The sequence below is a fragment of the Festucalex cinctus genome, chromosome 1 (assembly GCF_051991245.1).
Source record: "Festucalex cinctus isolate MCC-2025b chromosome 1, RoL_Fcin_1.0, whole genome shotgun sequence".
Lineage (NCBI taxonomy): Eukaryota > Metazoa > Chordata > Actinopteri > Syngnathiformes > Syngnathidae > Festucalex > Festucalex cinctus.
Window position 1 is genome coordinate 34,350,530 of NC_135411.1, and position 143,116 is coordinate 34,493,645.

Here is a 143,116-nt window from a genome sequence, read left to right on the forward strand (position 1 = left end):
TTAGGTTTCAGAACGAACTGCCGCTTTTAAGTGACAGAAAATATTTCTGAACACTTTTGCAGTTGTCACAATGCCGCTGTTCAACCTGATGAACATTAGATTTAGGTTGATAAAGTGTGCCCCCCCCCAAAAAAAGGTAATGCCCCCCCTACAATTTCTTTCTGGTGACGGGTCTGTATAGACTGTACGTACACGTACAGATTAGACATAGATGGCTCGTAGATGCTCTTAGTATGGAGCCGGGTGGTCACTATGTATAAACAGTGGATTGTATATGCTGCTTTGAAGACCCCCTTTTTCTTTTATCACACAGTCCCTGAGACCCCAGTAGTAGATTTGGCTGAGTCATCTTTGTTGAATTACAGTTATAATTCTTGAATATTTTTTTTTTACGAATTTCCTCCTGTAAACATCACTAATTAATCATATAATTTATACATGTATTTAAGGCAAATTGTAAAATGCCTGAAGTCCTCTTGTTTCTGTTTAACAAATTAAAACATCATAAATCATGCTGTTTCTACTAAGTACTGTCTCAAATGTCCTCCAATTTCAATACAGTAAATGTATAGGATCGCATGCCGAGAAATGTTTCTTGGAAGAAGCAATATCAAAAGTCTTGGCCTATCGGCTATCCAGTCATATATTCAGATCAGTGTTTCTTCTACTGTGTCTGGCCACACTCTTTGACTTTATTGCTCGTGTGGATGAGGTGCTCCAATGTAATCATCAATAACCAGGTTAAGTACTATCCATCCATCCATTTTCTTACCCGCTTATTCCTCAGAAGGGTCACAGGGGGGGTGCTGGAGCCAATCTCAGCTGGCTTTGGGCAGTAGGCGGGGTACACCCTGAACTGCTTGCCAGCCAATTACAGGGCACACAAAGACTAACAACCATCCACACTTACAAGCACACCTAGGGACAATTCAGAGCACCCAATTAACCTGCCAAGCATGTCTTTGGAATGTGGGAGGAGACCAGAGTACCCGGAGAAGAGCCACGCAGGCATGGGGAAAACATGCAAACTCCACCCAGGAAGGCCGGAGCCCGGACTCGATATTGCGACCTCAGAACTGAGAGATGGACGTGCTAACCACTCATCCACCATGCCGCCCCAGGTTAAGTACTAACGGATCTTAATTTTAATAACGAATGACGGAAACATTGACGGACGGCCATTTCACTGTGGACTGACGAATGATGGATTTAAGATTACAATTTGATACATCCTGCAATACTATATTAATATAAATATATAATCTAAATATAATATAGATATTATAATATAATGACAAGTGACAATGCCGGAAGGGTGTCCCGACTGTTGACGATTGACAAATGACACTCAAAATTTATTGACCACCTCTGCTAATAATCTTTCATCTTCAACTAAATAAGCTACTATAGAGTAAATAACTTCTATTGGGTAAACCAAGAGTAAATTTCACCTACTACCAGGTTAACTGCCAAGAATGACATCTTCAACCACATAAATAGCAAGTAAATTCATAGCTTCTACTGGGTAAACTACAAGTCACCTTTACCTTCTACTGGGAACCAGTAAAAGTTATCCTTTATTAGGAAGCTCCAGATACTACCTGATAAATTTCTAGTAAACTTTACTTTCTACCAGGTAAACTGCAAGTAGACTTGACCTTCTATTGGCTATTGTGTCAACCACTTGTAAACGTTATTTTCTTCCTAGTAAGCTATGATTAAACCAACTATACTTAGTGTCTCCAAAAAAAAAATCTAGGAAAGTTTCCCAAAAGTTCAATAATTCTGCACAAGATCACAATCCTCTCCATAAACATTTTCACATGCGTGACAATGGCGACAGCAGCGACAAGCGGGACGGCCATGCGTGACAACCGTCACAATCCCAATCAGGCATGGAGGCCGTTGTACTTAGGACCCAACTTCTTAATCATCACAGTTTCCATGACAACGGGCGATGACAGGGCATGATAATCCCTAACCACAGCGGCCTTTGATTACTGTAATCGAGCTCTCGCCGCCGATGACGTCAGAGTGGGACGCCTCTTTCAACGGATAATACAAACAGTCTACTTTCTACCGGGTAAACTACTACAGTAACCAAGTTTAGCTTCAACCTAGTAAACCACTGGTAAACATGACCTTTCTCATAGCAGGATTCTACTTGTAATGCACATTTTAAGGCGAGGAAGGGAAGCCAACTTTATAGTTCATTTCATACACAAGGAAATAAAAGCAAAGGAAATAAATAAACTAAAATACCTGATAGCAAGATTGATTTTTTTTTGTAACCTGGATTTAAAACCATTTTATACTTAGGGCTGACTTCACTTCTGTTGGCAAAATATTCCATTTGCCTGCAGCATAACAGCTAAAAGCCACTTCGCCATGTTTGCTTTGAAACCTGGGTTCCACTTGACTTGTGTCTGCAGACCTCTAGTTGCCCATCCATCCATCCATCTTTTTACCACATATCCAGATCGGGTTGCGGGGGCAGCAACTTGAGCAGAGAAAACCACATTTCCCACTCAATGTGGGAGGTTGTCTTGTGAGCTGAGAGGCAGCCAAAGGTGGGGACCTTGGCGGGCCGATCCCTGGCTATGGATGTAGCCCAAACCATACAGTGATTTATACGCTATAAATAGTAAACTTTACCCTCTACTGCGTAGACTACTGGTAAACTTCAGCTTCTACCAGGTGAACCACAAATAATTTTGCATGCTACCAGGTTTGGCCTTGTAGTGGGTAAACTTCCAGTAAATTAACCAAGCAAATACAAGGCTCCATGTAAACCTGGTTTCAGAGTGGGATGCCTCTCAATACATGTTACAAATTGTCAACTTTATTTTCTAGTACACAATGAGTAAACTTACCCTTTTACCAGGTAAAGTAATTGTAAACCCAGTCAACTGTTAGCAAACTTCTTCTCGGCTCGCCTCAGAGCTGGATGCCCCCTAACGATGCATACTACAGTTAAAACATGCAAACATTAAACTAGTAAACTTTATCTTCTACCGTGTTAAACTACGACAGTAGTACCTACAGCTTCTAACTGGGTAGTCTACTAGTCAATGATATCTTCTGGGCCTTTATGCTGGTCTTTATCTTCGTGGGCTCGTATTGTTGGGGGTGGGTGGGTTGTAGGGTTGTTTTTAATTCATGTAAAGCACTTTGGATTTCATATTTTGTAAGTGCCATGTTGTAAATAAAGATTGATTGATTGATTGATTCTGATAGGTAAGTTACTAGTAAATTTCTCCTTCTACCATTTGAAATACTAGTAAGCTTCCAGGTAACCCACTAATACCTTCACTTTTCTCACATCGGGGAGGTCACTAACAATGCATATAATATATAGTTCAACTTTATCTTCTACCGAGTACGCTACTAGAGGTGTGAATTGCCTCGTACCCGACTATTCGATCCGTATCACGATTCATAGGTCACGATTCGATTCTATACCGATTAATCCCAATATGAATTTACAAGTCGATTGTTACGATTTTTTTTTACTCAATTTAGAAAATACCATTCAGTAAACCTATACATGTACACTGTAAGATTTGTATGAAAATGTATTATTATTGATCTGTAACTTCAGTCGGTGAGCCACTGCATTTAACAAAAAGGTTGTAACCTTTTTCATGTTAGAACAGCATTGAAATAAAATATTAAGGCTTAATGTTCCATTAATATAACATTCTTCCATGCTTAAGGTGTGAAAGTTAGACGTTTTGTGGAATATTTTTCCATCAAAAATGGATCGATTCGGCTGCCTATTGAATCGATTCGAGAATTGCATGCTGTAGTATCGCGATATATTGCCGAATCGATTTTTTTTTTTAACACCCCTAGTAGTTACCTTTACATTCTACTGGGTCGACTACCAGTAAAGATGAAAATCTACCGGTCGGCTACTAGCAAACTCCACTGTTTGCCAATGAAGCACTAATAAGCTAGAATCAGACCAGATAAAATACTAACTACAGATTCAAATGAGTAAATTACAATCTCTATCTCTATAAATAATCCTTTGCTTCAACTGGGTAACTTATACCTTCCTAATTGTAACATCTAACTCCACTCAGTTGACTGGCATGTTCAATAGCAATACATCCTGTTGTATTGACAAAAACCCAATCAGCGGTTAAGCCATTTTAAACAAACCAGTGCCTGTCACCATCTTGGCTTATCACATGGACTCCGATTTTTTATTTTATTTTACTTTTTACCTTTTTCAAGGCTCTAACGTTTTCGTTGGCAAGGTTGATCCGATACGGAAGCACAATTTTTTCCAAATATATTCTCATTTGCATTTTGACAGGCTGATGATGTCATACAAATCAATGTAAATCTGTTATGTGAAAGCTGGGTGACAATGTCAAAAGTTCATGTCAGGAGACCGCTCCAGACATGAATGGAACAACAAATGAGGATTGTGTAAATACATATTGGACTCGACTACAGTATTAGTAGTAGTAGTAGTAGTAATAGTGATGTGTATGTGTGTGGTGGGTTCGGGTGTCTGTTTGTGTCACAGGGGATTACTTGCAACAGTTGATTGTTTGGTGTGAGCTTTGCAAAGGGATGGACATATAATCCAATCCTCCCCAGCCCACCGCCAACCCTCCGTCCTCCTCCCTTGAAGGAAGATACAATACTAAGCACTGCTTTGCCCCAGTCTACATCATCATTCATAGTAGTGCAGCGATGGTAACAGGTATGACTGACGCCGAGTCAGAACCAATGGAACATTCTGTATTACGTAGTACACAAGGATCAGAGTTCAGTGCTCATTATTAGGATAAACAAATGTACAAAACATGCTCATGGGTCAATGCGAGTCGCTCTTTGTTTAATGCTGTTTAATGATCAAAAAATGTAATAGCATCATACTAAACATATATCCATAAATATATTTTTTTTTTCAAGAGAAGGGAACATTTCCTACTTTTCCTATTTATGGATTTCCCATTGTAGTTTCCACACATTCCTGCTAACAAACACTATGACATACGTTCCTTTGGGGAGGTCATTATGGAGACCAGTCAACACATTATTTGACTAGAATATTGGGAAAAAATAAGCAAATAAGCAAAATGTTGGCATCTTGAGTATCGTGACACCCCTTCGATACAAGTGTGTGTATGAGCGTTTGTGTAGCCCTTCCACTCCCCTCTCGGGATGATAATCTGCATGTATTAATCTGTTGTTTGAACTCCTTAAGCACAGTCCGTCAATCACATCTGCTCTCGTCACCCTGGCAAAGATCGGCTATTTATAAACCCTCTCTTCGCTTTTCTTCATTTTATTTTGACTGGCCTCTCATGCACGCATGCATGCACACACAGAAGTCATCGGGACCTCATTTCACGCAGCTCACAAGAAATCCCCCTTCCTCATTTGGCCACCAGGTGCCTTGGCAACGCCTCAATCCTGATTGTGACCAAATGAGACAGCCTTTATTAGTCCCACAATTGGGAAATTTGCAATGACGGCAGATTGCAGGCATTGTCAACTTCACCCATAACAGTGTAAATTACCAGTTAAATTTGCTGTTTTTTCCTGGTAAATTACGAGTAAACTACTCATACTCCACCTTGAGATAAACTAAACTATAAGTAAACTTTAGCTTTTACCATCTTAACTTCACCTTGTACGAGTAAAGTACTACTGGCTTAACTACTTGTGAACTTTATCACCTCACGGACTAACTACTAGTAAATGTTATCATCTATCAGGTAAACAACTAGAAAACTTTGTTTGCTACCTTGTAAACCAATCCACAAGCTTCATCTTCTACCCACATAAAACAGAGGTAAACTTCAACTACTGTTTTTCAGGTAAATTTCAGTACTAGGAAACTTCTACCAGGTGGACAACTAAAAAACTTTACACTCTATACAACTTATAAATGTCATATTTGTCAGGGTAAAATGTTTCTAAGCTTCACATTCTACCCGGTAACCTTGGTCAATTGTTAATCTACTTGTAAACTTCACCTTCTACTTGCTTAACTTCAACTTCTACCTGTTACACAACAACTAAACATAACTAGTAAGTAGTTACTAGTAAATGTCACCTTTGCAGGTTAACAACTAGTCAGGTTATGTAATCTAATACAGACTAAACTTCACATCTACCGGGTAAAATACAAGTAAACTTTCTGCTACGGCAAAGCACAAGTAAATGTCACATTTGTCTGGTAAGCCATTTGTCCACCGTTTACCGGGTAAATGACTAGTAAACTACAATTTTTACCATGTCAACTACGAGTAAACTTCACCTTATACTTGGTAAACCACTCAAACTTCACCTTCTACCCAATCAAACATTGGGAAACATCTTTTCTACTGATACCCTCTGTGTAAATGCCAAATTTCTACCATGTTAACTACTGGTAAACTTTCTAACAATGTAAACCACTTCAAATTGAAAACAAACAATAAAAACAGCAACTGACATTCAAAGACTGAACCTCAATTATGGATAAAATGAAAAGAGAAACAAAAGCAGGAACCGGTTCAAGTTATTATGAGAAGGACGATGACGGGTGAAGCGGAAGTGGAGTCCGGAAGCTTACCTGCTGATCTTCGCTATCTCCCGTCCGACAAGAACGAGGCATCGGGAGATGAAGAGGACGGATGTGGCGATGACGGGAGATGCAAAGTCACAGTCTTTGCGTCATCTGAGGAAATTTGCAGATTATACGCAATGACAGCTTGGTGCTCGGGAGTAAACCCCATCAGCAAGCCCAATCCCCTCCTGCCTCATCCCGCGCCACCGAAATCCCTCCAACCGTCACTCACCTCCTCGCTACCGCAGGTCACTTCTTGGATGCTGATCAGGGAAAAGATTCACTAGGATGCGTGCAAGAAAAAAAAAAGGACTTTTAGGACAAAAAAAGGGGACTTACCCTCCCGTCCACAGGGGGGTAGTGTGACTCTGCTCTGTAGCGACGACTTCAGTTTGTCAGATTCGTTCATGGTGATCACAGCGGGTTTTCATCCCTGTTTATGTCAATAAGATTATTGTCGGCAATTGAAAAAAAATCTGATTTTACCATTCTTACTTACAAATATAACATCAGACTAGTCTAAAATTAAGTTAAGCACAGTTAATAGTCAATAGTGCATCTCCTTAATTTCTTCCTTACTTTGGAATAAATGTCCAAAAAAAAAGGCAAAGCAATCCTTTGGTGAGCTCACCCTATCTTTCACCATCTTTCGTGTATGACGCCACAGAGCAGGTCTGACTGTGTGAAATGGCATTTCCCAGTCATCTTTGAGGGACAGATTTGCCACCATGGGTGGAAAACTCTTGGCTTCATGCTATCTTCTTCTGCCTCAGAGGCTGGCAAATATGCATCTTGACTTTTTTGCCCCACACCCCACATCGGTACCTTACATACAAGAGAGCAATCCGGGAAAAAGTTGGCTTAGATGGGCAGCACAAAAGGGACTCGATACCTCTGAAAGCAGAAAATGTCTGGATTCTACCTGCGAAGACGGAAAACAGTTGGAACAGTCTTCCTGCTATCCTCTTTTCATCCCCCTGTCCCATATCGGTACCTGATACACAGGACAGCAAGTCAGCTTAGGTGAGCAGTGCGAAAGGGAATTCATACTAACTATGAAGACAGAAAAATGCTGCGTCGACTTCCATACTTTCACTGGCAAAACTTTACAAAGCAAAGAAGTTGAGAACCGAAAATCACCAGCTCAACTTCCCTCAATTCAGAGTCGGCGATGTTTATATCCATTTAAAAAAAGTGGGATAATGCTGTCTTTTACAGGCTGTGTAAAAGGGGCGAGAGTCCCTTAGGAGTGACAGATGGAAACGGCGGGAACGCGAACAAGTGGGCCGCACTGAGTCCATTGTAGCTCTGAAAATCGATCCGCGGCTAATTGCCCAAGTTTTCCTAACACAAAGTCTGTGAGTGGAACACGATCCGTCCGGGTGTTGTACGGTGAGTCAAGTGTACAACCTGTAACATTTTGCCTCTGGCGAGACAAGAGGCTAAGGGGGGGGTGGGGGGGGCTGACACCACAAGGAGGTGTTAAGCTTGCAACTAGATGATTAACTATCGACACATCTCAGTGAAAGCCGTCGTGGATGGATGGCGTCCTGCAAGGAGACACCGGCGAGGATTGGTGGCGGTAGCGAGGTGGCCTGTAAGAGGAGAGGGCCTCAAAGCGTGTCAGCGAGACTTGCGTGTGTGTACCGGCTGGTGGCGCCCGATGGTCCTCGCCAGTCTTCTCCCGAACCACGCCTGCGTCTCATTAAACCAATTAGTAAACTCCAAGTCGTCACTAATGAGGCCTCTGCTGGGCCGATTGCTCCGGTTCCCGCACAGGCACATTTTTCCAAAGGTGAACATTCCAAGTGCTAATTTCAGTTTAGCACAGGACAGACTTGTAGCCGCATGTGTTGTTTGTCAGAGTTTGTGAGTGAGCGCGTGGGTGCGTAAGCATACAGTACTTGTTCCTCTCTTTGACCTTTTACAAAGTTGTCAAACACACGATATGGAATTAGCAGGATACGGTACCGACGATACCGGTAATGTGATAATGGATGTATTGGCAGAAAACCAACTATGATACATGGCAGTATCGTTTACCAAGACATGGAAAAGCTATAGCCTAATGTCAGGATTTGAGGTATGTACTGTATATCGATACGGTATTGTAAGCGAAGACGATAGCTTACATCACAATAGTATGGAATATATCCCTTTTCATTGGTAGCTTCACAACATATTAGAAGGTCAAAAGATGCTTGAGGCTTAAAGAACATTGGGATATCCATGTGAATAAAGGGTTATTAAAAGGGGCTGTCTGCCGGATTCACTCAGGAAAATGCACTTTTTAAATACAGGATGTACACACTTTAACTTTCTCTCAGTCTACACATCTGTGTTGTTGTTAATGTTTTGTGGTAATTTCGTCCTAAACCCCCACCTCCCCAGCCTGTATTTTGCCATTTTGTGTTTGTTTTGTAAACAGCGGGATGTTTCAATGGAAAGACAGTGTTTACAACCCTCCAGAGCCAATCGCAGAAGGGGGGGGGGGTTGGTCGAAAACGGGGCGGGCGAAAGTGTCAGCTGCGTGACGTCACCCCCGCGGCAATTTGAAATCACGCACGGTTTGTTTGTTTTTCTTTTTCACTCACTCACTCACTCACTCACTCACTCACTCACAGAAGCTTACCACGTGCATATACAGTCAGTTATAAACAAGTGTGCACTGCACCCATGACATCTGTGTGTTAAATGTTGCATAAAAGGCTCTGGATACTTGTACTTTTGAATAATGTTTAAAAAAAACATAACGGTACGGTTCCGGGCAGGGAAGAGGAGAGCGGCACCACGGAGCAGCTAATAAAGTGGACAAGGAAGTCCAAAGTATGGACATATTTCAATGTAAAGTCAAACGAGTTGGTCATCTGTAGCCTTTGTAAAGCCGAGTTTGCGTTCCACAGCAGCACATCAGCGATGAACGAACACCTGAAGCTACATCACCCAACTGTACTGGCTGGAAAACGACAGAAAGCAAAAAGCTGGATGATCATTAAGTCTAACTAAGTCTAACGATGCTCTTATCTGCGACGTATTCACGTGCATCGTTAAGGTTCATTTCTCGAAACATCGGATTGCCGTCAAAGTTGCTCATCATTGTGTTTATGCATTATGTAGCTAACATTAGCGGAACTATTTCACTCCAGTCAAATTGTGTTGGTGCTTGTAGGTAACATTACTGGTTCCGCTGCTTTATGTACCCATAAACAGTAACATCTGTTTATATATCTACTCTGCTGCTGCTCCGGAAAGCTCTCGGTCTTACCGTGTCTGTGCAGACCCCGGGCGCAACACAGCATACAGATCGTATTTATATAATACAATACAATGTAACTTTATTTATATAGCACATTTCACGACAGCCGGAGAAGTAACAAAACGCTTTACATTTAACATAAATAATAAAAGCAATAGTACAACAGCAAAGACAGTGAAAGCAATGAATTTAAGCACAAATTAATGATACGACACATATACATGAGATAAAATTAATAACATTAACAATCATGAATAAAATGAATCAGACTAATCGAGTAATCGTAAAGATAGTGGATAGATTAACTGGGAGAAAAATAATGGTTTGGGACAGCCCTAATGGAAATCTATCTACTTGTCAAGCAGGAAAAGAGCCCCACAAAGGAAGGGTTGGTTGGAAATCCCCCCTCGTCTTTGACCTCACGCCAGCAAGTGAAAATGGGGCCAATTAATCGTATACTGTGCGTTTATCCAGGTAGACTCCTTTTTTTATTTAGTCTCCTCAGACAATAATCTTCATTTCTTGGGTTGTTTTTTGCAGCTTCTCCATGACAACAGAAATTGCACATAGACGTTTGACTCGACTTCTGCGCGGTTGTAATTTTTTTTGTGTGTGTGTGTTCGCACCATCCTCCTCAAAGTTGTTTAGTGCAAGTAAAAATGATACAGACCCCCTCAGGCCACGACAACAAAGGTTTCATTAATCTACAGTAGCTGTAATTAATGTTTCATCAGCAGAATTCTGAAAATATGAATTGAAGGTTCAAAACTTAATTAGTGCTGCTTTAAGCATGACACTCATTAAGCCTGATATACTCTACAGCTGATCTATCAAAACCATATTGGAAGTAGAAATGATACATACATCTTTGCAATAAAAAGCAAACCTTTATAAAAATGTACCAGTATCTTGCATCAACTGTAGCAATATGTTATTTAACTTAATAACACTATGGATATTTTGGTTAATATTCACATTAAGGGTATTATTATGATAACACAATGTAGTTTGATATGAAGGTGATATATTGATACTCTATTGTAATTGAAGTAGCAAGCCGGTTCTATTTTTTTTTTTCCCTCCTCCTTGCTTATCTGTCATTCTCATCTGTCTTGAATACAAATCATATCTGAGATAACAAGGTGCTTTAAGCAGCCTCACCAGCAGCCCCCCAATCAAGCAAGAGCCGTTTTTCGATTCTAATTCCTAACCAGGACACTGCGATTGGCTGGCAACCAGTCCAGGGTGTCCCCCGCCTACTGTCCAAAGCCAGATGAGATAGGCTCCAGCACCCCCCACGACCCTTGAGGAATAAGCGGTCAAGAAAATGGATGAATGGATGGATTACTAACCAGGACATATTACAGCTATAATAATGATACCTGACATTTACATATCGATATTGCACCTGTGCCAAACATGTCACTGCCTGACGATTGGCATCCACCATCCCCCATCCAAACACACAGAGACATACACGCAAACACGGGCCTCACCTTTGAACCTTTACCTCTTTGCTACTGCGTCTAGAGCTGGGACATTTCCAGCCGACTTGGGCTAATTGGGTCAGATTGCAAGGAGCGGTGCATTAACCCTGAAATTGGAACCATATGGGGCTTGACTTCACTTTCCACGTGTGTGTCTGTGTGTAAAGGTTCATTGGTGAGGTCTGTTGATTGAAGAAAGGATGTCAGAAGTGGAAAACGGCGAAAAAGTCAGACTTGAAGAGGATGTGATGATTGGGGGTGGGTGCGTATCCATTCAGTCTGACACACTTTGGCCGCCGTGACAGCTCACCCATTTGCCATAATTGACATAATAGCTTGTTTCCAATTAGAGTTTCTATTGAAGGGGGATATCCCAGACATAAAAGTGGACGTGTGTAATTATGTCATGCTACACGTGTGTGCGTGTGTGACATCTGAATACGAGCGGGACTCGGGTTCGGGGACCGCAGTCCTGAGCGGCGAATTGCACGGCGGGATGGCGCCAAAGCCTGTGCAGAGTTCACATACAAGGCAAGAGGAACGCGGCGTAAATCGGATCAGGTTTGTATTTGTGGGGGATTTAATGACAGAATGGAAATCTGCTTGGGTTCATGAAATTGTTGTTTGTCCCAAAACACAAATCCTGCATACCCAAAAGGGAAAAACGGGAATGTTGGACTGCTGTGTCATATTTATATTTCCATCATTACTGATGGTAAAATGCTTGGGTTCTTATTTGTTTTTGTTTTTTTGGTCTATTGGTCCACATGCAAACTATTATTTATTTTTTTTTGCCCTTCCAGTTGTAGAGTTTCAGAATGAAATTAATCTTTGTTTTAATCAATTCTTAAAATTAATTTAAAAATATTTTTCATACATATGTATACATATACAAACATGCAGACAGACAGACAGACAGACAGACAGACAGACAGACAGACAGACAGACAGATAGATAGATAGATAGATAGATAGATAGATAGATAGATAGATTGATTGATTGAATCTGCAATAAGTGAACCGTGAAGTAGCGAGGGACAAATGTAATGTGATATGACTCTTAACCTTTATAATCTTTAAATATTACAATTTTCTGATTGACTAAAATTATCCAGCAGTTAATGATGTAGCGCCACCTGTTGCCTTAGCACGCACTTGGCAACCACTGAATGCATTTGAATTTTCGTTGCACTATTTGACCCCGGCGCTGAGAAAAAAAAAATGTTTAGTGCCGTGGGCTTTAACAGTAAAGCGGGTAAACTCCCCGAGGATGAGAAGGAGGGGAGGACCGGCGCCCTTTTGGCTCGACACTCTTGTTTGTCCGCGCTTGCAACTTTCTCTCTGCAAACTCTCACTGACATGACCCCCCAGGCGCAAAATATCTGCCAGCACGCAGGGCGAGTCTGGGCAAAGCGGCCGCCACCAAGAACAGCGGAAGGCTTTTGGAGGATTTCGAGTGAGTGATAGAAAACGCCAAAGATGAGGAGGAATGCCGCGAGGGAGACACCGAGGAGAGTGGGAGTGTGCGTGTTGATGAAGATCCCACTCAGGAATCTGGGAAATCTAATTTTAGTGGTGCTACTGTGCATCCTTGGAGGCGCCCTCCACTGTCAAACACTAATACTGGTCAAAAACTGAATACAAGATCTGAAACAAGTAGATGGAAGTCTCGTCAGCTCTTTGCAAGGAACTAAGCCCCTACAGAGCAAAAATTTGCAAATAATTGACATCCACTTCCATGGTCAAGTGTAGTTTAAAGGAACACAAGACTTGTGAAAAACGAACCAGCTAGTCTGTGAAATGGTTAATTTAAACTCTTCCCTGAAAAAAATCGCCATTTTATGTTGAGCAATTGTGATTTTATAGCATTTTTTATGAATATTTTTGCGTTAAGTACTATATCGGGCATTTTGAACAGTCACATGACCATGGTCTGCGTAAAATACACATTGAATGACATGGCTGCCAGTGACAATAGAGAACTCACGAGGAAATATCGCATCCCATGGCGGACATAAAGGGTGGAATTACGCTTTACAAAAAAAAAAGCACTTCTTCAAAAGCAGTACAGCCATGGTAGACGCGCCAAAGATTTGTTTGCAACCGAAAGCCGGATAAAACTGGCACATCCGGCCGCCGGCAAGTCGAAGTGGACGGTAAACATCTAGGTGAATTTATTTTGCTTGGCTAAGCTACATGTCATGTGCTAAGCACGCTTTAGCCCACATTAGGAGTGGCCACCCCCCACCTCCACACAGAATGACATGAAACGGGACGGGCTGAGGACTTTACTCTGAGCAGAATTGGCGCAATATTTGGGATCAAAGGGGGTCTTTTTCTTGCACATTATATCACTTTTATTCTTCGAACATAATGCTTAATTCAATACAGGAAAAGGATTTATAAATGTTGTATCACTTTAAAGTAAGCTAGGGATGTTCGATACCACTTTCACTTACCAGTGCATGTGCTCACTCTTGAGTAGTCAACAATACCGATACCAAGTACTGATACCACTAAAATTTCACTGAACACAAGGACAGATAATTATGAACAAAAGGCCTTTTTTATAAGCTGATTCTGATCCCCCTCCCCAATACAATTTGAACTTCCATATTTCGCAGGGGATGCATTCCAGGTGGCTTGAATCAATTAGTCAACATTTAGCCTTAAATTGACTCAATTTTGCAAATTTGGCATCTTACAAAATACACAGTGGACTTTGGAATTGCCCGTTAGCTGCTGTTGCAGGACTCCTGTATAATTCTCTCCAGAGCAGCAAAATGTCTGGCCAAGAAGGCGCTCTACGTCTTTTTCTACACCAAAATAAGATGTTTGTGGTGAGGATAGCACTTAGCTTCGACTGCACTGGCTAGCTAGTTCTACTGCGATTCAAACTAGTATTCAAATATTTATACGCGCGGGACCGCAGAACAGGCGTAAAATGTTAACTTCATTTTTTTTTGGCAAAATGTTATGCCCCGTAAAGCATGGACAACTGTGTGAAAAAGTGATAAGGAAAACTTCAAAAAAAATAAAATAAAAGGATGCCTCAAAAATCGGCGATATAAGAGTAGCCAGGCAGGGCATGATCGATGAACTGCTCTGGAACTCTGTATATTGCAAAGGAGTCGTTGTCTTTAGTTGAGAACTTATCTTACATGATGTTGAGCAGCTACCGATAAGATATGATCAGTTGTTTACTTCCACCAAAGTCAATAGCGATCCAGACCTTTCTCTTCATCATCATGGGATGTTTACTACCCTGCCAAATAGCCGTTAGGACCCACACTTGTCGGTCGGACCTCTACAGGAATCCTGCATTACAGAAAAGGCAAAAGGCGTTTTCCTCTTAAGTTCTAGTGTGCTCATGAGTTGCAATTCACAAACCAGGGGGGAATGAGGTTTTACTGTAGTCCTGATAAAAATCAAACACTTGTGTGCCTTTGAAAGCTAACACAAGAATACTTGTACTGTGTTGAAATGCTACACTGTGATACAAAGTAGACACAAAGGCCGACCATTCCAACAACATTAACAAACTTGGCAATTAAAAAAGAAAAAAGAAAAAACAACTTACATTGTACTGCAACTGTGCAGTAATTTTATGCTCCAAAGTTGTTGTGTATGTGTGACTGCGTGGGTCTGTTAACCACATACTGTGTATTGCTACAATTCGTCCGTGCTGTGTGCTTGACTAATTAAAACAAAAGTTCGCCACTCACTTGTAAACGTTGTAAACGGTCACGGTGGATTCCTAGCGATGTCAACTGTGTCATCCTGGATGAGGTTTGCGTTTGGTGGCTCCCATTACAGCGGGCATGACGTGCTCACTGCTCAGTCACTGTGTCAGCGCCGGCCGACGAACGCGCACTACTATCTAACCCGGAAGTAGATTTGACTAATGCGCATCTCCAGAGCGCGCGTCTCACAACACACTCAACCCCTCCCAATTCCGATTGTCATTGGCTATCCTTAGCTGTCAATCAAAGCCAAACTTGAAAGGAGGTATGTTGGTTGGCTGGCACGCCATGCTTTACTTGAAACAGAAGGCGCAAGTTTACGTGACTGATAGGAAGAATAGTTGGTTGGCAAGGCATCTTAAAAAAGCTAGGGCGGGCACGGACACCCAAGGCCCGCCCATGCCGACGGGTCCGGTTGAGTAGCCAGTCTGAAAAAAAACTAAAAGTGACTGCGAACTTGGAAGCGCACATACATATTTTTTATGAATAAATGACGTCGTTGTCGTCCTCTCTGCTTTGTACAGCATCATGGCTAAATAAGGAAAACGCTTCTGCACAGCTCGGTCCAACCTCGCTTTCTGATAATGTCATCTTTCTCTCAACTGTTACTATACTACCGCGTTCTTGGCGAAAATCCATTTCAATGGGGGGTAAATCAGGCGCAAATTTGCTCCCAGCTGTCAGAATTTGTGGGCATGTTTGCGCTGGTATATGATTAGAGCAATATCCTTTGTGAATAGGTGGGTAACTGGGCGCAGATGCAGGTGCAGTTGTGGAGCAATATTTCGCGCTCTTAGTGGACGCAGCGCATTCTTAGTGGATCTACCCCACAATATATACGCGCGGATCTGTGTGCGTAGTGCATACACTTGACATTTAGTCAAACACAAATATTCACATGTTCACTTCAGATTCCGAGAAATTGAAGGACTAAGTGTGGCACACACAAGTGTTTACTGTTTCGTCATGTTTAGGGAGACAGGGGCTAGTTGTATCACGGGTAAGTTGTCACATTGTAATTTTCTTCTCCATCAGAGGGTACAACGAAAAAGTAAAATACCAGTTTTCTTCGTATGAATGGTCAGGAGTTGTGTACTGTCTTACAAGAGAATAGCACATTGTGAGCTGAGATGAGTGCCAGTTATCTGTTTTGCATAACCCAAAGCAACATTTTTCACCTTCATATATTTTGAAACAGGCGTCGTACATAGACAAATTCTAGCAACGAATCATGTGAACTCGTAAGAGAGATTCAGACATCTTGTCATGCCTCAATCACTGCTCTGTTTTAAGCTAACTTTGAACTAGAGCAAGTTTTAGCCAACATGGTCGTTTGGGGCAACTTGTCTCAGTCATTTTGGTGTTTCTTGTCACGTGTGAAGAATGGGCCAATGAAAAATGCACCTCTGGCAAACTGTTTTCGTATGCCAGAATTGTTCTTCAGATGATGAGTCTGAAGAGTGAGGAATTTAGTTCGCCAGACTTTGGTCTTTCATCTGGTATACATTGCGATTACATATGATGTATTGATTACAAGAAATATATAAAAGTATAAAAAGTGATAAACTAGTCACGGTCTCCCTACTTGGATATGTTGTATTTTGATGTTGGCGTAAATCTGCACTTTAGTCTGGAGAGGGCATGATAGGTTGTTTGCTGCTATGTCTTTGAATGTGTGGCAAATAAAATAAAAACAAAAAACAAATAGGACTCAAAACATGCACAAATCCAAACAAATAGTGCGTGTTCTCAATGTTGTTGTTGCTTTCTTATGTAAAACGATATGCTACTTAAGTATGTCTTAAAACGAAGAAAAATTAGACACTTTTTTTTTTTTTTTTCCACAAATAGTGGTGCCATACTGTGGTCACAAAATCTGGATTCATTTAGCTGCTATTTAGTTTGTGGCAAAATACTGAGAAGCAAATATTGTACTCAAACTAAAACCAATGTAATTTGGCAAACAGTGTCTGTTTTTACTAAAATTCAGACCAATTTTTTCTGTTTTTGCCTTTGCAGCTACTTGATGGTTAATGCAAGACAGCATTTATTTATTTGGGCTTTATTCGTGGACCTAAACTTCTGTGTGTACTAACTCCCATTTAACATGAACGTGATTGGTTAAACAGCCACATGCCCAATTATAAGAGGGTGTGCATCCTTGTGCAGTCACATGATCTCACTTGGTTTGTTTTTTTTTACTTCCCCTTTGGAAAAGATTGTTTAATGAATTTAACAGATTGTAGGTCACATAAATGGCGGGAAAAGTTTTGAAATGATTCATCATTTTATATCACAAAAACCAGGCATTTCGACAGAGGTGTGTAAAAAAATTTTATCCACTATGATTCATAGCACCCACAGCTGGAGTCGGAAATCGGACACTAACGGCATTATTGTGACGGCTTTAAGAGCCCGGTTTGATTTTGAGCGAATGGAGCGCACAGGTGAGCGACCTGTTTTAGTGTCTGCGAGTTGTGACAAACGTCTTTTGAGGACGACCCGTCTCCCTGTCGGTGTCCGTGTCTTCTCCCATCCCCGAAGCCTTTCATGGGCGCTCTCCGAGGGCCGTCCCGGTAACACGAGCCCGCTCGCCTTTTGTGTCCATTCTTTTGCTTATCCTTTCATCTCTTTAAAGAGCGAGATGGAAACCACCGCTTGCTGAACGGGGAGAGGGTGAAGAGATAGTGGGCGGATTGAGAGAGGCGGGGGGTGTGATGGCAGGGGAGGTTTGAGGCTCATCCCGCAATTTATGGCCGTGCTTTTCAACAAGGCCATTCAAGGTGGGGAGGCCCAGTGGTCAAAAGCGCTGAACCTCCTAATAACCCATTCGCTGCCACCCCCAACCTGCTACCCCTGTGTGTATGTCTGTGAAGGGACCCCTTATCTGAGGCAAAATTACCAACCTGTTTGGGCGTCGGACATTGTATCCCACAGAAGTAACATCCATGATACGTTGAAAAAGAAATTTTTATCACAGTTGAGAAAAAACATTTGAAAAAAAGTATTCTATTTTGAGGGGAAAAATGTTACAGCACACATGTAGGTCGCATGTGTGGAGCATCTGAACGCAAACAGGGCAAGTCGAGACAAGGTTGACCTTATGTTGGGAAGACAACACATGCCTCGGCTTCTTGGATCACTGCAAAGACTTGAACATGACAACATTTTTATGAATGTTTGTGTGCACTACTAACACACCACAAAATCATTTCCATGGTATCAAGTTCAATATTCCGATGCGATGATGCAACATCACAAGAAGAAGCCCTGGAAGGAGATCAATGCCTTCGTTTGCGCTGCGCCTGTGGCGGTATCCAATCATCCTCGCTACGACAACGACCAATATCCAACGGCAACAAGATCGTCACACGCGTTTGCAGAATGTAAATCTCCCCTTCTTGGAACAGCGTTTGTCTTCCCGACGGCGCTACATTCCCCAAAAACCAACAAGTTACCTTGTGGTGGGCGGCTGTCTGCCCTCCCGTTGGAGGAGATTAGTCACTCGGATGTTCAAATTATATGAAAACTTTACGAGTTAGCGTTACGAATCCAAAAATCAAGTCAACAATTGAGAAAAAAACAAACAAACGGTCATTTAAATTATTTCTAACCAGCCTTAAGAGATCCAGATAGTTCTAAACTTATGTAAAAAGTTGGCAAGACTTCACAAAGCTGGGCGCTTTATCAATCGATAGTGGATATTAAAAGTCTACACACCCCTGTTCGAATGCCAGGGTTTTGTGGTTAAAAAAAAAAATAATAAGATCAAGATAAGTCATTTCAAAACAACTAAATCCTGTACAACTCGATAAAGAGTTGTTGTTTTTTTTAATCTTTTCTAGACAGGACTTAAAAATAAACTGAGATGTGATTGTGAAAGTGTGCAACCCTTATACTGGAGATGTGGCTTAATTCAGAACTAACCAATCAGATTCAAAATCACGTACAGAGTAGAATGGGAGTTAGCACACAACCCCAAATAAAATTCAAAGAAAGCTTTCACTAATATTTAATTTTGCTTTCTAGCAGGAGTCTGAGGGTTTCAACCGGTTCTTTCGCTGATCTGGATCTTTGTCCCACTGTTGCCTCAGAGTGGAATGAAAGTGTCTGCGTATACATATTTTCAGAAATACATAGCTTTCAATCAATTGATTGAATCGCTTAATTACCCGGAACAGCTTACTTCAGTTAAAACAAACTTTGACTTTGCCTAAAATTAGCCTCAAGGCTAGTTTCTGGTTAGCATGATGGGAATCAGCTGCCATTTGGGTAGGTCACAAAAGAAATCGACATTTCTGACATGCTGATGTTTAATAAAATCCTACAGCAACAATCGACCGATATCCAAGATGAGATATATACTTTATACTGAACTAAAATGTTAACACTAAAATGGATATATGTACTTTGTACGCATATATGTAACAGCATGTATTTTGTGTAGCTGACAAGCTCAAACTTCAATTCAACAGAGTGTTCAGGACAAACACGGATGAATGGTCTTACCTGGGCAGAGTGAGACCGCAAAATCCACAATCTGTCTTTTCCTTAATTGACAAATTGTCAGTCTTCTCACTCACTGTTATGATTTCAAATTCATAACAGTAAACGGTGAAATGAGACGCCCTCCCTCTCACCTGTATTATTGCATCCAAACACAGTGCAGTAATTCACCACTTTTTGACCTTGGCTAGCAAATCAATTCAAGATGCCTACACCTCGGTTCTTGTAATATTGATGGCTGCTAAATGAAATTCTGATACACTAAAAGTGTCTTCGAGTATTTATTACTTAATATAACAAATAGGAAATACAAAAATTACTATGATTAGAAATATCAGTGCTGGGTCATACGTCCATCTCCAGCGGGATCGGGAAGTCAGGTGACCACTCCGCATGAGATATTGCGTAAGGGTTATAAATCACAAAATCAGTGCCAACCCCTCCTTCCCAGAAAGAGCTGCCTTTTCTAAAACCACACGTGTCTCTATGTGATTGCATTATTTAGTGTCATCAGTTTTTTTTTTCTTTTTTTTCCAAAACAGCTAATGTGTGTGCTTGTGTGTGCTTTTGTGGATCCTAGTATGCAGTGAAAGCTGCAGCATAATAATATGTCTATACACCGCAGCAAAACAATGAGATGACTGCCAACATTGACGTCACAATAGGCTGATAACTTAAGATTGAATTGGTACTATTAACATACAATATGAGCATTAAAAAGTACATGTTCCTGCCCCCCTTTAAATGAGTGGCAGCCATTTTGTTTTTGAAAATTCTGAACATCCAGGAATTTCTGATATTTCCGCAATGCAACGAATGCAATGTAAATGCTTCCTTTACACGGTGAAAACAAACTGCATATTTGTATTGCTTTATTGTTATAGTAATCAAACATTTCATCACATTTTGAAATCAAAATAATACGCACAAAGCAAATTACAACCATCCACAGTCCAATGCTTTTCAATGGACGGAGAGGGTCATTTCACTTTGAACCGCCATTTTGACTTGTTGTGACGTAAGCTTGGAATTGTCAATAGGAAAGATAATCACTCCTCGATTCCACTGAACTTCCTACTGTTGCGCAATAGCAGGAAGTCTGGGAAGTGCTTTTTTTTTTTTTTTTTTTAAAGCAAAATAGAAAATAGGCCTATACAAAACAGTGTTCAGTTACAAAGAGCTGACTGAGAAAGGAAATATGAACAAAAGTTTAGATAAATCAAGCTTGTGTGCATTGTCGTCACTCAGTGCAACACCTTGTTTGGAATAATTCGCCCTGTTACCAACTTGTTAAAAAACAAAAAAAAAACAAAAAACAAAAAAAACACTCACCTGGACGCAGGCCAGCGTTGCTGCTGCCGTTTAAGTTAATTGTTTTCTAATAAAACTGTGGGAGGGGAGGAAATCAACTTGGCGGCCTAAGGGTGAGTAAAAAGAGAAAAAAAAAGAGAGAGGAAACTATTTTGAGTCACGCAATTGTGTGCTGTGCTTGTCAAATCGTCTTAGCTGTTAGCAAACAAAATGGTGGGCGACTGGCTGCTTTCTATTAATTAAGGGGAAAGCCGTCCAGGAAAGAAAAAAATAATAATAAAACGTCCTCACTCTGTTTTTCATATGTGTAACTTGTTGAGTTTTGTCCCTTGTGTTTTCCAACAAGTAACATCTTGAAAACGTCATCGGTAGAACTAACAAGATCAAGCCGAGTAGTCCTAAACAGCTCTGTCAAGCTAGTGAAGCTACACACTTGAAAATAGTTGAATAAAATCCGGAAATGTTCATCTTCTTTAAGTTAAACGCTTTGGATTAAACATTAGGATTGACGTAAAATACAATTTAGCAGAGTAACATTAAACCCTGTGAGTGTTTCGTACTAAAGCTTTTATTTTAAAAGGCATACCCGGATGTTAGGTGTTAGGTACAAGTGCGTGCTTGCTTGCTAAAGCCCGATTTGACTTTTTGCGCGTTGCTTGCAGCCAGGCAGAGTTGCGGAGCTTCTTCCAACATTTTGGCCAACTTGTTCACCTCGCCACCGCGCATACTTGAACCGAGGAATGTTTTCATCCTTGGCCTTCTTTGGAGAGGCATCCAAGCGCTGGATATCTGTCATACCCCGTTGGCTTCGCCTTATTTCTCGGGGCTAATTGAGCACTTTGTCTCAGGCTGTGTGCGCTCCCCGGGACAGCAGGCGGACTTTTTTCTTTTTTTTTTCTTTAACTTTCTTTTCCCCGTACACCACATTGGATAGTTTTTCATTTTGTGTGGGATTCTCGTGAGATGTTATGGACTTTTTTGAAAGAACAGTGACATGTGCGCGCGCGTGTTTAGAAAGTGTTTTTTGACTTTCCCCCCCTAAAACCTGCGACTGACCGGGGACAGGACTTGGGAATCAATGTGGTGTCAGCTGGAAGGACGCGGGGTCCGGATCTCACCTCAACGGTATGGATGTTTTGTTTTGTTTTTGTTTTTTTTCTCTCCAAAATTCAAGGTGTATGCGCATGCTGTAGCTACTACAAACGTTCAACAGTATGCAATTAAACGCTAATTTGAATGACTCTCCTTAATTGACAAGAATAGAAAATATAAATGAAAGAGGGTAAATATGTTTTAACTGCTGCTTTATTGCAAGATACATGGTAAGCAACTTCAAACTACATTTATTTACCGCTAAGATTTACAATTTAATGTCAAGAGCAAGATTGTTGTGCAAGTCTAAGCACAGATCAAAGCAATTAAGAAAAAATGCCGAAGCATTCTGTAAAAGTCCAAATATGTTGCCAAGTGAGAGAAATGACATATCATTACACTTTTATTGTGTTATTTTGGGTGCTTTCTGTTTCTGGCTGGGTGGTTGGGTGAATTGTTGTTGTTGTTGTGTTTTAATTGTAGCAGAACGTGGTGACATTTTCAGCTCAACACTCAAATTCCTGGCATGTTTTTTTGTGTTGGCCCACGCGAATATGTTACAGGGCTGTATAAAAGTACTTATTGCATGCCAGATGATTTTCTTCTGGTGAGCTGTCATGCCTGCACACATCTTTGTAAGTCACTTGGAGCTTCATTGGATTGCTTCATTAGGGTTGGTGAGTGCTGTGATTTTCTGATGATGCTTTGCTGTGACATCATCTGTCATCTTGCGTTGTAAAGTTTGGAATCCAACCAAAATATTTCGAGGGAAGTCTCACGCGAGATTTCACAAGACGAAGGAATTCGTCAATTTCTGTGGATTTTATTCACGGTGAATCCTCGAAATCATCATCAAAGTTGCCACCGTGCTTTGCTGACATTAGAAGGCGTGGTCAAAACAGAACGCCTCCCTTTGTAGTGTTGCCCATCTGTCAAGGACAGCGGCTTCTGATTTGGATTGGAAGTGGTTTCTTCAAACCAAAATGGCAGACTTCCTTTTCAGTTTCATTCTTGGGTTTTTGACACTTTTTCATGCATCTTGTCATGATAGCGATGTCCACCAAATTTGATGTCAGTTGGTGAAACTGTTGTCAGGGACAATTTTTTTTTCCAACTTTCCTGGGGCTCTCCTGAAGGACTTGTCCCAAAATGTCCAACTTCCTGTCCCATTTCATCCTTTCATCCATGAGCCTTTTTTGTGTATCCTATCATGTAAACCATTGATAATTCTGTCTCTAAAGTCATACAAAACCTCTGCATGACGAAAGTGTACACCACCTTGTAACAGCTCAGTTCCGTGAGCATCAAAAGATTCTCTTCTTTGGTTATACAAAGTTACGTAAACTCAAGTCTGATGGCCCAGAAGTTGGAAACTTAAGAATTTGACCCAGATTGTCAGGAATAATCCCTCTGTAAAGTCACTTCAAACACTATGGAGCCAATTACTGCAAAAGGAGCAGCTGTGAAGAGCTGAAAGCTGAACTCTGCCTGACATCATACAATGAAAGGATTAAATAACTACGGTTAGCTTTTTCTTTGGCTTTTTGTGGCTTACGTGCTTGACCATTTCCTTCTTTTCACAACTTGTATTTCAGTGAAATAAATTGCGTGGCTCAACTTCGTATTACAAATTTTTTAAGACTGAGGACTGAGTCTTTTATTAAGTACTTTTTCTTTACATTATACATTTATTATATCTTTCTTTTCTGACTTGTAACTTAACCTTAACCTACCTATATGCACTGTGGGTCCAAAATGACAAATTTTAAAGATCAAAAATCAAATTCTCAAAACGTGAAAAGATTTTAGGACAAAACTTCTGCTGACTTCAATTTTGTCCTCAGGACACCCCCCCCCCCCTTCTTTTTTTCTCATTACAGTTTTCAAATTTACATTGTTTTCGAATTTGCAGGGGACACAGTGGGACATAAGGAGGCACAAATGTATCAGTTCCTTTGCAAAGTCATTGCTACAATATTTCATGTATGCCATTCACTCACACAGTCCGTATTTCACCCTATTGAACAGGCAATAACACTTAAAAAAAAAAAAACAATAATACAGTATTTAGTCTTTTGAAAAAACCTAGTAAAGTTTTTTCACTCAGAAATTTTAATTAAATTTTACAAGGAGTTTTCAGTACATTTTATCAGTTTATTTAGAAAAAATTAATCAAGTGTAGAAAAACGAACCCACAACCTTCAGGTTGGGAGAAAGCCGCTCTACCACCTGAGCCACGCCGCTCCTGCTGTGCGTTAGTATTAATGGCATCAGGCAGAATCCTTGCACCGCCAAGCAGTTTTTTTGTTTGTTTTTATCTCATTTTGGACACACCAGCAATGCAGTATAGTGGCAAACAGCAAGAGTGGCATGGCTCAACTGTCTCCCAAGATGAAGATGAAGATCATAAGGTCATTCCTCAACGCTTGAGTAAATTTATTTTTTATTTTCTTAAATAATCTCGTAAAATAGGGCGGTACGGTGGGCTGACTGGTTAGCACGTCAGTCTCTCAGTTCTGAGGACTCGGGTTCGAGTCCAGGCTCCGGCCTTCCTGGGTGGAGTTTGCATGTTCTCCCCGTGCCCGCGTGGGTCTTCTCCGGGTACTCCAGTCTCCTCCCACATTCCAAAGACATGCTTGGCAGGTTAATTGGGCGCTCCGAATTGTCCCTAGGTGTGATTGTGAGTGTGGATGGTTGTTCGTCTCTGTATGCCCTGCGGTTGGCTGGCAACCAGTTCAGGGTGTCCCCCGCCTACTGCCCAGAGCCAGCTGAGATAGGCTCCAGCACCCCCCGCGACCCTTGTGAAGAATAAGCGGTCGAGAAAATGGATGGATGGATAATCTTGTAAAATGTACTCAAAACTTTCCTTGTAAAATTTACTTAGAATTTCTGAGTGAAAAAAAAACTTTATTAGGGTTTTCACAAAAAGGTTACCCTATTTTTACAGTGTAAAATGCATATGTGCTTCATCTCTCCAATTTGACATCAAACATGGCCATTGGTGGGACTAGTTTGAATCCTGACATTTTTTAGAAGTGTCCCCCTCCTCCGCCCCAACGTATTATTACTATTACATCGAAAGTCAGTTCATCTGAACCGAAATGAAAACACAAGTCCCTAAATCAATCAATCAATCAATCAATCAACAATCAATCAATCAATCTGTCATCTTGATTAAGACGTTACAAAGCATTCCATGATAAACACTACATGAGAGATTATCAACAATGTCATGTTGGACCCCTACATCCATTATTAAAGTGTTAGTTTGGCTTTTTTGACATGAATCTCTATTTCATCCTCACCTCCAGTGTGTGCGATCAGCACTGACTTACCCCTGACAGCGTTCTGTGACACGAGTTCTGGTCCGGTGTTGGACGAGAGGAAAATAGTCCAGCAAGCTGGCTGGGGTCACGGAAATAGTATTTTTCTTCTAAAAACAATTTGTGTTCAGAAGAGTGATACATTTTCATACAAAACTCTCTCCGGAAAAAAGTCAGACGTCATTACTGCCGGGCACTATTTTTCTGTTCGTTCGTATCACTGCGCGTCGCGCTGTAGGCAGCTGATCGACGCGCACTAATCTACAAGTTGTTTGTCTTTTCGAAGGCGCGCGACACGCAGTGATACGAACAAACAGAAAAATAGTGCCCGGCAGTAATGGCGTCTGACTTTTTCAGAAAAGTATTGTGATGCGAATGTATCACTCTTTTGAACACAAATTGTTTTTAGAAGAAAAACGTTTTATTTCCGTGACCCCAGCCAACTTGCTGGACTATTTTCCTCTCGTCCAACACCGGACCAGAACTCGTGTCACAGAACGTTGTCAGGGGTAAGTCAGTGATGATCGCACACACTGGAGGTGAGGATAAAAATCCAAACTATCCCTTTAACAATACAAAACATGGTCATTAAGAGTAAAACAAATTTCAATACATACCTGTATCCTTCACTTGTTTCTCTTCTTTGCTTCTAAATTGCGTACCAAATGTTTCCCTCCCTCTCTATGTTTAGTATAAATAACTCAATTTCTCAAGAATACCCCTCTTGCCCACTTCTACAGAGGATGACTCCAAAAAGGGGTGCAAATTCTCCATACAAACGCCATTAATTGAAACATTATGATGCCAACTAGGGGTGTTAAAAAAAATCGATTCGGCGATATATCGCGATACTACATCGCGCGATTCTTGAATCGATTCAATAAAAAAAAAAATCTTTTTTTTTTATTTTTTTTTTATTTTTATTTTTATTTTCTTTTTTTTTTTAAGAGCTCAGAATTGTTCATTCGGTAGTCTTACCGATTCAACGTCTTATCATCATTGCCTTTTCTTTTTTTTGTGTGTGTGTGTGAATCCATTTTTAAACTTCCATTTTTAATGGAAAAATATTCAACAAAACGTCTGACTTCGGGTTAGGATTCACACCTTGAGCATGGAAGAATGTTATATGAACGGAACATTAAGCCTTAATATTTTATTTTAATGCTGTTCAAACATGAAACAGATTACAACCTCTATAAGACTGAAATTTCAGATAAATAAATAATACATTTTCATATAAATCTTACACTCTACAAGCTTACTGATTAGTATTTTCTAAATTTGAATGAAAAAAAATCGCAACAATCGACTTATAAATTCGTATCGGGATTAATCGGTATCGAATCGAATCGTGACCTGTGAATCGTGATACGAATCGAATCGTCAGGTACGAGGCAATTCACACCCCTAATGCCAACAGAAGAAAGTTTCACGTAGAAAATGCTGCCCAGTGTGACCACACATATTGCGCATGCCAGAAACCACCGTTGGATATTTCCATTTCTTACATGTTTTCCCTTGTGTCTGCTTTGTTTTTGTTTTAAATGCCTCGCAGGTTGTTTCAGATGAAAGTATGCGGATTACTGTTGGACAACCGAGCTCAGCAGCTGTCAGATGTTTTGTCATTTTGGATTAGCAGGCTAATAGGCTAATGGCACACTATCTGCTGCCATGTGTGGCCCTGCTTCAGGGCATCCGTGCTTGGCGGTGGTCCTTTGATATCAATTCCTGCCGTGTGTCACAGTGCAAAATGTCTTCTACGGCTGGTCGGCTTCACCTTTGAAGAAGGCGCGATGTTGCCACCAGCCGCTTTTCAATGGGTGCCACCGGATCCGATGTAAAAATATGATTCGGCTTGTTGATGCTTCCATTTCAGCTGCGTCATTCTGTCAACAACAAACAAACCATCAAAAAAGTTTGCCCTGACAAAGATAACAATGCTGATTTTTGTTGTATCGATTGTTTTGAACCAGACGAGATTGAGCTGGTGTACCTAATGCTGTGTCCAGTAATTGTGTATGTACTCATAAAGACATAAAATACTGATTCAATAGGCAAAACAATAAATCAAATAGTTGTGTTTATGACACGAAAAAGGCAACAAATGATAATAAAGTCACATAAAATTAAATTAAATCTTAAATTACAATTTTATTTACAATTTTAGTGGAAGATTTGAAAATGTTGATTTTTATGAGCATATTTGTGAATATATTTTAATGATATATTAGACTGTGTTGTGTCATGTGAAGACTTTCATTCACTCATTATACCAAATAGAGACATTAAGGACACCTAAAATAAATAAATAAATAAAATAATGAAAATTTCTTCACCAAATTTTCATGATTTCATTTTCAATTAAAAAATAAATAATAGTGGAAAATGTCATGGTATTTTTTTTTGGCATAAAAGGCAACTATTTTCTTTTTGTCTTTTTGACAGTGTATTTTGTTTACTGTAGGCATATTATTATGTGACATATTATATTATTGACATAAATTGACATATATATGTGACATATATTATTAGGTGATGGTGACAATAGCATGTTCAGTGCAGCTTTAATAAATGATTATATATTTTAAAATGTTATTGCATAAATAAATAAATAAATAAATAAATAACCATGTATTCACTCTATTCGTTTATACAGTTAAAATGTTTCACGTTAAATGCTAAAGTGTCTTGGGAATGCACAGAGTTGAGTTTACAGGTCAGCCTGCAATGTTTTTGTTGTTGTTGTTGTTTTTTTTATTTTATTTACATGACCAGTGGTGTGGGGGTGGGCTGCCTACCCCCGTGTTTGTTTACCCTCCATTTGGAAGCATGTTAGCATTAGCACACGTACACAAGCGCGCGCGCACACACGGTGGAGGTTCTTTGTTGAGGCGTGCCAAGCAGCCATGCGTGTGACGGGAGTAAATGGAGCGCGCTGATCATCAAGTGTTGAGCAAGACACACAAAAACACTTAGTGTGACACTCACACAAACACACACCGTGTCAGAGGTGTAATTGCCCCCCATGTGTGTGAGGGGCGTGTTAACTGCCGGGATTAGTCTTTGATTATGGCGTCATCGCACTAAACGCACCTGACTACCACACGCACACACGCAGGCACAAACACATTGTAGTGTTATTGATACATAATTGCCAAAAACGAAATGTTACCAGTTTAATGTTGTCTTTTTTTTCTTTTTTTTTTTGAATGTACCATTCAATTAAAAACTTGATTGTCTCTCTTATATTTAAGGGAGCCAATCAAGTTTTTCAATCAATGGTCACATCAGTACAACTGTCCATGCCAAAAGGACCAGACATTATACAGTATTGCTTGATATTCAGTCGAGTGCTTTCCAATTCCTTCTTTTTACCTTTTCTTGCTAAATGGAGTTAAAGGATTCAGTCTTAGGACCAAAATTATTCATATTGATATATTTAAAGTTTCCCATTTATTGACATTTGTTTTGTTTGGTGATGACACAAATATTTTGGTTTCTGGTGAGAAAATACAACATATTGTAGACATAATAACCACAGAATAAAAAAAAAAAAAGTACAAATATGGTTTAACACAAGTTTTCATTAAATTGGAATAAGACAAAACTAATGGCATTTGGAATTGTTAACGCAAACAATCGTCAGAGTATTAATTGAAGGTGAAAGCTCACATTACATACATCAAATCCAAACTCTCCAAAAGTATTTCTATTCTTGCTAGAGTAAAACATTTTCTCAACCAGAAATCCTTGCATCTTATTTACTGCTTGTGTTATTTCAACTATTGCTTAGAGGATTGGGAAACGCCTACAAGAACACATGACAGCCTGTTTGTACTGCAGAAAAGAGTTATGAGAGCAATCCACAATGTAGGATATCTTCACCATACAAATGCGTTGTTTCTCCACTCTAGATGTTTAAAATGATTTGATCTTGTAGAATATAAAACTATACAACAACTAATCTATAAAGCAAAACATAATTTACTACCTGCAGGTAATATTCAAACTATGTTTCCGGGAAAAGAAACTGGCTATGAAAACAAAGTATTCACGGACAACAATGAAACGTTTTTGCATATCTATATCATATTTACATATTTGTGGGGTGAAACTTTGGAATGGACTGAATAATGACCTGCAACAATGTCCAAACATAACATCAGTTTAAAAAGAAATATAATTTAAGAATTTTTGAGAAGTATAAGAAGGAAGAAGGACTTGATAAATAGGTATGAAAATAATAATAAATACTATTGTTGTTGTTATTATTGTTATCATTACAGTATTATTATTGCTGTTATGTTAAAAGCCAAGTGTATATGGTATATTACCTATTACAAATAAGTGTATTAATTCTCATTGAGTCTAATAATATACCAGCTAGCCTAATAGTATACTATGTTTAGCAAAATGTACAAATTGTATACAAATATTTTGATGTTGAAATGGAGATAAAGGGTAGGAATATAAAAGTTTATACTTCTTCCTACTCCTTTTCGAACGTATGTCTAACTTATTACCGAAGACTCGTTGATAACTGTCTCACTTTCTATCTTTTGTTGCTTACATAATGTGATGTTCAGTTTTGTTTCTTGTTTGCTTCAACTTCTTCTTTTTTTTTTTTCTTTTTTTTTTTGCTGTTTTCAAGTATTCGCTTCACAATTTTTATTTTTATTATATTATTATTTTATGTATGTTTGAAATAAAAATGCAAAAATAACAGGCCAAAAAACGAGAATATATTCTACAGTCTCCTTTAGACATCATAATTAAAGTACCCCCACTTGTCTATGCATGGTATTCTGAATTATATTGTGTCTGTGGAATATGAATTAAAATGCAAAATCCACCAATCCAATCCAATGAAAATGACATCGCCGTTTTCTGAAGCTGAGGCGTGATTGGTCATTACCTGAGCCCTGAGCAACTCTGATGTCATTTTCAGTTGCCAGCATGTGGCAAAATGGCCGCCCCTTGAGATGGATAAAAACAGGTGGATTCTTTTCATATTCCACAAACGGAATATTAATCAGAATGTCGTGTTTAGACTCGTGGGGGAACATACAACATAAACATTTTTTATTTGACTTCCCTTGACTTTAATAAATAATATTGACTGTTTGGATGCCCGGCTGCTGTATAAATACATGTTTTTGCAAAACAAAAACAATTCAGGTTCTTCCAAAGAAGATCATCACTTAATGTTTTCATAATCAAGAAATTTTAGTCCTCAATTAAAGTAACCAGTTTTTGTGAACATCAGTCAATACGGTTTTAAATGCACATAACATACACTTTTGTAAATAGTCATTTCAAGTCGTCAAAGAACAAAAGATGCATTTTTGTCAGCATGAAAATCTCAGAGAAGGAGAAACGTGGCTTGTTTTTATTGACCAATTTATCCTTTTATGAGCATGATGACGACTAGCTAGCTGTGCTAACGACTCTTTTGCTGTGCTACTCCAAATTTCCATTGAAAGCTTCGACATTCACAGGCATCATTAAAAGGCTCATAACAATGATGAACAATGAATAAAACGCTGATTGTCACCGTCAATGAAGGAGATTTCCTGGCGTGCCCACCCCTGGCCAGAAAACAGGAAGCTAATGCTGTGTTTCATCAAGCAGGGTGGGGCTTACTTCAGACTTTTTAAGTCCTGTCAACGCGCTGACTTTTGACTGACAAACCATTTGTGTACACACAAGATTCACTCCTTGACAAGTATTAGTTTGCTTTGAGGAGACCTAACAGAGGATCGCCAGTAACACTGCATCATTGACATTCCTGTCATTCCAACTCCTTTTATTATTACTTTTTATTTTTTTATTTTTTTATAAAACTCTTTCCCATAAGCTGACCTTCCCCTGCTCTTAGGCGGTGGTGGCATCCCGGCCGTGTTTTCTCGCTGACTCACTCACTCAGTCACGCACACTCACATCGTCATCTTGACTCATGACTTTATCTCTGTGACGTCACGTGTCAAAGGTGCTTGGAGGGAGTGTCTTATTGACTGAGAGTTGTGTGTGAGATCACGTGAGAGGGTATGTCAGAAACTATGAGCGTGTGAGTGCATGTCTGAGATTTTACAGAGATGACGTGTGCGTGTTGTTTGCGAGTGCTTTTGAGTGTGTGTGTGAGTGCTTCTGTCAGTGGCAGTGTATGAGTGAGAGCGTGTTGGTGTTTTTTTTTAGGGCACTCACATAATTTCTGACACACATACTATCAACACTCTCACTTCTATATACTCTCTATCACTTACCAACTCTTTCACATGTACTCTCACACACAAAAACATACTTTCTCTCACAATGTTTTGTAGGGTGGGCGTGTCATACTTAACTTCGTGTCCTCCCCATCACCTGGCTAATTGTGCCTAGTTGACGTTTCCTCCCAACACCTGCACCAAGGCCGAAGGAGCAAGTGCCGCCAGGTATTACATGTGTCAACCGAGGCGGTGTTCAGGTATCAGCAACACGTTTGGGATGTGAAAGTAAATCAAGTTGGGTTGATTTGGACTCTTTGGCATAGAGCAGCATTTGAAACCTCCCACGTACTATTTTGTGCAAGTGCTTCTATCAAAGCTTAAAAACTGATGTCGAACATAAATTAGACTTAAAAAGTATTATGAATGAATGACGTTAAAAAGCTTTAAATGGTGGAGCGTGTGTGTTTCCTTGGTGGCTTTCATGTGGAAAGTTTTGAACCTGCGCACATTCCAAACTGACTCGCCTTTGAAGGTCAACTCTTCTGAGTGTGCGTGCGTCTAGGAGAGAGTAGAGTGTGTTTTTAAGAGTTCTATGAGTGTGCGTGGGTGCGTGTGTGAGAAAATATTTGTGAGTGTGAGTTTGTGGAAGTAAGAAAGTAGATCTGTATAGAAAATGTGTGTTAATATGTGCTTGTGAGGCAGTATTCAGTGAGAGTGTATGAGAGAATTTAATGTGAGTGTGCGTTTGAGAATGTTTTTTATGTGTGAATGTTTTAACATGTAACTGAAAGTGAACATGTGAGTGTGAGAATGTTAGTGTGAGTCTGTATGGGTGAGAGCGACTGTGAAAATGTGGTGCATGAGTGTGTATGTGTGAGAGTGAAATGAGTGACAGTAAGCGAGAGCAATTGCGTGAGTGTGTGAAAGTGAGTGTGAGTTGGGGTGAGTGTGGGTCTGGGGGAGTGTTCACATATGGGTGCGTGATTCAGTGTCTGTTAGTCTTTGTGTGAGTGCGTGCGTGTGTAACAGTGTGTTAAGATGTGCATGTGAGAGAGTAATCAGTGACAGTGTAAGTGTGAGAAATAGCATACGAGTGTGTTTGAGAGTGTTTTTTTTGTGTTTCTGAAAGTGAATGCGAGTGTGAGAGTGTGAGAATTGTGTTGAGAGTGTATGTGTGAGTGCAACTGAAATGTGTAAAAGTATGTCTGCATGTGAAAGAAAGAATGTGTGAGTGTGAAAGTGAGTGTGAGTTTGTGTGTGTGTGTGTGTCTGTTAATCTTAGTACGTGAGAGATTGTGTGTGCTGTGAGCATGAGTGTCAATGTGAGAGAGTGAATTAATTGAGTATTTGTATGAGAGTGAATATGGGCGAGAGGACATGTGTGACAGTGAGTGTGTCTCATGAGAATGTTAGTGTGAGAGTGCATGTATTGAGTGCGTGAGAGGAATCATGTGAGTGTATGTTATGTGAGAGTACACATGAGTGTGTGTGTTGGTTTTAGTAGTGTGTATGGGAGGTGCTGTGACAGTGCATGCGTGTGTATGTGAGCGTGTATGAAGCAGAAAATGACCTGGCGGTACTGTGTGAGTTTTTTTTCCATAGGTTGTGCCAAGATTTTAAGGCCTGTGCTTACTTGAGCTCATAAAGTTGCGTGCCTCCCGTAAAATCTTCCGGTTTTACATCTTAATTGAGCCACTTAGCGTAATGGCATCAAGCGCATTCCTCAAGTAACTCTCTCTCTCTCTGTCTCTGTCGTTCGCCCAGCTGATACGTCCTGGGAGTGATGCACTGGCTTCCCCTGGTTGCCATGGTGATCGCCTCGGCCCTGCCCTTCCCTCACAAGCCCGCGTCCAGGATCGCGTCCGCCGCCAGCGTGGACGACGAGCGCCGTCACCTCGCCCTGGACTACAATTCCCGGGGAAATGCCTCGCAAACAGACTCCAACGTCGAGAACCGCACCCAGGACTCGCCGGATAGGAGCGCCGTTCCTGGGGGGAAGAACCACAGTCGACCAGAACACACCGGGGTGGACGGCGGTTTCCTGGACTCCGTGAACGGACCCACGCAAGTCTCTGAGGTGGAAACCCAGATAATCCAAAGTCCTGCATCCGCCGGGCCAAGGACTCCGAGAGGATCCGCAACGACCGCTCCCGCTGAGCATCTCGGGAACGTGTCGAGGAGGGGGCCCTCGGCGAAGGGTGCGAAACCGACGCCCGCGAGCGGCGCGGTCAACGCGACGACCCCGGAGGCCGGCTTGGGTTTCCCGGAGGGCCTCCTGGAGGGTGACGAGATGTTTCTGGACGCTCACCCGCGGGTGCTGTTCTCCTCGTCGCCGTCGCCCCCGGAGCACCCGCCGCTCCTGCTCATGCTGGAGGGCGGCCTCCTGGAGGACGACGCGGAAGAACTGGACGACGCCCACGCCGAGGGTCACGGCGATCGGAGCCTGAGCTGGGGCAACGCCTCGGGACTCGCGTCCGATTCGGGCCGCCCCCTCAGGAGGGACAAACGCTCGCATCTGATGGACCGCCGTCGGGGCGAGAAGTCGGTATGCGAGGCGGAGAGCGTCTGGGTGACGGACAAGAAGACGGCCGTGGACTCGCGGGGTCAGGAGGTCACCGTCCTGCAGGACATCCAGACCCAAACGGGTCCGCTCAAGCAGTACTTCTACGAGACCCGCTGCCGCCAGGCCGAGCAGCAGAAGGGCCACGGGCCCGGCGGCAGGGAGGCGTCGCAGCCCAGCGGGGTGGCGGGCGCCGGCTGCCTGGGCGTGGACAAGAAGCAGTGGGTGAGCGAGTGCAAGGCCAAGAAGTCGTACGTCCGCGCCCTCACCAAAGACGCCAACAACCGCACGGGCTGGAGGTGGATCCGCATCGACTCGTCCTGCGTTTGCGTGCTGCTCTCCAGAGCCAATCAGATCCTGGCCCGCGAGGCGCTGGCCCGGAGGGGGCGGGGATAACCGTACCACACACCTCAAAGACCTCACACCAGAACATAGTATCGAGATGTTTTTATACGATTTATCTTTCATAACCTAAGTTATTAGGACGTAAGCATGTGTATGACTTTGATATTAATATATTCCTTCACCAGTCTGTGTATGTACAGTGCTTAACAAATGAGTAGAAGTCATCTTCAGTCAGAAATTCAAAATGCAGTCATTTTTTTTTCTGTTGCAGAAAATAATCCCAATTTTACAATTGTCATTAATTTATGCAGAATCATAAAAAAAAAAGTCCCATTATGTAAAATTTAGCAATTTTACAAAATGTAGATGTCAACAGAATAAATAATTTTACAAGAAATAAATGTAATTATACCAGAAAAAAAAAACAATTTTAAATAACAAATGTACTAATATTATACAGGTTGAATTGTAGTTTATTACTTTGCACAAGTTATAATTTACAAAACACTACAGCACTGTAATATTAGTAGAAAAAATATTTTAGGATAATATTGTAATATCATAAAAGTTACCAATTTTTTACAGACTAGTGTTGACAAATAATTTTTTACATATTTTATTATACATTATTTTTAAGACAAGTTTTAACCTAACCAGAAAGTCACAAATTCAAAAGTCCCAAGTATATTGTCACAATTTTATGAGAAAAATTGTAATTCTATAAGAAATTTCCTAGTTATGCATGTAAAACATTTACTAGTAAAACAATGTAACTTCACAAGGAAAAATGAGTAATGAGGACAAATTCTAATTTTACAAGAAAAGGATTTTTTTTTAATACAAACGGAAAAAAGTAACAATTTTAAAAGATTTTTTAAATTTAAAAGTCAACATTCTATGAGAAAAGAAACATTGTTTTCTGTTGATGACTTCAAATTAAGATTAATTTACCATTGCCATCAAGAAATAAAATGCAAATGTGTGCATTTTCCTCTTCATTTCAGGCAACTGTGGCCTTAAACATTCATTTGCATACAATTGTTAAGCACTGTATGTTATATGTTGTTTGTATGTATGGAGCTTGTATATTTATAAAGGAGCGGTGGCGTCTGAGCTGGCTTCTCAATGGAGGAAGTGACGCCACCTATTGAGGCTTTATATGAATGTTGTACCAGATGGGGAGCATTTTTTTTTTCAATAAACGGTCGAGCTTCATCAACATCATCAAGTGTCCATTGAGTAATGCAGTAATGCCTGGTAAATGTCTATATTTAGGTGGGGTCCTTGAGACTTTTTTCGTGTGTCCTATCACGATAGACATGTCCACACAATTTCCTGTCAGTCAGTTGAGTTTTCTTTCTTTTCTTTTTTTTTTTACTTTCTTACTGATGCTTTTTTAGATGCAAATGGACGACTCTCTTTTCAATTCCAAACATGGGATCTGTATTGTTTTTCATGCATCCAGTCCTGACGGTGAAACTTGTGTCTGGGCTGCTTTATTAACTTATCAATTAGCACGTAAGAACCAAGAGCCGCTGTTGTATGATGAGCAGATCCACGAGGATTGCTTTATTCATTTTTTTTTTACATCACCATGTTCATCATATTTGTTCATTTTCCATATACGATATCTTCAGTTTTGTATTATGATCACTTTTATAATCATGGAAATCTGCAATCATTGCACAACCTGTCGTCAGAATGGACACGTAACAGCAGCGCTCGCAAGCAGAACGGTCGCCTTCCGATCGGACTAGCGACCATTCGGCCTCGCTCCAAAATGAATAAGTGTTAATGAGAGAGAGAGAGAGAGATGGAACAAGGACGTACATGTACATACATACATTATCCAATACATACCTTAAAGAAAAATAAATAGTCGTCGTAAAAAATAAAAAATACAACTGAAAAAAATTTCACACATTTTACAAATTGAACCCCCCCCAACCCTCATTGTAACTGTATCATACATATATATTTTTTGTTGTTGTTGGTTTTGTTTTTTTAGTATCTTTTATTGTTTTTCCATTTTGGACCACACCTCATTAGCGTCACCATTGAGGGCAAAAACGAAAATATCTGTCTTTTTTTTCTTCTTGTTTTCTTTTTTAAGACATGCATCGTAAACACGGAGGCTAAAGGTTCTGTTTCCTGGGCATCCTACTCACCCCTTTACTCACCCCCTTCCAGAGAGTTCTGTTATGGCTTGTCTGTGTGTGTATGTAAAATGAGCGGCTACTGTCTGTCCATTTTCTTTTGTCCCGTCCATTTTCTTGTAATCTGTTTTGTCTCTCTGTGGCCCCTCCCGTCATTCATCTTTCACCGCCACGTTTCCCCAAAGATCCCAACGGAGGAGTCCGCTTTCAACAACTTTCCAAAAATCCCCAAACACTTTTCATTTCATATTTTATGCACAAATGTTCCCACAAGTTTGGGCGCTTATAATTGTCTAAAATGTCCCAATTATAGAAGAACAATTATTAGTTTATGGATCAATTTATGATTGTACGTTCTTGGACTTCCTGAACTAAATTGTCAAATTTGTCCCCCTGCTAAAAAGCCTCTGTGTGCATTTTCACACAGAGACGCTGCATTCCAATCAGATATTGTTAATTTAGAATATCTGATCTGGCGTGTGTAAAAGGTACAGATGGACAAATGCTGAATATACTAATAGAAAGATAATAACCCAATTTTGCAGGATCTGTGTGAAAGTTGCCAATGTAGGCAAACAAAAAAAAAAGCTTGTTTTGACACGGAGAAAATAGGCACGAGAGGCATAACAGTAGTCAGTGTTCACTTGTCTGTGCCTTTCACACAAAAACCCAGTGACATTTTATGACTATATTCTGTTTCACACAGCAACAACATCCCACAATCAGATGATGTGTTCACACCCCATTTCAAGCTTTCTGCTACCCCCTTTCACCTAAGTGCATCCATGTCGCACCACAGAAGACGGGTACCATTCACACGGAACACTGACACAGGAAAAAGGCCATTTTGCTAGGTCAACTTCTTCGTCACATATGGACTGTGTCAAAGGCACAGTTTGCTTAATGTCGCATCGACTTCTGATGTCTCTGTTTTCCACTAAACCTTCTCACAAAGACACTCATGAAACTGCCGGGTTGCCTTCACTACCTTTCACACATCACTCTGAAAAACCCAGTTTGGCAAGGCTACACCCTATAAAAGCTTTCCCCCGTGTGAATCGGCATTATTCCGCTACGCTAAGTTCTGTGTGAAAGGCTCAGGTTGCTAAATTCCGGCACGACATTAGGCTCTCTGCGTTAAAAGTGTTGGGAAACAGTCAAACCCGATGGTTGTGTGACTGGCTGCCTTCCCTTCCTCAAAGCCTTTCAAGTCTATTATTATGGGATGCCATCAAAGGAAGTCGGATCAGCTTTCAAGGTGCTCGAGACAAAAGGACGCAGAAGGGCGGCCTGGCTGTGATGTGGTCTGCCGCTCAATCGTCGTCATGTTTTACTGCCCACATCAATTGGGGACGCTCAGATACCCCCCCTTGGCGTCAACAGTGGCATCATAACTCGCTTTGTGTGACAAGGATTCAAACCAAGAGGGGCCACAGAGAGAGAATTTGGATTTCCTGCTGTGAGAACAACATTGAGGAATCATCAGGTCTCCTTCATCCTGTTGTCATTATTGCAGAACGCTCGGAGCACAACTAGCCTGAAGTTGAGTGTACTGTGTGGGAGTCCTTCTTCTTTCCAGCCATTCTTCAGCAAGTCGGAGGTTCCCAGTGTGATCGGCGACCCCTGTGGAGATCAGCGGCATGTTTGGTCGTATTGGAATATGTGGAAAAATCATTTTTGTAATAATCAAAATAGTAATAATCTATTGATTTTTTAGATAGACAGACAGACAGACAGAGACAGACAGATAGATAGAGTTCTCCCAAATTCCCAGGACCAAGTGTTTTGGTTGAAAAAAAGTATGGGAAAGCCATCCAAATGTCAACTTATGTGAAATAATAACACAAGCAAAACGAAGCAATTTCGTGCAAACTACAATTGGGAAAACTCTGAACCACAACAACACCACCACCACAAAGACACATGTGCAAGCCATCTCGTCTCGCCGCGCTAACAAAAGGGTTCTCGACGCTTTAACGAGCGCGTGGGCCTGCCACTCCCTCACCTCAGTCGGCCCCCTCAACACGAGTACGTCCTCACGGAGGCGGATTCACCCCGGGCACTGGAGCTGGCTGCGGATAACACACACACACACACACACGTTACATTTAAACACCACAGACCCTTCCATAGGCATTCCCATTAAGACCCGGAATGACGGATAAAAAGTTGCCCCGTGTAGTTTAGACTGCCTTCTCCTTGTCATCAGCGCTTCCTCTGAGAAAGGAAACAAGAATTCCACAGCTGGGATAATGGCACACAAACATGAAAAGCACTGACACATAGGATGTCCTTCACACGACAATTGGTGACTCAAAAAGAAAGAAAGAAAGAAAGAAAGAAAGAAAGAAAGAAAGAAAGAAAGAAACCCCACCATTCCAAGGGCTTAAATTACACATGAATCAATGTTATTTTGATGAATATGTAATACAAGTATCATAGTGAGCCTGCATCAACCCCTTCTAGTGGCTGCCTCAACAGATGCGTACAATGTGTGTGAGCTTGTTAGTTGCTAATTGCTAGTTAGGTACAGAAAGCTGGCATATAGCTTAAGTCATTTTAGTGCATTTTCTTTAAATGGATGCTAGTTACAAAGTGCTCGTTAGATACACAAAGCTTGTTCACCATTGTAATTATTATCGTACATTTTCTCAAAATGGACACCTCTGATGTGTATAATGTGTACCGAGTTAGTTGCTAATTGGTATTTAGCCTCAGAAAGCTCTGAAATTATTAGCTTATACTATTAGCTAGATCCAGAAAGCTTGCTCGTCATATCTGTTATTTTTGTACATTTTCTCAAAATGGACATGACAATTGATGTGATTAATGTTAATGTCAATAACTATCTTGCTGGTCAACCGACTAGCAAGATACATGTAGATATTGACCGACTACCTAGTTAGCTACAGAAAAGCAAGGTGGTATTATTTAGGAGCTGTCGTTTTCCCATGTTTTCTCAAAATGGATATCTCAACAGCTGTCTATAATCTATAGTGTGTGTGTGTGTGTGTGTGTGTGTGTGTTAATCACCAAGGAAAAAAACTAGCAACTGTTAAAAAAAACTGCAGTCGTTTGTTTCCATTCAAATCTGAGCTCCAGAAGCTTACTTATTTTACTTTTACTTACTCAATTCTTATCATTATTATTTAATTTACTGTGGTCTATGTTTTAAATTTGATCTTAAGTACAACACTTGGTTACAGCTGTTAAAGTGTTCTATAAATCAAGTTGAGTTGTGTTGGTCATAAAAATGTCCTAATCTTTCTTTTGTATTTGATTCTCACAAACAACAATAACGTTTCCGGGTCAATTTGACCCGGGCATGTGTAATTCTCCAAAAGTGTCAGTCGGAAAGGCACAACAAATAAACATGATTTATGTCTCATTTTGAAATGCATCTCTCACCATTTCGACATTTAGACTGATTAAGCCAAGCAGAACGTTCCTAAAAAACAGCTGTTTTTTGTTGTGTTTTATACTTTGATCCGCCATTTATATCTCATTAGAAACGCTAATACTAACCATTTCAATAAATGCCTTTAATTAGGCCAAGCAACTGTTTCACAGAAAACAAAATAAAGCTTTTTTGCAACTCCTTTATAAGTATCCATCCATTTTCTTGGCCGCTTATTCCTCACAAGGGTCGCGGGGGGTGCTGGAGCCTATCTCAGCTGGCTTTGGGTAGTAGGCGGGGGATCGACACCCTGGACTGGTTGCCAGCCAATCGCAGGGCACACAGAGACGAACAACCATCCATACTCAAATGCGCATCTAGGGACAATTCGGAGCACTCAATTAACCTGCCATGCATGTCTTTGGAATGTGGGAGGAGACTGGAGTACCCGGAGAAGACCCACGCAGGTACGGGGAGAACATGCAGACTTCACCCAGGAAGGCCGGAGCCTGGACTCGAACCAGAGTCCTTAGAACTGGGAGGTGGACGTGCTAACCAGTCCTCCTCCTTTATAAGTATTTTGAATGTAAAAAAAGGGATGTGGTTTCTGTTAAATTATATATATATATATATATATATATATATATATATATATATATATATATATATATATATATATATAACTTTAAAATAGGTCATTTTGTCCATAGGCATTTTTATCGTGTTGTTTTTGTTCATTTCAGACACTTGGGGATACTTAAAGATGATCTCGAGTTCATTATTAACTCCATTACTCGTGTAGCAGGAATGTTGAGAAAGGAATTATTATTAAATTTGAGATCTTACCAGCTCCTGGATGCCATTTTTTAGGCCCCACCTTGAAACACACGTTGATTTGAAAAATAAAATATATGAGACTTTCTTTTTTTTTTTCCATGCTTCCCGCAGATTATAAGAATGTGTGTTGTTGCAGGCATGCTCAGACGAGCGCATACATTGTGTGTGCGTGTGTAATTTGCAACTCAACAGGAACCTTATCGTGCGATGTGTACTTACCAGCTGTACTCCGGTACACTCGAAAGTCCGAAACGTGCAAACATGATGTTGAGAGATGCATGAAAAGACTGTCATAGAAACTAGATCAAAAGATGTAAAAGTGGATGGAAACTGGATTTTTACTTCTTTTTACTGATTTTAATACTTTTCCATTGTAGTTTAAACTGATTATTGTGCATTGTGTTTCTTATCTTTAAAAAAAAGTTATAAATTAGAGGTGAAATAAAAACTCAAAATACAAACTAAATAAAATACACAGATATACATCTGAAATAATTAATGAAAATAAGAATTGAATTTAATGTATGAACTTATTCTAAAATGCAATACAATATTTCACAATTTAGTAAATTAATTAATTAATGGTTTCAGAGTGTAATGAATTCATATTGATTGCATTTATATTTTGGCATAAACAGCCTTCAATATAAAATAAAGCTTTAAAAATAATCCAACCCTAAAATATCCTTGAAATAAAAAAAAACATTTGAACTTGATGTTTCTTCCTTGTTGTCCAAGGAAATAATTCTATAATCCTAATAATAGTTTGTAGAGAGCTTCTCTAGGACCCCGAGGCCTGATTCCTATCAGTCCGTGCAGGTGAGTCACGCCCCACACGGCGGCTTAACGCTCGAAGCGCCCTCGCCGCCGCAGGCTCGGCAAATCGGAGGTGAGGGGGTGATGGGCGGGTGACGGCCACTCACCGTCGCTCTGGACCTTCCTGAGGGTAACGGAGGGCGTGGCGATGGCGGAGGCACGGAAATTAGCAGGCAGGGTCTCGGCCGAGTCTGAGGTGACGCCCCGCAGGTCCTTCTCGCGGAACATCTTGCGCCACGACGGAGAGCGCGTGAACGTCTTGGTGCCATCCTGCAAACGGAATACACGCTTGGCGTCTGTGTGTGAGTTTGTGTGCATGTCTTTGTGTGGTCATTGTGTGTGTAGTATTTGTGTATGTTTTGTGAGATTGTGGGATCTACTGTTTGGTTCTTGTATGTGTGTGTGTGACGGACCTCATCGGGCCGCCTCTCGGTTCCCATGGAGATGAGCGAGTTGTATTCCTGCTCCAGGAGCTGTCGGGCCTGCGGGACGGAGTGGAGACATTATGGCGTTGTTTGGCGTAGTTTGAAAAAACTGCACAGCTATCAATATATATGAACTGTAAATATATCTACATATACAGTGTTCCCTCGTTTAGCGCGGGTGTTGAGTTCCAAAAACTACCTGCGATAATGGAAATCTACATTAATTTTAAAAAATTGAAATAGAATTCCTGTTAATTATATATATTTTTTCATTTATTATGGGGTTTTTTTTCGTTTTGGTATGATTTTTACTTTATTATAAATGCCTTTTCATTCATCATATAGGTTCCTTTTTTGTTTATATTCATTTTTTTCCATTAAAAGTATGTTGTTGTTGTTGTTTTTTTAATTTACTTATACAGCACAGCATCTATTTTTTTCATTTATTATATATGTTTTTTCATTTTGGTATGATTTTGAGTTTATTATAACTGCTTTTTCATTCACCATTTATGTTTTTTTTTTTTTCCATTTAGTCATTTTTTCCCATTAAAAGTATGTTTTTTTTGTCTAATTTATTTATTATACAGCACAGTATATATTTTCTATCTCCAGAATGCAATGTCGTGGAGACACCGTTGGAAAGGTCTCATCGAGATGGGATCCACAGATGCCCGTATGTCCTCATTTGGACGTAGGGTTCGAGAGATACGAACGATACGATATGGACACTGCAATTAATTCTGTTCTCGCAGAATAACTCACCGTTTCCTTGTTGAATGTTGAACAGCGAGATGCGCTTCATGTATTTCTAGCTGGTAAGATGTTGGTGTTTTCCCCCTTTCGGCAAGAACGAACACAAAATTTTCACCCGTGGCCGTGATTGGTTAAAACAAACGTGTAGAATGTCGCGTCGTCCAATCAGCTCGAATTATTGTACAGCATGTCCCGCCTTTTCCCGCCGAAATTACTGTGGAGCGGTACCATACATATCCATCTGGCTATTGCCAGGTTACAGTATAACATAAGTCAGTATATACTGTACAAACAGAAGTGAACGTGTGCAGCAGCAGCAATCGTGATCAACCGATGTGCGTCTAAAAACAACAACAGAGGACATGCATCTATCTACCTGCGTGTTCTGATTGGGTATCTGCAGCAGCAGCGCCAGGTCGGTGTAGTCGAAGGTGTCATCGAGGGCCAGCAGGGCGCCGTGGACGCCACTCTCACGAAGATTGTCGGCGTACTCCTTCAGGCCCACCGTCTGCACCCAGCACATCACGCGCTCGTTGGACCACACCATCACGTCTGGGGGAAAAAAAGGAAGAATGTACAGTAAGGCGTCTGCGGGACCGTGTGAAATGCTGCTGCTGGGTTTTGTGTGAAAGGCAAATTTGGGAAAAGTGGTGCGGAAGGGGCTACAGGGAAATGAACTCATCAAATAACCAGACATTTATCTTTGTTACTGCTTTTTTTTTGTTTTCCTGTTCTTACTTGCCAAGTGGTTTAATTGTTCACTGATGACAGCAATAAAAGCCATGACAAACCAAAGACTTGCGATGATTCCCACATGGCTGAAAGACATTTGAGAAGCAGCCACGTTAACAAGTTGGCCGCCGTACGACATCAACGGTTGTGTGCGATTCTCTGTGGGCAACGTATGCATACATTGACATCCTCTCACATCATCACAGTCCTGCCTCGACATGCTGCCTTGTTATGTGCGGAACCGTGCTACTACAAGCGCGCTCAAATTATAAAATTCCACGGGAGTATGTAATAAAGTGGCAGGGAGTCTTCTCTGAACTCCTTCAATACCGTTGGTAAACAAATGGCCGTACTGATACCGTTTAAAAGTTGGACAATGGAATAATAAAAAGTAAGTAGTAATAAAAGCTCTAAAAATGACGGCCATCTGAAAACAAATTTAGTAACACTAAATATGAGGGGGGAGGCTCGGTGGATGACTGGTTAGCACGTCCGCCTCCCAGTTCTGAGGACTCGGGTTCGAGCCCAGGCTCCTGCCTTCTTGGGTGGAGTTTGCATGTTCTGCCCGTGCCCGCGTGGGTCTTCTCCGGGTACTGCACTCCTCCCACATTCCAAAGACATGCATGGTAGGTTGATTGGGCGCTCCGAATTGTCCCTAGATGTGCTTGTGAGTGTGGATGAATATGAGGGAAATATGTTTTTTCTTTTCCTTATGCTGGCACTGAAGTACAATAAAAGTCTCTCTTCTATAAGCAAGTGAACAGCAACAAAAATAGATAGCATTGTATGTAACAATAAATATATGTAGCCATATAGTGCTGCCTTAGAGGATAAAAAGTATATGTTGGGGTGTATTGTTATATTGTCTGTCTATACGTGTTGTTGCACCATTTGTGATGACTTGACTTAAAGCACTAGAACGCCGCCACATAGACATTGTTAAGACTGGCATTTCCAATTATTTCTTAGCATTTAGCTAGTGGAAAATTCTAAGGCAAAGTCGCATGTTTGCATTAAATACACAAAGTGTGATTTCTTTGTTGTATGTTTAGTTTGACGGAGGATTTTGGAGGATTTGTTCACTAAGCTGCTTGCAAGTTACTGTTTTACTAAGTTAGCTGCTACCATACAGCGCTCATAGCTATTCTCCTTGCAAGTCAAAGCAAAAAAGAAAAATAAACAAATAAATAAATAATCTATTGATACATATCTGGAAAATCTCTTAAATTGAGTCACACGTATATCAAGGCAGCATTGTTCAAAAGCTTCCGACTGGTGATCACAAACAACTGTTTCCTCGGAACAGGACGTTCAAAATCACTTTGGCTAATGAAGCACACACTGCTTCACCACAGACATGTAGCAGTCTGCTCTGGTAAATTTCCATCACACCGCGTGGGAAAGGGGGCGCTAATTTCCTCCAACGAGACAATTACGCAACACGAAGAAGCAAACGAGGTCTGTAAGAAAAGAAAAAAGGAGGGGGGGGGGTTGTCTCACCTTTGTTGTGGTGTGCGCTGTCCTCCCGCCGTCTCTCCAGCTCCTTGCGATCATAGTTGAGGCGCTTGAGGCACATGATGCCATAATGCAAACTCACCCTGCCGGAGCAGAGGGGAGAGGTGAGAGGTGAGAGGTGAGGGGGTCAAGGGGTGAGTCTCAATACCATCAGACACCGTTTGACCACCTGACCCTGTGCTCAGGCCTGGAGACACACACCTGAGTGGAGATCGCTGTCCGGAGAGCACAATAGTGGATATTATGGGACACTATATAATGTAATGGGACATGACAGGGAGCTATAGGTCAAAATGACCAGGGTTTGGGACTACGTGTCAAGAAAGTAAAAACTTTGCCACAGATTGGCTAGCCACTACAGCCACAGACTAGAAGCTAAAGCCAAAACTATTTCAGGGTTTTTGCTTTCTGGACCTGGATTTCCAAACCATGAAAAAGACAGACAATCCAACATTTTGTCATTGTGTGACAAAATGGGACATTATGAGACACAATAAGGGACATTATAGGAAAACAATGAGACATTATGAAACTTAGAATACAGTATAAGTGGACATGATGGAACACATTATCAGACATCATCAAAGGGACACAATGAGACAATAAGAGACACTGGAATAAAATGTGACATATTGGGAGAAAATTGGACACAATGGTACGAAAAAGCACATATTTCGACGTAATGAAACACAATAGGAGATATTATGGGACATACGATACAATGGGGAAATTATGGGGTACAATGTGACATGATCAGGCACAATGGGGACAAAATGAGACGTGACAAGGAAAGGACACTATAGACTAAAATATGGCATAATGGGGGAAATGAGACACTATGGGACTTGATGGGATGCAATGTAGCATAATGGGAGTTTATGGGACCTGCTGAGGCATAAGAGGGGGCATTTTGGGACAAACTGGGAGGGGAATTGACATTGTGGCACATAATGGGACCTTATTTGACATGACAAAACATGACAGAAGACATTATGGGACACAATAGGACATAATGTGACATGATAGTGGAGTTTATGAGAAATGATGAAATGACAAGAGGGGACATTATGGTACATAATGGCCGTGAAACTGAAAATGTACACTATAGGACAAAATGGTTGACAAATTGGATAGTATAGTTTAAAAAAATGAGACATAATTGGACATGAGAGACACAATAAGGGACATCATGACAACACTATTGGTCAAAACGGATTATAAGGGGTTTGATAGGCCAGGGCATAATAGGGGAGCCGGTAGGACAAAATGGGAGCCAAAGGAACATCATGGGACATGTGGGCAGATAATGGGACATTCTTCAACAATATCAAGAAATGAAGTAGAGTTGTGAGTATCATCGTTTCAGTTCTTCACCATTGGCCCTACTTTTTGAACGTAATATGGAGTTGAGTTGAACTTCCACCACCCCTATTTTTAGAGGTGAGCATTCCAACGGTACCTCCCCACTGGCATCTACCAGTGATGGTCTGCGGATCTCACCTGTGGAAGCTGTCCACCATCTTGAGCTGGCCTCTCAGCTCCTTCTTGGTGAGGTGGTCCAGCATGCGAGCATCCACCAGCGACTCCATAAAGTAGCTGCGGTACTGCGGCAGGCCCAGACTGGGCAGCCAGTCATTGCCCACCCACTCATGATTCATGTCGCCGTACGCCAGGATCTAAACGGGGACAAAAGGCTGTGACTGACGTCCGACAGTTGGCTCGTCTCACTGCTGCTCTTTTTTCCTTCATCCAGCCCATTAAGCATTTACATTGAAAGAATATTATATTTGCTGTGTATTAATTGGACTATTTTCCCACCTAAATTTGTTTGGTAAGCAAATGGAGAAAATTTGTGGTTAGTGGTTTGCAAATTCTTGGTTCAGCATTTGTGAATTTGATGATTTTTTTTTTTTCCTGAACTGATTCTATAACCTATTCCTTTTTTTTTTTTTTTGCCATGCTGTTTTATTGTACTCAGGCCAATAGTATAACAGTTCTATGTACTGTTCTAATATGAAAATATTGCTTTGGCACCATTTGAGGTATTCTTATGAATGTACTGTAGTTCATTAAATAATCGGTTAATGGATTTACTGCATATAATAGAATTTAGTGCAATAAACAATTTAATAAATGTACATTTTAAAAATACATTTATATAATATTTAATTTTTTTTGCATTATTTCATTACTCAAAGTAACTATTTTATATTACCGGTACTAACAAAACAGTACTAAAATAAACAAGTTTTAATTTTATTAAATACAATTAACAAATAGCTTATTTATTCTTCTTATTTATTTTTTCAAATGGCTTATTTATTCTATATTTTTTCTAAATAATTTTGTTTCATTAATTAATTAGAATTAAATTAATTATTAATGAAAATTAACCATCAGTGTACTGAAATTAAATATTTTACATCAATAAAAATATGAGTACAATAAAACATTTGTACAACTTCATAAAAGAATGGGTTCAAATTTATTGTAATTAAATGATTTACAAAAATAACATTTTAAAATGAGCCTGGTTTATTTTCTTATTAAAATTAACAATGATCCATACAATACAAGAATATCGGTAAAATAAACAATTTAGCATTTTTTTTTCTGGATGGGTGGATTTTATTAAATAAGTTGCCAATAAGTGAAGTGCGCATTAAGTTTGCGCATGCGCGATGGATAAAACGAGGCTACCAACTACCCTATCAAATTGAATGGCGGAGATTAGAGTGGTGACAATCTTTGCGTAACTGTACACTTTAAAGCTTGCAAGTCAACTTCCCCGATGTCAGTAAACCACATGCTATGCATGTTAATAAAAAACAGCAACTTTCCAGCCGTTGAAACGTTTCTATCAGGGCCAATTCCATCGGATCCAATTCATTTTCAATGACCGTTTGGTAGTTTCGCCTACCCACAATGCACCACGCCGCTACCCATAATGCACCTTGAATTCGAGATGCGCACTTCACTTATTCACTGCAATTAAATCAATTAGAAATAATAGAATAAAATGAATGCGAATGATTTGTATTATTTTACATCCACAATTAACTTTGTGTGTGTGTGTGTGTGTGTGTGTTTACATTACCGACAAATGACCTGGCCTATCTGCCCTTTTTAGATTAGATTAGAAGAAGTCAAGAAGTAACAATCAAATTGATGTGGGCTCTCCCACCCTCAGTGCAAAAATAATAGGTAAAGTGCAAACATACATTCACTATAAAAAATAAAATTAAATAAATAAATAAATAAAAACCATTAGAATAGTAGCCAGCTACACTCAACAAAAATATAATTATGCATTTAGGAGCCGGGCAGCCCATAAATAAAAGGTATTTTCTTTTAAAAATCAAACGTGGCTGCTGAGCACAAAATTTACCCTAGAAAGCCAGTCTGTTTTTCCTTACCTGATCCCAGCTGAACTCCTTCAGCTCCTGGAAGGCCGAGAGGAAAAGAGAGGGAGTGGATAGAGAGAGAGAGCAAGGAGATGGAGGTGGAGGTGGAGGAGGTGGCGAGGAGGAGGAGGAAGGGATGAAGGCGAAGCAGAGGAGCAGCCGGGGTAAGAGGAGGACAAAGGGAGGAAGAGTGTGTTAGTGATCGGGCAATTAGCTGGAAGCGGTTCACAGTGAAACAGCAACCAGAGGGACAAGAAGAAGAAGATGCTCGACACTACGAGACACAACCACAGAAGAAGAAGAAAAGGAGGAGGAGGAAGGAGACTCATCAACATGGATCTTAAAAAAAATAAATAAATAAAAAAACATAAAAAAAATAAACAACTATAAATATGTTGGTGGACTATGAAAAATACAAAGAAATTAAATTAAGTAGTATTTTAGTAGTGATATAATTTAAATATATATATATACGGTATTAAAAAAAAGCACAGCAAATATTTATTAGGAATAAATGACAGGCACTAACCGGCGGCTTGATTGCTGCGTTCAAAGACTCCATCTCGGCATGTGTCATCCAAACGTTGCTGGTCGACTGCAGCACGAGGGGAGACAAAAGCGACGCAGTGAGATGATAACACAAAACATTCAACCGATCGACCTCCTGGAGTACGTCAGATGATGCCTTCAGGGACAGTTCTAAGTTCTAACTTTCCTACTATCATATGATTCAAAGGGTAAATAAATGTGAGCACGAGTTGGATTTTCATGACATTTCTTCCAAAAGAGCACAGCAAAAAATGTGGGATTTTTTACGTTTTAATTTATGAAACTTCAGTTGAAACTTGAGCTGCTCCTATGGAATTGACTGAAAAACCACTTTTGGAAAATCCATGCAGGCTTAGGCTTTTTTCCCTACATTTTACAGATGTTGACATTTATTGCATTACATTCTGCATTATGTTTTATATTCTTTTTGTTTTTACTGCTTTTGTTGCTTGGAAGGATTTATGGGAAGTTCTGTTTTCCATGGACGTAATGTGTTTCACCTGTGTACAGTTCATTATTCCACACTGGTGAGTGGAGCCTAGGTTTACCGCCCAACTTATTCCGAATCCGACCAACTTTAAGTCCACCAACCCAACTCTTATTGTGCTCACTCCTAACTTGACTAACCTTTAACCCTACGAAACAATAACCCCTCATTCTTTGGATATTTTTTAAGGAGCAAATATTTTAGAACACTGAGGATTTTTTTTTTATGAAAGAAAAAAAACATTTACCTTTTCTTTTAGGTGGGCATTGGTGGCTTTTTAAAATTTATTTTTGTCAAATAATTTAAAATGACGTATGAACAAAACATTAGATTTTTTCCTTGACAAACTTACTTTATTTTTTTCACAAATCAATACTATTGGTCTGTCATTATGTCATTGTTATACATACATTAGTAACCAATTAAAATTTTAGTTTTGAGAAAAGCTTGAAAACAACGCATTAACACTCTTGCATGCTCATCGATTTGAGAAGTGTTGTAAGACTGCCGTCACTCTGGGGAGCTGTGCAACATTATGTTACCTCAAGATTGAAAGTCTTGGCCTACACCGAGTGAAATTAATTAGGTTGGATATATTTGAGTAGGCCCGTTTTGTTAAAAATGAATCGCTGCAATGCTATTGGTACAAAAGGAACTGACATGCCATGCAGGTAAGTGAGTACTGATTCCAACTACCCCTACTAAACATAGTATGTTTGTGTAATTAACTGATTCACTCACAGCCATTTTAACTGAAGCAAACCCCTTCACTCCGAGTTGTTTTATTGAATTTTGACTGATTTTGCAAGGCCCACAGAATATTGTGTTCTATTGCTATAAAAACATGGAACCTACCAAAGGAAAGATTAGAGTCTCTTCTTTCATCGGGGGAAAAAAAGAAGAAGTATATTTGTATCTGTTTCTGTTTTGCAGCAATTAGCATTAAAATATAGCTAAGTTTAATCCATATACACATTCCTGGCGAAAACACTGACAAAAAGAGCTTGCAACATGGCACTGGCTGATCTCTTATAATCTACTGCCACCTGCTGGCCGTTTTTGTAATAACTACCATTGCTTTAAGCCAGCTCTTCATGTCAGTAGCTGCATCAAGGCATTCTGTATGCCCTTGAATAAAAAACGTGTAAACACGTTTTTGGGAGTGAAGGACAAAGTATTAAAAAACGTTTTTACACATCCTTGGGTTTGAATGAGTTAAATGCAAAATATTCTGTATGTGTGCATAGTGGTTGCGGAGCCTGACCGAGCGAGTGCTGGCGGGGGCCGAGGGGCTAGTGAGGGACACCATCTCCTGGATGGCGAGCCTCAGCTTGAGGCGGTGCAACGGGTTACTGATGCCGATCTCACGCTGGATCTCCGTGTCCGACAGGTTGGCCATGATGGCGCCGCTTTTCACATTGGCTCGGCAGGCCGCCACGTACCAGGCAGGCATGCCTACCCACAGCTGGAACAAAGATCGGCAGCAAGTTGAGGCGAAAGGCGGACTTTGAAAGTGGAACTTTAAATAAAAACAGGGAGGTACCTCCAGCCATGACACAACAGTGGGCCCGTCCCAGGATGCGAAGGGCAAACCTTGGCGACACGCTTCTTCTAAGAGCTCATGCCTGAGTATATGAATGTGAAGTGTGATTTTTTTTTTCTCCCCCAAAAATGAACAGTTGTGTGAAATGTCTCACTTCTTCTTGCTGCGTCGGTCTTTGTCAGCCGGACCCAAAGTCCCGGTCTTGTTCATGCCCATGGGGTCTCCGGAAGCCAGGTCTTCAGAAGGCGTTGACGCTGACAGAAGCACAGAGAGTTCAAAAGCAGCTGTACAACTTCTTTCAAAAATGTCAATGTCAAAATTGTGCATCAGTCACGACTGTACCTCCCACATCAACTTACCGAGCGAGGCCGAGCCGTCACGCCCAGGCTGTCCCATCCTGCCCTTCTCCTTCTTCCCAAACAGTCGTCCGATGGAAGACTTAATGCTCTTCTTCTTGCTGGACTTGTGCAGGGAGTCCTGGCTGCTGTTGGAGCTGCTGCCATCTGCTGACAGGCTGAAAGGAGTACGGCTGGGTCAGTAGATTTTTAAACCAAAGTGACGCAATAGAAAAGGAGAAACAGGCGTAGGCGCATCTCACCTGCGGAACTCGCGGGGGTCGTCCAGCAGAGCCCCCGGGTGTGTGAGGGTCATCCTGTCCAGCCGCAGGGCCCGCGGCGTGGGCGGTGGCGTGGAGTCGAGCAAGGCTAGTGAGCGCTCATCGTCTTTGTTGTTCTGGAATGTTAAATCACGCCACAATAATATCCCACTGAACATAATCAACACAATAAACGTTTAGACTAGGCAATTCCCACCGCACCTGTCTGTCGTTCTCACGGGCCGGCGAGTGGGGCAGGCGCGGAGTGGAGTGTCCCGAGCTGGGCGGCGATGGCGAGGCCAGAGTGGAGGAGGTGATGGAGGACGGGATGAAGCCTCGCCCCGTGCCGTCCCTCCCCAGCGAGGAGGGCGGGATGGGCGGACTGTCCAGGGCCACACTGCTGACACGGCTCTCGATCTCCTCAGCCCGCATCTCCGTGTTCTCCTTCTCCTCCTGGATCAGCCTGTGAGAGGAATTTCATGAGAATAGCTTAGCATGTAGCCTGGAAGTTGAAAGTAAGGCTTCCATCGTGTGTTCCAAAACTCGTAAAAAGAACAATTCCGCCTGGAGAATGTAAATCTCAGCAGCCTAACTAGCATAGCATGTAGACTGGAAGCTTAAATCCAGCACGGCTTCTATCTTACTTGATCTCCTTGTTGATGGCCTCCAGCTGTTCCTGCAACATGATGGCCAGCGTCTGTACATCCGTCTGGCCGCTGGGTGACAGCAGCTCGGACCCAAAACGATGGTCACCGTCATCCTCGTCGTCCGAGCACACATCCACGCCGTGCTCGTAGCCGGACCCCAGCAGCGCCCCCGTCTCCCAGTCTGTGTACTGCAAGCGCCATTAAACCAACATTGATTTCTGTTGTCAAATGGCTCTGTATTTTTTTCATCTATATTTATGAGTCCTGATGTCATATTTGTGCATCAGTCACTACAGTGTCATCCCATATGCTGCCAGCCATTGCTTATTGCACTTACAAGAGCTGACCAATGGGTGGCAGGACTGTGACTGATGCACCATGAACATCAGGACTTTCACTCCAGGCTTCTAGTCGGAACTCTTGGGTTCGAAGACTTGGGTGGAAAGGGATGGGACTACACATTAGTATCCATGTAGTGATTCACTCAGAAAGGCTTTCATGACATGATGACTGGGATTGTGCAACAGAAATGTAAGAGGAAACACAGGTACATTTTGCAACCCACCTTAGTGGAGTCCTCTCTGGCCGAGCTCCATCGGGCCCGGAGGCTCCGCCTGCCACCCAAGGAGGCGTTCCCGAAGGTGTCCAGGTGTGTGGTGGAGCCCATGGGGAGGGAGCCGCCCCCATGGGAGTACCTCAGCTCCAGAGCGCTGCCAGGCAAAGATCGACTAGAGAGACGGAAAGATGAGATCCCAGATAAGAGAGCGGATGAAAGGTTTCCTTATATCGGCCCGCAGGCAGGAATGAAGTAATGAGATGATGAGATGTAAAGTTAACATATGTGTCCGCAAAAGAAAGAATGTAAGTACAGGATCACCCCCCCCCCCCACCTAGAATAAGAGCCTCCGGGCCTGGCTCTCAGCTGATCCAGTTCAAGCTGAAGGCGTTCCAGTTCTGCGATGAGCTGGTCCTGATTGGTGGAAGACACACAGCCAGGTCGTGAGACAGTCCACGTAAATGAACGCAAATTCGGAGGACAGACGTAGCCTCACCTTGTTTGCCAGAAGGTCGTCCTGAATTTTCTTCATGTTGGACAGCTCCTCAGAAAGAGCATTCTGCAAGAAGAGGAGATCGCAGGTTTTTATGATCGAACATGTTATGCTGGATAATGATAGCATGACAAGAATAGATACATAAATGAGATCAAGATGAACTTTTTTCACTAATAATGCGATTTGCAATCCGCATAAGTCAATTGGGGGGGGCGGGGGGGGTATTTTATAGAGGGGACGTAAAAATAAACAACTGAGATCACGTGGAAACCCAAAAAAGTCAGAAAAAGCCTACAAAGACCAGCACTTTGTTTGGGGTTCAACAGAAGCCCTTGAAATGGTGACAGATGTGTTGACTCCCATTTAACACGGGTTTGAATATGATGATCGTATTCTCAGTTAGAAAAGCTGTTCATTTTTACTCCCACCTTGAAAATATATATTGTTTCAGTTGAGTTGTACAGATCACATTAACATGGGAAATTTTTGATATGATACAGTATTGTATTGGTCTCTCTCTCTCTCTCTCTCTCTCTCTCTCTCTCTCTCTCTCTCTCTCTCTCTCTCTCTTTTAATCACAAAACCTGTCTTTTAAAGAGGCACACACTACACTGATATATTGGTGCTAACGTTTTTAATAAAGGAAAGGTGAAAAATGTAAAAGTGGCCATTGCATTCTTTTCACATATGTGTACCTGTTTGTATAATCACACAAACACTACATGACTGCACACACTGGTTGTTGATGAGGCAAAAGAGGGATGACATAACAAATAACGAATACTGACAAACACTGGAAAACGCCACCACACAATCCTATCCATCCATCCTATCCATCCATCCATCCATCCATCCATCCATTTCCTTAACTGTTTGCTCCTCACAAGGGCCATGGGGGTGCTGGCGCCTATCCCAGCTCGTTTCGGGAAGTAGGCGGGGTACACCCTGAATTTGTTGCCAGCCAATCACAGCCATCACACAATCACTGAATGATAAGGTTGATGACATGTATGCATGACATCACACTTGATAATGACATTATCGCTGGGGATGGAAATCGAAATCCCGTAATTGATTCCTCTTAGGTCGCAAATGAGTGATGGTGTTAACCACTAGAAGAGTGTTTTGGTTCTGAACTTTTCCAACATGGTGCTACCGTACGGTATAACCCTCTATACTGTTTATGACTTTATTTTGATGTGTGGGGTATTGTTGCTACACACATTGAGAATTGATAAAAGAATCAATGAAGAATCAGATCGATAAGCAAGCACTACAGTGGAATGGGAATCACTAAATTCTTATCAATTCCTCTTGCTAATCATAATACAACCACTGGATGAGGGTGGTTGGCTGGCGAGGTTTCACCTTCTCCTCCAGCGCGGCCATCCTCTCCTTGAGGTGCAGCTGCAGCCTCTCATTGGACTCGGACAGCAGCTTGTCCACCGTGTCCGAGAGACGCTTGTTGTGTTCGTCGTTCATCCTCTCTCGCTGCCTGGCCTTCATGGGAAGGGAAGGAAAAGGAGGATTAAAGCATGCTGGCACTGCTGGGGGAAAAAGCATTCATAACAAGCCTTGCGTTCAGCATGAGATTGCCATCTTTCGCTTTAGAAAATCAGAGCGCCTTTGTGTGGAGTGAGGGTCGAGATGGCGGTCATGAGCCGAGTGTGACTCACCCTCTGCAGCTCTTGGTTCTTCTCCTCCAGTTGCGCCTCCATCTGCCGTAGTCGCTCCTCAAAGTTGCCGTGGCGCTCCTCGGCCTGGAGAGGGGTGGGGGAAGAAGTCGGAAGAGGATGAGGGAGAGGAGAAAAAGGATGAGGAAGAAAGTAAGGTGGTAAAGGAAGGTTTAGGAGAAAGAGGAGGAGGAAAGGAAGAGAAGGAAGAGGAAGATGAGGAGGTGAAGGACAAGGAGGAAAACGGGGAGGAGGAAGGGAAGGAGAGGAATGAGGAAGAAGATGAGGAGGAAAGGATGAAAAGGTCAAGGAGGAGAAGGAGAAGGGGGAGAATAAAGAAGGAAGGGAGGAGGAGAAGGAAGAGCAGGAGGCGGAAGACGAGGAGGAGGGAAGAGGACGAAAAGGAAACGCATCAGCAAACTGTTCCTCCAACCATCGTGCCCGGACACGCATCAGGCTAATTGTGTGCGTTTAAGATGTTTGGCAGAACAGCTTGTTTCTTTTTGGCAGCTCTCAAAGAGAAAAGTTTTCGGGAAACGCTGAAGCTTCTTTCATGACGTGTCCACTGGCACCACTTGGTGTAAATAACCTGCTCATTCGAGGCCGTTTCAACGCACACGTAGAGTGCCTGCTGCGCCTTCAACACATATTGACTACGTACACAGGATACTATCATGTATTTTTGACAGTGTGTGGGTAGCAACATTGTATATTAGAAAAAAAAAAAACTACCACTGATTGTCACATCCATCGAAGTGGGGTGAAATTTGTTCTCCGCATTTGACCCATCCACTGAGGGAGCGGTGAGCAGCAGGGGGCCGCGCTCGGGAATCATGTGGTGACCTAACCCCCCAATTCCAACCATTAATGCTGAGTGTCAAGCAGGGAGGCAATTGGGTCCCATTTTTATAATCTTTGGTATGACCCGGCCGGGGGGGATTGAACCCATGACCTCCCAGTCTCAAGGTGGACACTCTAACTAGACTACTGAGCTGTTGCATATTAATAAACCACCAACATCTACATCATTGATGCTCAATAAAATGAAGCCATTTATTTCATTCATCAAGCTTTTACCTACTGATGTTTTTAACGTAATTTTTATTTTTCTTGTCAAAGATTTTTTTGAACCCACTCGAAAATGAGATGATGCATCTCAAGAGGATATTCTTTAAAGCAATAAACTATTTAGCTTTTTGTACACAAATGTGTAGGATGTTATTTTTTGAGTCACTGGAAACTAGAACGGGCTATCTCAAATTTTGCCATCATTAATTGCGTAAAGTGCAGAAACTGATATGGAAAAGAATATTGTAAATCAATGAATTCTGGTCTAAATCAATGTTTAAGCCCGTATCACACTGCGCAGTGAAGGTTTGTGACGGTAGTGCAAGAAAGTTTTGCTCTTCAATATTTCTTGGCGACAAGAAAAACTGTTTGTAACCATTGAAATTACTGCCAAACGTCTTTGTGGCCATGAACACACCATAGGCTGAAGAGATGTGAAGATCTGTTACATTCGCCGCTCAGTGAGATACAGGTAGCCTTCTGTGTGTTAGCTTAAGTGGATATTTTTTTTTCAACCATCTTTCATGAACTAATAGATTTGGTGGTTGTTTGCATTTAAACCACTATCACACTAAACTATTTTCCCCCTTTTTATTGAACCTAATTTCCTTTGTTCAGACAAACTACGGATACTGACCGGGATCCAACCTAGACAGTTACCTTACTTGTGGATTAAAGTACCATTATACAGTAGTATCTCATCAAAATCACAGTCATTATATTTGGCAAAATATTGAAGTGTTGGGAAAACCACAACTTGTCTTCAAGTATCCAGGAAAATAAATAATTGCCACAAAATCCCCACAATATGACCCCCAGATTTTATTGCCACCATAAAACTTTAAATCACTCGCCTGCAAAATAACAAAAACAGAGCTAGCCCACTCTAGCTGTCAGTGACTCATTGTAGATTATTTTTCTCGTGAGACGTTTTGACACGATTGGTGGCATTTTTATCGAAGCCTTTTTTTATACACAACAAAACGGAAGTATGGCTTTCTTATATCTGACATCATTCCTGGCGTTTGATTTCATTGTATTTTTTGTTGTTGTTCCTTTCATACCTTGTTGAGAGCAGCCACCCGCTGTGCCAGCTGCGCTTCAATCTCGGGCAGCGTCTCGGCCCTCTGCAGGGTTTGCTGCAGCTTCTGCTTGGCGTCATCCAGGCGCTCCTGAAGCTGACGGTTCTTCTCCTCGCTCTGCCAACAGACGGTAGCATTTCAATGTGGCATTAGCATGTAGCCGTGCATGCTAACAGGAGCTTAGGAGCAAAGCTTAGGCTTTGCCTTTTTCTTTCTCTACCTGTCGGTGGAGAGACTCTTTGCTGGCCAGCTCGTTCTCCAGCTTATCTTTGATGTCATGGAGAGACGTCGCCTCCCGCTGGGCACTCAGATACCTGCAGGTGGCAGGAGGTGCGTCAGCGAGAATGAGGAGGTATAAATAAAGGCAGAAAGACACTGTACCTGCGCTCTAGCGTGGTGATTCTTTCCTCCATGTCTTCTCTCTGACACAGAGCCTGAGAGGTTCAAAGACAATGTTATTGTCACATTCTGGAATTGACTGTCCAATCAAGAGACACACTGCAACTGTACAGTAAGGTGGCTGCATCAAAGTAGGGCTTCAAGTTCAAGTTAAGGTTTTCTTTTAAGCCAATGCTAAGGTTTTAAATGAAGGTTCCATGACTAGCTCAGGGTTTTAAACAAGTTAGGGTTTTAAATTAAGGTTTGAAGGCAGGGTAAGGGTTTTAAGGTTTCAAGACAGGGTAAGAGTTTCAAAAAGTGATCCAGTACATGTCGTTCGCCCAAAGCGGGTTTGAAATTTTTTTGTGAAACGTTAAGTGACCTCCTTGACGTCTCTTTGCAGTTTGTGATTGGCTTCTTCTGATCGCGTCAGCTCTCTCCTGGCAGACGTCAACTGCTCCTCGATCTCACCAACCTGACGAACGACAGAATGATTACGTCACTGATGTCTCTCCTACCTGGCACTTGAACTACACTAGTAGCTACATTACATTGAACATACAGTATTGGTTGTAGTATGTACCTGTCTGCACATGAGCGCCAGCCTCTCTTTAAGCTGCCCCAACTCAGATCGCTGTCGTTCGATCTCGCCTTCGCGCTGCCGGTCCATCTCGCCATCATCCAAGATGGACGACGGCCCATTCGGAAGCCGCTGGCACGACAGGAGATAAATATTTCACATGTTCATTGCAAACAGGAAGGGGAGGGGTTTACTTTTTACGCAGCTCCACCGTCGGTCTTTAATTAGGTTTATTAGGCCATTGTTCACATTTACACCATCTAATACCGTACACTGATTTTTTTTGTGTGTGTCACTGAACAGACCTCTTTGTCAAGTCCCTGCTGTCTTCGTTTGATTTGCTCGCGTAGAGAGACCACCTACAACAACATCAAGATTTCATGACCGCATGCAAGGATGCCTTTAGGGTCCAGCGGACACGACGTGAGACTGACTTCTTGCGAGGACGACTGCAGCTCGTCCTCTAGCGTCGCCACTCGCTCCAGGGCCACGCGCAGCCTCTCGCGGACTTTCTCGTCCAGGGCCTTGTGATGCTCAAACAGGGACTTGAGAGCCTTGAGGACCTCCACCTCGCTGGAGACCCCAGCGGGAGACTGCGCCTGACGCTTCACCACCGTCATCCGCAGGCTGCGCTCATGACGCGACACCAAACACTCCAGGTGCTCCAGAAGCAGCTACAACAATAACACAATGCCTTCATTATGTATAGTATATAGTAACATAATATTATTGTGAGTCATTTTACATTATGCATTGTTTGAACATAAAGAACCAACGCACTGAGGAAAAAAAATGCATTGCATATAAACTTTAAAGTCATCTAAATAGAAAACTAAAAAGTTATTCAAGATTAGGGCTTGGTTGAAAAGTGTATGATTCATGATATAAGTATTAAATATCTGTCGAAATCGATAATAAAAAAATTAAAAAATTATTATTCAAAATGTGGAATTCAAATAATTTTTATAGATGCTTAATACCACTTTTTTTTTTCAAACAGATGCCTGTATGAGTACTCAACTCTTGAGTAATCACAATACATAAAAATGATACATAAAAATAAAATAAAAACAACAATAACAGATAAATTTGAAGAAAGACCGACTGTATGTATCCCCCATATGGCATACCTTAAAATTGCATGAAATGAATGGCACATTTCTATAGTATCTTTTTTTCCATACGCTAATAAAATGCACATTTTCTATAGAACACACAATAAAAAGAATATTAATAATTAAATAAAATGAAACAAAATTTCGAGTGACCATTAAAAGTCGAAGTCACAACATGTGGTTATACATTTTATTGGGCACCTGTCGGACATGTATGCCTTTAGTTCCTGATTGTAAAACAGCCACAAGTATCCAGCATCGCGTGTATCGTTACCTTCAAATATGGTATCAGCCCAGTACTGATACAGTACTTGGTATCGGTACTTGCCCATCCCTAGTAGTTTCATTTTTAAATATGTTTAACCTTTAATAAGAAGTCAACACAACTCTGAAAAGGTAGCAGTGCCAGGGGATTACTTTAAGATTTTCTTATCCCCCAGATTAACTAACTAACTAACTAACTAACTAACTAACTAACTAACTAACTAACTGACTGACTGTCTGTCTGTCTGTCTGTCTGTCTGTCTGTCTGTCTGTCTGTCTGTCTGTCTATCAATCTATCTATCTATCTATCTATCTATCTATCTAACAAGACACTTGGAGACAGTTATTGCCTCATTTTCTAATAAATGGTGAGACTAATCCAGTCTTTGCATTTTCAGGATGTAGGCATAGATAGCTAGCTAAGTGTACATTGCACATCCAAAAATAGTTAAAAACTGTTTAACACAATATCTTCACAATAATTCAACTACTCATATCAGTACAATGAACATATTTTGAAAATGAAATTCAGTGGGTTGTCTTTACCATTATCAAATGATGTGAAAATTACCCATATTACCCTATTTAATGATCCATATAATATGTAGAATATATATAGAATAAGAGTTGTACTAATAAGCTCCAGCACCCACCGCAACCCTTGTGAGGAAAAAGAGGTCAAGAAAATGGATGGATGGATGGATGGATGGATGGATGGATGGATGGATGGATGGAAGAGTTGTACTAACTCGTGTGTTGTTGCGCTCCGCCTTGAGCTCTGCGATCTCCTCCTCGCGTTCCAGCAGCTGCTCCCGACACAGGTTCAGCTCTTTGGTCAGCACCGCAAATTCCTGCAGAGGGCCACAAGAGGGCGGCAATCAGAATCATTATTTCATTTTATCTGGGCCGCAATTAAATTTATGGAATTTTTGTCATTTAATGTTCCTCATTTTAATGATTATTTCGAAAACCACATGTTACAACTATCAACAACACACTGAATTCAGCAATAGTGTTATCCAAAACAGGTTCCTTCCTTTCAGTCATACTGTGGGGCATGTATTTTATTTAAATTTATTTACATTATTTTATTATAGAGAGACTAGTTATTCTTTCCATCATTTTGAGGCCCCCCGGTTGCGATCAAAAGTACTGTTAAAAGCAAACAAATGTCAATACATTAGAAATAAAAGCGTGACAAAATTATCAATTATATGACAACGGAAATAAGTATTCTTTACACTCTGTAAGTAGTCGTCAACAAGAAGTTGAAGCGCCTGAAATTTTCATTGAGCAATAACCCTGAGCATGTTTTCAGCATGAAGCGCCCGGAGGTGACAGGAAAAGGCCCAGTGCTCTGACTGACTGACAGCAGCCTAGTTGAATTGTTGTCAAATTGTGCAATTATGTGTAATTTGCCTTTGGTGTGACTGGCCGGTAACCACGGCGATGTGTCAACAAAGAGAACAAGCGCTACACGCCACGCACACACGAGTCAGTCGGATTGACCTGAGCTGACGTTAACGCTCGTCCGACATTTTCACAACGTGTGCGTCTAATTGTGCGTGTAATGCAGTAATATCTGTTAGAAACCTGAGTCGCAGTGAAGCAGACAAATACATGCCGACTTGGGTAAGGTACTGTTGTTTGAAATTGATTGGATAAGGACCAGAAATCTAAATCTAAAGTTGAAACAAATAATCTCAAATCACTTCGTCAAAGGAAAAGATATCTGGTCACCCAGGTTGACATACTTGCTTTGTCCAAAAAAAAAAAAAAAATGTTTTGAGAGAAATGCGAGTTACAGTGGAGTGGATGAATATATGATACTTGGAATTTAAATCAATGGCACATGAGTTTTAAAACTATAAGAACAACAAACAGCTAATATCCAAGAAAAAGAAGACATCACCCACTCTAACAAGCTAGCTAGTCCAGAAAAGAAGTCCAGAAGTGTTAGAAACCAGTGGCATAGTGGAGTGGATAAATAAATGCCAACTAAAGCCATGAAATCACACTTGAGATATCCATTATTTTTGTTTAAAATATATTTTTAAAAATGACATTTATACTACAGACATAGAAGACACCAGGTCACCAAGACTAACAAGATAGTTTTCCAAAACAAGAATGGGTTATGGGGAACGAAATTCCGAGTCGCAGCACAGTGGTTGAGTAAATGCCAACTGAAGTGAAATGGCACTTGTGATTTGCATTATTTTTGTTGAAACTAAAAAAATAAATAAATAAAAAAGACGGTCATCCAGGTTAACAAGTAAGCTCGGCCAAAAAAAGAGGCAGGTCAGAATTCAAGTCACACAGGTGTGGATGAATAGATGCCAAATTAAGTCATGAAATCCCACATGATCCCCCCTATTTTTAGGAAGAGAACAGGATTCAGAAAAAAAAAGAAAAACAACAGGACACTTGTCTGACAGATGGCCAATTGTGGGCCCAAAAGGATTCTGGGAGAATTTTTGGGCCGAGTTAAAATAAAAAAGCTGGTGAACACTTTCCACACGCCTCTCTGCATACTTCCAGCGGCCTCCATTTTGTAACATACTGCACACGCCACAAAATGATCATTATTTGCGCATTGTGTTGTTTCTTTCTTTTTATCTCTCCTCTCACTAGGGCCAGTTCTTTCTCACTCAGGCAAACTCACTGAACTTGGGGCTCTTAGGCCCGCTGCACATTGAGCGACGCAGAGAAACATGACTGAACTGGACAACTGTAGGGAAAAAACAAAAAACAATTGAATCTTATCCGTACACCAGGCTGACCGACTTGTCTTCTAAACAGGAAAAAATATTTGGAGGCTACACATAAACAAGCATTGCCTTGAGATACATGCAGTAGTTACATAACTTTGCCAGTCCGCTAGCTTAATGCTAACACGCAATGCACAATACCATAGACGGGCTAACAAAACTAGCATTGATGTAGCGGTAGATATAACTCTCTTATCAACTGATGATTCAAAACAAATGGTGCGAAAACACATGTAGACAGACAGCTGGCATGTATTATTTATCCTATGTGAAAAATAACTAATACTGTATCACTACAGCTACAAAAATTAAGACAGCAAATTCTTAATAAATAGGCTGTTTTAAGATTAAGATATTTGAGAGATATAAAATTAGTTTCATGCGGTCATCATTCTTTTTGTTCTGCGTAATGGGGTGGGCCGTTTCTTCTCACCTGCGGCAGCGCGATGGACAGCTGCCTCTGCAGCGACTCCTTCTCATGTCCGAGCTCACGTAGTCGCAGGTGGGCCGTTCCCAGGCTGTCCTGGGTTTCCCTCAGACTCTCCAGCAGCCGCTCTCGCTCCGTCAGCATGTTGACCATCAATGACTCCAGGTTGCCCGTGCTGCCTCCTTCGTCCCCACCGCCGCCCCGGGGCTCCCGGCTACCATAACCGCCCATGCCACCTCCGATACCTCCGCCGAGGCCGCTGCCGGATCCTGCCGGCGAGGATGAGCCGCCGCCACCTCCACCGCGCCCGTCCTCGGAGATGGTGGGCATCACCTCGCACATCATCTTGAGGCCTGTCTAGGGTTTGCTTGGGGGAAAGGAAGGGAAGAAGTGGTCCAGGAGGGTAAGGGGTAAGGTTGGGGTGGAAGAAGACCTCGGACCCCCGGCCCAGGTTCTTCAGCAAGACCACAGAGGAATCTGCAAGGACAAGAACACACCCTCGTATAATGTTCCCCACACTCGGCATTAATATTGAGAGCCTATGAGAAAAAAATTGAGAAGAAAAGGTGCATGATGATGAAAAAAAAGTAATATCGCAAACAAAGCATCTTGAAACATGTTTTATACTTTCTTTTATCTATTTATTTATTTAAAATCTACATTTTATATTTTTATGAACCTCAATATGAATAGAAATTACAAGAAGAGTGGTAATATAAGCAAATAAAATGGAAAGGATTTGAAATATGACATTATTTTTCTACAAAGTATTTTGAAAGTTTTATTGTGAAAAGTTGCACTATTCAGAGAAAAATGTCTTACTCATTTGAAAACCAATAATATCACAATAAAATATCCATCCATCCATTTTCTTGACTGCTTATTCCTCACAAAGGTCACGGGGGGTGCTGGAGCCTATCTCAGCTGGCTTTGGGCAGTAGGCGGGGGACACCCTGGACTGGTTGCCAGCCAATCGCAGGGCACACAGAGACGAACAACCATCCGCACACACAAGCACGCCTAGGGACAATTCGGAGCGCCCAATTAACCTGCCATGCATGTCTTTGGAATGTGGGAGGAGACCGGAGTACCCGGAGAAGACCCACGCGGGCACGGGGAGAACATGCAAACGCCACTCAGGAAGGTCGGAGCCTGGACTCGAACCTGAGTCCTCAGAATAATATACTGTCATGAGAAAATGTGTCATGTCGAAAAATAAATATTCTGAATGTTACATGTAAAAACTGAATATTGGAAAAGTTCGATTTTTTTTAAGAGAACAGTTGCAACATTGCGCAAAAAAATTTCAAAAAAAAAATTATGAATGAAAAAAGTTGAGAAAGGTTGTTTTTTTTTAGAATCTCATAACAACAAAAGTTAAATTTGTGGCATTTTCGAGAAAAGTGATGTTATGTTATACTGTATATTTATTTTATTTTTTAAGGACAAAGAATCTTGTGAGGGAAAAAGTCTGAATTTAACTTGAAAAAGTTGTATTTTTTTCAAAAACCTTAATAACATTGCATGAACAAAAGTTGCATTTTATCCAGCAAAAATTCTGAGTGATTTTTAAAATTTTATTTTAAGTACAACTTAGTATTGTGAGAAAAAAAAATTATTACGAGAAACAAAAAAGTAACAGTTATGATAACCAGCAGTTATTTCTTTGTTAGTAAGTTGTAATTTACAAGAAAATAGTTTTAAGGTGTTTTGTTGTTTTTTTTAAAGAAAAAAAATATTTTTTGTACAACAAAAACATATTACTGTACAATAAAATTGCAAAATGTGATACCTCCAGCTGTGATACCTCTACCTATACTTTCGTCTAAATAAATCATCACCTCAAATCCTTTTAACATGGTATCTTGGCACTAAGTTGCCACAAAATGGCAGCAAAGTAAGGATGGGCGAATACCGATACCCAGAGCTGTGCAAAACCGATGTAATATCGTCCCATCATTAATAGCTGCCCACCGTTCGGCGAGTGCTTCCACATTTTCTGTGAGTGCTTTATGATGCAGAGTCTCGTAAAAATACATGGACTGAGAAGACCTATACTGACTCGGATCGACAGACATAAACCTGTTTTAGTCGGTGATCAGTCCGTGTATTTTTTCAAGTCTTCGCATCATAAAGCACTCGTCGAATGTTGGGCATCCGTCAATGATGGGCTAATGCAACAATGGTTTTGCCCAGCTTTGCCGATACCAAGTATCAGTATTAGGCTGATACACAGCTTTATATCAAGATATCGGTACTCACGTCTGTGGCCGATACTCTTACGGCTGTTCTATGATCAGAGTCAGACACTAGAAATTAGAAGAATAGAAAATTGCCAATCATTTCATGCAATTTTAAAGCGATACAAGACTTATAACTCATTTTCCAGTATTAGATTAGGCATTGTGTATAACGAACAAAAGTGCAAATATCTCTGGCTTCTTATACCCTGAATTTTCTTTTAAACCGATTATGTATCAAAATAAGAACATACCACATAACGCCATTATTGTGGTCACGTGATCAGCAATGCCGTATCCCACGCGTAAATGGTAGCTGCCGTCATTCATTTGAATGGGAGTTTGCTGACGTAATGGGCAAGAAAAAGACAGCCTTCTATCCCAAATACTGCACCAATTCTGATCTGAGTAAAATCCTCAGCATGTCAGGTTTCATGTCATTCCGTGTGGAGGTGGGGCGGTGGCCTCTCCTAATGTGGGCTAAAGCGTGCTTAGCGCACGACATGTCGCTGGCCTAGCAGAGTAAAAGTCACCCGGATGTTTACCGTCCAGGTTAGGGACTGCTCACAAATTACATTTCCAGAGTGAACGGTAGCCGGGTTTACATGGAGACTTTTTAGTCATTCTGATTGAAATCATTCCAAGGGAAGATCTCTGGTCACCTTTTTATATGTGACGTGATCCATTCCGATCTGCCGTTTATATGCTCCCCCGTATAATCGGATCAGCCGCGGGACGCACGGACATCGATCACGTGATTTATCAAGATGGAGTTCATTTGTTATTTAGCACAGTAGTTGTGATAGCTGTTAACACTTTTATTGAAGCAACATCGATCTTGATAAAAACTAGTTTCAAGTACCGGTACTTAAAAACAAGTTCTCCCCCCGCAGACAGGCTCTGGGGAGACGCCGCCATTTTAGTGGGTAGAAACGACGATGTCATGACGCATTTACGTCCAGACAGAGCATGCGCATGCTGGACGCAGCCTCGCCGTTCCGAATGGATGTATACATGATGCTTGTTCGGATTGATGAAAGGAATACACCACCTCTGTGATTCCAAATGAAATTCCATTCGGGTTCAGCCTTTTCATTCCGATCGAGGTGTTTATGTGGAGCAATTTCATTCCGTTTGGCCGTTCGGATTCAAGTCTAATCGGAATACATGGCTCCATGTAAATCAGGCTAATATCAATGGTGACTTGACTCGTAATTTGAGCCTCTGTAACACGCAACTTGCAGACGCTCCCCAACTTCAACTTGTTATGAGCCAGCCGGCTGAATGAGTCCTCCTTATCGGCCAGTTTCATCACTGCTTTCGGCTGGACACAAATCTTTGGCGACTGCTTTTGAAGAAGTGCTTCTTTGCTATAGGGCGTAATTCCACCTTTGATGTCCGCTCTGGGACGCGATAATTCCTCGTGAGTCTCGGTTGTCACTGGCGGCCATGTCATTCAATGTTTATTTTGTGCACGAGATACGTCATGATGATCACCTGACTGTCCAAAATGGCCGATACTGTACTCAATGCAAAAATAATCATAAAAAGCGCTATAAAATCATAATCGCTCAACATAAATTAATTTTTTCAGGGAAGAGTTTAATAAATTGGTTAATTTTTCATAAGTCTTGTATTCTTTTAAGGAAAATGCTATATTGCGTAATATATGTCTTTCTTTCAATATATCTGTCGCTGATTTTTTTTGACGAAATTTTCTATATCACTAGTACGATCGGTACTTGATATCAGTAACTACTCAAGATTTGAATATCCATCCTGGCATTGGTGGCATCGAACATCATTATAGCAAAGCATTACTTTTGTGCAAACGAATCTCCTTACTTCTGTGCACGGGATATGTCAGAACGTGCTAGGACTGGACATAGGAACTACAAGTTTTCACATTGAAAGTAATTCCCTGGAGTCTAATGCACTTTCCAAGGCTTCTGAGCCATGGCTGGCCATGGCTGATGCCGGCGTCTTCTGCATCTTCATCATCACGGCAATCTAGATGTGTTTCACATCTTCAAAATGGATTACCTTGATGAATGAATGAATGAATGAATGAATGAATGAATGAATGAATGAATGAATGAATGAATGAATGAATAAATAACATGTTGTTGTTAGGACGATCACTCCAGCACACCAATGTTCTAATCGGTCAGGAAGTGCCGGATGCTCACGGGCTATTCTTTTCTTATGATGTGCTGTTTGATCGTTTCGCCCCACAATGAAGGGAAAGCTTGTTATTTTTGTTTGAAATTCATCTTTAATAAAATCAATCCTAGAATTTCTCTCACACACCTTGTAGTTCCTTGGCACCAAGGCGCCACAAGATGGCGTCAAAGTAATAATTTTATAACTTTGGATCAAGCACAAAAACAACAAATAGGTGAGTTTTTCAGCGAATGGTGGAGGACAGGTTCCAAGAAAATCTGCAAATGAGCAACGTTGGAACTCTCAGGGCTCACTGTATAGACAAAGGCTACAGGAAGTCAGCCGAGTAACATTTTAATTAACCAGGTTTAATGTGTTTTTAAAATCCAAGAGGCAGGAAGTGTCCACTTAAAGTGGAATCTCGCGATGCCTCCCACGAGAGCACGAAATAGATGGAAAGGGAGGCGCTGGGGAGGCAGGCGAGGCGCGTGCGTCATGATGGGACTCGTGCGTGCGCGCGAAAAGACGTCTCGAATGGCGTTGGCCGGGTTCATAGCCCCCCCCCCCCCCCCCCCCCCCCCAATTAGACGACGTTTTGTGAGAAAATACGGCTGTAAAGGTGTTCTTGTTGCCAGGGAGGAAACGGAGGGTTTGGCTCGTCGAACGGTCTCAGACGTGGCGTAACGCTGGGAGGTGTCAATCATTCTGTCACCAAGACGAGGCCTAATTAAGACATTGTGACATTTCAAAATGGTGGAAAATGGTTGTTTGAGCCAAATATGCCGACGTTTCTTCCTCGCTTGCACGCCCCTCCCGCCCATAAAAAACAGCTGGACGGTCGAACGGCCGCCGCCGTCGCGGATGATGATGATGAAGATGATGATGGTGAAAATGAGGAGGATGATTTCCGGGGCCCTCTAGAGCCGCCGCGGTGGCTTCTCGTTCTTACCCGTGTCATGGTCCACCGAGAACAAGGAGAAAAGGAGGCCGTCACGCCTCAGTCTCGGCCGGTGGCAGAGTAGCAGCAGGCTGTCCACGGTTCCAGCCCGGTGAGGTTACTTGGCAGCCTGCTCCACATCCACATCTCCTCCCTCCGAGATGGGAGCGACGGTACCGGGGAGGTGTGTCAATGTCCACGTTCTGCACGAAGGCTACATCCGGGCAGGATGTCACAATAAGAGTGTTTTATGGCTGCTAATCCGCGTTTTATAGACTAGAGTCAATCATGTACGAGCTAGTGAGCAACCACCACTAATAGCAATACTTTCTGGATAATAAAGTACAAGTACTATAGGAATGTGCAGTGCTTTGAAATGAAATACTTAAATGTCCGCACTCTGTATCAACTTTTTGCAGCCATCCTCCGATAATTGTTGAAGTCAACTAGTCATTAAATATCAAGTTTTCCAGCAAAACTACCAACCAGTTTAATACTCTAGAAAACTGTCAATATATGACACGCCTGCATTTGTGTATTCAATTAATAATTTTATTTCTTACCATTTAATGTGAACATTTGAAAATAGTCAAATCATGTCCAAATCAAGGCCACAATCTTCACACCTCATTCAAGAATTATTGCTTTATACTTTTTTTAAACACATTTTACATACACATGCAAGCACTTTGTTTTTTTGTTTTTTTAATTGTTCCATAATCCTAAAATGAATGTGTAACGTCTACAATTACAGGCTGCACTTCCTGTGAAGCACAAGCTCAACACTTTCCGCGCATTAGCTTGACGTCTCTGTGCACCTGATCACTTCCTGTCATTCTCCCTGCATCTCCATCACCTGGAAGATGACGTCACAAGAAACCGTTGGCCTCTCCTACTTTTCAACACATTCACTTCAGTGGTACCATTAAAAGTTTGTACATTTCATTTTAATTTATTTTGCACAATTTACCGAATCGAATACTGTGTGATTTTGCCCTGCATTTCATTCACACGAGAAAAGCCGCCGAGTTAAGGGTTTCATCTCCATGAGGAAGAATGCAAATGTCATATTCTCTTCTGGCAAAATATTTCCAACAGCTTCAATGAGCGACTTAGAGATCTTAGTTATGTGATTAATGATATTTTTGGCTGGATGTGTGCACTGTATAGGGGCAGAGAAAGAGCAAGATCAGAGCGAGAAGGTGGAGATGTAAAATTGTGGAGCAACACCATAAGGGGAGACAGGTAGGAGTCGGACATTTCTTCAGTGAGGGGTCAAAGGGCTGGTAGCAGGTTCTATTGTATATGACCGGCTGCGGTGCATTCCGTGTGACCCAAAGTATCTCTGAAGTATGGTGCTTTTCCCCACTGCTTGGGGTTATTTGGTGCTGACAGCACATACCTTAATGAATTGTCTTTATAGTGCACTGTAGTTTCATGTAATAAGATGCATTATTTAAATGCTGAGAAACGGAAAACTCTAGACAGCACTTTCAAGGCAGTTCAACCAGAGATGTTATTCATTTAAAATGTCACATCTGTGTTGCATGGAATTCCATCAACTTTTCTCAAGAGTAGGTGGAACGCGCCATGTAACAGGTGTGAAGCAGCCCTAACAATTTTTACGGTGCAATTGTTGAAAGTGTTTCATACGGATCCATTTCAAAACTCAATGAGGCTTAAAAAAATGTTTCAATAAATCCAAGTAATTCAGCGTATTTTGGACATAAGTTAAGAATTTATTTAAAATTACAGGAACCCAGAATAAAACAGAACATTTTTAATCTCACCACAGCAAAAGAACACTTAGAATAGTTTCAATTCTTCATGTTGTAGGGGTTGCACAACTCAACTTTTTTTTTTTTTTTTAAGTGGACAACGCGATGAAGGTTGCAAAGTCACGAAAGACTAGTCGCTGATGACATCAATATTTTCTCAGTACAGTATAATTTAGGAGGCGCGAGTACTTTGCAAAAAAACATTTGTACCATGAGCATGGACGGAACGTGGACTGGGTAAATAGAAATCTTGTTCGGTGTGCTTGCCGCTGGGACAGTCAGATAACGGTTGCACAGCTTGGCCAAACGGGGAAACCTGTCCTTGTTCTGGGCTCACCACAGCTGTGGGTTCTGCATAGTGAGCATTTCCAAATAATAATAAAATAAAATATAGATCTTCATTTGCAGTGGAAATATCCGTGCTGCAGGTCAATAAATTGTTCAAAATCCCACTCGAGTCTACAGTTTTCACTTTTGCTTGTTCTGCCCAGCTTATCAAAGCAGCACATTCAAAAATGCAAGGTGACTAAACGCTTCCTTTTATTCATTTGATTTCAGTTGGACAGATGTGAAACCACCAGCATTTGACAGCTGAGGTTTTGCAGTTGCACAGAGCGCCGTTGTCAAGTTAGAAATTTTTCCATCCCTGATGGCAGTTCAGAACCAGTTTGAGACACTATGGCTGTAACCCGTTACAAATGCTCCAACATGTATAGTTGGCCCTTGTTTATCGCAGGGGGTTTAGTAGTAAAAAGTGATTTTAAGCAGCAACCGATATTTTAAACGCCTACATTTCATCACCATCAATAGGTATTATTTTTTTGCACTTGGAGTTGCAATCGTACACACTGCAGACTAGAGTAACAATAACTGTGAATGTGTGAAGGTCTGGCCTTTTGAATGACATGGAAGTTAAACTGACTTTAAAGAAAGAATAGAAGGTTAATAAGTGGCTCTACCTGTAGCCAGTCTGGTGTTCAGTGATGATGGTGTTTAGGTAGCAGGTTAATATATTAAGGTTAATGAACTCTTTAATTAATTAACCTTAATATATTCACTTTGAATTGATTTAATTCAATAGTGTGTTACAAATTGAAGCAATTTTATTAAGTTGGTCAACAATTTAATATTAATTAATTAATGAGTTCATTAACCTTAATATATTCACTTTGGATCAACTTAATTCAAGTGAATATATTAAGTTTAATTAACTCATATTTATTTAAACTTAATATATTCACTTTGGATTAACTTAATTCAATTTAGGCAATTTTCTTAAATTGGCCAAAAATTCAATTTGTAATTTTAAATTGGTTCAACAATTCTCTTTTTAAGAGTGTGCAGGCAGCATTACTGCGCAGAGAATTAAATATTCATCGTGAGATGGCTATCATGCCGCGCATAGATGTTCTGGCATTTCCAGACAGTTATCTTGAAAGGTACCGTTTCACATCACAGTACATCATGCATACACAACTTAATCTGTCCTTACATTTGCAACATTACCATCTGTTGTAATGCGCTCACATCCCAGCATATCTTGTGTGTTGCGCTCCATTTTTTTTTTCTTAACTGTTTGAACAATGTTTTTACATTTCATCTCAAGTGCGCTTCTCTACCCCCCACGGGATTGCACCTAAATACAATAAATAAATGAGCTACCATTCAAGCAGGTTTCCCCTGTAATATTATTGTGATTGCAAAGGACTACATTTAAATGTACGCATTGACCAGAGCAGCAACGTTCTCCCACGCCGCCTCCCTCTCTCTCACAGCTGCTGCAGTGTGGCACTTTTTCCTAAAGACATGTTTTTTCAAATTCGCCATACAATTGCATTAAGTTTTCCAGTTCGAGACGGGTTAAAAAAACAACAACAAAAAACGTTGCCATGGTGACTCATCCAATCGGGGCTCCATTGATGTGGTCTTTTTATGGTTCTGGTGCATGCGCTTAACTCCGGGTGAAACTACTCTGCATTAAACCGACTCAAATCAGCTGTCCTGGATCCGAAAACTCTGAGTTTCCTATATCAATGTAGATCTACTAAGAGTTCAGGGTTAGACTCAAGAGTTTCTTGAACCTGCTTTGTGAAACGGATGATCTCTCACATTACACTGGTTGGAAATCACTGCTCTTACTAAACTATCTGTTACGGATTACAATTTGATCTAACTATCAGTGGTACGCTACTGTATATTCAGTTTGCTAATGATTAACTTAAAATATACACTTGTGCAACTTTACTGCACTGTAATGTTTCATTAAAAACAATAATCTGGAATGCACTTCACCCACAACAAGTGAAATGCGATATAAAAAGGGAGGGCTGTCAAGTTTCTCAAACAGGTCTTACGCCGTGCAGAGGAAGGCCTCCTACAAGGTGAACTTCTACGTAGAGGAGACGTTAATGTAATGGAAGGAAAAGTCTATCTGGAATCTTCAAGCAGAAGATCTTCCGTATGCGGTGAAGCAGTGGGATGGCCATAAAGAGTCTCAAACTGACGCTGAAATGCTCCAATATCATTTAGCAAGCCATAGGCAAGGGAATAATTGGCTTACAAAAACGACTGCCTACTGTAAAAGGAAACGGGAAAAAAAGCGTACAGTGACTTTTGTGACCGTCTACATAAGTTAAATCACACTCACCTGTTGCAGTGAGCGACTCTGCTACCTCCTCAAGCAAAAAACACGTGATTAGCGACTAGACGACTCACCCTAAACGCCACTGTGGAGTAGTCAAGTCGACTGGTTTGTACAACCCCTAATGAATATCAGTGCACATCAAAGTAGCGTGTGTTTGTGTTGGTCAAGTGTGTGCAGGCAGGTTCTGTGGCGGTTCAGCAGGCAGATTATTCCGCACTTTGGCATCTTCAACGTTTTCCACAACTGCAACTTTTGCTGCAGAGACAAAAGGAGACTTACTCAAAAACTGAAGCAGGGCATTACAACAAAACACTGAAACACTATTTTTTATAGTAAATAACATAAATAGAAAGAATATCTGTGTTGCTATTGTAAAACCTTTATCATCAGTAAAGGCAAAAGCTGCTTTCACACAGCATGTCAACGTTTGCTTAAAGGGGACTCTAATAATAACTTGTTGAATAACTTTGTAAAAAGTTCATCTTTTGATGCTTGCTGAACTGAGATCTCGCAAAGTGCTTGGACATTTCACACAATTGGAATTCATCATTTTTTGTTTACTTTCATTTGAGTATTTGTTTAGTATTATTTTAATATATTGCGGCGCGCTATGGTTCAATATTTCTATCTATTAATTAGATATTTTAGTATTTTATACAGCATTTTTTCATTATTTTGTTCTGAAAAGGATAGTGTAACTATCAGTAAAGAGGTTCAGAATATATTTGTTGAATTTTATTTTTATGTCTTAATTTTAATTGGTCTTATTATTTTTAAATGTTTTTAATTATTTTTGAAAATGGAATTTTGACTTCAATACTTATTTTATTTTCACATATTTTATTATATTTTTTCCTGCGTGTGATAATTTATTTTATGTGTATCTTTTAATGTTCCCATCTTTCCCAGTCATTTTAATATTTCTTCTATATTGCCTTATTTCATGTTATTTTTTGAAAAGGGAATTGTGACTATACATTGTATTCATAAAATTTATTTCATTTTTTAATATAATGTTTTACCTGTATATATTCAACTACCTTGTATGCATTACTTATTTAGTTTTTATACTTTATTTCTGTTATATTTCTTTGGTTATTGTAATTTTATTTTCCATATTTAAAGCTAGTTTTTAATGTATTGATTGATTTATTTTTGCATTATGTTGTATTTATTTACTTGGAAAATGATTTAAGATATTGTTTGTTTTTAAACTAGGTGCAGTATGACTTCTTGGTGGTTTCACGCCTTCACTATTCTAGTGTCGCGTACTCACCTTTATCTTCATGTTGTGGGGGTTGGAATTGAAGCTCTCCCTGAGGCCCGGCCGGCGGCTGTTCGTCAGCTGCCGGTTGCTTCTGCCTCTGCGACATCTCCAGCACGGCCTGGAACGACCACTTTCTAGTCACGCTTGTGATGATTTAACGGAAGCCCGGAGAATGTAATGGCTGTGAAGGTACCTGCTGATACTCCCTCCTCTGGGCCTCCAGGGCTTTTCCTCTCTCCTTCAGCAGCTCCTGCTCCTGCAGTAGCGTGTCCGCCCTCCTCTTCAGCTCCTCTTCCTTGTCACGGAGCTCCGCCTCAAAGCGCTGCAGTTCCTCCTCGGTGTACGCCGGCTTGGCGTCCAGAGTCTGGAGACATTATGGACAAGGCACATATAGAACGTAAAGAATTTAAACAGCTGCAGCAGCTTGACAATTCAAAGAGCATTGTGCTGCTCAACCTGGTGTTTGCGCTTTGGCCACCAGGGTGCAGTATAATACATACTGACACAATGATGAGGAAATATTACCGGATAGTCATTTTCACAGAGGATAAAGAATATATGTGACTATGGGGTATACGCCACGGAAGAGGCGGGACGTGATTGTGCACATCAGTTTATTTCCGGTCCGGGTTGCGAACGCGCAACCCAGGGGCACAAAATCGGAAGCACAAGTATTTTTGACGCAGCCCACACGTCGCAAACCGAACCGGAAACAAACTGTTGTGCAAAAAACAGTCCCGCCTCTTCCGTGGCATATACCCCATTGTTGTATGCTTTGTCTGCATGTGTTACTATTTCTTGTATTCAAATATAAATTGTTTTATGTTTGTAAAACCGTAACATTGATGCTATTTTCATTAGTCCGCCTATGGCATTTTGCATTGTATGCTAGCATAAAGCTAGTGTACTATTCTAGGACAGTAAATGTGGTTTGGTTAAATGGAACAAAATGTGTAATTCTCTCTATTGTCAAATTGCTGCTTGCTGTGAAGCTTGCTAACTGCAGCAATTTTAGTGTGCAACACAAACAAAAAAATAATAATGATAAACTAATTTGATCCAGCAACAACTTGCATGTCAAACATCCCTAAGTCTGGTCACTTCTAAGTTGCAGTACCACTGTACATTTATATTGATCCACTTATTTCCAAATATGTGTCAGCAATGTGTGTGTACTTTAGGACATGAGTGGGACTAAATAACATAACCACCCCTACATTATGTTTCTCAGACTATTATGTTGAAACCAAAAGGTAAGTGTCAGCATAGAATAGCCAGCATAATAATGCTTGCTACATTGTGGCACCTCTGTGGGTGTGGAAGGGTATTTTTATTTTAGCAAATTCATATGCCTTTGCTACACTATTTGGTTAGTGTATTTTGGTGGTGAAAGGTTGCATGCGATAATGAAATGGAATCCTTGTGTGAAGTCAGGCTTGCTGAGCTCAAACTTGCTGCTGCACTTACCTCCCATTCTTTGGGGCTGTTGAAGTCCTTCTTCTCGGTGGACATGAGGAACTCATCCAGGCTCACCAGTCGATCTTTGTTGGTGTCAACCTTGAGGGAAAAAACAGCATAAGGATTAAAAAAATGAAATAGCAACATAGGAGATTAAGGGTGGGTGATAGAGGAAGGGGGGGGAAAAAAAACAAAATGACAAAAAAAAAAAAAAAAAACCCAACAACTCGAGAATTATAATTGGTCGATTTCCTACCAAAAAAATATTGTAAATCTGTAGTTGCTTCACAGAACAATTATGAATAGACAATGTTTCTGAACATCTTGTGTTTATTTTTACAAGTTGCTTCCTATCTCTTCTGCAAAATATTGCACGTCAATATTCTATGGCAATATTTAATAATGAAGAAATTCAAATTATGTCCAATAGGGTGCTTCATTTATCTTTGTGAATATTTAAATCACTTAAAATGTCACCCATGACTCCATAATGACGGATATGATTATATTTTGAGCTGTAGTAAGTACTGGTCTACTATTGCCAACTATTACAGCTATGAGTATGAGAAAATGTGTTTTCTGGTAAATATGTCAATATTCCAGTTTCTCCATTACCCGAGATGTCAGCAAAGTCTGATGTGGAGTATGTGAAGGAGCTAAAATTTCCAGCTACTACAGCAGTCAGAATTAAAAAAATAAAAATAAAATAAAATAAATAAAAAATAAAGAAGTGATTTGCACCACATATGTTGCAGAGGAATATGTCAACAGTCCTTAACATAGACTATAAGTACAGCTGTTAGCACATACATTAGAACTGACAGGAAATGCAGCCGCGCTGTTTTGACAGATAGTTTAGTTGCCAATGGTAGTGTGTTTGCTCAACTTGGCGCAGGTCTCATGTGTGTTTTTCAGCATTACTTATCTTTAGCAGTTGTCCTGCTTGTGTAGTTTTCCTGATAATCCTTCATATGGTTCATGGTGGAACACAAGTGTCAGTGAATTGCTCTTCATGGCGACTGCTTTTCTGCACGTTATTTTTGACTAACGTCAATTTTGTCAACCCCCAAATCATTTCTGGGCTCCTTCGTTTCTCCATTTCCTTAGTTGGAAACGATCCCATGTTCTGCTCCGCTGGGTCCACTAAGTCAGGTGACTGAATCCTATCCACTGATTAGCAGAATGAGGACTTATCACTTACTTCTGCTTTGCCGACTATGAATACTGATTTGCCGAATAAGGACTTCTATCACTTCCTACTACAGGTAATTTGCAGTTGCTGTTTTCTTTTGAGACAATAATCAATGTAAAATTACACATCATGAAAGGAATTTTGAATATCGTGTCAATGATATACAGAATTTGATATCCTTCCCACATGTTGCGAGACGAGACTCACGTTCTTCATGACGTGCTCCCTCATCCTCAGCCGCTCCTCCTCCATCTCCATCATGTCGTCTTCTTCGTTCTTGGGGTCGTACACTTTCTCCAGCTGTGAGAACACATTGTTGCTCTGCTTAAAACATTTCATAGAAAAACATTTTTTTCTGCTCAGTACGTAGTACAACTCCAGTGTGTGAGGATATTCCGTCACATCGGGAGTGAGTTATGAAGTTTTAGCCAAATCTGACTTTGCTGGGTTCTGTGCAAAAGGCACAGACTGCCGTACCTCTTTGGTGAAAAGCGCCTCCAGCTCCTGCTCGTCCAGAACACCATCCTCATTGGTGTCTAACAAGGTCAAGAGCAAAACTGAGGCAGTGAAGTCAGAGATAGGGAGATGCAGATGGGAGGTGTGACTCACCATGAAGCTTGAAGAAGGTCTTGGGATTGAACTCTTTGGGGTCCAGTCTGTCTGTTTCCTCCCAGACTTCCCTCAGCTGAGCCACGCTGCCCTGAGGAACAAGGAAGAACAGAGATGAAGTACTTCCTGTTTGAAAATTAACAAGTGGAAGAAGACACCTACGGGAGCGTTGACTTTGGGGTGTTGTCGATGTTTGTCCTTGAGCTCCTGCATGCGCTGTTCCTCCTTCTCCCGCTTCTCCTGGTCCAGACCCTTCAGATACTCGCGTCTCTCGTGCTCCTTCAGCATCTCGTAACGCTTGAACTCCTCGTGTCGCTCAGCATCATAGTTTTCCAGGTCTTTGGTAGCCTACAGACACGACGCAAGTAGAAAATCATGATAACTGTCATCTTGCGCAATACAAATAAACACAGTTAGAAATAATAACATGCAATGCAGGCCATTAAAGGAAAGGCATTTGTTGAAAGGCCTAAAATGAGTAATAAGCATATTTACAGTGTGGCGTGTGCAAATTCACCTCATCACAGTTTTGTTCTGTGGCATATTTTCTATTATTTATGGAGTATATATACTGTATATTTCTTTATAAACAATAAAAATATAAACGCAACACTTGTTTTTGCTCCCCTTTTTTTATGAGATGACCATTTCTCTCAAATATTGTTCACAAACCAGTTTAAATCTGTTATAGTGAACACTTCTCCTTAGCCGAGCTATAATCCATCCCACTTCAAGAGCCAGTCAGTACTAACTGGTTTTCTGAGTCCCTAGACAAGCCCACCCACAGCCCCGCCCCTTGTGAGGTGGGATGGATTATATCGGCAAAGAACAAGTGCTCACTATCAAAGATTTAGACTGGTTAAAAGACAATATTTGAGATAAATACATACATATTGTGTATGTGGATAAAGTTTTAGATCTTTGAGTTCATCTCATAAAAACTGGGAGCAAAAATTAAAAAGTGTTGCGCTTAGATTTTTGTTGAGTGAGTATATATATATATATATATATATATATATATATATATATATATATATATATAATGAATAATTAATAAATGCCAACAGGCTAAATTCTTGCAGTATTTGCTCACAAACACCATGAGACTCCATTTTGTACTGCTTCTGCTGATCCGTTCGCAACCAACCTTTTTTAGGTCGGACCAGCCCTGCGTTGTTTAGGGCGGGACACATAGCTGTGACAAAACCAGGAAGTCCCAACGCCGTGGGGAAACAAACTTTTTTTTTTTTTTTTATTGTGTATGTGGGAAAAGTTTTAGCTCTTTGAGTTCATCTAAAAAAATGGGAGCAAGAACAAAAGTGTTGCGTTGATATTTTTGTTGAGTATATTTTTATATTTCTTGTAGGGACGCACGATAATAGCGGTGGCCGATAATTAATGGCAATTATCGACCAATTTGATGTCAAACAGATAAACCAGAAAATAAAGAAATCCGCCGATAATAATAGACATACCACGTTGGTCCGCCTGTTGTGGTTCAAAAGTTGTGCCCAACTCCTCATTTGTGTTAAGTAGCATGCTTTAAAACAGCTACAGTAGGTTCTCAAAAATAAAGCTCTTGTTAAAAATTTATATCCATCCATTCTTCCATAACCACTTATATTGGTTAATAATAGCCCTTTGAGTAACTCAGATGTGCCAATAAAAAAGGGGTTTAAATGTTTTACTAAACCACTGCTCCACAGTCCACACACCATATAAAAGGTGTTGGGGTAGTTTTGTATATTATTTAAAAAAACAAAAACAAAAACAAAAAAAAACTTTTTCTTCCTTCACTCATTCACTCGCAGCCATTTTCACTGAAGCAACCCCCTTCACTGGATTTTGACTGATTTTGCAAGGCCCACAGAATATTGTGTTCTATTACTATACAAACAGGGAATCTACGAAAAGAAAGATTAGAGTGTCTTCTTTCATCAGGAAATAAAAGTATTTTTCTATCTGTTTCTGTTTTGCAGCAATTAGCATTAGAATACAACTAAGTTTCATCATTATTCACAAATCTGTTAAAAACAGTGGGGAAAAGTGCTGGTTGCAACATGGACCTGATTGATTTCATACTCTGCTGCCACCTGCTGGCCTTTTTTTTGTAATAACTACCATTGCTTCAATCGTTCTCTGCAGTTCTGAGGCTGCATCAAAGACTTCTGTATGCTCAGTCTAGCATTAAAAAAACAAACAAAACAAAAAACAAACAAACAAACAAACATCTTTGGGACACTGGTAATAGTTAAAATAGAATGTATTTATACATTTTTGGGAGCAAATGAGTTAATAAAATACCGAGGTATCGGATTGGGACTGCAAACATGCGGGACTACAAACATAGGCGACATGACTCACTGTGGAGATGAGTAGCTCCAGGTCTTTGGCCTCAAAGGCATTCTGGTTGTGCGGGTCGAGATGTTCAAACTGCTTGAGCAGGGCGGTATGATCCATCTGCAGACCTGAAAAGCAGTCGTTCGACTTCAGTGAATCAGGGGACTCTAACATGTAGAGAAGGACACAGATTTTTTTTTTTTACACCTCCAAGCTATATATTTTTTTTATTTAATGTGACTATTTTCACAGTTCCTCTGGCATGGTTGGACTCACTCTGCGTGTTGGTGCTATCTAGCTTGGCCTTGAGCAGCATCCTGAGCCGCGACACCTCCTGCCGTTTCAGCTCGTCCAGACGCGTCCTGACGTTGTGACTGACCAGGTCGAGCTCTTTGCTCAGGCGACCGTTCTTGATGTCCTCAGTGTTGGCCGTCTGCAGCTTTTCCCGGAAGTGAGGGTCCGTCTCCAGAACCTCGATCACCTCTCGGAGGTATCGATCGTAATACAGACCTGTGTCCTGGTAAACGAAGCATGTCAAGTGAAGATAAAATCAAAAAGGGGGGGGGGGGGGGGGGGGGGGGCATACCATGCTCTCCTCTTGTTCTCCATCTTTGACTTCCTGGTGGACCTCTTTGCGGTCAATGGGCACTGACCACGCAGAGACAGTGAGCAGCAGCAGCACCCAGACACCTTCTAACTTCATCCTCCTGCTTCAATCATAGTGAAATAAGTTCAATTAAATCCGATTTTTAATACTTCTAAATGATAAACTACGTAACTGCACACTAATGACTGGTAGTGTACATGCACACAAACACACACATTCACGGAAACACGTAAAATAAGGTCGAGGATACGATCATGCTTGGCGGCCAGTGATCGTGTAATATGCCAAATTCATACACAAGTCATGCTTATAGTACTGTGCATCCATTATCTGAACCACTTATCAATCAATTGAAACTTTTCAACATTTGTTAAGAGTGGCGACTTTGTAACGAAACACGCCGTATAATATCGGGTTTCTGATTTGGAGTTAGGAGACGTCGTACTTCCCCTCCGGCAAGAACAGCGTAGATCAAATTGTAGCGCACAAGTAGTGTCTTTCGGTTTGTAGCTACTCTATCCATCTTACAAAGAAAACTAATATCATAACTATATTTTAATGTTTTACGGAAATGAAGCGACGTGCTAGCCAGCTAGCTAGCTAGCTGTACAGTAATGAAACAACACAAACAAGAAGCAACGTCAGGTGACGAGCTGAATATGCATCCTCTGTCTGCCTCTTGTATATGTGCCGATAGTTCACATTTTACATCACAAAAACGTGAGTATATGGATATTAAAATTACGTAATACGGCCTTTCTTACCGCAGGTTCATTTTCAGCCGGTTGGCCGAGTTCCAGAAAGGGAAAAACTGCTATCCGGTTGGTGGCGGATACAATGACGCCATAAACATGCGTCCGAGATTGTGTGGTGCATTCAAAGACCTACGGATATTGTAGGAACTTTTGTGGCAAGCGTATTTTGAAAGTGGTCACCAACATGGTGCCCGAGGGCATCAGAGTACGCGGGCCTGTTCCAAAAATAGCCCACCAGAAAGTGATGGGACTCTTGTGATTTTCATGGAATATTCAGGAAGGGATAATTTGAAAATAATACCGCAGCTATTCATGGAAAATGTTACATATTTGTTTCCTAAATATTGTGAGAAATTATTAACGTGAACAGTGTCATATAATTAAATATAATTAAGTATTAATAATTACATTAAGGTCATTTGAGCACATTTGTAACTTCAGAGATGTGTCTCAAACTGGTAGTACTTTGCATGAATCAGTGCCCAAGAAGTAGCTTTCAGTTAAACAAACAAACAAACAAAAAAGCTGATGGACCCATGCTATAAACTCACAATAAGTCTTGCCTTTCACACACCAACAAAATTCATAGTAAGCTTAATACAACCTATATGTTTATCTATTTGAAACATTTGCAATTATGTTCCTACGAATGCCAAAACTTCCTGCAAGGTTGATGAAGTATCTAACCACCTGCCAGTAACACTTAAGCCTCACACAGTAAAGCATGGATGCAAATGGATGTGTTCAAATGGCTTTATTTGTTTCCAAAAATAGATTTCTTCATTTAATTAGCTCATTCATTATATTAAAAGCAACTCATAAGTATGGCATATTAAATAAATTAACATTAAAGGTAAATAATTGCACAAGATAAATAAATAAAAGGTATAAATATGTAAATACATAACTAGCCTACAATAAAATTAAGAGAAATAGATCAAATATGGCACAAGGAAAATAATTTAAAAACAAATGTGTGACAATTAAATAATGGAAAAATTAAATTAAGAGCACAATTACAGTACTTTGTCCCTTCAGTATATAAAAATATGCTATGTGGAGGAAATAATTTATATCAGTTTGACTGATGATGACAACATTTAATTGGTCTAAACTTGCAATCTGGCTGGCTTTAGAAATCGATTTCTCTCATGTCGGTGGGCGTGCCGGCTCTTTCGTCCTCCAGCTCGTCTCCTTTATCCGCTGGCCCGCTGCTGAGACGCTGCCGGAGGGCGCGCTCGATCATCTCGCTGTAGTATTGCAGCACCACCTGACATTCCAAACACAGGAAGTCCATCAGAACAGCAGAACTTTATCTATCTATCTATCTATCTATCTATCTATCTATCTATCTATCTATCTATCTATCTATCTATCTATCTATCTATCTATCTATCTATCTATCTATCTATCTATCCATCCATCCATCCATCCATCCATCCATCCATCCAAGATTTGAAAATCTAACCAATCGCACTAAAGACTAGTGAGCCAGTCACAGGCCTAGACGCCACTCACCAGGTCAGCCTGGCAAAGCTCGGCCAGCGTCAAGCCTAGTAGGTATAGCTGAGCGTGCCCTCTGTCGCCCAGGCCCCGAAAAGCGCAGTTGAGCGAGGCGGCGGCCACCAGGGAGGGCGGCGTCCCCAGGAAGCGCGAGTCACACGCACACATGGCTGCCAGAGTGTCGCTGTGTCGCCTCAAGGTGGCGCTGTCCTCCTCGCTTTTCACCTCAAGCGAGGCCAAGAAGTGTGGCAGAAAGTCCTGAGGCGTCACGGCCGCCGTGTCCCAGCGCAGGGTGGCCAGGATCATCCTCTCCATTTCCTGTTTGGTTGGGGTCAAGAGGATTAGGGTCTATTTGTGTTCTTCCTGTCACATATTTCGTTTTATTTTTAATACAGAATACTGCTTAAAGTGGTACTCAACGCCAAATCATCAAGTCTGCCGTAAAGGGTAATTAGTGGAAAAGTGAAGAGCATCACGAATAATGTAATGCCTCACCCGCAGGTTGTTGGGCAAGAAGTTGTACTCGCCGGCGGCGCAGAGGGCGTCCGAGGCGATGTTGTCGCACTCGCTCAACTTGGAGGCGATGAGGATGCAGGCTGCCGCCAGGCAGGACGGCGATACGGGTGTGGACAACGTGACCGATAAGTACCTGTCCATCAGGGAGACAGACAGCGGGAACACGGCCTCGTCGCAGCCGCAATCGCAGCAGACCTGAACGGAGAAAAACGTGTAAGACGAAGGGATGTGACGATGTAAAAAGAGAGGAGGGGGAGGAGATGAGGACACATAAAGAGACCGTCTCACATTTGGATTTTGGCCTGTTTTACTGCTGTTTCTCCTCTCTCTTTCCCCAATGAGGTGAGAAGAATAGACATGAAGAGAGAACGGTGAACTTGATGAGAGAAGAGGGGATATAAGCAGAGATGCTGAAACAAGGCAGGCGACCCACCCAAGTACAGTAATTGCCTGGGGCCCTGAGCTGAAGGGGACGCCGACAGAGGGCTACCATTTGGCCCATATCAATACCAGGTGACTGCTTTCGATACAGCAGTGATAACATGTAGGGACCCCTACCCCACAAACAGGGCCCATTTTCAAGACATTGCTGGCTGGTGGCTGCTAGTAGGGGCCCCCGAGAAAGAACTGACAAAAAAGCAACCAAATTTTTCACTCAGGCGTCCAATTTAATTTGGATTTTGTTTTTTTTCGCTTGGTTGTGTTTTTACACCTTACATTGCAATCATATACCCAAAATCAACACATCGCCCCACAATCATAACTGATTTATTATGCTGTCCCAAAAAGCTTTTAATACTTTATAAAAGCAAAGGACTGTGTGACGTCAACTTCCGAAACACTTTTCCAAAGGTCTTAGAGCCATGAGTGCAATAACAAAAACTATGAACTGACAAAGCAGTGTAACAGGCAGAAACGAGTGTGCCACTTCCATCTGCATCAAAGCATTACAGCAATCTGTTTTTACGATAAGATTTACTCAAATGTATCTAACCTCACTTGTTATTGCCTAAAAACATCCAGACTTTCAGCGACATAATGCATCACAGCTCCCGCATGTAAAGGAAGTGATAGTTAATAAAGTGTTGGCTGGCGACCCGTTCAGGTTGTACCCCACCTACGGCGAGTCTCCAGCATGCCCGCGAGTCGCGACCCTCATGAAGATAAGGGGTTTGGAAAATGGATTGATGAAAGAACTAATGCCACTTGAGGAAAGACCAATAGTATCGAGTTGTTAAAAAAACCAGAGATGTCAAAATTAAAGTGTTTACTCTGAATATTAATTTAAACTCGTTAAAGTGTTAAACCAAATTACCTTAGTTAACTCAGTGTGCAGCCAAACTTGGAGGAGTCATTGGCGGGAAGATGAATAAACATGGACAATAGGCGGTTTAACTTTGTGATTTACTTTTATGATGCTTGTTGGATAACTCTAAAGTAATTTGTGCACTTTGCAGAGCCAAATTCAAATAGCATATTTGTACGCAATTGGCGTATCATCTCAGAACAAAATACCCTGCTCAAGTTACCTCCATGTGACCTCACAAACCAATTTTGCGGGAGTGTGGTGCTCGTCAGCAGAATGAAACTTGGAAGCAAGAATTTCTGAGAATGGCTTGAGTCAATTTTGATCATTTTGGTTAACAGTTGTATTTTACATATAAGTATTCTATTTAAGGATCAAAGAAAGTGATTAGAATAGTCTTTGATTCTAAATGACGTTCTAATTTATGATATGACAGTAATTCCATGATTGTACTCAAGTAAATGTCTAAACTTTGAAAGAAGTAGAAGCAGAAGTAGAAAAGTGTCATTTCATGATGGAAAATTCTGGGCATAATTAGTTCCATCCATCCATCCATTTTCTGAACCACTTGCTCCTCACAAGGGTCGCAGGTGGGTGCTGGAGCCTATCTCAGCTGGCTATGGGCAGTAGGCGGGGTACACCTTGAACTGGTTCCCAACCAATCGCAGTAATTATATGTATTTAGTTACATTTTTTTAATTGTTTGACAGAAATAGAAAAACAAGAAATTGATCACATTTTGACATACGGGGTTTCCGCCCAACATGCGACGATATGCGAGAGAGAACTTGAGGATAGACGACGTGACGTCATTCGATGTCTCCATACCTCCAGCATCCACTTGGCCAGCTCCTCCCGTCTTTCAGGCTCCTGCTGAATGAGACTAACGTAGAGCGGCGAGGGCGCATATCGCTCCTCTACGTGAAGCAGCGTGTGGATCACACGCCTCCCTGACACTGACGGGTCCCAGGCGGCTCGCAGCTGACCCCCGGCCCCTCTCGTCCCCGTCACTCTTTTGGCGGCCTGTTCTTGGTAGTCCTCTTCTGTTTCTTCGCACCACAGCGACACACCTCTATTGTCCGTCTGCATGATGATGAAAAAAGTGCTGGCTAAAAAGTCTGAGTGAAGCGGGACAAAATCTTTGGCTTCCTTTTATACGCACGAGGAAGAAAGAGAGCCTGAAAGAGGGTGGCACCCATGGTCAGTGACATAAACTGTGAAGAAGACAATTACTTCAACAGGTGGGCCGGCGAGTTTGGGGGGCCGGCAAGGGGGGGGGACAGGGCGGAGCGTGGCCGGCAGCGCAGACAAGAGAAGGAGTGGCGCTTTAACAGCTTGGGATCGACAGTGAAAAGGGAGAAGAAAAAGGTCATCGCCACACTCTGACAATGGGAATGGATGACTATAGCAGCACGGTGTTTGTTTACAATGCCATCATGGACCAGGGAGGGTCCAAGGGGGGGAACCCAAATGGCAAATTTGTTAGTTAGTGACCCACACAACTTGGAAGATTACACATTTAGGCTTTAACTAAATGGCAAGGAAATTAAGCTATCGGCCACTTCATTAGTTACAGCCTTATAAGATGAGATGAGTTAATGCTCACTTTTGAGGGACAGTGCACTCAACTCAACGTTGACTTACATTAACACTTACACAAATGTCTATAATGATAACTTGCATGATTAAATTAACGTGATTAAAAAATATATATCATTAGTTATAATTAACTCATTCAGGGCCATTGACGGCTATACACGTCAAAGTAGGGCTGTACAATTAATCGAAATTCAATTATAATTTCAATTATTACACTCCACAATTACAAAATCAGCATAATCACAAACTAGAAAGATTATTGAGTTGTTTAAATTTATACATTTGCACCTTTTTTTTTAGATTTTAAAATAACTAATTTGATAAATTTTGTTTCATGCAAAAGGAACTTGCATAAATAGTGTTTCAAATCATTTTATTTGTCTTACTAATTTTTATTCTTAAATTTTCTTGTTTTGTACCAAAAAATAAAAAAAATATTGCTCTACAACACAGTGCATATGCTGCACTTCAACTTTCACTTTTTTGCCAACACAAATAAATATATATTATTATAAATTCTGTTTGGTCCAAAACTTAACTATAGTGTTTCTGTTTTTTTTTTTATTTGGTCCTAATATTTTTAAACGCTTAAACATTTTCTTGTTTTGTGCCAAAACATAAATAACCGTTTGAATAATCGTGATTTCAACTATTGCCAAAAATAATCCTAATTATTATTTTTTCCCATAATCGAGCAGCCCTACGTCAAAGATCCATTTTTACTGGGCTGGCAGTGAATGAGTTAACAGGAAACTTCATTATTAATAAATCATTTATTAATTATAAGTGTTGGAGCCATTAATAAGTTAATGAATTTGTAGAGAGGTTAAGATTAGTTAAGTTTAAATAAGCACGTATGCAAGTTGTAACTTTGTTAGTTCTGCTTTGTTTTGAAGGTTTGACCATAGGTATGGCTGCTGCATTTAGATGTGTGCACTTCCTGCTGGGTAAAAGGCTTAAAAGCAAGATGGCTGCCTTAGCTCAGGTGTGTATGTGTGTGTGGGAGGAGAGACAAGTTAGGCAGGTCTCTCGGCTTGATAAGGGTTTTCAAGCATTATTAGCATTATCAGATTTATTAGCAATATTATTTGACTATCATTTGATATCATGTAATATTTCAAGCCAAAGGATTAGTATTGTTCACATATCACCTCTTCAAACTACCCAACATCCATAACACGGTTCCTGACATCATCACCTGACCAAACAATTGGTGAGTCAATGCATTGAAGCCCTGCTGAGACCTGCACTTGTCTTTGAATGAAGAACATTTGAAATCTAAGAAAAATGGCACAAACAATAAGTATTTTTAATATTGCGCACATGAACATTAAGTATTTAAAATTATTATTGTAGATAAATTGCAGATATTTTTATTTTCAATAAATATATAAATGAGGTGTTTGAAAGATTTTTATTACAATTTAATTATCTTTTATTCCCATGTGACATACATTTGATAATTTTTTGAACAATTAAAATGATAACAAATAAGTGTTTGAAGGTTTATTTGAGCACAAATAATCCAAAATTTGAGTTTCTTTGTGGCTCCCAATTTTATGTTACACATGAATTTAAATACATTTTTGAAAAATGAATATGGAATATTTGTATTGTATTTCATATATAGGCGGAACATGGTAGATCTTCTTCTTCTTGTTTTTTTTTTTTGTTTTTTTTTAATAGGACATTGTTTTATTCAACTGAGTCTATTTTTGATACACCGGTATGCATTGTATTGGTTATTTTATATTAGCTCATTATTACTTACTACATGTTCCCAATTTAAAGCTATAAATAAATTAATTGGAAAAAGGCTTACTTAACAAGCGCATAAGCTGTGAGAATGAAACAAGAATTATTCATAATTGATATTACTAAGGCCCATTAGGTCTGAATGTGCTCGAACAAAAGTCCAGGGATGACATTTCCATCAAAGTTGGCCTGGGAGAGCACCCTCATTGTCAAAGCAGCGTACCTCCGACCCCTTCTATAGACCCCCTCAGTCACCCCCTCCCTGACTGAGGCTTGTGGCAATCTGCTGCTGTTTAAAGAGCCGTGATGGAGGTATGTGCAACAGACAGTGGAGCTCCGGGCCAATGAGCCGTATTGTCTCCCTTTACAAATCAGTGTCAGACAACAAGCCCTGGCCTTCTGCCTCGCACGCTCTTAGCGTATGGACACACAGTCATCACACGCTCATTGCACGCTCGTCACACGCTCCTCACGCGTCCCCTGAGACCCCCGGGGGTCTTGCACAATGGATGTTTGCATCTTGTATTTGACACATTGGCTACAGGTGGCATTCAGCGGCCATGCACGGGCTCACTTTTCAAACGGGACAGGCCCGTCTTGATTGAAGAAGGCCGTCAATAATTCAGTGATCCTCATCAATAATTCACATCAATCTGCAAGGCCGCCAGTACTTTGACTGGAATCACACTCAAGTTTGCACAAACACCAACACAACAGAAATGGCCTCTCTCAAAGTTAGACATGTTTTAGATGACTGGGAAATTATATATGGCAAAAGGGTCCAGAAGTTCAAAAAAAAAAACAAATCAAAATTGAGATATTGATATACTTGAATTCAGCACTTAATTCCCTTTAAAATTTGATTTCATAATTGTGTGGCAATTAAAAGATTATTTGCCTGTGACAAGTGCTTTATTGATAACTTATCATGGATGTGAGGTCTCAGATGCTTTTGGTCACATGAAGAAAATGAAAGTGGTTTGTTTGTTTGTTTGTTTGTTTGTTTGTTTGTTTGTTTTGTTTTGTTTTGTTTTGTCCTACCACCTACCCCAAGTAATAGACCCTTCCAGTGTGACGTCACGTTGAAGTGCGCCCCTAACGGTGGGGGTCAGTGCGTCAATGCGAGTGAATTAGAAAACAATAAGTGTGAGCTAGAAAATAGGTCAAACAGTTGATAAATCATCTACCAATGCTATGGTGAACTTGTGCGCGGCCGACGGATGTTCTAATAGCTCAAACAGAGATGAGATCATTCTTTCGGCTGCCGGCAGTGATTCTAAACCAGGCGGAAGACAGTGAGGAGTGAAAGACGAGCACGATGGCTAGCGCAACTGCTTTGCACCCACAAAAAGTACGAGGATATGCTCAGATCATTTTATATCAGGTAGTTTTTCTCTTTTTCATATACAGCTGTTCATAACATGAACCTCTGATTGTAAAATCGAGGTAGACATGATGAATGAGCCATATTATCTTTAGTGAAACAATCATACTTTTTTTTTTTTGCATAAGTATTCAAGTCATTTTGAACAAAAACTTAAAGATTTAACACGATTATTACAATTAACACTTTAACTCGGGATTGAGTTCTGCTGAGGAATGTGTAGTAAACGACATGCGGTCTGTTTGTTAGAAGATAGCAAGCTAGGATAGGTCGAAGACTTCGATATACAGCAAGATGACACGAACGGACACAAACGATTTAATGAATGACAATTTACACCATGAAAGTAGTGATCGACGTACTGTTTCAACCAAAAACAACATAACTTAGGCTTCCATTTCCACTTTGTCCCCCAACAAACTCCACTTTTTGGTAGCTAGCGGCTCCAAACGACTGGTTTCAATGATTCATAGTATTGTAGTGTCCTACTCGGGAAGTTTTTTGTGACACTTGATATATTTCCCACCTTTGAACGAAAACGCTCGCCGACAATAAAGCTCTCTACATTCATTTGTTATGGGATGTTTGACCCCCGGGAGGCGCTGTGGAAGCTAAGCAGTGACGTCAGCTGGAAGGATCTATACACGAGTGAAACTAAACTATTGTATTTACAACTCAATATAGCCTATGTGCATTTTGGGGTGGGGTGTCATACTGTGACACTTTTGAGAGGACCATTTTTCATCTTCAAGTTTCCTATTTCATAGCTCATTTTTATGTTAATGGCATCCCATTTAAAAGAGCATAAGTGAAAATGTGTAGTGATATTTGCGACGTATACAGGCAGACTGCATTTTTAAAGCATAGAAGAAGCAGCGTGTCCGGCGTCATATGAAATAGACAACATCGAAAAGCGATCGGAACATTATATTAGTATTTACATTGCATTATTACTTTAGTCTACATTATATACAAGGCACTGGCGCATGTGACACTAACAAGACACACCTGGGAGACACAATAGGCAGAGGGCACTGATTGGTAACATATACTGGGAAGGGATGACACACGCAGGTGGACAAGGTTAACAATAACGAGACTAGGGGAGACAAAACCGGACAAAAGACGACATAAACACCCAAAATGTAGCACTAAAACCCCCCCAAACAAACCAACCCCACCGAACCGAAACGTGACAGTTCGAAAGCAAGAAAGTCGATCCTCACCCTTGCAAAGTTTGAAAATATTAGCCCCCAAAACGTTTTACAGGTAAAGTCACAAGTACCAATGACTGAAATGAAACAAGAAATCTTGCATTTTGGTTTGAAACTGCCATCTGTGGCGAGTTCTCTCAGTCGTGCCCTCAAGACAGGTAGAATAAATTAACCCCCCATGCCAGTTCCACCGATGAACAAGTGCCCATGTCAACAACAAAATTCACAAATAAAGTTTCAAGGACTTGAACAGGAAGTCAAGCCTTTTGCGTTAAAGCGGCTACTTGGGGGCAATTCCTTTTCTTTCTTTTTTCTTTTCTTTTTTTTTTTTTGTGGGGGGGTAATCAGGCGCTGACACCCTCCCGTAAGTATGTCCACCAATCCACGTGATATTTGATATCTACATGAAAAGATGAACAAATTTTTTTTAATTTAGGACCCAAGCATGACATTGAAGAATAAGTCAGCCATTTTGGTTTGAAACAGCGATCCCTGTTGGAGCCCCCTTCGGAGTTAGAAAGAAAAATCAGTCCCTGACACTAGATTCACCGATGAACATGAAATTTGGTGGACATGTCAATCATAACAGGACGCATGAAAAAGTCTCAAGGACCCATGCCTGAAATTGAACTGGAAATCGGATACTATAGTTTGAAGCAGCCACTTTGGGAAAATTACATCAGCAGTGCCCCCTTGAAAACTTCTCTACTGACATGACACCAGTTTCTTTTATGGAAATTTGGTGAACATTTTAGCAGGACGCACGAAAAAGCCCATGTAAACCTTGTGGTACAATGACCCAGAAAGTCTTGTACTGGATGTGACGACATGGCGTATCTAATGAAGTATGTTGGTAAACTTTGGTGTTGTGTGTGTAGTTTCTTAACTTGTGGACTGGTTAAATCCCCCCCCCCCCTCATGACACACAAAGACACACAAAGACACACACATGTGCAGGCACCAGCAGTAGCAGCAGGTGTCTGTGCGTGTTGAATGGCAGCAGTGAAAAAAAGGATGTCTGTTCTCCAATGTCGCAGGAAATGAGCTGGAAAATGAGGGGCGGAGTGCCGCGCCCCCTTCTCAAGACCCGCCGCCGCCCCCCTTCGGGCGCTCCACCCGCTTTTGAATACAGCTGCCAGATATGAATTTAGCAGGCTGCTTAAACAGGCTCGGGATCTGTCACCAGCTTTTGCCTAGGTGACGCCCCCACCCCACCCTGGGCCACCCGGTTCCCTCCCCCTTTTCCTGTCGCCACCCCGGCCTGACCCCACTTGACTGGCGCACAGTGCCTGCCTCATTTAAACTCAATCTGTTTGGAAAGTGCTTTAAAGGCCGCAGCCTTGTCCGCAGCTTTAAGCCTCATTTTGTCCCAATGACACTGACGGGATTAAAAGCTCAATTCATTTTGTCTTTTAGACTTTGTTCAAAATTTACTTTGTGTTACGCACAAGTAAACCCTTGTCTATCAAACATCATAATCCACCAAGCAGGAGACTTTAATCCACTCATGCTCACTTGGTGAGTGAAAAAAGGTACATTGAAATATGAGATGATTGAATCACTACATAACTCTTGATCGATAAGAGGAAGTTTAAAAAAACAACAACACATCGAACCGAGAAAAAAAAAAAAAAAAGTACTACAGTGTTCCCTTGTTTTTCGCTGAGGTTAGGTTCCAAAAAAATACCCGCAATAAATGAAATCCGACAAGTACCGTAATTTCCAGACTATAAGCCGCGACTTTTGTCAACCCTGCGGCTTATACAATGATGCGGCTAATTTATGTATTTTTTTTTCTAACGGCCGCCAGGGGCGCTCGAGCAGAAAAGGTAAGAGGGAGACAGGTGGTATACATGTGTCGAGGAAGACGCAAGTTGAATGTAACTTTGTGCTTTGTGCATGAATAAAATTAGCATGAACTAGGGGTGGGACAAAAAAACGATTCGACCGAACCATCGGTCGTCAAGGGGAGCTAAACGGCCGTATCGGTAGCAGACTTGTCAACCGATACAAAATCCGCCGGGAATCCTTAGATACATTGCTTGTAAAGCTGTGGACCGGATATCGCGTTGCTTTGAATCGGTTGCGAGTGAGGCTTTATGGTTTTCATAACAATAGCAAGAGTTCTGCACCGTGCTCTACTTGTTTTGTTTACATTTCAGTAGCAGCACTATTCAAGCTACTTCCGTGTTTACAGAGAGCTAGCAAAGTAGCACTCAGAGACGCTTCATTCCCCGGATGTTGTAAACATAATGCAAAGAAGTTACGCACCTTGGGGGGAGCCTACCGTCAACGCCGTGCTCGCGACACGGCGCGCGCGCGCACAACGAGTGACAACATGCAACAGTGGAGACAGTTAGCAGAAGCCGGTGCCGTACATCTCGGTATTTCCCATGGCTATCGAGTCCTCTCGGTGCACTTGTATGTCCCGGGCCGGCGTTGGTACTGCGCGCGAGCCAAAAAGAATAACTCCCGTGACGATCCAATGCATGGATTCAAACGACACAGGTATGTCCCACAGCCAACACACCAGCTAAGCTAAACGCACACTACAAGTATCTCATTTCTCAGTTTGTGGCTCCCTGTCAATGTACACAACTAGCATGAGCAGCAGGGAACTGAGACGTGCCCGCAATTACGTCATCAAACTCAAAATGAACGACAGCCCAAAAAACAAAACAAACAGTCGTGATTCCGTGGTCATCATCGTGTCTCAGATTAAAAAAAACAAAAAAGATGTCATACATTAACCAAAAATGAATGTGATGGCAAAGAAAAACAAAAATTGTTAAAAGCCAAAAATGTTAATAAAAAGGGAAATGCACTTTTGTAAATATTTTTGGATATATTAAGTTGTTAAAATGTGTTTGATAGATTTATTGTTCCATAAGGTGGCTTCATATTTCTTTTGGCTGGACGGTAGGTTTATTTCATGTCTTAAATTTATGTTTCTGAAATACTTCACAATGTGGACATATTCTGTTTAATTGTGTTGGTGTCTTTTTAAAGGTTAAATATTTATATTTCAAATTGAATTATCAGCCTTTGGTTTTCCTGATCCTGATTTTGCATTAAAAAACAAAAAACAATTATAACTGTCAATAACAACTAATAAATATTTAAACTGATACATTTTTCAGCCCTTGGTTCCGGTCCATTTAAATAATTGATTCAATATATAAAAATATAGAAGACATTGTTGTTGTTCTTTTTTTACACATTTGTAGATACTGTAAAAATTTGTGGTGTTTTAAGATTAATGTTTACAAGCAACAAATGTCACTATAAGTTTTGAATATTGAAATTAATCGTATCGAATCGAAAATTGTATCGTTCCCAAACTTAATCGAACCGTTCTGTTCTGAAAGATAATCGTTTTTCAATCGAATCGCAACTTGTGTATCGAGATACATATCGAATCGGCCTCATGTCAGAGATTCCCACCCCTAGCATGAACAGACCCTCATCATGGAAAATACAAGAAGTCTCAGTCTCAGTGACTTTTGACGACCGGTGTGTTATTTTTAACCAGCCCTGTTAGTTACTACCGTATTGCTGCTGTGTTACTGCCACGTCACAGGCACTGAATGGAAAGAAAACTAAGATATATTATTAAAACTTGTGTATATATATATATATATAACCTTAGTAATTTAGGTACATTACTGTAAAAAAGAAAAAAAATACTGAAATAGCAAGGCCATGAAAAGTGAACCGCGCTATCGCGAGGGACACTGTTATTCATAAAAATATGTACAATTTTTGTAAATGCAATTACCAGTATATTATTAAATAAAAACTATATAACGTGAAAAGCAGATTATTTTCTCCTTTATTATTTGCTATATTTATTGAGCCGCTTGCATTAGCTATACGTCAGGATAGACGGATCCAAGGAATCCACTCCGGGACAATAGAACATAAAATTAATCTATATGCCGATGATATATTACTCTATTTAGAAGAACCTGCTATCTCGCTAGGGGAAGCATTTAAATTAATAACTAAATTCTCTCACTTATCAGATTACTCTATTAACTGGACAAAATCAACATTATTACCTATTACAGAAAATTCATGGAATCCTACAAGTCAGGATCCACACTACTCCTTTCCTACAGGTAATTTAAAATACTTAGGTGTTAAAATTTCACCTAAGTTAACTGAATTAACTTCTTTAAATTTTTCACCATTATTGGACAGTATCCGTAGTGACCTGGAGCGCTGGAATAATCTTCCGATCTCTTTAATAGGACGGATAGCTACTATAAAAATGAAAGTTTTACCAAAGATTAATTATTTATTTTCAATGATTCCATTTAAACCTACGTCTAACTGGTTCCAATCGCTGGACTCTGCTATCATAAAATTCTATTGGAATAAAAAAAAAAGCCAAAATTAGTCTATCTACTCTTCAGGAAAGTAAATCTAAAGGAGGTTTAGAGGCACCAAACTTTATGTACTATTATTTAGCTAATCAACTACAATATCTTGTGCTATGGACACAACCCAACAGAGATACTAACTGTTGGTTGGAATTGGAGCAGAAGGATTGTAATAATCTTAGACTGTCAGATTTACTCTTTATTACAAAATCAATAAGACGACATAATTGTTTTAAAAACCCAATGATAGCCGCCACCCTGACTGCCTGGTGGAAGGCATTAGAAATTACAAACTCCCAATTGGCGCCCTGTGGGCTCTCTCCCATTTGGCATAACCCCGACTTTCAATTTAATAATCAGTCGTTCCATTTAAGCCTATGGGAGCAGAAAGGAATTACACACCTTCATCATCTTTTCTCAGATAATAAGTTTATATCGTATACAAACTTGGTCCAGAAATATGAAATAAAAAAGGGAAATTTCTTACATTATCTGCAAGTTAAAAATATGGTTAAGAAACAAATCCCAACACTTCAGGATACGCTCCAACTGCCTGTCTTAGCTAAAGATATTATAAAGCTTTCTCCAACAACAATAAAGAAAATATCAAAAATATATAAGTTATTTTTATACACAAATAAAACGTATTTACCGACTTTAAAATGGGAAAAAGACTTGTCTATAGTTCCGGAACCAGACTTTTGGACCCAAATCTGTGAAAATGTATTTAAAATGACCAAACAGACAAATTTGCAACTTATCCAATATAAGATACTTCATAGAACATATATTACACAATATATGATGAAAAAAATGGGACTCTCTGACTCCGACATTTGTCTCCAGTGCTCACAAAACACTGCCGATACTTATCTTCATGCTTTATGGTCATGTATTCCAGTGCTGCATTTCTGGACTAAAATCTTGGGAAAGCTCGCTGATATATTAAACTGTAGGCTTCCTTTATCTCCAAGATTGTGTTTACTAGGTGACTTAACAATAACTGAGCTACCATGTAAACAATCTCAATCTATATTTATAGCCCTTACTATTGCTAAAAAAATAATCCTTGTCAATTGGAAAAATAAACAATCTCTCAATATCGACCACTGGTTAAACTTACTAATAAATTATATCTCAATGGAAAAAATCTCTGCCTTAAATAAAAATCAAGTATCAAGATTTAAACAAATATGGTCTATGTACATAGAATATTTTAATCTCAATTTGGCAACTTAATCCTGCCAAGATTCTGCCTGTTAACGAGAGCCACCACATCGTTACAACTTCTGTTTTCGCTGCTCCTGTATTTGGTATTTTGTATCTGATTGTTTTTATTTTTATATAGTCAGGAACCTAGTTGCTGCTAGTGGGCTCGAGCATACCACACTATACGACACTATACTCAATAACTCCTTAAGATCTATTTCTAGTGGGCACTAAGCATCAACACTTGGTGTTACTGCATGCTAATTAGTCAATTTTCTTGACGCCGTCCCCTGTGGTCGGGCGGGGGTGGTTCTGCCCCCCCCCCCCCCCCCCGTTGTCTGCTCGGTGGCGGTTGCGTCTTGGCCGCTCCCTGGGGCCCCTGTGGGGTGCGGTGTTGGGGTGCTTCCCCTGGTGCCCGGGGCGGTGCCGTCCCGGCGCGGTCCGCTGCTCCGTGCCCGGCGGCGCGGTTCGGGGTGGGTGGGCCTCCGGTGTGCCCCGTGGTTCCCTCTCCCCTCCCCCTTCCTCCCCCCCGTCGCCTCTCCCTCCTCGCCTCCTCCCGCCCATCCTCCTCTGCCTCCCGGTCCCTTTTCCCTTGTCGCCCTCCCTCCTCCTCTCCCCCCCCGCCTCCTGCCCTGCAGCCGCCCTTTCGCCTTCTTGTCGTCTTCTCCCCGCTCCCCCCCCCCCCCCCCCCCCCTTCCCTGTCTGCCCTGCGGCCCCTCCCCCTCCCTCTCCCTGGGCCTGGGGCTCCCTCCCCGGCCCGGGCGTCGGGCTCCGGGGGCCGGGCGAGGGTTTGGGGCCTGCCCCACTCCGGTATAACTCCTGGCGCCCCGGGCGGGCTCCGGTGGCCGGTGGGCTGTCCGGTAGCCCTGCTGCGCTGGCTGTCCGCCCATTGTGGTGCCGGGTGGATGAGGTGGGGGGCGGGTGGGGGTGGGGGTGCTGGGGGGCGGGCGTGCCACCTACACCCGCCGGGTTGGGTGAGGCCCCGCTGGTCGCTCCTCTTACTCACTTCACTAGCTTGCACTATACACTTTGTAAATATACACATAGGGCACACAACACATTTCTTGGTGGGGTGGGGAAGGGTGGAAACACCGTCTTCACCCTTCAACTCCCCTCCAATTTTAATGCACCTCACGTCCAAGGGGAGGGGTGAGTTGGGGCGGGGAGCCATCAGAGGGGATGGACTGCAGTGCCTGGCAGCGCTGTGGTCCCCCCCATTTGTGTCCCTGCCCCACCACTTTGTCCCTCCATTCCCTTTTTTAATGCACCACACATATACATATTCATTTTTTTGGGGGGGATACGGGTGTGTCGGAGTAGGGGAAATTTTTTCCCTCTGCTCCGACTCACCTGCTCCCAATTTTAATGCACCACACGCACACACTTGTATATACACTGGGTGGGGCCACATTCACGGTGTAAGGGTAGAGCTCGCCAGTCGGCGAGCTGGCGGACTCAGTAACAGGGTTAGGTGTCACTAGTACTCTGGCGTGACGACCGGGGCCTCTCCCCACCGGGCTCGGTGTTCTGGTGTTCCGCCTTCTCCCCTGGTGCTTCCTCCTCTGCTTCCCCCCTCCCGCCGCTGTGCAAATCTCGCGCGGCTGGAGGTGGGGTGGGCACATCTTCCCTCTCTGCGCTGCTGCCCGGTGCCGGTTTCCGGGGGGGGGTTCTCGCGGGGGGCCGGGTTCGCGGGGGGGGGTGGCGGCCGTCGGGGGGGGGCGGCTTGTTTGGGGGGGGGGGGGGGGGTGGAGGTATGGGTGGGTGGGGGGTTGGGTGCTGGGGGTCGGGGTGTGTTCGGGGGTTTGGGGGTCGGGGGTGGTGGGGCCTGGGTCGTGGTGGATGGCGGGTTTGGGTGGGGTGCGGGGGGGTCGTGGGGGGATGGGGGCTGGGGACCGGTGGGGCGCTGTGGGGGCCCGCTGGGCCTCGTTCTGCGGCCTTGGGCTCGGGGGTGTGGGCCGGGGCTGGGGCGGGGGTGTTCCGGGTGTCTGGGTCGGCTCGCCGACCGGTGTCCGCTCGGGTGGCTTGGGGGTGGCCTTGGTGCTGCCGCGGCCTGGGGATTCCGGGGGGGGGGGGGGGTGCTCGCTTTGCTGGACCGCGGTTGACGGCTTCTTTCTTTGGTGGTGGTCCTTATGCATGCCAGATCCGTCGCACCAGCATCTACTGAAACTCAACAGAAGTACCCTCTCCCTCCCACAGCCCCTTGAATCAGTTGGTGCTGGTGTCTGTGGTTCTCACTTTGCTTTATCTATCCTTCCCTCCTTCCTCTCTTTAGTTTTTCCTCTGGTCACTTGAGATCTTAATTTATTAGAAGTATGAGGTTTCTGGGGTTGGCATAAGACTCCGGTTTTGTAACCACGCAGGAGGGGTCTTGTTGGTGCTGGACTTCACTTTGATGGATTGGATGTACTGGCTTCTATTGATCTCACTCTGCCTTATCGATCCTTCCCTCCTTCCTCTCTTTAGTTTTTCCTCTGGGCTCTTGAGATCTCGCTAAATTTGCTGGAATTTAGAGGCTTCCGGGGTTGGCGTAAGACTTTGATTTTGTAATCATGGGGAAGGCAGGAAGTGTTTGGTCGGTGCTGGATGTCACTTTGATTTACCTTTCTTTTCTCTTTATTTCTTTTTTTTTCTGACCTTTTCTCTGGTCTCCTGACCATTTAAATCTCACGACTCTGGCAAGATTCTGAAGTACCTGGTTAAGGCGAAGGGTAATGGGATATTTATAAGGTTTTAGGTGAATGAATGAGTATAAATTTATACGTATTTGCACGCACGCACACGCACGCACGCAAACGCACGCAAACGCACGCACGCACGCACGCAAACGCACGCACGCAAACGCACTCAAACGCACGCACACATACACACACAAAAAAAAAAAAAAAAAAAAAAAAAAGAGCAATGATGACGAGACGTTGAATCGGTAAGACTACCGAATGAACAATTCTGAGCTAGCTCTTAAAAAAAAAAAAAAAAAAAAAAAAAAAAAACAATTATAACTGTCAATAACAACTAATAAATATTTAAACTGATACATTTTTCAGCCCTTGGTTCCGGTCCATTTAAATAATTGATTCAATATATAAAAATATAGAAGACATTGTTGTTGTTCTTTTTTTACACATTTGTAGATACTGTAAAAATTTGTGGTGTTTTAAGATTAATGTTTACAAGCAACAAATGTCACTATAAGTTTTGAATATTGAAATTAATCGTATCGAATCGAAAATTGTATCGTTCCCAAACTTAATCGAACCGTTCTGTTCTGAAAGATAATCGTTTTTCAATCGAATCGCAACTTGTGTATCGAGATACATATCGAATCGGCCTCATGTCAGAGATTCCCACCCCTAGCATGAACAGACCCTCATCATGGAAAATACAAGAAGTCTCAGTCTCAGTGACTTTTGACTACCGGTGTGTTATTTTTAACCAGCCCTGTTAGTTACTACCGTATTGCTGCTGTGTTACTGCCACGTCACAGGCACTGAATGGAAAGAAAACTAAGATATATTATTAAAACTTGTGTATATATATATATATATAACCTTAGTAATTTAGGTACATTACTGTAAAAAAGAAAAAAAATACTGAAATAGCAAGGCCATGAAAAGTGAACCGCGCTATCGCGAGGGACACTGTTATTCATAAAAATATGTACAATTTTTGTAAATGCAATTACCAGTATATTATTAAATAAAAACTATATAACGTGAAAAGCAGATTATTTTTTTAGTCTTGATAAATTACTCTAGAACTAAATGAAATTAGATGTCACCAACAAGTTCGATCAAGTTCTATCAAGATCTATCAGCAGTGTCACCAGTTACTTTGATGAAGTAATCTGATTACCTTTCCTTATAATTCCTACATATCTTCAATAAGGACAAATTTTATATCCCAATATAGGTAATATTATATTGCGACATCCTCTACATACCTGACTTTTTTTTTTTTTTTTCAAATGATGACAATTTTGTATGATAAATACATTTTAGACAGCACAATTAAGTTAAATTAAATAAAATAAAATACAAAAATCCAGTGACCAAATAAATACCATTCAATCTGGTAGTAGCCCTACCATCAAAAACAAGTTAAACAGGGTTGCCAATATCATTTTTGTCCATAGTTACGACTTCTTCCCTCAAGGTCGATATGATGGTAAAATGAAATGAAATGTTGAATTGTCTCATCATATTACTGCATACGAAACAGACTGATGTATGGCTAGCTTGGAAATCAGAAGTTAAGAATAGTGTGTGCAATTATTGTTCAAATTACTGAAAAAAGGGCAACTTGTTTTTCTTTTTTAAATCTAAACGTACATGACAATTCGAAATTTTGGTGCAAATTTCAGCAAGGATCAAGGTAATTGATATACACATGATTTACTTTCACGAGACACAAAAAATTGTATCTGAGCACCAGGCTTTCAGTTCGGCACCTATGAAGTAAAATAAATGCAACGCAGAGCTTCAAGTAACATTAAAGTTTGCCTACCATTTAGCTAAGAAAATTATTGCTAAGTGGAGAAAAATAAATCACAGGATTCTATCAGTAGTGGCAACTTTAACTTTGGCAAGGTAAATCTAACAATACAGTTTAAGAATAGAGGATATACAGTTTATTATATCACACAGCTCTCATTACTCTTATAGTTTGAAAAGTGATTTAGTCACATCACTGGATAACTTGATTTAAAGTAACAAGAGGATAAGCGGTTTGAAAAATGGATGGATGAATCATGGAAGACATTTTAACACAAATTGTTTCACGTGCTAACGTAGCACTGAAGTGCACGCATAGCATGCCAACTTGGCACGTAACAGCTAGGCAAGACAGACTCAACCGTTTCAAGCAATTGTGCACACACAAAATGGTGGCACAAATGTACGTTCTTCGAAGATCCTCAGCTTTACGTAAAAACAAAATAGGAGCTTTATAACCTGAATAACTGGGTGGCTGCATCACTCTCCAACCGCTCTCTTCACTTTCCCTCAACACAATTCAAGCTATGGAGGAGCCATAAAATTAGCATCTGTGACATTCGACTGCCAACTCATTTGGGCAGTAATGATTATATTGTTTACTTGTGTTGCCCAAAGTATGTGTGTTTATATAGGTGTGTGTGTCGCAAAGGTTCCTGGACCTGTGAAAGGTTCTACCCCACATAGCAGGTTCTTTTGGTCTTGATAAAATACACCCAACCAAATGCCTTCTTTTGTGCCAATCCCAATTATAGTATGGTACGAATGCTATCCTGAATGCGAATCTGACTGTAACTCACTTTTACACTCCTCACTGTGGTTAGGTTACCAGATAAAAGTGCAGTAAGAGGTGCTCATAATTTGAAAATGCAACATTCTGTAACTGTACTGTATTTTTCGTTATAATGCAATGTTTCCCATCGTGTTTTGTAGACATAAAAAAAGGAAAGTAGTGCTTCATTATCCTTTATTTGGTACTAATGAGCAGAGGGAAACAGTACAAAGGTTAAAAGGTGACCATGTTGCATAGGGCTGCCAGGGAGGGCTACCTTACACACTACAAAAAAAAAAACGAAACAAAAAACACCTTCATTGTATTCCCTTTTCTTTAGGTGGGTGACTGCAGCGCGGGTGAAAAATAACTTCGTGTAAAATGTAAAAAGAGAGCAGCATCAATCAAAAGGAGGAAGAAGAGGAGGAGCAGGTGTAAGATGAATGCTGTGATGGCCTTATGTCACCCCCTGCTGCAGACACATTGTATTACAGCCTCCTCTCAGGCTTACAGTTAATATACTTCTCATCAATCATAAATAACTTCATGTCAGCTGGTTTTATTTAGAGGGTGGCGTCACGTGACGCAGCGCCGGTTTGTGATTGGCTGTGGGGAGGCCGTGTGTCGCCACAGTCAAAGTTTGGGCTGTCGTCATCGGAGGAGGAGCTGGATGGCACGTACACACCCAAAACCTCCTGGACCTTCAGGGGCAAATCCTGGAAATGCGGTGAGTTCACCAAAATGATAGGGAGACGGGGTTACAAAGGTGCAAAGGTACAAAGGTAATTCACCAACTTTTTGGTCAAAGTCTGCGTGAAAGGGGGTTTGTGTGTTTGTGGTTCTCACCTTACACTGGAGCAGTTGTAGGTAGATGGCCTCTGCTCCTCGCAGAGTGCTCTGTAGGTCCAACCTCATTGTCAGCTCATTAATGTGCTGTGTGTTATAAAGATGAGGATTAGGGTGACAATACTGTACACACGCACGCACACATTCGCACCCACCTTGAGAATAGTGTTGAAGTCATGGTCTGAGCCAATCAACTCTCCTCTCTGTGACTGCAGGATGGCGCAAGCGATCAGAAGGTGGAAGTTGGGGCAGGGAAGACGAGTCCACATAACCTGAGAAACAACACACCATAAAACACTTAAAAAAAAAAAAAAAAAAAAAAAAGTCAGCTCCCAAAGTCAGCTTCATGTCTGTAAGTAAACCCACAAAAAAAAAAAAGTCTTAACAAGCCTTATATGAAATGACGCGATGTTTTCCATTTTCACCAATTTCACTGAGCAACATGTGATTTGGTAAGCCTTTTTTAAAACCCCCCAAAACTCTCAAGAAGCCATCCCTGAAAAATTACCTGACATTTTGATTCAGAGTAGCCATTTTAGTAGAGATAGACCGATAATCGGTCGGGCCGATAATCGGGGCCGATATTTGACATATTGGTACATATCGGTATCGGTCTGTTTTATTAATCTGACGGCCGATATGAGCGATCCATTTAAAACTCCGTCTTTTCGCTTCGAATGCAGCCCAGAGCGTCTCTGTCTGTTATGGAGTCCAACTCCAGCAATGTAACGCCCATAGCAGCATTTGATTGGTTAGCCATGCAAGAGCCAGAACCAATCAGTAGTGTATGCCTGTATCACAGTAGCCGGTCACACACGCACCCACGGACACAACGCGAGAGACACATGCTTCGAAGGTAAGTTAAAAGAGAAGAGACTCCGCCGATCGTTTCACCATGATAAGCTAAACACATTGAATTATGTTGTGTATTAAATGCACTATATGAATGGAGCTGCATTGCCTTGCATTGAATCCCCGCTAGCTAACAGTGGTGTGTTCAAGTGTGTTCAGCTTAGCATGTAGGCTAACACCCAGTAGCTAATTCGCTACTTGAACTACTCGGGGAGGGAATCACACACATTTTCACTTAATTAAGTAAATAATGTTTGTTAGAAAGGTTCCAAATATTAACAGTTGTCATTATTATATTGTCTAGTTCCATGTTAAGAGTAGAGTAATGTCATTATATTTACCTCTCGTGACGCACACATTGCATTCTGTGGTCACGTCCACTACTTGTTGCATAGCGGTTATTATGCAGTGAGATGCCACAGTGACACTAAATAGCGTTTAGTTACTTTATATTGTGTTTATTTGTCGCACTGGTTTGCCATTGTGTGCCTTAAGCTTCGACGTCGATTTGATTGACAGCTCGTTGTGCACCTCGTTAAAGTCCGCTCCGTAACTAATTAAGTGTCTCAAACACCGTTTAACTACACGAACGTGTTCTCTTCCGTATGTTTGGCATTAGTAGAGAAGTGCACTAAAGTATAGTGTGCTTATTTGCTCGTTTTGTCTCTCTTTTCCCGTCATGTCTGCCGTCATTTGGGACATTATCCTCTCAATGGATGCCACTAATATGTAACATCTACGGCCGTAGTCGGCTGCAATTGATGTTCAGTGATGTAATTTCGTTACGTGCATCATACTTTGAATAATGAGCTCATGTTTGGTGTGTTGTATAACTTTCTCGTGTGTTAGTAACTATTCATGTGGACAGCTAAGATAGTGCTTGTTAATGTGAATTAGCAATGTTGCAGCCCAGTTATTATTTAGACAAGTACATCTGTGCCATTAAGTGATACAGTACAGTACAGTAGTGAGAGAATAGTGGGCCCATATACACACACGTGTCTATAAGTGTAAAACACATTAAACAGCAGAAAGTGGCAGCGGTCCACCGCAACGATGTCTGTTTAACCAAGTTATTCTTACTATTATTATAACCAAGTTATTTTACTCGACCTTTTTCTGCGTTGATTGGGGCATCCTAAGTGGCAGTAAACTACATGATGAAGTGTTTTTTGACAGTTCTCTTGTAGAGAGGAGTAGCATGATATTGCTGTTCTCGATTTAAGATCCTCAGCTTATCAAAACTGTCTTTATGGTAACAATAACAATAATCATAATAAGGTCTACAAGAACTGTATGGTGTTCAGGGATGAATAGTTTTTCTCATGGAATTTTTTTTATTTTTTTTGCTGTAGTAATAAGTAATGCCACAGCTGATGCACATTTTGAATGACAGGGTTCCTCCTATAACTTCAAAATATAAAAATATAAAATTTATAGAATAAAACTACAAGTATCCCAAATGCTATAAAAGGTAATGTCACATTGGCCCCCACATTTAACTCCCCCCGCCACCAACGTCTTATTGCAGATAGAAGGATGTAAAATGAAAAGTGCAGTGTGAGAATCCGTTGTAAAGAACGGTTAGGGTTTGCATTATTCAAACATTTGGTGCCAACATTTTAACTTTTACTGCAAATGAATATCGGCTTCAAATATCGGTTATCTGCCTCCTTGACTACCGATAATCGGAATCGGTATCGGCCCTGAAAAAAGCATATCGGTCTATCTCTACATTTTAGGCACATTTCCAGGGAAAATTCAGTCCTTCAAGACAACTTAAGAGCAATGAATGTCTGTCATCACTAGACCCACAAAAAAAAAAAAAAGTCTTAAGAAGCCATGCCTGAAAAGAGATGGGATGTCTGCTACAACAAGGTCATTTTCAGGGTTCTTCCTAGATTCCCATAAATTTGGTGCGATGACTGGCATACTTAGTTGATCGGCCCTCATCATCCTAAACATTAGGTAGAGTAGACCCACGCAATAAAATGTAGCATCTTAAATGGTGCTCACCTCCCACAAAATGAGAATATCTTCAAAGGAGAACTCCCTCTTGAACCAGATGAGCAGCCAGCGGAAGCAGAAGCAAAGTGAGCCGCTGTCCTGTGAGTCTGACGGACAAAAGAAGAACAATTGGTCTTTTGCTTTTAAAGTTCCGCTCCTAATTCAGTTTATCTTACCAAGGAAGTCGCAGAGCTCCGGGTCCAGAGCTTTCAGCAGGACGCTGAGCTGAAGGAGCTGCTGCTTCATGGCCTCCTGGGATTCCTCAAAGTTGTGGTGCTGAGGAGCAGACAACGTGGCTCAGGAGGACGAGGAAAAGGAATACAAGATGTGGAGGAGGAGGAGAAGAATAACGATGAGATGAGAAGGCGAGAGAGGAGAAAGAAAAGGAGCAGGTTGAAGAGAACGAAGAAGAAGGAGAAAAGATGTGAGGAGAAGTGGAAGAGGGGAAACATGGGAAAAAGGATGATGGAAGGGTGACAAATGATGATGAGGGAAAAAAAGAGATGAGAAGTGGAAGAAGAGGGTGATGATGATGATGATAATACAATGAGGAAAACCTGTATGAGGAGGCGGCGAAAAAGAAAATGAATGTGACGTGTACGCATGCAGTCTCCTCACCACCATCTCCATGAATCCAGTGAGGCACCAGAAGGACTCCACTTCGTTCTGCGTGACAAACAGCAAAGGTGACAGCAGGTCGCTCATCCCCTGCACGTAGCCTGCACGCAAAAGCAAAAACCCAATCATTACTTGAACAACATCAGAAAAAAACCCCGATGATGAACGGGTTTGTTCAAATATAAAAATGAAAGTTCACCGAGGTCAAAGTTGTACATGCAGTACGTCATCAGCACGTCGTGGAGCAGCGCCAGGCCGGGGTTGTCGTTGCCCGAGAAAAACGTGTTGTGTCGGTCTGTCCTGTTCACGTCACGCTCTGCCAACAAACAAACAAAAACACATACGGTGACATCATGGGAAAAGGAAAAAAAACACCCAACTTTGACTTGCGACCAGTCGGTCGTTTGTCCACAGGTGCCCTGACATTTGCTGGAGACCGGTCCGTTGTTTGTTTGGCACTGTCTGGCAACCAGTCCAGGATTTTCTGCTTGCCTCACCAGAAATCATCTCAGTTTATGTGAGTCTGACATCATTGTTGTCAATATGCGCCTTAGGATTGGCTGGCGACCAGTCCACGGTCTACCCTGTTTCTCGCTCTCGAGGATAAGCACAATAGAAATGTACAGATGGGTGTAATAAACATTGGTACAAAAAACTACAGTTGCCATTCTGAAAAATTTGTACAAAGCTTGCAACACGGTGTTGAAAATAATCTTGGCTAGTGAGCCGCATACTGCTTCGCCAAGTTTACTAACCAATCAGACTGCGGTAGCCCCTGAGGAGCGAGTTCCTCATCTCCTGCTCCTCGCTGACTGACTTCCACTGCATCTTCATCCTGAAGTACTCGTCCCTGCACACACACAACGGCAAGCGACCACCTTGTGATCAAATGGCAAAAAAAATCCAGACTGTCATTGTGAACTGACGTCTTGAGGCGTAAGATCTCCTCTCGTTGGCTTTGGGTGCTGTTCCACGGGTAAAATCCCAGCAAGAACTTCCACACTTCCTTCCTGAGCGTTGGTGCGATGCCCTGCAACAATACATTCACATGTCATGTTATGGGGAAAAAAGTAGATTATTTCATCATGATTATTATTGCGTCTACTTACCCCGCGAAAGACCAGTTCTTTGACACGCTCAGGATCCTTGACACGCCCCTCTGGGTCCAGAAAGACTTCCCACTCGTCCATAGGGGGCCCACGGCTGACGACCGGCTTGGGTCCGAGCTCCACACCCTGCGGGGGTCAGCAAACACAACATAAGCAACCCAGTGGTCTCAGGTGTCATGTTTGTAGATTATTTCTACTTCTTGTGTTGACAGGAGTCCTCTCGCTTCTCATGAGACAAAAATCTGTTAATCAGTGCTGATTATGATTTATTTTATTCTTTGTATTTTACAGCTTGATGACCTTATGACTATTAACCTTTCACATACTGTACACTTATAAACACTTCCTATTAGAGCAGGACTACATTTTTTAAATTGATTATTCTACCAATCATTCCATTGATTATTCATGTAATGGCAAAATAAATATTCCACATAGTACCAATACAAAATATGCACCAGAGCTACAGGCTGGTGCTTATTGCTACCTGAGTCTGCAGTGACATTCGGCAGTGTAGAATTCCACAATGTTTAAAATAAAAAATGTACAATTTCAAAATCCATGAGAGATCATGAAAGGTGGAGCCTGACATGTCGAGGGACTATTTTCGAACCTTGCCAGCAACAAGAACAAGAACAAGAATTCAGCTTGTACTGCTCCTGCTGATACGTTCGCAACCGACATTTTTTTTTAGGTCGGACCAATCAGGAGTCGTTTAGGGCGGGACATGCAGCTGTGACGAAACCAGGAAGCGCCAACGCCGGGGTAAATAAACAAACCTAACATAGACGAATGGACGCTGCAATGAATTCTGTTTATGGCAGAATTACTCAACGTTTTCTTGTTGAATGTCGAACAGCGAAGCATTTGTATCTGGTAAAGATGTTTGGCCTTTTTTTTTCTTCTTTTTTTTTCTAAGACGAGACCAAAGATGCCGCGTCGTTTATTCAGCTCGAAGTATAGTTCAGAATGTCCCGCCTTTTCAAAACAAATCACAGGAGAGCAGGGCCAGATTGATATTGTAAAGAACTCCCCTGAGTGACTAATAATTATCAATCTGGCTATTGTCAGGTTAACTATTTTAGACTGTATATAAAATCAAATTGGAAGCTGTCAATAACTGGGAGAGGAAGGATCGCAATTACATGCCTGTACATGGCTAAGTGTCACTTGGACTTTTTTTTTACTTTGTAGATCATTTCATGTAACTCCATTTACTTCTACCATGCCATTATTTCGATGTGCGCCATGACTTCATCATGCAACGAATGCCGTATTCCTACAACTTCCCAGAGGTCCGTAGAATTATTTCTAGTCTTTGACACACTATTACTGCAATTTTCTTTATGCTCTAGATGATTTCTCACAATTCAGTTTATTTTTATTGTGTGAGGTGGCAGTTATCATGAATAACTGGGAAGAGGAGTGATACCATAAGCACAATCGGACACTTCCGCCCTTGCTTGAATTGGAGCCTGGAGCATCAACATATCTGATACAGCAGCATTCCCGTGTGCCTACCATGGACTCTCTTAACTTTGATGATTATCTTAATATATTTTACTTCGCGTCACTATTTGTTTCTTATCTGCAAGACAGTGGCGGTTACGATGGAAGCTGTGCGTCTTACGCATGTGATAAGCTCAAAGCCGGGCTCCTCATCCAGTTGTGGTGCTGAGCTTGGGTTGCGGGCCTCACGCGGGTGCAGCGGGGAGTCGGGCGGTCGCAGGGCATCCCTGAAGAAGTTGGTGACCTTGGAGAAGCCACCAAAGGTCGTTGCATAGGGATCGTGGATGAACCTCTGGAGAAGGTACAACAATGGTATAAAAGGTACATGGCACCAAAGGTACAATAATTATTTACTACAAGTCAAGATTCAATATTCACATATTGGAATAATGTCACTTTGTTTTAATATCCATGCCAGCAATGTCTAGTGTCCGGCAGAACAATTTTATGCTATTCCACTATATGGCAGAAGCAGATGCGTATTGAACTCATTTTTGGGGGTGCTTCAGCAAATTGTCAGTTCCTTACTTTTACTAGGATATGTGAAAGGTTTATTACTCTACCATTCAATACCAACACATTATTTACATTATTAGTCTGCTTTTTTTGCTGTTCAGTCATGCTACTTGGTAGTTAGTTAGTTGAAATCCCCCCTCCAAAGCTAGCAAACGTTGCGGGTGGTCAGACTGAAGGCTTATGCTCATGACTGTCATTTTTTAGTGCAACGAGGGAAACAATTGTAAATATTATTGTCTCTATTGGGCTGCTATTGGCTAGCTTACTAACGTGTGTAGCGTGCGTGTGTCTGCACAGAAAAAAAGTAGCCTGATAGAGTGTCATGGACATAAGATTGTTTTTCAGCAAAGTCATAGTTTTCAGACTGGATTCGAGTTCAAATTTCCCACCCTCTGCCTGTGGATGTGACCTCATGTGCGAATTTTATATGTGAAGAAATTTATGTTTCGGATTTAGTTGAACGCAATGGAAATATCTATCGTAACGGAAATTTTTTGAAGACGAAAGGCTTTCCAGTAAAATTCAAAGAGTTTAACGCTGTAAAAGCTCTTCCTCAGAGTGTTCAGGAGTTGATGAGATGTCATCTGACGAATCAAAATACAAGACCACAAACACCTTCTCTTCACCATTTTGGAGAGATTTTGAAAATTATGTCTGTGAGAAAATGGTCATGTCATTACAATTGATCCCAGAACTGTAATTACAAATTTCATGCATGATACCAAATCTTTAGCTTTTGGGATCAATCTTATGATCCTATTCGGCAAATTTTATTTGCATAAAGCAAGAGTTTCCAAATCCCTGCCTAAGTTTCATATTTTTCTGGTGGACTTTAATTTATATATTAAGTCCTTAAAGTTGACAACTAACAAGAAGAGTTCGTTTACATTGAAAACTCTTGGTGAATTATCCTTTGTTGACCTTAATTGAATAATTTTTGTGCCTTATGTTATTTTGTTTTCATTGTTTATTTTTTTGTTTGTCTTTCTTTTTTATGTATAATTATTGATTGATTTTTGTTTTCAATAGTGTGTATGTAAATAAAAATGTGCATTTCACTTTGAATAAAGTTGATTAAAAGAAAAAAAAGAAGAAAAAAGGTGTGCGCAGTGCCATTTTTCGTCAAAAGGTGGCAGCAGCGATTTGAAATTGAATTTTTTGCATTCACTAGCTTTAAACTGTAACGGAACCAGCGTTTTTATTTCTTTTTTGGTGGAGTGGATTTGATTTCTCTTATGTAAAATATGAATCCTGGCTTAAACAAGTTTGAGAAATACTGCTGTAAGGAAGCATAAAATGTTCGTCAAAATAAAGCAAATCATACCGACACAAGATCAGCGCCTCCGTCATCAAAGAGGTGTAGCTTGTCAAAGGACTGAGAAAGTGCACCAGGGTCTTGGGGATACGCCAGGAAGAGACGTCCATCCACCGGTGACCTGTGATGACATCACCCAAAAACAAATTAAACAATAACAAATGTTGTGTTCTGTATCCAATCACGTGACGTGACACTGAGTGTGTCCCCTCTTACTGGTCCAGGACGATGTAGTGGCTGAGGGCACGCAGTAGCTCCCGGCTGCCCCCTCTGTGGAAGTGCAAGGGGGGCAGCGGGTGGCCCCCCCTGCTGGTCAAAACCAGGAAGTTGCGGCCCAAGGAGAAGCGGGCCCTGCGCAAGGAGTAGAGCTCCGATAGAGGAAGTGAGAACGACCACTGACCTGCAAGACAAACGATCCCCCCCACACTGACTTTCTCATTCAGAAACATTTTCAAGCAATTACAGTAATCTCCTACGAGGGATAGGGACCAAGCCCTGACACAAATAAAAAAGGGTGAGTAATTGAGGTGAAAATAATGCACCAGCAAAAACATATACATGCAGCAAAGATTTTACAAAAATTCTGATAACCACTCAGGCTAAATTGAACTCCTCTTTGACACACAAAAATCTTCCTATGGCTGCCTCCTGCAGTGAAAATAAAACGCTGTTATACAATTATTAAGGCACCTGGAAAATGTTTTAAATTGCAGTGGAGAAAAACAAAACAAAACATGATGACTTATTTGAAGCGTTTTAAGCAGCACCTGTTTCTCGGAGCGGGACATGCTCCCGATCTTTTTTCACTGTGCTGATGACCGCCCAGTCTGGCTCATAGCCGGGGTCAAACTTGGTGTCCTCCTCGCCTCCTTCGCCATCCTGAGTCGCAAGATTCGCACTGTTAAATCATATCATTTGAATGCTGTTATATGCATATTAAACCCACCTTTTTGGAGTAAAGCACAGCAGGAGCGCTGCGGCCCGCGTCCTCCAGGGGACTCCACTCTAAAGCCGGCACGCCAGCCTGAAAAATGAAACTACTTCACAACTTCATCTCACCACGACAACAACAGATTTCCTTACCCGCTCTACAATGCGTATAAAACCGGGGATGCTGGTGTCCTGGTTGCTCCTCTTGGCGTTAGTGTGCAGGTACACACCCTCCTTCTCAAATATCAGCTGAGGAAACGAGACGACGTTTATATCCACCATTCACAACATTACGTACACCAAATGAGTTCCAATACTAAAACTGAAAGCTGTCTCTAATATTGTGACCATAATGTAAAATAAAAACCACGAAACTAAACATATTATGACAATAATAAACTTGTTCAACCAATATATCACATAATGATATCACAAAGTGAGCGCCTGCTCGTTTTCTCAGGTTGTGAGGGGCTGGTGTTTGGAGAGCAGAATGACCTAGAATTTCTCATAGAGGGGCGAATGGATGAAAACATCACTTCTGTGTTGTTTTTGGTGAGGAATTAGCATTTTAACATGGTTAAAAGCTCCAAAAAAGTTGATTTTTCACATTGCTGCCCCTTTAACGCAGTGTTTATCAACCTTTATTGATCAAAGGCACATATTTCACAAAGGAAAAAATCTCATGGCACACCACTTAACAAAATGACACACAAAAAGCGTATATAGTTATATACATATTAATTATGCACCTTCTGTCATCTTGTGGAAGAGCATTTGACAATTCTACCTGGAACTATATGTTTGGCATAGATAAATTAACAAAACCATTTTTATTAGAGCATTTATTATTGGTCAAAATAAGTGACATTGGCTAATTTCCCGCCGCACAGCTGACGATCTCTCACTGCAGTATGGCACCAACGTGCCCCGCCACACTGATTGAGAATCATTGGCTCAAGGTATATTTTAGTGGGCACTGGGGAAGCATTCTTGACATGTGAACATTTTTTCAGCTTTGTGTTAGCAACCCCTTTTTGGTTAATGGTACAGAGTGAGCAGGGCGAGGCTTTGATTATACTGTGTGAGTATTCATATTAATTTATCTTTTTTATGTTTCTCATCACATTCAAAACCATACAGACACATCGGTGGACTTCATTCTAGGCATGAACGACATGATTCACAAGTTGCTTTATATGAGGAGGAGCAGGAGGGACTGCTTTGTAGAACAGTGGTATAAAATTTTGTACTCATTGTAGGACTCGGAGGCTGGTTTATTCCAGAAACATGCATATTGTCTCTGTGTATGTTGTGGAGCTATATTGTCAAAATAAATACATTGTCCTGCCTACAAATCTGGGTTAACATTTGTTCATATTTTTGCAATTACAATCTTTTTCTTCAAAGTACACTTTCTTTGTTTAAAGGTGTCTCGTGAGATTGTCTCAAGAAAAACATGTAGCATCGCTCAATACAGCTTGGGAAACACTGGTCTGTCTATATTGTACAAAATATAAATGTACAGTATGAAAATAACATGGTCGCCTTCGTGTTAACTGCGTAATTCGTGCTACATTGCAAACGGCAGATACGCTCTGATACATTTTGATAAAGTAGTAACTTCGAGTTACCTAAATAAGTTCAACATATATTTTTCTCCTATAACGACAAGCGAACAAATTTGCCATAATTTACAAGTGTTTCAAGTGGATCATGTGATCTGCTCGCGGCAGGTCTGACAAGTTACGTCACAACTTTATGTGTGTGCCTTTGTGCGTCAAATCCAATCTCAAAAGACAACCACACCATTCGGTGTACAGTATTTTGTTTCGTTTGAAACGGTTGTTTTACTTGTTCTTCATACTGAAATTACTACCGTTAGCTAGCTAAGACGATGAGAAAATGAGATAAAACGCGACAACGAGGGCCCACGCTCAACACTGACACTTTTTTTTTAAACCATCACAAGGCGAGGGAAAGTCGTGCCGATACCTTGTAGTCGTCACCGTTTTCCTCAATTCTTGAATCGCTCATCGTGCGTTACTAGATTCAGCGTCGTTCTTCTACCTTGGTTCTCCCAAAACAAATGTTACGTCACGCTTCCTGTTTCCTCCAAGCCCGCCCCCCAGACAGACGTCGACACATGAGCCAATGCCAATCTGAGTGTTGTCAAGCATGACGCCAAAGCATTTCTGCATTATTTTGGTTTTGTTCGATCATTTTGTCCAAATACTAATGTACACTATTTTGATTTAGGAGGCTCATTCCATTCGGGTGCATTAGCATTGTCTTCCGTGTTGTTTTACATCTTTTTATGGCGTTCAATCGAAAATGAAAAAAAAAACCACTTTCCTCTCACTTTTATGTCATGTGACAATGGAGCAAGAAATTAATTGGTGCGCGGGGGAGGGGGCGGTGCACAGAGCGCACACGCAACCTATCACGTAATATTTAATAAATTCGATTGTTATTAAATGTATTATTTGAGCTCATAATTACGTTATTATTTTATTCTATGTATTGTATTATTATTCGCTTTCAGGTTCCTCAACGCGATGGAGACTTTGCTCGAACTTTTAAACCAAGTGACGTTTAACAAGAAGCTGATTGGTGTGGTACGGAGAAGGCGTGCATGCAACGCGGAAGTAACGCGAGAACGAGCCAGCCCCAAAGACCATTGTCACGTGTAAATGGTGCGCGCCATAGAAAAGGCAGTAAACAGATGACATCACAGTCGGAACACGCTTGCTTTCACATTAAAATCTATCCACTGCTTGAGTCAAGTTTCGGGAAAATATATGTCAAATCTACATTTTCAGAGTTGATTAACATTTGAAGGGTCAAATACAGGACCGCTTTTATATCATTACATTCAACACAGCCAGATATCAAACAGAAATGCAAGGTTTTTTAATAACGTCATTTGTTTTACTTTGAAGACTCCAATAGGAATCTCTAACATTAGTCCTTGCATACTTTCCGCTGGTGACGAGCCTAGCTAGGGGAGAGGAACGCTTGCAGAAGGCACCGCACGTTTGACGAAATAAAGTCAAGTTTAAGCTCGACGAGTAAGTGGCAACTCGGAGGAAAGAAAGCAAACGGGTAGGTGAACCTTTGACAAGTATTTACTGGTTCGTACTGCACGTCTCGGATGCGCGCAAGAGCCTGAAAAATGGTGGTGAAGTGAGGCTTCCATCATGAGGAGTCTGCACAAAACAACAACAGTGGTTAATAAATAAGCAGCAGCAACGACAGCCGCAGCAGCCACTGCAAGCCTCATTCAAATGTACTTTATGAGGACACACGTGCGAACACAAACGACGGCGTGGCATTTAAACAGACTAGGGACGAAATAAAACGGACTGTGGGGGGAATTCAGAGCCAGTTTAGTTCCATTAGTTAACATTCAGTGTTGTCAAAGTGCTCCATAAGGAGAGAGAGTACACAGTTTATTATTTTAAAAGAGCTCACAGGTGTTCTATGAAAGGTTTTTTGACATTGTCTTGTCAAATAAATGTAGGATAAAGAATGACATAGAACTTACATCCACTTGACACGCTGGTAGAAATCAGTCGGTTTTGTATCATGCAAATATTTGTCACCATGGAGTTGCAGACTTGACCAAGCTACAACATTTCGACAAATACAGGGCAGCTTAGGCTAGGTTCACATTCACACTGCAGGCAAATGCAACCCAAATCGGATTTTTCTTCCCCCCATGACAGTCTGAACGGCTCAATTCCAACAACATGAAGCTAGTATCGATGAAGGTTCAATTGTGTTTGCACTGGTAGAGGGCACTCTTCATCTCCAGCTACCAAATTGCAGTGTGTCAGTCCGTGTGCCAGATCTTTGCACAGCTAGTCAAACTACACAAAGCATAAAGAATGATGTCACACTTAACATTCATTTATGTTAGTTTTTGGGAAGAATGCAGTTTTTATTCCCATGACAACCGGGGGTGGGGCTAGGGCGTTGCGACAAAGCAAGTGCGATTCGGTGATGCCTTTTTTTTTTTTTTTTGGCAAGGATGACCTTCGCCCATACAATGCAAATCATACTCAAAGCAATTATAATGAATGTTTAGATGGAGCATTGCCAAACAGACGTCATGTAAACAGTTAAATCGGAATAGCCAGGCTCTGTATTGACATAAATGTGTATAGTGATGCCATCGTTAACACACTTGATTTTTTTTTCTTTTTTTAATCAAGCTGTTGCTTGAATAAAAGTGTCCAAGAAATTACAACTGCTGTGCAAAGAGACAACAGAAGTCCGTCTTGATAAATCACATGATGTTCACATCAAGCTGCCTGTGTTACACAGCTGTAAAATATTTGTTTTAATAAATGTAGTCAGTAGTCACGCATGTAATTGGCAGATTGGATTATAAGATCACGACACGTCAACTGGGGCTGCACGATAGTGGATAAAAAATTTGATGTAGCTGTTGAATATCGCAATATCAATAATATTGCGATATTTAACTTGAACCTAAAGAAATGAAATTTTTATTATCTAATGAAATAATTGCATTTTTTTTTTAACTATTGAATGGTGAATATGATTCGGTGCATGTCGTCCATCGTCCGAGATACCCCCCCCCCCCCCCCCCCCCCCCACTACCCAAAGCCACAAAAATGTTTTTATTGTGTTTGATGATGTTTAGAGTTGTTTGTAGTGAGATCTCATAGATGTTTTTACCCTCTCTTCAGATATCACCAGCAACTTGGCACCATCTGTTCTCTCCCCTGGCTCCCATTTGTTCTACCACCCAGTCAGTGCATCATATCATTAAGTCACCCAGTGCCTCATACAAAACCTCCCTTTCTATCTTCACCAGTGCAAAAAAAAACAACCCAAAACACACCAGCAAGTAAGCAGATTGCTATTTAAGCTACATCATAAATTAGGCCATTATTGAACACTGCACACACACAGACAACCTGACACCAACATGGCCTCCATCACCAAGTCATCCGAGCCGGAGATCGCAGACAACCACAGGGAAAGTTGGGTGGCGCTCCTGGCCGCTGCTGACGCGTACTGCCAAAAATCGGGCTGCGAGCTGGCCATCCTCATGGCGTGCAAGAAGTTCCGCTCCTCAGGGCCAGAAATGGACGCCACCAGTAAGAAGAAGTGGGAGAGCGGCAGCGACAGCGGCTTGCACAGGGAGTGCGAGTTCTCGTACAGTGTTTGGGGTCAGGGCTTTCTGGCTGAGTCGGCACGGCGCTACGTGGAGGACATTGGCGTGCTGCACTCCACCACCTTGTTGACGACACAACGGCACATGCGCCACGCTGCCGTTGAGGTCACGTCAGAAGCAGGGCACAAGGTGATGAGTCAGGTGCGTGTTATTGTTATATTTATTCATCGTTCATTTTTACTGTTGCTCATCTTCTCTGGTATTTTTGAAACCTGCTAGCTTTACCCAATCAGGTGTTGTTTAGGGCGGGACGAGACCAAAAGCGCCGATGGCGGGGTGGAGGGGGACAAACAAACCTAACAGATGAATGGACGCTGCAATTAATTCTGTTCTCGCAGAATTACTCACCGTTTTCTTGTCGAATTTGAGCAGCGAGAGGCGCTTCGTGCATTTTTATATGGTAAAGATGTTTCCCCCATTCCCCCCCACCCCGACCCCCTTGAAGACGACATTTTCATCCGTTGCATTGGTTCTTCAACGCAAGCGTGCCAAGATGCCGCATCATCCAATCAGCTCAAAGTATTGTACATCAAGTCGCTCCTTTCCCGAACTGATCTGCAGAATGAAGTCCCAGACTGATGGTGAAGAACTCCCTTGAGTGAATCACAATTATCAATCTGGCTTGTGAGGTTATGTACTCACCCCAATCGACGGACGTAAACGTGCTTCATTGGGTGCTCAGTCTGTATTTTTCAGGGGGTTCGCGTCATCGTGCACTTGCTGCAAGGTGGGCATTGTCATAGAAGGGAATTGCAGACTAATGGAAGTGCCTATGGAAATAAACACAAGCAAAAAAGTCCACGGCATCTTGCACAATAAAAATGAACACAAGGATTAGGAAAATAACCAACAGTTAAAAAAAGCAAACAGAACAAAAAGCACCTTAGAAAACATGAGTAGAAACAATTCACAGAGTTAACAAGAAAAATAAAGTCAGCACCTTGATCATGTAGAAATAAGCACAAGGACTGAAAATAATCCACCGTGTAAAAATATGCCCATCGCACCTTGCACTATACAAATAAACAAAATTGCTAATATATTCTACAGTATATAAGAAAGCACACTATAGAGCTGTCAAACGATTACATTTTTTAATCAATTATTTTACATTTTAGAATTTTGATTGTCACGATTAATCGCTAAATTAAAAAGGCTTTTTTATTAACATTTTATACTCGCCAAATTTAAACAGGAGTACCTGTTGTGTTAATTTTTTGACATTAAATGTTATGAGGATGTCTTCAAAAAAATGTGTCCACTGCACATGCTCATCCTCCTCTTTTTCTAATCAGTTAATTATTTGCATAACTTTAAATGGGAGAGAAAATGACCCCAATAGTTGAACATGAAAAACTGTTCTGAATGTCCCGCGGGAACATTTATTAATGCTTTATTTTATTACATCTACAGTAGTTATGTTTATACCTCAAACACAATCTGTGCTACCTGGAACGTAACCATTCGCTGTCAGCTAAAGGATAATCTGCGGTCTAAATTAATAGTGGGATTACTGCAATAATGTTTTTGTGATTGATTAATTTTTTTCACATTATCTGTCTATCTTAAAAAAATAAAATAAATCACAGACATGGCAAATCCAGGTCCAGAAAGTAAAATCCCTGCCACAGTTTTTTTTAAGCCACAGGTTTCTTCTGCTCAACCGTCAACTAAACCAGCTCCCTGGATTTTTACTTTCTGGACCTGGATTTGCCACCTCTGTTTATTTCTATGGAAGTTGATGCAAGTTCACACTGGAAAAACATTTCAAAGATTGTTTGGTATCAGGAAACAAAGAGAAGAGCAAAACAAAGAATTGTTTTGAATAATATTGTCATAAGTTTGTTGTGAATACGCAGCTGTACTTTTGTTATGGCCCAGTCTCCTCCTTGTTGTCGTTTCCAGAACGTGACAAGTGACGGCGTGCTGGGCAGCATCAGCCCAAACAGCAGATTGTACTCGCAGAACTACCCGTCCATCTACAGCTCAGAAGGCGTCCCGGGCCAGGGCAACAATGGCGAGCGCGAGCGGGACAAGAGCGCCCAGGAGGCCACGCGACAGGTCAGGCAGCGCTCGGGCATCCTCGACCTGGAGGAAGAGTGCGAGGACGACGAAGAGGACGAGGAGGACATGGATGAGAAGAGACCTTTTGGGAATGAGAGCGCAGGTCAGGACTGACGTACATTTCCATCAGAAATAGAAGTAAAAATAAGTCCATAGTACCTTGCAGATTGAAATAAATACAACTAGAAACATCCTACAGAGCATAAAAAAGGTCCACAGCATCTTGCACAATTGAAATGCATTGTTAGAAATAATCCACAGACTGTCAATAAATCCATTGCACTTAGTTTGTAAAGTAGAAAAAACACAACTTAAAAAATAATCCATGTCACCTTGCACAGCCAATAAAACACTATAATATAAAATTATCTTCTAGAGTATAGGTGTCAAACTGCAGTCCTCGGGGGCCGTAGTCCTACAGGTTTTGGAGGTTTCCCACTTTCAACACAGCTGATTTATATTTAAGCTCATCAGCAAGCTCTGCAGGAGCCAGATAATTATCCTGATCATTGAATCAGGTGCGTTGGAGTACAGAAACCTCAAAAACATGCAGGACTCTGGCCCTCGAGGATCAGATCTTGACACGTGTTCTAGAGCATAAAAAAGTCCTTGGCACTTGCAGTTATCATAACAAACATGATGATTACAAATTATGCAGAGGACAAAAGAAGTCAGACTATAGAAAGGTTCCGCAGCACCTTGTGCAATTGAAATAAAAATGGCTCAAACTAAGCACTACCAAGTATTAAAAAAAAAATGTCCTTTGCAAAATAGATAACCCACAGCAACTACAATTAATCCACAGAGTATAAAAAGTCTAATTAACTAGAAATATTAGAAATAATATAAAGTATAAAAAAAATCCATGTCTCCTTGCACAATTGAAATGAGCATGACTAGAAATAACCCACAGCGTATGAACAAGTCCACTGCACAATAAAAAAATTGTCTAAAAATAATACAAAGGATTCAAATAAAACAGAAATAATCCAGAGTGAAAAAAAAAAAAAAGTCCAGAGCAACTTTCACAATCAAAATAAACCCAAGAACTAGAAATAATCCAGAGTATAAAAAAAAAATGGCGCCTTGCACAATAGCAAACATAAAACTTTGAAATAATCCACTACTATAAATCTAAACACCGATGTCCCCGTTGTATTTCAGGTGTGTTTTCCATGGACGAAGACTCGCTTTCTCGCGACTGCGAGCCCTTCTTCGAGTCTGACGGCGAGGAGGAGAGCACTGACGGTGAGTCCGCCTGCGCCCCCCCGATCATGCACAAATATGACCGATGCATTCACGAGTTACTGTTTTTTTGTCTGGCAGGCTCGTTGAGCGAGGAGGCGCCGCCGCCTTCGCGCGGTATGGCCATGGGCCACCACGGCATGCATGCGTCACGACACGCCCACCCCATGGCTTTGGCTCGCTCGCTGCCCGTCTCCGTGCCCGTGTGGGGGTGCAAAGGGGGTCGGGCAGCGCCGGGGGAAGGCAACAGTGGAGAACGGGTAAAAAGAACACATATTCTGACACTTTTATGAACTCTCACTCGCAGCCATTTTCACTGAACCCTCTTCGCTCCCGGCTGTTTTACTGGATTTTGACGGATTTTGCAAGGCCCACAGAATATTGTGTTCTCTTGCTATAAAAACATGGAAAGGTTAGAGTCTCTTCTTTCATCACAAAAAAAAAGTATATTTGTATCTATTTCCGTTTTGCAGCAATTGGCATTAGAACATAGCTAAGTTTCATCATTATTCACAAACCTGTTGAAAACACTGGGGAAAAGAGCTTGTTGCAACATGACACTGTCTGATGTCTTATACTCTGCTGCCACCTGCTAGCTGTTTTTTTGTATTAACTACCATTGCTTTAAGCCACCTCTTTAGGTCGGAAGCTGCATCAAAGCCTGTATTCTGTATTCTCCAGCACAGTGGTGTCAAAGTCCGGTCCTCGAGGGCCAGAGTCCTGCATGTTTTAGAGGTTTCCCATGATCAACACAGCTGATTCATATTTAAGCTCATCAGCAAGCTCTGCAGGGGCCCGATAAAATCCTGATCATTGAATCGGGTGTGATGCAGAAGGGAAAACTCGAAAACATGCGGTACTCCGGCCCTCGAGGACCAGACTTTGACACCTGTACCCTAGTATAAAATAAATGTTAAATTAATAATTAATATTATTAAATGTAATAATTTAAAAATTAAAAGTAAATACAATTTTAATTTAATAATAAAAGTTTTGTCATGTTTTCATTATGGTGTATTGTGTGTTGAATTTTGTGGAAAAAAAATATTCAGTTTTGGGATGAGGCAGTAACAAAATGTGTTGGAGTGTTAATTTTGTCAACCAAAATTAAACAAAAATATTTTCGTCAACACACATTTATCACACATTTATTCACAAACTACTGGTAGACAAGACTAAAACCCTCATTAATAAACAATAACTGGGACTAAATCAGTATGCATTTTCGGCGAGTAATGAAAATGTACTAAAAAAAAAAAAAAAAAAAACTGGACTCAAATCTATAGAACAAAAATGAGAGGAAAATTATATGGTTTTGTAAAATCTTATCTCTGGGAATCTGTCACTTTGACTGTCATGTGACACACCGCCTTTCAAATCTGCAGCTAACGAGTGCAACAAGCACAAACACATGGGTCAGACAGGACATTCACGGTGAACAGTTAAAAAAAAAAAATTATACTTCTAATGTAACATTAGTCCAACGGCTATAACATTCCAACAATAAAGTAATCCAACCGCTAACTAATGCCGGCTAACTAACTACTTCATAGCATGGCGCCATAGTAGCCACTTCATGTACTGTAATTGTGTGTCAAGTTGTTTTTCATCATGAAGATGAGATATTTTTGTGAAATAGTTTTAGGTCCGAAATGTTCAACATCTGCTGAGAAAAAAAATGTACAGGGGTAAAATAATTGTCCTGACTAAAATGTTGACAGTTTCTGTTGACTAAAACTAGATGACTAAAATTGTTTACTTAGACTAAAATAAAGACTAAAATGCTAGATATATATTCAACTAAATAAAAACGGGATGAGGTTGACCAACTATAAAAACTAACAAGCGTGATTGAAACTACTAAAACTGAGACTAAATTTTAAAAAGGTGGATAAAATTAACACTAATGTGGAGAAAATGAAATGATACGAACACTTTCTGGATGTGCTGTACACTATGGATGATACTGTAGCTGAGGAACACGGTTGATGGCTAGATGAGTGATTTATGAAATTTTCGGAAGAAGGTGGTGAGGGATGTGTACAGAGAGAGAATGCTTGTTTGTTTTCATGTTGCCGGAGGTGTCACTTGATCGACTTTAAGACCCAAACAATGACGGCATTCTCTACACTATTGTGACGGCTCCCTCACTTCATGTGACCACGGATGACATCGGTGTCAGGTCCAGCTGAAAAGACTCTAGAATGTCAGCAAACAGAGGATGAAGAGGTTTTTTAAAAAAAAAAAAAAACAGGATTCCCCTGAAAGCCAGATTATAGAGTTTGGCACCCCTGAAAATGAAACCTAAAAATCTCCAACATTTTTTTCCTCCCCCAGGCATGGCTTATTTTCCGCTCTTAAGTGAAACTGACATAGAAGGACCACTGGAAAAAGAAAAAAATACATGGAAGATGCAAACTTTTGGTGTCTTTCCAGGCATGGCTTCAGACCTTTTTGTGTGTCAACTCATGTCATACATACTAAATTTCGTGTAGCTAAGTGAAACAGTAATTTTGTAGAACCTCTGAAAATGGACTCCTGAAATGTCTGCTTCAAACCAAAATGGCAGACTTCCTGTGTGTTTTGAAATATGGCTTCTTAAGTCTTTATATTTACTCATGACAAACATACCTACCAAATTTCATGTTGCTAAATGAAACTGGCTTTGTGGACTACATGTTTAAAATATTCCTCAAGTGTCTTTGAAGGACTATTGGAAATGGACACATTTCACCACTAAGTCAAAATGGCCTTTGGGCCTGCCTTTTTTTTTTGTTAGATAAGCACAAGAAATTTCGTGTCGTAAGGTCAAACTAACATTCCAGACCCTTGGAAATGCCCCTTTGAAGCAAATGTTTCCTAGTGTAACACAGTATTCTGTATGTGTCCCGCCAGGTGGGCTGCGCTGACCTGGAGCACATCGCCGCCAGCATGAAGGCCCTTCTGGCCCCCGGGGCCACTGACGGGACAGAAATGTTCGGGGCCCTGCCACGACCCCGGGTCAACACAGGCGACTTTTCGCTCAAGCACTGAGTGCAAGTGCAGGAGAAGAGAGCCGTGCACTATGTGAAAACTGAGTGGGGAAAAAAAAAGCACCTCCATTCGTCGCTCGCTAATTCAAGGAGGTAATGCAACACAAAAAAATAAAATGGCCGACGATGCACCTGGAGGGTTTGAAAATGCCACGCTAATGTGCCGTACCCACACTAAAGGGCGCAACAGTTTCTTTTATACGTTTTTGGGCTAATTTGAAATGTATCCAACATGTGCTTCATGTTAATGCTACATGCTATTTTTTTTTTTTTTCTTACACAGAGGCGACTAGAACTGTTTCACCATGTTAAAAAATTTAAATAATTCAAGTTGAAACACAATGCTTTAGGCTGTAGCTATGTTAACACTTGATTTGCATCTTAAAATATGTCTTTAGGGTTGTGATATTTGGTGTACACAGGTGGGATGACTTTTCAAAAATGTTGACTTTTGAAAAGCCTTTTTTTTTCTTCTTTTTTTTAAGTGACACAAAAATTGAGTGGATTAACATGTTAGTTCGTTTAGCATGGCGAGAAGAAGCAGGCGGCTACCTTGATGTAGCAAACACTCCAAAATACAGTCTGTTTTCTACACGACAGCTACAGTAATAAAAGTAGAAACATTTTATTTTTTGTTGCAAGTAATGCTGGAATGCAGGAAAATCAGCAGCTAAACTAGCTAGTCACCAGCATGCTCACCATCCTGAAAGATGGCCACAAAAAAAGATTCCCTCCACAAAATAACATATCTGCAAAAACACACTTATACTGACATGAGAATTTGTGAGGCTAGCGTCTCTCTGCAACATCTAGCTTTGATGAAGTTAGCTTAGCATCTGGTGAACAAGCATGTCAGCATCTGTTTCCAACACAAAGTAAGATAAATGTAAAAAAATGTTTGTTTGGCTGAGGAAATCGCTAGCTAATCAAAGTAGTCGCTAAGTAGTTCGCAAGAGACAAAATGTTATTGACTCTACACCACAAAAATTACATTTGTTAGGCTGTGATATTTGATGTTTTTTCTGTAAGCTAAGCTAACTGCCTAACGGCACAAATGATTCCAAACGTGACCACGTTTATGTCACTCAGCTGAAATGTGAACCTTTATGTAACAATTTTGAGTAGCTGTACTTCTGTCATTGTTGTCACGGTTTAGCACCTGGTAGCATTTTAGCATGAAGCACATGTATGCTAACAACAATAATAGCTCCTGGTGCATCGTCAGGCCCTCGTTTAAAACATTTGTTGTTCTTGAACGTTAAAATGTGAAAAGCTTATGTTGAAAATGTTGGTACACCAGCAGCACCTCATAATTCATCGTTCATAAGTCCTAACTTACATATTTGCCTCTTTGTACTACACTACAAACCATTGACTGACTCGTCCAATGATTGTACTTCAGATGTTTTTTGTTATTTCTTGAAGTGAGTGGATGATTGCGACTGACAGAAGTGAGACATAAAAAGTTGGGACTGAATGTTAAAGATGTCAAAGTGACATTTTGGTAGATGTTCTCCAAGTTCTTCTTTTGTGGTTCAAATAAAGGAGCAACACCAAGTGAGTTGATGTGGGCTCGTTATGTCGCACTGCACTGCTATGCTACAATGCATATACATACAGTATGTACAAGTTAAGTTAGCTAAATAATAATACAACACAATGGACTCTTACGGCGACCAAACATCCTCTTTTACCCGGACATGCTGATGTCGTCACGGATCAAGGTGGGAATGTTTTGTGCCTTTGGGAATCAGATTGTGAATAATGGTAAGTCGGAGAGAAAACATGGAGGCGTTGGATGTACTAATATTTCACATTCTATGCAGACATTAAATCTTGCAGGCCAATCACATCTGGTACTGACAACTGACAGGAATTGTCGAGGCAGAAGTGACGTACACCCTGAGTACATTCTCCCCCCCTATTCTTGAAAGATTATGTTTTGGGGGGTTTTCCTGAAAAAAAATATTGAAAAAAATTATGGCAGTTTTTAAATTGTAATTTTATTACCTAATATGACTTTGAAATAATGCGATATTAAAAAAAGTACTTTAGTGTTGTAATTTTATGTAATATTTTCTTGAAAAAAAAAATAATAGCGTGGAAAATGTGACATCTTTGCAAAAACACAACTTCTGTAAAGTTTATTATTAAAAAAAACAAGCTACTTTTTTTCTTGAGGGAGTGAGTTATTTATTTGTTTGTTTACATAGAAGTTGATTTTATTTGGCACACTGAATATGCAAGACAAGCGCTCTGGTACATATGCAAAGATGCAAACTCACCATTGCCTATTTCTAAAAAGAAAAAAAACTGATATAATAAAACAATTGGACATCAACACAGACACGCCACTTCCACCTTTGGACTCTTAGTGCTTGTTCCGCCTTTTAATTAAATGTCCGCTCGCCGAGCGCTTCACTGATCCTTTTTCCGAATGAGGCATAAGGAGTTTGTGCCCACCCACATGGCGGGCAGGAGCTTCTCCTGCACGCTGATCTTGAACTTGTGCAGCAGCCGCACCTCCTTGTCGCCCTCACCCTCCACCAGCAGGAACTTGATGATGCCGGCCGGCTGGTCCACGTACACGCCCAGCGTGCTGCACGGGGGCATGTCCGCGTCCACGTTCTCGCCGTTGTGCCACACCTGGTAGCAGGAGCCCGACCAGCCCACGCCCCAGGAGCTGGCGTTCTCACCTATGCCGCAGGGGCCCTCCTTGCGGGGGGCGCTTTGTGCCACCGCGCCAATCACCACCCAGCCGTCGTAGTCCACCTCCCAGTAGCCGCGGGAGCCCAAGAGGCCCTCCTTGCACAGCACCTGAGCAGGAACGCAAGGTCAGTTGTGCGCCCATTCTGTGGCGGAACCAAGTATGTAAAAAAATGTCTAATCTTTGCTGATAAAAATGAGAATTTATTCTCTTTACCCTTTATTTATTCTCTTTAACCCCCCACAAACAAAAAAAAGGGGTGGGTGGGGGTTGATTGTTGAAAAAATGCTGCGTTTTGTCAAAATACCCACTTTTCATTGCGGGTTTTATGTCAAGTACAAGTACACAATATGGTCAGACAAAAACGCCTTCCTTTGCTTTTATGTGGAAGAAATGCACTTTATGATCAGAAAAACAAAACTTCCAAAAATCAATGAAAATTTGCATTGAGAAAATAAGGATTTTTCTGTCAAAGTACCTTTTCAATCTGAATCTTTTGGTGCAGACCTTTTTTTGTATACACCATTTTTATATAGAAAAAAAATACACCTTTATGAAAAAACAACTAGCGTTTTAATTGTTTTTTTTTGTTTGTTTTTTTAACTTCTGTATTGAAATTTTAAATTTGCATCAGTATTTGGGTATATTTTTGCCAGTTTTACCTTCGAATAGTGGCAGCGGTGCAAAATCTTAAATTGTATCACACTCAGTTTGGCACATGAAGCACTGTTATTCACTCTCTGCAGTGCTGTGTTCCATATTTCGTCCAAATTCATTCCCAATTCATTCTCCCAGTCCGCTCTAATTTTTTGAACAGATACTTCATTGAGTGAGGATATACAGTCTTTAACCCTAGAAATTAGTTTCCTTGAGTCTAGTGAGCTTTCCAATACTTCGTCCAAGGTGGACACTGAAGGTATATATGGAAAATTGGGGTCATTATGCTGAAGGAAGTGTTGGATCTGAAAATATCGAAATAAATTGGATCGAAGGAGATTGAATTTGAGTGACAGATCTTCAAAGCTTGCCAGTGTATTATTTATGTACAAATCCTTAAATCTAAAAATGCCTTGTCTTTGCCATTGAAAGAATCCAGAGTCTAATATTGCAGGGGGAAAGAAATGATTATTGGTTATAGGCCTGATGTGGAGAAAATTATGGAGTCCGTAATGCTCTCTCAGATGATTCCATATTTTAAGGGTATGTACTACTACTGGATTGCTAGTAAAGTCAGTAATAGAGAGGGGAGACTGGAAGTCACAAGGACGCGAAGTGATGTAGGGGTACATGATGTGGATTCAATGTGACACCAGTCTGTCGGAATTGTGTAGCCAAAAATTTGGAAGCGCCAGGCCACCCTTTGCAGTTGGCCTTTGTAACATGTCTAGGCGTATTCTAGGTCTTTTCCCGTCCCATATAAATGAGGTGAGAGCCTTTTCTAAAGAATGACTTGGGGAGATAAATTGGAATACACTGAAATAAGTATCGAACTTTTGGGAGCACATTCATCTTAATACAGTTTACTCTTCCTGCTAAAGATAGGTGAAGTGGTCTCCAATTTTTTTTAGGTCTGATTCAACTTTACCAAGTAGCCTTATTAAGTTATCCGGATAAAGCCTTTGCATGGTCCTTGTGATATTAATGCCCAGATATTTAAAACCATCCTTGGATACTTGAAAGGGGAAGGTATTATCTTGCATCAAGAGGGCCAAATCATTCACGGGGTAACACTCGCTTTTACGAAGGTTTAATTTGTACCCAGAAAATACACAAAATCTTCCCAAAACGCAGACAATGTGATGTATACTTGAAATGGGGACTGAAACATACATTAATAAGTCGTCCGCGTACAAAGAAGCCTTGTGCTCCCGCCCGCCTCTATGAATTCCATTTATTGATTGTATTGATCTAAGTGCGATAGATAAGGGCTCAATGGCCATCAGGTTAATTCTCAACAAAATATGAACTTTTTATGCTGAAAATGGTTCAATGAGTCAAGTATCCCTTTAAAAACAGTCTTGCTCACCTGTGGCGAGTGTTCGTATCTCTCCGGTCTGCTGGGATATGGACAGACGGCTTCAGACGTGCGTGCCACCTTAGCTCCGTTTTCTGAGATCCACAGCAGCTTCTGTGCAGTTTTGCCGTCCAAAGACAGCGGCATCCAGTCTGGAAGGGAAGTCAACAATATTTTTAGCCAGGCAAGAGCAGTTGAGTACGTATCAATTAAAAACGCTGTCCACCATTGATCCGAAGCCAGCAAAGCTATGGTACTTCGTGTAGGCTTTATGTCGCCAATCATTCTTTCATACCCCTTATGAAAATTGCTCCTACCAAGTTGTCTTCTCATCCCTCAGATTTCCGTCAACCATCAAATCCCAGTTAGGGATATCAAGGGTCTGTGTTGCCGTGCACAGACTTCCTGGAATTCTACTCCGAAGCTGGGATCCTCAGGTATCTTGGAATCCGGCCCAAAGGACCAAATTTATAGGTTTAAACATCAAAACATATAAGTGACAACACAAGGATAAGAAGACAAGACTTATTCGTTTTTACACGCAGCGAGGAGAGCAGAGTTGCCACGTACAAGCTGTCAAAGATGCTCTGGCAAATCTCTTGCTTCCGGTCTTTTTATTGGGGGTAATTTCCTGTATGGTTACAACAAATAGCGTTGCATCACTAAAGGGGTGGGGAAAGCGCAATCGTGCAACGCTGCATTATCTTAGAATAACATATCTGTCTGCTTGGATGTAAGTGTGTTGCAAATAAGTATGTGATTATCCATTAGCAATGAAAGTTCTCGTTTTCGCTTCTGTCCAGATGGCGTGACTCATTTTAAACACAGCCACACTGTCTGGTACAGTTCATCTGAAGAAAGCAGTTCACTCAAAGTTCATATGAGTGTGAAGCATTTTAGGAAATACATATAATAATATATACACTGTGACTTTAAACTCAACACTGCATTGTTTGCGTAATGCTACTTAGCACACAGATAGTCAGAACAAACCTATTTACTTATGACTACATATTTTTGTAAGTGTGGTGTATATTTTGTAACTTAGGGTCAGGGTGTGCTGGAGCCTATCCCAGTTGTCTTTGGGCAGGAGGTGGGGTACACACCGAACTGGTTGCCAGCCAATCACAGGGCACACATAGACGAACAACAATTTCGACTTACATTCATTCACACCTACGAACAATTTAGAGAGTTTAGTCAACCTCCCATGCATGTTTTCGTAATATGGGATGGAACCGGAGTACCCGGAGAATACCCACGCAGGCACAGAGAGAACAATGAAACTCCACGCAGGAAGGCCGGAGCCCAGATTTGAACGCGCAACCTCTGCACTGTGAGACAGACATTCTAACCAGTCGGTGATTTGCCATTTTAATCAAATTAGATAATGGATATTTTTTTCATCTGTTGGACGGTGGTATGTTTTTGTTTTTGACAGACTGGCTGACCCGTGAAACTGACAGAAGCGCAGTTAAAATTTGGGACCACTTGAAAAAAATGACAGACTGGCGATGTCTGACGGTGGAGAAGTCTGACGAATGATGGATGCACACAATTTTGTAAAATGCCCAGCTTGGCATTTTTGTGTCGGACCACTAATTTGTGTACCTAATAATATTTGTATTTATTTTAATTGTACCCTTGTAAGGAATAAGCGGTGAAGAAAATGGATGGATGATGTCATTGTATTGAAGTATTTAGCGACTGACGTTTGAGGAAGTCTGCTCTGGTGGTTGGTTCAGGGATGTTGGGATCGTATGGCGGCAGTTTCTCTGAGGAGACATAATATAACATCATTTAACGTTGTTATTAATTATATTGTCTCAAAATTGTGTGTGTGTGTTTTTTTAAATTGTTTACCTTCTGCTGCCCCGTTGTTTTTACTGCCTGTGAACGGAGAAAGATGTTAGTGAAACATCTCAAGGATTTCCCTCTGAAAAAGCTCCTCATTCTTTCCAACCTTTCCAAGAACATTCACGCATGCATGCACACCCTCGCACACACACTTCGGAGTTCCAAGAAAGTGTGTGCTTGTAAGCTTCAAACTTACTTCCTTGAAAATGCAGATAATTTTTTTAATTATTTGTGTAGGATTATGACTTTGACTTTTCCTGTAACAAATATAGAGAATAAACTGTATACTGGTAAAATGCTAAATATATATTTAAATAGGTGTATATATTTAGAAAAAAATGGTACATTTAGTTACCTCCTCCTTGAAAGTCTATCCAGTGCCACTCACACAGGTGTCTGAAAGATGCGAATGTTTGGTGGTGGTCGGAGGGGCCGCAGGCGCACACTGGCAGCCGTCAGCCTTCCCCAGGGCAGCTTTGGCTACTTAAGTAGCTTACTGCTACAAGAGTGTGAATGTGTGACTGAATGAATAATGTATCCAATGTAAAGCGTCTTTGAGTGTCCAGAAAAGAGCTATAGAAATCTGATGCATTATTATTATCCTTATTATTATTATTATTATTATTATTATTATTATTATTATTATTATCCACGACCCTTGTGAGGAATAAGCGGTCAAGAAAATGGATGGATGGATGGATGGATGGATGGATTATTATTATCAAGTAACGTGGTCTGCTGCAGGGATCAATTTGAGGCCCTGTACTATTTGTATCTGCTCCCTTTTGGCAGGGTCATCAAAAAGCATAGAGTGAACTTCCACAGTTATGCTGATGATATGCAGCTGTATATACTATACATGTCCCATGATGACCTTAGTCTAATGGATGATGTTTCCCCCCGCTTTATTTAAGACATAAAATGCTGGATGTCAAAAAAGACTTCCAAGTTAACTCACGACAAAACTGAAGTTTTGGTCAAGAGAAACTTTTAACTTAAATTACTGTAAAATATTGAAACCCTTCCTCACAGGTGAAAATTTGCATGGAATTCACTTAAGTTTGATTGACTGCTAAAGTTGGCTGTAATCCTAGCTAGTAAGGGGCACTGAACGATCCGAGCGACCAATTCCGAAAGCGACCATTGAAACCTTTTTAACAATCATCATCAAATGTGATGGAGTTGGGATCTAAGGATCATCTCAGGGCGTTGGGGGTTGTCGTGTCTTTCCTTGAACTGTCGTGAGAGCATTTAACGAACAGCTTTTGATGCCAGGACCCTCCTGGCATGATCCCGGCATTCCCGCTGAGATCCGAGCTCTGCAGATAATCCTGTCATGTATCAGAGCGATTAAATGTTTAAAGCGGGACGCCTGACTTGCACTACATGAATCAAAGTTATGATTGCAGTGCTACCTTGAATTTGGAGTTCCCCAACTTGGGAGTCTTTCCCATTTGGTCAATTTGAGTTTGGCGACAGCTTCAGATATGTTGGCATCATGAAGGTACTGCAATGCCCTGCCATGTGGGCAAGGAGAGCCACAGTCATAATTTATTGAACGGAACAAGCAGTACAAGTACTTTAATGAATCAAATATCTTTTTAAGCTCAATAATTGTCTTCAAGTCATTTTGATCTCATATTGGCAAATATTTTTTTTCCATGTAATTTTCCAGACCTTCTAGAATCAAGAAGGTAATCGTCTCTCTGGCAAGTGCTGTGGCCATTTAGCTCAACGGTTAACACTCTGCTGAAAGTAAAGTTCCCTGTTTTGTGCGCGGGTTCAAGCCCCGAATGCTAAATTGTAAAATTTGCACTTTCATTTATGCAATATTTTATTAACGCCATGCATTTCATTTATGCAGTTAATTTATTATAACTTAACTTCCAAGTATTGGATTAGACAATTGTGACTTCTGAAGCCTCATATGTTTTTCACTCAGATTTAAGAGCTGCAACCTTTGATGAAAGCAGCGGAAAAACATGTGGAAGACCGCCGAGGATTATGGGATACACTTGGCGGTATTGGACGCGTTCCACGCATGTGATGAAGACATTTGACAACAAAGGTCGGCTCCAGTGAGGGTCGGCCTCCTCCGTCTGCCTCCGCCCAAGATGAAAGGAAAGACTTGATGGAATAACTTAACGCCTCAAGTTCCTCCGGCTGGGTCTTAAATACGAGGGATCAGCGAGGCAACATGACACGGCAAAAAGGCAAATCATCGGCGAGCCTTGAGGGAGCCCATCCACTTGCGTGACCTTGCTCAGCCAGCAGGATGTCACGGAAAATGCCACTTTTTTTTTTTTTTTTTTTTTGCACCATTATATATTTTTTTTTAGTAGTATTTAGTATTTGACAATTCGCTTTAGTGTTTCCCTGTTAAAAAAAAAGTACAATTTAATTCCCATGTGATTATGACTTTATTCATGTAATTAATTGTTAGCAATTCGTTATATTAACTCATTCACTGCCATTGACGGAAAAAGACGTCAAATGATGCATTTTTGCTGGGCTGGAGTGAATGTGTTAAATATACAACCTTATAATCATCTGATTGGTATGATTCTGTAATTATTATCAACAGTGGCTATAAAAAGTCTACCCACTTCTCTTCCAATGCAAATTTGGTATTATACAAGAAAAAAGAGCAAGAAAAGTTCTTACACCATTAATGTGACCTATAACCTGTTCGACTCGAGAGAAAAAAAAAAAAAACTTTTTGAGAGGGGAATTAATGTAGTTGCACAAATGTGCACACCCTCCTATAACTGGGGAACTGTGTTCGGAATAAACTAACCACATTCAAACTCATGGGACTGCCATCTTTTAAAGTGCCTCTCATTAACCCTAAATAAAGTTCAGATGTTCAAGTAGGCTTTTCCCGACATCTTGTAGCCAGCACAAGCCATGCACAGCACCTGGCATTGGAATAGGGGTGTGTAGACTTTTTATATCCACTAAGCTAGTGGGAAATGTGAGTGATGGGATTGAAGGCAGATGGATGAAGCCAAAGAGGACGATAAAAACATGTTGACTAGGAAATACGCCTCATTAATCAAGAGGGATAAAAATGAGTTTCAAACGGATCCTCGGTGCAGACGGGATGGGAGGCTGTAAAACCCGCGCTGGCGACATTCCCCCACGTGAGCGTGCTAATGTCACTAAGGTCTACTTTCAAGGACATTCCACGAAATGAAAATTCCTCTTCTTGAACAAAATCATGTAAGCCACACAGACATAAGGTCAGGGTTTAGATGGTTACCTAACGACGGAGGAAACACAAGCCATGCAATAATGTGCGTCTGTGATATACATCGAGCAATTGCGTAAACAATGCCTCTGAAGGATATTTCCTGCACGGTGTTGGCATGATGGATGAGCCGCTGCCTGGAAGATTCAAATGTGTGCCAAAGTGACACCCATTTGTCCAAACACATTTTACTGTCGTATGTGGCCAACATGAATATTATGTTGCCATATATTGAGATATTTCTTACCTTTATTAGCTGTTACAAGTGAGAACAAATGTTGACGTTCCGAATAATAATTTTTAAAAAGTCCTCAAAATTACTTTTTTTTTTTCATGAATAAAATAAAAACATTCATTACTACTACTACAACTACTACTACTATTGATATTACTAATAGTAGTATTTCCCACCATAAAATTATTCTTGCTTTCCCACCATAAAATTATTATTTTAGTATTGAATTGTCTGTATTAAATTGGGATTAAAAAAAAAATAAAAAAATCCCAGAAGTATGGTTTTTGTATCAAACGCATTACTGTACTTTACTCTTGAAAAATAGAACTTTTTTAAAATTTATTTATTTATTTATTTTTAAGGTATTCTTACTTAAGGTTGTTAGCAACAAAAATGAAAAAATAAAAAATCCTGGAAAATAATGACATATAATTTTACCAGCGTTTGAGGTGAAAATAAAACAACTTTCTCGTAACGTTGTAATAAGTAGGTATATTTAAAATTAGGGATTTATTATTGAAGAAATTGATAGTTTTCTCTTAGTATTTCAGTATTAAGTTATTAGTTCACTTTTTTAAGATGATTAAAATGTTCTTTTCTCAATTAAAAAATAAATAGAAATTTATCGAAAAAAGACAATGTCAACTTTAGTTAGTTTCGTTAGTAATACCAAAATTTTGCCCAATACATTCGGACAAGAATACGTCAGGATGTTATTTTTAAAAAAATGTTTATTGTCGTCGTATTGTCGTTTTAAAATTACATATTTAGTATTAAACTGGGTTGTTTTCTCAATTAATGAAAGTATTTTTTGGTATTTTTTCCCCCTAAGAAATATGTATTGTACCTACAATATTAGAAAAAAGAACTTCATTTTTTTTCTTTCAAGATTACTATGTAATTGTCATCTTATTTTCATTGTAATGAAAAGTTCAGTTTCAATGTCATTACATAAAAATTGTAAGTACAAAATTTTCATGAAAAGGACTTTTTGTAGACTTGTGTTCCTACCTGCTTTCTTGGGTACGGGCATGTTGCTTGCTTGGGTTTTGAGGCTTGTCAGGTCTGGTGCAAGTCGGTGTAGTGAGGCTCTCCTTTGCGTGTGCAAGGGTCCTCTTATTACCTTCCGGATGAGCCGAAGTGGGGGAGTGGGGGTAGCGCGCTGTGCAGGACCCCCATCAGACTCGACACGGGGTGTGGTGTAGGATGATGACATGCCAGTGCACGGTGGTGGTCGTTGGGGTTGGGAGGGCGGCATTGGTGTCACTGATTTGCTTACACATGGAGGCAGCATGTGATGGACGACACACAACACATACAAGCAGTTAGGAGCTACCCTTATATCTTTCTTAAAATCCTACTTCATGTTAGATACCCTCATTGAACCCCCACCTTGGGGTTGTAACCCAGGTTTGAACCCAATACCCAGACTTCACCCTACTGTGCTAGCCATGCTTAAAACCATACTTTGAAACACTAAACCAGATTAAATAACCTAATCCAAATCCAACTCATAACTTTATTTCAAAAACCTAGTTTGTAATCCTAACCCTTATATATAATGGGGTAGATGCCACAGACTTCCGACTTCCGTAAGTCACACACCTACGCTGTTTTCGGTTACTGTTGCGACATATAGGCTGTGTCCCAATACTTGCAGTTCCACCCTTTTGCCCCTCAATTGTGCGTTCCTGTCGATGGGTGTGTGTTTAGGGTGTCTCAGTTCTCCGAAGCACTGAGATGCACTCGGAGAACTGAGACACCCCACACTCGCATCGCACCCATTAACGGGAACGCGCAATTGACAGGCACAAGGGTGGCAGAGTGAATATTGGGACACGGCCTATTATGTCACAACAGTAACCGGAAACAGCGTAGGTGTGTGACTTACGGAAGTCGGATGTTCCGCCTCCTCCGTAGCATATACCCAATTCCAATTTGAAACCCCCATCATGAGCTTGAAACCATCCATCCATCCATCCATCCATCCATCCATTTTCTGAACCACTTGCTCCTCATAAGGGTCACGGGGGGTGCTGGAGCCTATCTCAGCTGGCTATGGGCAGTAGGCAGGGGTACACCCTGAACTGGTTGCCAGCCAATCGCAGGCCACACAGAGACGAACAACCATCCACACTCACAAGCACACCTAGGGACAATTCGGAGCACCCAATTAACCTGCCATGCATGTCTTTGGAATGTGGGAGGAGACTGGAGAACCCGCAGAAGACCCAAACAGGCACGGGGAGAACATGCAAACTCCACCCAGGAAGGCTGAAGCCTGGACTCGAACCTGAGACCTCAGAACTGGGAGGCGGACGTGCTAACCAGTCAGCCACCATGCCGCCTAGCTTGAAACCATTACAGTAAATTAAAACTCTAATCCTGGCTTGAAACCCTAATTTAAAACCCCATCTTTAGTTTATTATCCTACTCTGGAATCCTAATCCTGGCTTGAAACCTTAACACAGACTTAAAACATTCATTTGAATCTCTAACACTAACTTTAAACCCTAATTTGAAACCCTAATTTGTTCAGGGTGTTGAGGACCCAAATGCAGGAAATGGTGAGGTGAGGCAGGTTTGCAGGGTTTCGACAAAATGAGGAATTTATTTCCAAAAGAAAAAACAAAAGGCAGATAAGGAAAAACTACTCAATTAACAAAAGACCAAAATTCATGTACAAAGTCACAAACAAAACACACTAGGGTAACCAAGACAGGGACAGGATTCTGAAACGCAAACAAATGATCCACCAAAGACTGCAGGGAAGGAAGGAACTAAATAAACAAACACCTGGACAAGACACAAGGGACTGGGATGATAACAATGACACCAGGGACACATGACAACTGATTAAGGCCTAACCAAAATCAAACCAAACCCAAACCACAACAATTCTCTAAAACACAAACCCTATTTGGAAACCCTAACTCTAGTTTGAAGCCCTCATTTGAAACCCTGTCCCTGTCTTATACTGTAAGACTGACTTGAAAATCTACTCCGAAACTTAACCCCCTAGCAGACTGATCCCTGTTTGAACCCCTAGCAGACTTGCAAGTTAATGTAGAAACCTTAAGAGACTAATTACCCTACTTTGAATCCCAAACCCTGTCTTGAAACCATTCACTAAAACCATAACCCTAATTTCAAACCCCAGCAGAGATTTAAAACTCTAATTTGAAACCCTAATCCTGAAACCCTAAATTCGAAACCCCAACACTAGTTTAAATCCCTATCTATGACATCACCCTTACTTGGAAACCCTGAGCCTGGTTTAAATCCCAAATGGCAAAGCCTAAAGCGTGTCCTGAAAGCATCCATTTGGACGGCTCCATCACGTTTGTGTTCATGATGTTGTGTTGAGTTGATGTGAATACCTCATCGGTCTTTAGGAGAGCCAAAACATCTTAATGAGACGCAGTTATGTATGCACGGTAGACGGAGCGCAGCAGCGGAACACCTGCCGCTGACCTTTGACTTATGTTTATGAGCACCAGCCAACGTTAACTCCCTCTCATGTTGCCCGATTACACACTAACACGCTGCCGCTATGGGGCTAATGGAGAGTGCGATAACTTAGCGATGCGGATGACTTGATTGACAGCAGCCAGCTGCGGCCGGTCGGGCGGCATCTCGCCTCCTGACTGGCCGCGGCCGACCATTTGCGTTTGCCGTGTTTATCCTAGACCCTCTTGAGCGTCTCCAACAACTGCTAATGTTTGTAACACAGCTTAAGACTAAACATGGGCCTCCTCATTAGCTTAAGGTGCTCTTAGCACAGGAAATATTTTTTTTTGTGTGGAACAAAGTAAAAATCACACTTTTGTCACAACATCAAAATAAAATCCAAAGCATTTTACCTTTATAATATCTAGCTGATTGGGCAATCCGGCAACTTGTGCAAGCCTCTCAAACTTTTGTTTTGACCGATCACGACAACGGATGAAAATACTGTGAGTAATCCTGCAAGAACAGAATTCATTGCAGCATCCATGCATTTGTCAATGTTTGCTTCTCACGATCTTGGCTCTTCTTGTTTTGTTACAGCCGCATGTCCCGCCCCCAACCACAATAGGGGAGACTGGGGTAATTTATGCCAAGGGGTAAGTAGTTCCACCCGTGTTATTTAGAAAACCATAGAAGAAGTTGGTCATGTGACCACATATCTTTGAGGAAACATCCATTTCGTTCTTCCAGTAAAAAAAGGGAGAGGGAAGCTTGAGAGGTAAGCACATAAAGTTAATATATATATACAGTGTATATATATATATATATATATATATATATATATAATATTTTTTTTTTTTACCCTCCAAAGTAAAATTTCTATGATTAAGGTATTTTGACGGTTGTGGTTGAACAATTATAGAAAACTTTGAAAACAGTTCACACATGTTTTAGTGCTTTAGTAAGCTACATCATGAGCTTAGCATACGTTTAGCATGATGCTGGCTCAAAACAGCTGAGGGATGCAGTTTTTTCAAAATGGTGGGCTGAGGGTAATTTGTGCCAAAGGACCTGGTTTAACTTCCCCTAAATAATGATTATTTACTCTATATTACATGTATTTTATCGTTGTTGTAAACTGTATTCTTACATTGTATGTGTCATTCTTAATTTTTGAGCAAAATTCATCCTGTCACCAGATACAAAAGGCAGACAGGGTTTCAACTCCTCTTGAGGAGTTGGAAAGAGGGGAAGACCACACGTCGGGTTGGAAAGGAGATAACACACGCAAACATACACACACACACACACACACACACAAAAAAGAGCAATGATGATAAAACGTTGAATCGGTCAGACTACCGAATGAACAATTCTGAGCTCTTAAAAAAAAAAAAAAAAAAAAAAAAAAAAAAAGAAAAGGAAAGGAGATAAAAATCTGCAGGATGGCCATTAATAAAAAATAAATACAATAAAATAAATAAGGATAAGAGAAAAAAAATAAAGGCTCAGCCTTCCCCTCCCAAGCACTCACCAAGTGACAAATCTGGTTGTTCTGCTCACTTGAGTTATGTGTTTTCAGAAGTTATTTTTCCCTTGCCAAAATCCACAAAAAGAAATGAAAGCAAGAATTGTGACGGACACACCTGAGAAGCTGGAGTTGGAGAAGGCTCACAAAGAAAGAAGATAAAAAGGCTGAACAAGAAAAGCAAAAGAAGAAAAGAAGAAAAGGCCTCTGAAACCTGCAAATCAAAGTTTTGTGTTGAATTTGTCTTCCTTTTATATAACATAATTGTTTGTGGCATGACAAATGATCTCTCTCTTTTTTTTTTAACTTCAGTTATCAATGGCACAATTTACCCCACTGAATTCTGACTAATGGCTCAACCTACCCCACACTGGGGGCAAGTTTTTTTCTGAAGCTATATTTCTCAAACAGTTGATTGAAGATCCAAAGTGATTGCTCAGGGATGCACAACATCCTAAACTATATGAACATATTTTAGTTTGAGGCGTTCCTATAATCACCTTGCATATACATTTTCTTTTTAAAAAAATATGAACCTAGTATTCTATTAATAATGCAATAAGTCTAAATATACAATGTATAAGGGGTAGGACTAGATACGTTTTTAACTTCTTCCTACTCCCTTTTGAACATGTAAACTGTGATTGATTGAGGATTGTAAGGGATTCTTCTTTTCTTTTCTTTTTTCTTTTTTTCTTTTTCTGCTGTTTGTTTCTATGTTTATATGTTCAATAATAAATCCAATCAAATCAATCAATCAAAGACACTTTAAGTACAAATTGGCACTACTTACCCCACTCTCCGCCTATTTTGTGATTGGTCAGAAAAATTGACCAGTCCCACTTTTTTGTTGAATCAAACTGACTTTTCAAAAATAAAACCAGTCTTTTTTTTTTCTTTTTTTTTTATATGGGGAATACTTTTTGTTGAAAACAAACAAACAAACAAAAACAACAAAAACAAATAAATAATCTTAAATTAAACTAAACTTTGAAAAAAATTCCAACTTCATTTGTGTATGTATAGCTGTCAGACAATTGCAGTCGTTTACATTCAAACATGACAAGTAACGTGCATCACACTCAGGGCTGGCCTGGCCATCTGGCATACAGGGCAGATGCTCGGTGGGCTGGCCTCTTTTGGTGCTGATGCATCCATCCATCCATCCAGTTTATTAACTGCTTCTTCCTCACAAGGATCACAGGGTGCTGGAGCCTATCCCAGCTGGCTTCGGGTAGTAGTACACCCTGAACTGGTTGCCGATGTGGTGATTTTAAATTATTATTTTCCTACATTTTATCACAAGACAGTGGCCCACAAACTAAAACGTCATCAATAAACATCAATGGCAGAGCTACATGTGAGGCAGGAGTCGGGCCGGGCCGGTGGTGCTGTCGAAATGCCCGGGCCAATTTTTTTTTGTGCCAGTCCAGCCCTGCTCCAACCTCACACATGTAGTCTGTGTAACAGGGAACTGCGGATCTCTTCTATGCCAATAGTGAGAAATGTGTTATCTAATGATTTATTTATACTATTACTCTTCATAATCTTATTGTATTTACTGTAATGTGTTTTATGTCATATGGCCGATCATATCACCATCACTTTGTTGCAGTCACATTTTTCTTTGTGCTCTATAAATACTGTTGAAGAATTTTAGAATCAAGATGTTAGTATTAAAATAGATTGTTTAAAACTGATGTTTTCTGTAATAATAATAAAACTAAAGTTTTCTGTAGTAATAATAATAATAATTTTCCAGGCGAAATTAAACGACAGTACTCTCAAAGGAATCCATCCATCCATTTTCTTGACCGCTTATTCCTCACAAGGGTCGCGGGGGGTGCTGGAGCCTATCTCAGCTGGCTTTGGGTAGTAGGCGGGGTACACCCTGGACTGGTTGCCAGCCAATCGCAGGGCACACAGAGACGAACAATCATCCACACTCACAAACACACCCAGGGACAATTCAGAGCACCCAATTAACCTGCCATGCATGTCTTTGGAATGTGGGAGGAGACCGGAGTACCCGGAGAAGACCCACGCGGGCACGGGGAGAACATGCAAACTCCACCCAGGAAGGCCGGAGCCTGGACTCGAACCGGAGTTCTCAGAACTGGGAGGCGGACGTGCTAACCACTCGGCTACTGTGCCGCCCTACTCTCAAAGGAATCCAACCTATTTTAAAATTAAATTATTCTGGAAAAGTTCCAAAATGGCAATGTATTCTTGGAAGTAAATGCAAAGTCTCCTAGCTTAAAGTACTCAGATTTACTGGCTAGCTAATACCAATGGGCCTCTTGGCTTTTAGTTCAACATAAGTCTTGGTGTAGGATCCTAAATCATGGCGCTGGCACACCACACCGCATGGCCCGAGAGATTTATGAGCTGTCACAGAGGTAACCCTCCAAAGCCCCCTGCGCTGTTTTCCTGGCTAGGCTGCTCATACCTGGGTGCTCCCTGTGTACTGCTGTCCAGGATGCCGTCTGGCAACACTGTGATCAAAACAGAGACAAGAAGTTTCTTTTTCATTGTTATTTATTTAGTTTTGGATAAAGACAAAGTTTGTTTGTTTGTTTGTTTTTTGGAATAAAAACATCAGATTATATATATATATATATATATATATATATATATATATATGCTAACCAGTCAGTAACCGTGCCACCGCCTGCAAACATTTCAAATACAGTAATTGGTAGTGTTATATTGTTTCTTTTTGACACTTCAATAGGCTATGTGACAACCGCATAGCTTTAATTTACAAACAGTGACAAATTACAGCGGTAGCAAGTGCATTCAGACATGAAATATATGAACAAAACTGACGCAACACATTGGAATGCTAAACGGTTAGCCAATTAACAGCCACTATTTGATGTTATCCTCAAAATCACTCACGTGGCCAGACCCTGTCTTTTAAAGCTACACACATTCAAAGTCACAGATACTACATTTGAAGATGGCGACCCCAAGTGGACAACAATAATACCCGCACCTTAAATGCCTACTTTAGATTGTTTTATGCTTTCAAGGGGGAAATCTGAAGTTTGTAGTTTGGATTTGAAACATGTCTTTTAGGACACCAGTCCTGGAACTTTTCTGACACGACAACTAATTAATAATCACCCTAAACAAGACTCATCAAAGGCTTCTTGTTGGTTTTTACGTAAGCGTGATGTTTGTTCCACACTTGTTGGGAGCAACACATGCCGTTTTGTGTGCGTGTACGTGACAAGTCCTTACGGCTACATGCTTGCATGCTCAGACGACAATCGTGTGCCAGTGTTCCCGCGCTTCCTGGTAGAAGCGCATCCATCAGTGGCCATGCTGAGAGATCTCCCATGATGCACCAGGGTCCCACGAGCTGGGACCTGTGCCGATTGGACCACAGGCCAGCGACGTGTTGAGGTGGTGCCCAAAATATACGGCCAAAGTATTTGTCACAGGTCTGCACTAAAAACAGCAGGACAGAGCGGCTAGCATCTGAGGGAGGGAGCGCATACGTTGACGTAAGGTTTAGCAGAAGTTCTACATGATGCATAACAAGAATAGAAATACACACTGCAGTGTGATGTCATCAGCTTTCAATTTCAGTTCAAAATAGTTTCAAAAATACTTATTTCTTTATTTTCATGTGCATGTATGCACTCTTTTAGCATTCATCTAATACAGGGGTGTCAAACTCAAATTAGCTCAGGGCCCACATGCAGGAGAATATATTACCGGATCGGTAAAAAAACAAACAAACAAAAAAAAACAAAAAAACAATTGCCGTCAATTGTACTCAGGTTTCCGCTATTTATTTTCACTCATTTCGCTATTATAATTCGATAAATTACGGGGCGCAACTGTAATTATATTGTTCCATAAAATAACGCAAATGCAAATGGACCACAGCAAAACTTTGCCTGTATGAGTTCCGGACGTGTTATATCTACCTGTTCTGCATCCATCCATCCATTTTCTGAACTGCTTATTCCTCATAAGGGTCGCGGGGGGTGATGGAGCCTATCCCAGCTGGTTATGGGCAGTAGGCGGGGTACATCCTGAACTGGTTTCCAGCCAATTGCAGCCTGTTGTGCATATATACTGAAAAGATTTGTAGATACATTGAAAACTGGTCTTTTATCAAATATATTTTATAAAAATTGGTATTTTTGTTAATGGGGCTCATTTGCAAAACAATAAAATCATTTAAAAGGCAACGACAGTAAAGATCAGGGGGCATATTTCCAACAAGAAAATGTGGTGTTGTGCTTGGCAAAATTTAGCAAAAGAGGGAGTGAGGCAGTGCATTTAAACATAAAAAGGAGCATATGCGCAAAACAGAAATCATTTAAAACAGCATATTTAAAGAAATATGATGCATATTTTGGGAAAAAATATTTGCAAAAAAAAAGTGCCAATTTACAGAAGTAGGTTGTATTTGTGAGGAAAAGTAGGAAATAATAGGGAGTATATAAAAAAAATGCACATTATAACCATTTTTAAAGGAGGCCCACAAGGGGCACATTTGTAAGGAAAGGAGAAAAATTGGTGGTGTACTTCAGATTATAAATTGGGCCTTACTTAGAAAAAAAAAAATAATGAGTATAGGGCATATTTGCAAATTAAAAAAAGGGGTTGTATTTAAAATATTGAGGTATGAATCTGTATTTGCAAAAAAAAAAAAAAAAAAGGAAAAAGGAAAAAAAGAAAAAAGGAAAAAAAGACGTCATATTAGAAAAATATACTGGTGATGTTTGAGGAAAAAAAGGGGTTATATAAAGAAAATGTGGCATATTGAGGGAAAATTAGTCATACATGTAATTAAAAAAGGAAGGTTGGGGGGGGGGGCATTTTGTATGTGTCAGTGACGTCAGTCCTATAGGGGCTTTACTGTTGGTCTAAATGCTGACTTTTCACTTACAACTACATGAACTTGTATGAATTTTGATATTTATTAATTTACGATAATTTATTTCTCTTCATTTCATCACGTGACTTGGCTGCTTAGCTCCCACTTGAGTGTATGTTAGTTAAATTGGTGTTAGCTTGTTGTTGCCATGTCATTATAATCTGCCCAGAGCCTTCAATGCCACAAGTGGCGGCTCATGACCAGTGTTGCCACAGTTACCTTGAAAAAGTAACTTAGTTACTTTACTGATTACTTGGTTTTAAAAGTAACTAAATTGCGTTACTGATTACTTGATTTTAAAAGTAACTAAGTTAGATTAAAAGTTACTTTTTTAGTTACTTTCAGCAGCTGCCGATAACACCATCTCAACATAAAAATAATGCAGTAGAAACGGAGTTCCAAATACTTTATTGAAAGTGCATTTTTAACATGAAAATAAAGGTTTTTTTTTATGAAAAACAAAATAGGCAGTCTCTCTTGACTTCTTGTAACGTAAATACTTTTTATAAAACAAAAAATAAAAATCTATCCAGGTTGAAAATGAAAATCCCCTAAATTCCTCTATTGTTTGTTTGTTCCGCTATTCCAGTGTGTACACATGTATCAGTTTAAATATTTATTAGTAGTTATTGACAGTTATAATTGTTTTTTGGTTTGTTTGTTTTTTCTCTTCAAAATAAGGATCAGGAAAACAAAAGGTTGATAATTTAATGTTAAATATAAATATTTAACCTTTAGACAGACACCAACACAATTAAACAGAATATTTGCACATTGTGAAGTATTTCAGAAACATAAATTTAAGACATGAAATAAACCTACCGTCCAGCCAAAAGAAATATGAAGCCACCTTATGGAACAATAAATCTATCAAACACATTTTAACCACTTAATATAAGCAAAAATATTTCCAAAAGTTCATTTCCCTTTTTAATCAACAATTTTTGTATTTAACAATTGTTTTTTCTTTTGTCATCACTTTCATTTTTGGTTAATGTATGACATCTTTTTTTGTTTTTTTAATCTGAGACACGATGATGACCACAGAATCACTACTGTTTATATTTTGTTTTTTGGGCTGTCGTAATCGCGGGCACGTCTCAGTTCTCCTATCTGCTGCTCATG

At 40.9% G+C, this 143,116-nt stretch overlaps 8 protein-coding genes across 19 annotated transcripts in view; 2 read left to right on the plus strand and 6 right to left on the minus strand.

The window, feature by feature from the left end:
- slc1a9 (solute carrier family 1 member 9) overlaps positions 1 to 15,173 on the minus strand; it is a 48,927-nt gene extending 33,754 nt beyond the window's left edge. Inside the window, exons 1-6 of the mRNA XM_077531621.1 lie at positions 15,046 to 15,173; positions 7,500 to 7,571; positions 7,209 to 7,402; positions 6,917 to 7,010; positions 6,810 to 6,840; positions 6,584 to 6,688 (exon numbers count right to left, since the gene is read on the minus strand). The gene's annotated coding sequence lies outside the window, so the exon portion shown is untranslated. The remainder of the gene's footprint in view (positions 1 to 6,583; positions 6,689 to 6,809; positions 6,841 to 6,916; positions 7,011 to 7,208; positions 7,403 to 7,499; positions 7,572 to 15,045) is intronic.
- Positions 15,174 to 21,522: 6,349 nt separating this feature from the next.
- On the plus strand, positions 21,523 to 35,633 carry ntf4 (neurotrophin 4). Of its 3 annotated transcripts, none has more exons than XM_077530373.1 (2): positions 21,523 to 22,005; positions 33,269 to 35,633. In XM_077530373.1, exon 2 carries the CDS (start codon positions 33,288 to 33,290, stop codon positions 34,458 to 34,460), a length of 1,173 nt encoding a protein of 390 aa, XP_077386499.1. In that variant the 5' UTR covers positions 21,523 to 22,005; positions 33,269 to 33,287; the 3' UTR covers positions 34,461 to 35,633. The 3 variants fall into 3 exon arrangements, with proteins under 3 accessions (XP_077386499.1, XP_077386572.1, XP_077386651.1); XM_077530446.1 differs by lacking the exon at positions 21,523 to 22,005 and adding an exon at positions 31,661 to 31,729; XM_077530525.1 differs by lacking the exon at positions 21,523 to 22,005 and adding an exon at positions 32,892 to 33,150.
- A 314-nt stretch (positions 35,634 to 35,947) lies between these two features.
- ppfia3 (PTPRF interacting protein alpha 3) lies at positions 35,948 to 68,231 on the minus strand. 3 transcript variants are annotated; one of them, XR_013284899.1, is made up of 32 exons: positions 68,031 to 68,231; positions 62,685 to 63,155; positions 60,230 to 60,331; positions 58,536 to 58,775; positions 58,407 to 58,460; positions 58,105 to 58,233; positions 57,904 to 57,996; positions 57,525 to 57,577; positions 57,364 to 57,457; positions 57,126 to 57,260; positions 54,997 to 55,080; positions 54,689 to 54,820; positions 53,321 to 53,383; positions 53,159 to 53,238; positions 52,834 to 52,996; positions 52,266 to 52,456; positions 51,844 to 52,084; positions 51,625 to 51,758; positions 51,386 to 51,540; positions 51,181 to 51,280; positions 51,027 to 51,108; positions 50,748 to 50,948; positions 48,977 to 49,042; positions 48,460 to 48,486; positions 46,544 to 46,719; positions 45,029 to 45,126; positions 43,173 to 43,348; positions 42,029 to 42,097; positions 41,723 to 41,885; positions 38,571 to 38,637; positions 38,103 to 38,188; positions 35,948 to 38,022 (listed from the first exon to the last, which is right to left on the minus strand). XR_013284899.1 is itself a non-coding variant. In XM_077531636.1 (31 exons), exons 2-30 carry the CDS (start codon positions 63,021 to 63,023, stop codon positions 38,585 to 38,587), a joined length of 3,693 nt encoding a protein of 1,230 aa, XP_077387762.1. In that variant the 5' UTR covers positions 63,024 to 63,155; positions 68,031 to 68,231; the 3' UTR covers positions 35,948 to 38,188; positions 38,571 to 38,584. The 3 variants fall into 3 exon arrangements, 2 of the variants coding, with proteins under 2 accessions (XP_077387762.1, XP_077387776.1); XM_077531636.1 differs by having other exon boundaries at positions 35,948 to 38,188; XM_077531650.1 differs by lacking the exons at positions 62,685 to 63,155; positions 68,031 to 68,231 and adding an exon at positions 60,722 to 60,896 and having other exon boundaries at positions 35,948 to 38,188.
- A 1,503-nt stretch (positions 68,232 to 69,734) lies between these two features.
- Positions 69,735 to 80,787, minus strand: nucb1 (nucleobindin 1). Of its 3 annotated transcripts, none has more exons than XM_077531662.1 (12): positions 80,678 to 80,787; positions 79,893 to 80,016; positions 79,583 to 79,823; positions 79,331 to 79,434; positions 77,129 to 77,314; positions 76,967 to 77,057; positions 76,835 to 76,893; positions 76,565 to 76,657; positions 75,175 to 75,264; positions 73,901 to 74,071; positions 73,717 to 73,825; positions 69,735 to 72,695 (listed from the first exon to the last, which is right to left on the minus strand). In XM_077531662.1, the coding sequence occupies exons 1-12, from the start codon at positions 80,686 to 80,688 to the stop codon at positions 72,604 to 72,606; spliced, it is 1,371 nt and encodes a 456-aa protein (XP_077387788.1). In that variant the 5' UTR covers positions 80,689 to 80,787; the 3' UTR covers positions 69,735 to 72,603. The 3 variants fall into 3 exon arrangements, with proteins under 3 accessions (XP_077387788.1, XP_077387798.1, XP_077387807.1); XM_077531672.1 differs by having other exon boundaries at positions 79,893 to 80,013; positions 80,678 to 80,775; XM_077531681.1 differs by lacking the exon at positions 80,678 to 80,787 and adding an exon at positions 80,359 to 80,569.
- A 679-nt stretch (positions 80,788 to 81,466) lies between these two features.
- ccndx (cyclin Dx) lies at positions 81,467 to 85,822 on the minus strand. The gene is made up of 4 exons (XM_077531695.1): positions 84,822 to 85,822; positions 82,667 to 82,882; positions 82,187 to 82,489; positions 81,467 to 81,938 (listed from the first exon to the last, which is right to left on the minus strand). Exons 1-4 carry the CDS (start codon positions 85,080 to 85,082, stop codon positions 81,801 to 81,803), a joined length of 918 nt encoding a protein of 305 aa, XP_077387821.1. The 5' UTR covers positions 85,083 to 85,822; the 3' UTR covers positions 81,467 to 81,800.
- A 15,157-nt stretch (positions 85,823 to 100,979) lies between these two features.
- tbc1d17 (TBC1 domain family, member 17) lies at positions 100,980 to 112,826 on the minus strand. Its single transcript, XM_077531706.1, has 17 exons — positions 112,496 to 112,826; positions 110,657 to 110,752; positions 110,520 to 110,597; positions 110,341 to 110,452; positions 109,790 to 109,973; positions 109,583 to 109,694; positions 107,864 to 108,034; positions 106,234 to 106,359; positions 106,051 to 106,154; positions 105,880 to 105,974; positions 105,324 to 105,440; positions 105,125 to 105,225; positions 104,683 to 104,782; positions 104,516 to 104,613; positions 101,803 to 101,919; positions 101,648 to 101,734; positions 100,980 to 101,517 (listed from the first exon to the last, which is right to left on the minus strand). The coding sequence occupies exons 1-17, from the start codon at positions 112,535 to 112,537 to the stop codon at positions 101,365 to 101,367; spliced, it is 1,893 nt and encodes a 630-aa protein (XP_077387832.1). The 5' UTR covers positions 112,538 to 112,826; the 3' UTR covers positions 100,980 to 101,364.
- Positions 112,827 to 113,442: 616 nt separating this feature from the next.
- akt1s1 (AKT1 substrate 1 (proline-rich)) lies at positions 113,443 to 123,611 on the plus strand. Its single transcript, XM_077531719.1, has 6 exons — positions 113,443 to 113,605; positions 115,219 to 115,850; positions 117,615 to 117,876; positions 118,938 to 119,021; positions 119,100 to 119,278; positions 121,914 to 123,611. The coding sequence occupies exons 2-6, from the start codon at positions 115,461 to 115,463 to the stop codon at positions 122,049 to 122,051; spliced, it is 1,053 nt and encodes a 350-aa protein (XP_077387845.1). The 5' UTR covers positions 113,443 to 113,605; positions 115,219 to 115,460; the 3' UTR covers positions 122,052 to 123,611.
- A 613-nt stretch (positions 123,612 to 124,224) lies between these two features.
- LOC144025549 (tripartite motif-containing protein 16) overlaps positions 124,225 to 143,116 on the minus strand; it is a 19,345-nt gene continuing 453 nt past the window's right edge. The window contains exons 2-7 of one of the 6 annotated variants that reach the window (XM_077531742.1): positions 141,033 to 141,167; positions 133,125 to 133,387; positions 128,635 to 128,661; positions 128,484 to 128,546; positions 126,784 to 126,923; positions 124,225 to 124,867 (exon numbers count right to left, since the gene is read on the minus strand). In XM_077531742.1, the coding sequence (XP_077387868.1) occupies positions 124,469 to 124,867; positions 126,784 to 126,923; positions 128,484 to 128,546; positions 128,635 to 128,661; positions 133,125 to 133,387; positions 141,033 to 141,055 (915 nt within the window). In that variant the 5' untranslated portion in view covers positions 141,056 to 141,167 and the 3' untranslated portion in view covers positions 124,225 to 124,468. The other 5 variants (XM_077531734.1, XM_077531766.1, XM_077531756.1 and 2 more) reach the window with 5 other exon arrangements.

What these genes read in the sequence shown, in the direction of transcription:
- ntf4 (XM_077530373.1), top strand. Translation starts at nt 33,288, where the DNA reads ATGCACTGGCTTCCCCTGGTTGCCATGGTGATCGCCTCGGCCCTGCCC.
- ppfia3 (XM_077531636.1), bottom strand. Translation starts at nt 63,023, where the DNA reads ATGATGTGCGAGGTGATGCCCACCATCTCCGAGGACGGGCGCGGTGGA. An exon ending in TGACGGCTCGGCCTCGCTCG is followed by an intron (nt 51,281 to 51,385) that starts GTAAGTTGATGT and finishes TGCTTCTGTCAG; the next exon opens with CGTCAACGCCTTCTGAAGAC. An exon ending in ATGGTGGACAGCTTCCACAG is followed by an intron (nt 45,127 to 46,543) that starts GTGAGATCCGCA and finishes CTGCTCCGGCAG; the next exon opens with GGTGAGTTTGCATTATGGCA.
- nucb1 (XM_077531662.1), bottom strand. An exon ending in TGGAGCTACTCATCTCCACA is followed by an intron (nt 77,315 to 79,330) that starts GTGAGTCATGTC and finishes TCGTGTCTGTAG; the next exon opens with GCTACCAAAGACCTGGAAAA. An exon ending in CCCACAACATGAAGATAAAG is followed by an intron (nt 72,696 to 73,716) that starts GTGAGTACGCGA and finishes TTGTCTCTGCAG; the next exon opens with CAAAAGTTGCAGTTGTGGAA.
- ccndx (XM_077531695.1), bottom strand. Translation starts at nt 85,082, where the DNA reads ATGCAGACGGACAATAGAGGTGTGTCGCTGTGGTGCGAAGAAACAGAA. An exon ending in TCTTGCCCAACAACCTGCGG is followed by an intron (nt 82,490 to 82,666) that starts GTGAGGCATTAC and finishes CCAACCAAACAG; the next exon opens with GAAATGGAGAGGATGATCCT. An exon ending in AGCTTTGCCAGGCTGACCTG is followed by an intron (nt 81,939 to 82,186) that starts GTGAGTGGCGTC and finishes TTGGAATGTCAG; the next exon opens with GTGGTGCTGCAATACTACAG.
- tbc1d17 (XM_077531706.1), bottom strand. Translation starts at nt 112,537, where the DNA reads ATGAGCGATTCAAGAATTGAGGAAAACGGTGACGACTACAAG. An exon ending in GAGGCGCTGATCTTGTGTCG is followed by an intron (nt 108,035 to 109,582) that starts GTATGATTTGCT and finishes TACCTTCTCCAG; the next exon opens with AGGTTCATCCACGATCCCTA. An exon ending in GAGATCTTACGCCTCAAGAC is followed by an intron (nt 105,975 to 106,050) that starts GTCAGTTCACAA and finishes GTGTGTGTGCAG; the next exon opens with GGACGAGTACTTCAGGATGA.
- akt1s1 (XM_077531719.1), top strand. Translation starts at nt 115,461, where the DNA reads ATGGCCTCCATCACCAAGTCATCCGAGCCGGAGATCGCAGACAACCAC. An exon ending in CGAGGAGGAGAGCACTGACG is followed by an intron (nt 119,022 to 119,099) that starts GTGAGTCCGCCT and finishes TTTGTCTGGCAG; the next exon opens with GCTCGTTGAGCGAGGAGGCG. An exon ending in AAGGCAACAGTGGAGAACGG is followed by an intron (nt 119,279 to 121,913) that starts GTAAAAAGAACA and finishes GTGTCCCGCCAG; the next exon opens with GTGGGCTGCGCTGACCTGGA.